Below are 121,896 nucleotides of genomic sequence, written 5' to 3' on the forward strand. Positions count from 1 at the left end.
TTAATTCTAAAGTTTGTCACAAGTCAATGGATCACATTATAAATATTCTCACACCATTAAAACATTCAAAATTTAACTTTTTTTTGCATAGACCTACCTGCTGGTTTGTGTGGACCTGTCTCCACTGAACCCCTCGTTTGGTGCCTCTCAGCAGCACTGCTTATTGCTCCACATCCTTCCTGCTTCACTAGACCCTGAATTCTAAGAATCAGATGAAAAAGGTTACTTCCTTGGTTGCAGAAGAGAGTAGTTTAAACATTGAGTTGCCTTATGTTTGTGATGTCAGGGAGGACAGGTTCCTTTGGGTCGCCTTAAAAAGTGTGTGTGACAGAGGAGGGGACAGCTGTCACATTCAATCAAATTTCCCCTGGGTCTCTCCCGGCACCTGGATGGGAATTATGAATTAGTCACTTTTTAGGTACTGTCCCTAAGCCAATTCTTACAGCTCTTTGACACACTCTTACGCTCAATATTTACATAACGTGTGTGTCGTTATCAGTATAATAACAACATTTTCTTTCAAACATTAGCAGGATTAATATTTCTGTCAAGATAAGAGAACAGTATTTAATTTGTATTTAATCTTCTACAGATTGTGATTTTAGTGCTTTTTCAAAATAATCTTGTGTCTTTTTATTCCATATGAACAGCACACAACAGACAATGGATCATGCTAGCGAAAGTTTTCCTTTTGTTTTCTGACCTCTCTTGCAACTACGGTATCAGAGCCATGTTAAAAATAAAAAGAGGATTTGGTCATATGATGAAGGCTATGTGAATTTCTTTATTACATTTTGACATGTACATTTTAGTCATTTAGCAGATGCTTTTATTCAGAGCAACTTACAGGAGCAATTAGGGTTAAATGCCTTGCTCAAGGGCACATCAACAGATTTTTCACCTAGTCACCTCACATTTCTTTGCAAAAGATTTTAGGGAAAAAAGAAAGGACCACTTTATTTCATGAATTCATTTCATATTAAAATGTCAATAAAATTTGACTTTCAGAAAGATCACAAAACAAAAAAGGTTATTGTCATTAAAACTTATTTCTCAAAGTTTCAGAGAATTATTAACTTTGTTATGACTTATTCTTGAAACTAAGTACATTACAGGTGTTGTGTTCTGTGATGACATTTTTTTGTGTGATTTATTTGACCATTTTAAAACACAAAACAACCACACGTGGATACCGTACAATGACATTAAAATCATTGAGGATGACACAAAACAGTTTTAAAATGTATTTCCATTGTGGTCCTCATGAAAACAAAATATACACAAGATTATAACATGAAAACCAAGTACATCTCAAATACATCTCATCAATAGGGAGGAAACCGTACAAGGAATAAAATAGATTACCATGTAATGTTCATTGAAAACAATTATACTTTCCTTTAAGCCTGTGCAGTTTTATAGCATTTTGCCCATAAACCATTTCTTAAGGTTTATCTTAAAACTCTCTAGCATAGGAATGGATTTTATATTGTTTGGTACACCATTGCATTCCACTACACCAATGTTAAGGAAAGAGCTTTTTCCAGCCATGCTCCTATAGCAGATAGGATATTGGCAACACTGTCTCTGGTTTTATGGCTATGAGTCTCTAATGAAATAAAAATAACCAGATGGGTAACTGGGGGCAAGGTCATGTATAACTTTAAAAACCACCAACAGTTTGATCTGCACCACCCGGAGATCAACTGGAAGCCAGTTTAGTTCCCTGAAATGGTTAGGACCAATGTGCGTCCTAGGGAAGAGCTTGAGTATAATTCTCATTAGTTTGATTTGGGCTATTTGAAGTTTGTACTTCATATTTTTTGTTATACCACTGAACCATGAGATACAAGCATATTCATAGTGGCACTGTACCAGATGTTTCCAGGGTCCTCATAGTCTCTGTATCCAGGAACTTGGCAACCATTGCCAGGAACTTTGTCCTGGAGTGAACCTTCCCAATGTCCTTCAGAGCCATGAGTTCACCAGTCGTGTTGGTCCAGTTCACACCCAAGTATGTAACAGAGCATTTTTCGTTCACCACTACACCATTACACTTGACCTAGAAGTTGGAAAAGTTTCTTACTTTGTGTTTGGAACTAAACAGGATACAGTTTGTTGTCGGATAACCACTTACTGACTTTAGTCAGTTTGCTGCTTAGGGTCTTTTCAACTGTCTCCTTATTCTTATGTGAAACCAAGAGGGCAGAATCGTCCGCATACAGGAACAGAGAGCCATAGAACTGACCCTGACGGTTGATGTAGAGACAGTATTGATGGAAAGGATATCTTAACATTAACTTATTACCAACGTTTATGCCTTTGATATGGCTTGATATTCCCAAGTATGGATTATCTCCATAAAAAAACGTATTAGTTTACATAAAAACTATTAAAACAGAGTGTGGTGGGTGTGGGCGCAGTTCACCTTAGTGCTGGAGTGATCTCATAATCTTTTCAGGAAATCTGAATGTCAATATTTTCGCTGTGCACTCCATTAGAAGTTTTTTATTTGCATAAACATTTTGGTGAATCATACTGACACCAACATCCATAGAGGGGAAACGTTTTAGTGTTTTGAAGCCCAAAGTACAGGAAGTAACTGCTCATCACTACCGCCCACCCCCAGAGGGTGGGTGGGGCTTTTTTCTGTCTGCATGTACATTGTCTTTGATGTTTACGGAGACAGTATTAGATCAGACAAAAAAATCCAAACCATAGTGGTTCTTCTGGCAGTTTAAGTCAAGACAGGGTTGCACATTTACCTTTACGTCTTGATTGCAATCTCTAATCCTAGCAATTTACAGTCCAGTAGCAGTCAGTGCCGTTTAGGATGAGGGAGGACGATTTTCTTTTGTTAATGGGCATGGCCTTATTTCTATTACAGCATATTGGATAACTGTCATTCATATTCCATTCACCCAGCTCAATGTAACAGCGATAGATTTAGGCTACTACATGATACTCAAATTTTCCCTGTACCCATCATGAAGTTGCTACAACCTAGCCTATGAAGGAAAGTTTACAACGTAGGTGCACACAGGTCGAGAGAAAATGTTGAGGTGACAGACAGTGACACATGGACAGACAGTGACACATTCAATACCGCCTTGCACACTCTTACCTGCATCTAGCTTATATAGGGTGTAATCATTAGTCCAACAGTTTCAAACAAGAGTTTTTTTGGACAAATTCAGGTATGTTTATCCCCATTTTGTTCCGTTTGCTTATGTTTAAGATTTTTTTTTCAACAGAATCGTCGGAATGAATACATCCCTGACCACTGTAAACACAGTTCACTTTCATAGCAGCCACTTTGTATTCCTTCTCGCATCTATGCACTCTCCTCCTCTCACCTTTTCCCTTCACTTGTGGACTTCAATGCACAACACATCAGCTGTATGTGACCAGGCAAAAAAAACTTTCCAAGCCAAACTGTTGTTACCATATTAGCTAAAGAAATGTCAGTTTGGGGCGGCAGGGTAGGCTAGTGGTTAGAGCGTTGGACTAGTAACCGAAAGGTTGCAAGTTCAAATCCCTGAGCTGACAAGGTACAATCTGTCATTCTGCCCTTGAACAAGGCAGTAAACCCACTGTTCCTAGGCCATCATTGAAAATAAGAATTTGTTCTTAACTGACTTGCCTAGTTAAATAAATTAAACCTGCTACAATCATGCAGTAAGCAGTTCAGCACTTATACCGGCGGGACCCGGTGGCAATAAATTAGTAAAACCAAAAGCTTACCTTGACTTGGAAGAGTTCCAGTGTTGTGTTGGATAGTCAGCTAGCTAATGTAGCATCCCCCTGTTTCAGTAGGCTAAACTAGCTAGCTAAGTAAGTGAAACTGCTCTTGCTTCTCCATCATTTTGTAAGAAATTAATTTGTTCAAAACTGTTAGACTATTGTCTTTCTCTCTTTTTGAGGTAACTACTCACCACATGTTATGTACTGCAGTGATAGCTAGCTGTAGCTTATGCTTTCAGTACTGGATTTATTCTCTGATCTTTTGATTGGGTGGACAACATGTCAATTCATGCTGCAAGAGATCTGATACGTTGGAGGACGTCCTCCTGAATGTGTCATAATTACTGTGTAAGTTTATGGGCGGGGATGAGAACCATGAGCCTCCTAGGTTTTGTATTGAAGTCAATGTACCCAGAGGAGGACAGAAGCTAGCTGTCCTCTGGCTACACCGTGGTGCTACCCTACAGAGTGCTGTTGAGACTACTTGTAGACCTTCATTGCAAAATTGTGTTATTTATTTATTAATAGTCAATTATTTGGTTATATTTAGTATAGTTTTATCTAAAAATGATAACTTGTTTAATGTCTTAACATTTTCATTTTTTATGAAATTCACTGAGGATGGTCCTCCCCTTCCTCCTCTGAGGAGCCTCCACTGTTACAGTCAGCACATATTATACAGGTTCTGTGCAAAAAATTATATTCTCCTCAGAAAAATACACTGCCATTGCTGCATGAGCCCTACAAATCAATTGTATGAATTAACCATCTCCTGTAGGTTCTCTATACGGGCAGGTGGGAAAGCACATAGCTTCTGGGTGGGGAGTGCAGACATGGGGTATAGAGAGAAATAGTAACGTTATCTTTGTGTAGGAACTAACTTCGCCTCGGTTCGTTGGACAAAGCCTATGGAAGAAATTAATGGAGTTTTTGTAGGGTTTTTGGATAAACGCCCAAAGGAAGGTCTGTCCTAAACACAGGCATACGAGACCGTATGTTTTGTTCAATGAGATTCTTTGTTCAATGAGACTCTTAATCAGCTAACATATCTTTTGTGATTATTTTTAAATTACTTTTTTTTTTAAAGCACATAAAGGCTTCATAATTCATAAAGATCATGTTAACCGACTGCTATAATATCATAGAACAAAACGTATAAGATCTCCTAAGCCTGTGTTAACCTCAGACCTTCTTTTAGAAGTTTATTCCAAAATCCTATTATTTTCTCATAGGGATGGGTGACCGAACTAGAGGTTACTTATTTCCGGGTTTTAGGACTACAAACTGGCGAGCTCAATATGTAACATAGACTGATGTCACATATTTGTTTAACTAACCCAAGACAGACCAGAAGTCTGTCGTTTCCAATGGGAGCAAATAAATCATAGCGGGCAGAACAAGCAAGGAGGTGGGCAGAGCCAAGCACGAGCTAGTGAGATCATATTGGCGCGTTCTAGCCTTTATTTGCATATTTCCGTTTGGAACGCTACTCTGTTAAATGCGCGTGTGCAATAACTCAATTCGCCCTTGCACAATTCGTCCAAAAAGAGTATTATGTTACGTTGGCAAAGGGTAATGTCTACACAATGCAGTCCACTCTGTTTGTTTTTAGATTCTAGTTTTGGAAACAGAAAATTTGATGGAGATCAAATGTTTCATCAGTGATACAATTTGCAGAATGTAGGCCAAAATCCATATCGTTCCATCTTCTCCACTGCCGGTCACTGGGCTTCCTCTCATCACAATTTTGGTAGTGAGTGGAAACGCCAAACGGATGCTTCACATGTATACATTCAGTAAAATATCTGGCTCATTGTTCTGTATGTGCTGATATGTACCCCTATCAAATTTCCTGGGGTCACTTCTTCAGCTGTGATGAAAAACCACTAGAGGGCGAGCCTGCACTTATATTAATGAGATACTGCGAGAGCTACACCCAATGGATACACCCAGCATAGGTCCATTAAAGTGTCACTTATTGTTGACTGAAATAATAATGAGACATTTTATTTGCACAGCTTAATAGATTGGTTTCCATCTCAAACTACATTTTAAAACCTCAATGGTGTTTACCGCTCTTACGTGACAGGGCAAGCTGTTCCATAAATATAGAACACTTGTTATTGTAAATTAATGTTTTTTTTTGTTTTTTTTACACATATCAGATACAGCAGATTGTAAATGTATAGACATCTGTATACAAAGGGGGTCTAGTAGTCAGGGGTTAACTGAAAGAGGCGGGGTTTAAACGCAACTATCCCCTAGGAAGTAATTTTCCTAGTGTGTAGAGACGAAATTTTAAATGGGTTAAAAGGAATTTGATGGATAGAGCTAAAATTGTTTGGTGAAGAAAGCTATGCTATATTCTTTAATACAAAAATATCTGAAAGAAAACGGCGTTGTAGGCAGCAAGAACCGTATGTTACAACGCACGTGGACTCGCATATCAGTTGTAATATAACCAGTTAGTAAGCTACCTTTACAGTCTCGTGCTTGAACGAATGATGTTAAATCTTCGCGATTCTGCTGGCTTGTGATAAATGGTTGGATTAAATAGTGCAACTGGGCACCAACGATGGCCTCTTTTGATGAGATATAGCAACATAATAACTACAACTGGACTGTTGAATTTGCTACTATTTATCCTACTCGTAGTCATATCTTTGGATGCTGCTGCCAGCTAGTTAACTTAATTTCTTGCAACTAATTAATAGCTAAACGCCTAAAATGCCACTGCAAATATGTGACTTGGTCGACATGCCTGTAGCTAATCACGTGGTTACTTGTATGTACACGGGGGTACAACCATAGCTTTAATGTTGCTACGTATTAATAGTCAATGTTTTAGCTAACCAGCTATGATTATTTTCTTATCTGAATGACCAGGTTTCCATATGATTGAGAAGCAGCTATAGTTAACTAGCTACTTCCACACTGCAATTTGGTCTCGCACTGGCGGCCTCCGAGTTACAGTCCACGCAGTCTAGCTAGCTGAATTTCTACTAGTACTACGTCTACCTGTCAAGAATAGGAGGCGGTGGCAGCTGTGGTGTACATTTCTGCGTTCTTTATAGAGATCACTGCCAGGGTGAAATACTGCAGTTCATGTTTCGACAAGAAGTCAGTGTACTATATTTTATTTCCGTCTTGTTCTTACCTTTTCCAAAACGAGAAGAGGAATATGTCTAGATATAACATTTACAGTCTTTTAGACTGGTTGTATGGCGGCGTGGACCCAAAGTTTGAAGGCAACGGTGGCCCAGAATGTGCCGCCTTTCTTGCACCCCAACAACGTATCGGCGAGAGTTTTGTCATGGTTCTGATTTCCATCGTGGAAGTTGTCGTCGCACTGAGAAAAATCAACATTTCTAAAGAACTCAAAGAGATCGCGAAAGATGGTCCAAGGATAAAAGAGGACAGTTTGGGCAAGAACCTGTTGCTGGTTGCTTTGTGTATGACGTTTGGAGTAGAGGTTGGATTCAAATTCGCCAAAAAGACAGTGATATACCTACTGAATCCTTGTCATGTTGTGACCATGCTGCAGGTAAGATTGCTACAAGGCTGGGAATACGAGCAACAACCACTTTTTGCAAACATGCATGGTGTTATTCACACAGGATTTACACGTACTTTTAAATGGGCAATCTACTGTTGCATGCATACATTTTTGCATTTATACATGAATGATATGTACCCATTTGATTCTAGAAGAATGTAACTTCTAAATGACTCATGAGCTAAGTATACCTGTTGTAACCCATCAGAACCAAAACTATACCCTTGTTTTTCTCCAATGTTTGTAAACAAACACTATAGCCTCCAAACATGGTAAAAACTATAGTTTTGATATCATGGATGGTTAGTCCTTCATCCATAGCGCTGTCTTTAAATTTGAGTGGTTACATTTCTCCAGCACCATCCCTCAGTTTTTTATCTAAACGGGGCTTTGCTATTATTTCAACTGCTGATTGCCCGTTAAAGTTACTTTTGTCTTTTGGGGACTCCTATCTCAAATTTTAAGTGTGAACTTGAGATGGGCCTACTAATTGTTTTAGTGTTGAATGTGCATTGAGCATTTCTGTGTAGAGTAGACCTACCCAATGTACACTGAACAAAAATATAAGCACAACATGTAAAGTGTTGGTCGCATGTTTTATGAGCTGAATTAAAAGATCCTAGACATTTTAGATGCATACACAACAAGCTTATTTCGGTCAAATTTCATCCACAAATTTGTTTACATCCCTGTTAGTGAGTATTTCTCCGTTGCCAAGATAATCCATCCACTTGACAGGTGTGGAATATCAAGATTCTGATTAAACAGCATGATCATTACACAGGTGCATCTTGTGCTGGGGAAATAACAGGCAACTCTAAAATGTGCAATATTGTCACACAACACAATGCCACAGATGTCTCAAGTTTTGAGGGAGCGTGCAATTTGCATGCTGACTGCAGGAATTTCCACCAGAGCTGTTGCCAGATAATTGAATGTTCATTGCTCTACCATAAGCCACCTCCAACGTCGTTTTGAGAATTTGGCAGTACGTCCAACTGGCCTCACAACCACAGACCACATGTATGGCGTTGTGTGGGCGAGCGGCTTGCTGATGTGAACGGAGTGCCTCATGTTGGGGTTATGGTATGGGCAGTCATAAGCTACAGACAACGAACACAATTACATTTTATCGATGGCAATTTGAATGCACAGAGATACTGTGACGAGATCCTGAGGCCCATTGTTGTACCATTCATCTGCTGCAATCACCTCATGTTTCAGCATGATGATACACGGCGCCATGTCTCAAGAATCTGTAAACACTTCCTGGAAGCTGAAAATGTCCTAGACGTGTACCACAGCATGTTCCAGTTCCCGCCAATATCTAGCAACTTTGCACAGCCAATGAAGAGGTGTGGAACAACGATACACCGGCCACAATCAACAGCCTGATCAACTCTATGCAAAGGATATGTGTCGAGCTGCATCAGGCAAATGATGGTCACACCAGATACTCACTGGTTTTCTGATCCACACTAGAGGTCGACCGATTATGATTTTTCAACACCGATACCGATTATTGGAGGACCCAAAAAAGCCGATACCGATTAATCAGAATTTTTTATTTATTCTTTATTTATTTGTAATAATGACAATTACAACAATACTGAATGAACACTTATTTTAACTTAATATAATACATCAATAATATAAATTTAGCCTCAAATAAATAATGAAACATGTTCAATTTGGTTTAAATAATGCAAAAACAAATTGTTGGAGAAGAAAGTAAAAGTGCAATATGTGCCATGTAAAAAAGCTAACTTTTAAGTTCCTTGCTCAGAACATGAGAACATATGAAAGCTGGTGGTTCCTTTTAACATGAGTCTTCAATATTCCCAGGTAAGACGTTTTAGGTTGTAGTTATTATAGGACTATTTCTCTCTATACGATTTGTATTTCATATACCTTTGACTATTGGATGTTCTTATAGGCACTTTAGTATTGCCAGTGTAACAGTATAGCTTCCGTCCCTTTCCTCGCTCCTACCTGGGCTCGAACCAGGAACACATCGACAAAAGCCACCCTACCCATGCAGAGCAAGGGGAACAACCACTCCAAGTCTCAGAGCGAGTGATGTTTGAAACGCTATTAGCGCGCACCCCGCTAACTAGCTAGCCATTTCACATCGGTTACACCAGCCTAATCTCGGGAGTTGATGGGCTTGAAGTCATGAACAGCGCAATGCTTGAAGAATTGCGAAGAGCTGCTGGCAAACGCACAAAAGTGCTGTTTGAATGAACGCTTACGAGCCTGCTGCTGCCTACCATCGCTCAGTCAGACTGCTCTATCAAATATCAAATCATAGACTTAATTATAACATAACACACAGAAATACGAGCCTTTGGTCATTAATATGGTTGAATACGGAAACTATCATTTAGAAAACAAAACGTTTATTCTTACAGTGAAATACGGAACCATTCCGTATTTTATCTAACGGGTGTCATCCCTAAGTCTAAGAAATTCATGTTAGCAGGCAATATTAACTAAATATGCAGGTTTAAAAATATATACTTGTGTATTGATTTTAAAGAAAGGCATTGATGTTTATGGTTAGGTACATTGGTGCAACGACAGTGCTTTTTTTCACAAATGCGCTTGTTAAATCATTACCCGTTTGTCGAAGTAGGCTGTGATTCGATGAGAAATTAACAGGCACTGCATCAATTATATGCAACGCAGGACATGCTAGATAAACTAGTAATATCATCAACCATGTGTAGTTAACTAGTGATTATGTTAAGATTGATTGTTTTTTTTAAGATAAGTTTAATGCTAGCTAGCAACTTACCTTGGCTTCTTGCTGCCCTCGCGTAACAGGTAGTCAGCCTGCCATGCAGGCTCCTCGTGGAGTGCAATGTAAGGCAGGTGGTTAGAGCGTTGGACTAGTAACCGGAAGGTTGCAAAAATGAATCCCCGATCTGACTAGGTAAAAATATGTTGTTCTGCCCCTGAACAAGGCAGTTAACCCACCGTTCCTAGGCCGTCATTGAAAATAAGAATGTGTTCTTAACTGACTTACCTAGTTAAATAAAGGTGTAAAAAAATATTTTGCAAATCGGTGTCCAAAAATACTGATTACCGATTGTTATGAAAACTTGAAATCGGCCCTAATTAATCGGCCATTCTGATTAATCGGTCGACCTCTAATCCACACCCTTACCTTGAAAGGTATCTGTGACCAACAGATGCATATCTGTATTCCTAGTCATGTGAAATCCACAGACTAGGGCCTAATTAATTTAAATTGACTGATTTCCTTATATGAACTGTAACTCAGTATAATCTTTTAAATTGTTGCACGTTGCGTTTTGTTTTTGTTCAGTATACAAAGATTGTCTCTCTCTGTTCCAGCACATTATGCACTATTTACACAATGGGTGGTTCTAATCCTGAATGCTGATTGGTTAAAACCGTATTCCAGCCGGTGTCTATTCCACAAATTACCACCGGCTAAATCTATGATGTTAAAATGCCTATTTACTCTGTTCTAAATGACTGCGCAATCCACTGTCTCATCAGCCCAGCCAGGCAATTTATAAACTTGATCTCAACTTTAAAAAGCATCCAGACATTATCTCATATTTCTTTTAGACTAACATTTCGTTTTCAACAGCGGAGATTTGTGTAAGCCTTAGTCAGTCTCTGACATTTGGAACATTGTTTCAATATTCAAATTCCATCTCCAGCTGTCCCATAGTAATGAATGAGTCGGGACGAGACAGACATGCAGGCAATGTTTCTCAGTCAGTCGAAATCATGAATGAATCAGCTGGCATCATTTTATGGATATATACAATGAAAATTTAATTTAAAAAAAGGTCAAATGAAATGAAGTGCAGCTACTGTAGTTTAGTCTTTCCAGCTTCAGTTTGAAGTGATTGTCTTAGCTGTGTTGTTGGCTAGCTCCTCTGAACAAGTGTCCTGACGAATGAGCACATTTTCTATGCCAGGCGAAATCGCGCCTCATTAGCTCATTGTTATGGTTGTATCCAAATAAATGTCACTAGAAAACAGCTTTTGCAAATGCAGCTACTTTGTTGTTTTTTTGCCTGCACTTTTTGATGTGACTAAGTTAGCCGTAGTTGGCTAGCTAGCAAGCAAGGGTTAAGAACGTTGCCAGCCAGTATGGCAATGGAACATTTAGAACGAACGACTGGGTCGCGTCCATAGATACAGAACAAAAAGACTGAACGACTAGGTTGCGTCTCTGGCAACCGAACCAATAGAATGAACGACCAGCCGGCTTGGGTAGAAACCCTAGATTTGTGTCAGGACTATATCTTGTGGAAGGATGAAATAGTATGAATAAATTAACGTTTTTAAGGAAAATATGTCAAACATTATTTTAATATGTTAGGAACCTGTTGTATACAAGTGATAATGCCCCAGAAGCCGGCCCGTGCCAATATATCCTCCAAACACCGGCTTCTCGGGTATTATCACTTAAGTAAGCATGTTATCTGCCTCTCTGTAAAACCGTTCTACGTAGGTTTACCATCGTGTCCAATATGTTAACTTTCTACCATGTGTTTTTACTCTACATCTTATTGTGCACTGATTTCAGGAACATCTTTCATGTGGCTATGGAAATACCTATGTAGTTTACAACGGAACCCGCCTTTACTTGCAGTGGCATCCAGAAAGATCCTATCACTTATGAACGCATTAGTGATGGGGGAAGTTGAAGTCAAAGTAATGTATTTTAATAGGATGAAACATTCCTTAACCAGTGAAAGCTGCATGCACAATCTGACATGGGAAACCAATTCACTAGCCTCTCCCTGTTCCTTGAGTTATGTTGTAGCCTCAACTAAGGGAATCCTGATGGCGAGGAGTGGACTAGAGAGAAACACATGGTGAAGGAAAGGAATAGAGAGAAACGCTGGCAGGTAGGAGGAATGTATCTTGACTAGCTGCCCACCTAGTACACAATGAGGGGTTTGTTGTTCAGTCAGCCTCAGTCTGAACATGAGGTGTGGGCAGTGAGTGTGTCTACTGAGCCAACATTTGGAGAGCACTCAACACAGAGGGTGTTGAGGAGGTAGGGGCTCATCTGTTGTAATGTTGTGCATGAGTATCCCCCTCTTCCCAAAGTGGTGTGCTGTGGTGCACTGTAATTGTCTGATCTTATCCCACTCAATTTAACTGTGAGAGGATCATGTTGAATCATGTAAAGGGCAATGTCATCAGTTTCAGATCATTGATCAGAAAAAGGGCATGTTATGATTACAAGACTGCAGTCATCAAGAAAGTCTGTTTTATTGGGCTCTGAAGCCCAAGGCTATCCAACGTGTAAACGGAAAGAGTGGTTAGAACTTGTTACTTGGGCTGACCCCATTTTGTCCACTGGTTGATTTGTTTGGTCGATAAGCTGTTGATCGACCAATATTTCTTTTGTCGAGCAGCAGCAAAAAAAAAAAAAAAAAAATCATGGTGTACAAGACACCTGAATGATTCGTGCCTGTGAGTGGACTGATCCATTGTGGAGGCTGTTGGGATGACACAGTCCATCAGTCTAAGATGTGCTACTGAAATTGTATATGGTTAATATATTTATATAATAATAATATTTATATTATATATGGTTAGAATTACATTTTATAGCATGCGCTTTCTCCCGCGTTGGATAGTGGTCGATGTCCGCGGTTCTGAAACGCATACGTGCACTGTTGAATTGGTGCCTTTTCCTAGACCATGTTGGTATGTGCATAATAGCAAAGTTAACCAGCATATTGGTGTTGAGAACAATGAGGCGGGGGCAGCAGCAGAGTTAGGGGACGAGAAAACACTCCTTGCCTTAATTGTCTAAGAAAAGTGAGGAGAGAGGAAACCTCAACTAAACTAGGCTGTTGATTACAGACCTAACTGTTGAATGTGCCTGGCTTTAGAAATCATCCATATTCAGTACCAGTCAAGTTTGGACACACTTACTCATTCCAGGGTTTTTCTTTTATTTTTACTATTTTCTACAATGAAGAATAATATTGAAGACATCAAAAGTATGAAATAACATATGGAGGAATCATGTAGTAACCAAAAAAGTGTTAAACAAATCAAAATACATTTTAGATTTTTCAAAGTAGCCACCTTTTGCCTTGACAGCTTTGCACACTCTTGGCATTCCCTCAAACAGCTTCATGAGGTAGTCACCTGGAATGCATTTCAATTAACATCTTACGGCTGAGATCCCGTTAACGGGATCGATATGACAACAGCCAGTGAAAGTGCAGGGCGCCAAATTCAAACAACAGAAATCTCATAATTACAATTCCTCAAACACACAAGTATTTCACACCATTTTAAAGATAAACTTGTTGTTAATCCCACCACAGTGTCCGATTTCAAAAAGGCTTTACGACGAAAGCACACTATCTGATTATGTTAGGTCAGTACCTAGTCACAGAAAAACACAGCCATTTTTCCAGCCAAAGAGAGGAGTCACAAAAAGCAGAAATATAGATAAAATTAATCACTAACCTTTGATGATCATCAGATGACACTCATAGGACTTCATGTTACACAATACATGTATGTTTTGTTTGATAAAGTTCATATTTATATCCAAAAATCTCAGTTTACATTGGCGCCATGTTCAAAAATGCCTCCAAAATATCCTGAGAAATTGCAGAGAGCCACATCAAATAACAGAAATACTCATAAACTTTGATGAAAAATACATGTTTTACATAGAATTAAAGATACACTTGTTCTTAATGCAACCGCTGTGTCAGATTTCAAAAAACTTTACGGAAAAAGCAAACCATGCAATAATCTGAGACGGCGCTCAGATAGAAACAACATTTCTCCGCCATGTTGGAGTCAACAGAAATACAAAATTACATGATAAATATTCCCTTACCTTTGATCTTCAACAGAATGCACTCCCAGGAATCCTAATACCACAATAAATTGTTGTTTTGTTCGATAATGTCCATTTATTTATGTCCAAGTAGCTACTTTTGTTAGCACGTTGAGTACGCATATCCAAAACGCTCGTGCAGGTCCAGGCGAACTTCGGACGAAAACTTAAAAAAGTTATATTACAGGTCGAATAAACTTGTCAAACTAAGTATAGAATCAATCTTTAGGATGTTATCATAAATATTCAATAACGTTCCAACCGGAGAATTCCTTTGTGTCTATAGAAGTAATGGAACGCAAGTCGATATCATGTGGAATGCGCGTGACCAGGACCTGGCACACTGCCAGACCACTGACTCAAACAGCTCCCATCCGGCTCAACATCACAGTAGAAGCTTCATTCAATGTGTTACAGACTGTTGACATCTAGTGGAAGGCGTAGGAAGTGCAAACAGATCCATATCCACTGGGATTTCAATAGGCGATGAGTTGAAAATCGACCAGCCTCAGAATTCTCACTTCCTGTTTGGATTTTTTCTCAGGTTTTTGCCTGCTATATGAGTTCTGTTATACTCACAGACATCATTCAAACAGTTTTAGAAACTTCAGAGTGTTTTATATCCAATAGTAATAATAATATGCATATATTAGCATCTTGGACAGAGTAGGAGGCAGTTCACTCTGGGCACGCTATTCATCCAAAGTGAAAATGCTGCCCCCTATCCCTAAAAAGTTAAACAATTTAAAGGCAATGCTACCAAATCCTAATTGAGTGTATGTAAACTTCTGACCCACTGGGAATGTGATGAAAGAAATAAAAGCTGAAATATTCATTCTCTTTACTATTCTGACATTTCACATTCTTAAAATAAAGTGGTGATCCTAACTGACCTAAGACGGGGAATTTTTACTAGGATTAAATGTCAGGAATTGTGAAACTGAATTTAAATGTATTTGGCTAAGATGTATGTAAACTTCTGACTTCAACTAATATATATATATATATATATATATATATATATATATATATATATATATATATATATATATATATATATATATATACACTGCTCAAAAACATAAAGGGAAACACTAAAATAACACATCCTAGATCTGAATGAATGAAATATTCTTATTAAATACTTTTTTCTTTACATAGTTGAATGTGCTGACAACAAAATCACACAAAAATTATCAATGGAAATCAAATTTATCAACCCATGGAGGTCTGGATTTGGAGTCACACTCAAAATTAAAGTGGAAAACCACACTACAGGCTGATCCAACTTTGATGTAATGTCCTTAAAACAAGTCAAAATGAGGCTCAGTAGTGTGTGTGGCCTCCACGTGCCTGTATGACCTCCCTACAACGCCTGGGCATGCTCCTGATGAGGTGGTGGATGGTCTCCTGAGGGATCTCCTCCCAGACCTGGACTAAAGCATCCGCCAACTCCTGGACAGTCTGTGGTGCAACGTGGCGTTGGTGGATGGAGCGAGACATGATGTGCTCAATTGGATTCAGGTCTGGGGAACGGGCGGGCCAGTCCATAGCATCAATGCCTTCCTCTTGCAGGAACTGCTGACACACTCCAGCCACATGAGGTCTAGCATTGTCTTGCATTAGGAGGAACCCAGGGCCAACTGCACCAGCATATGGTCTCACAAAGGGTCTGAGGATCTCATCTCTGTACCTAATGGCAGTCAGGCTATTCTTTCAATTGTTTTTTAAATAATGGATTTAATGGTGCTCCGTGGGATGTTCAAAGTTTCTGTTTTTTAAAATTTTTATAGCCCAACCCTGATCTGTACTTCTCCACAACTTTGTCCCTGACCTGTTTGGAGAGCTCCTTGGTCTTCATAGTGCCGCTTGCTTGGTGGTGCCCCTTGCTTAGTGGTGTTGCAGACTCTGGGGCCTTTCAGAACAGGTGTGTGTATGTGTGTGTATATATATGTGTATATGTGTGTGTGTGTATATATATATGAGATCATGTGACACTTAGATTGCACACAGGTGGACTTTATTTAACAAATTATGTGACTTCTGAAGGTAATTAGTTGCACCAGATCTTAATTAGGGTCTTCATAGCAAAGGGGTGAATACATATGCACGCACCACTTTTCAGTTTATTTTAATTTTGAGATTTTTTTTTTTTTTTTTCACTTAACCAATTTTTACTATTTTGTGTATGTCTATTACATGAAATCCAAATAAAAATCAATTTAAATTGCAGGTTGTAATGCAACAAAATAGGAAAAACGCCAAGGGGGGGGAATACTTTTGCAAGGCACCTCCAGTGTTACATTTTTTAAATAAGCATTTATATCAAGCAAAGTGAGTGCAGTCTAATCTTTTTTAAATTTGTACAATTCTGCTTGTATCAATGACCAACAGGCATATCTATGCAATCAGTCACTCTGATGACTGTATATGAAGCATCTTTTCACAGGCTGCCAGCTGTTTGACTGTTTATCTGACTTGTTTGCACTAGACCAATATTTGTCTGGTAAATAAGGAGTAGTCATAGTTCTGCCTGCCTCCTAGAGACTACTGGGAGATGCCTTTCACTTCCAATTCCACTTACCGTTTACTATTCTGGGAACTCTTTGAATCCTGGTCAATGTTAACCAGGGGGTTTAGAGTTACAGGTCTGCGCTGTGGCCCCTCATTAGCATATGTCTGGTCAGTCTGTGGACAAAGATGAGCTGCTGTGACTTATTGTGGAGTAAGTTGGAGGTTTTGCGTGGAAAGGAACAGTGGATTCTTTTGCTGTGAAGTTTGCTATAGAACAGTGGGTCTCAACTGGTTTTGCTTTGGGACCCAAATTTAACCAGGTTGTCAGTTTCGAGCAAATATTTACATCCTGATGTATTTTTATGCCAAAATGGAATCTGGAAAACTATTTTTAATTCTGTATTGATAGTAAATGTAGCAATTATTTGACAAGGGAACAACATTCCCACCTTTTTCATTGTCAATAATGAAATATTGTCCATATTCTTGATGAAGAATGTTAATAAGCTCACTGGTTTGAGATCACAAAATCAACCAAATCCGCTAAAAAGCTCTGCTAACAGCTCTATATTTAAAATACTGTGATTGAAGAAAAATTGTTCAGATGAAATTATAACATTTTTAGGTTCTTTATAATTTCTACTCTTCCTGGTTTTAGTTGTTTAAGTTCAGACAGGAGTATCCCCCCCCCTCCCTGCTATTATTATTATTTTTTTCCTCCGACACCCACGACCTATTCAAAATCTCCTGCGGGGTCGAGACCCACCACTTGAGAATCTCTGCTATAGAATAGATGTAACAACGACAACTAGGCTTGGCCGGTATACCGGAGTATTTTGGTAAAAGCCACAATGGTTTCCCAATAACTTCAAAGAAATAGTTTCAACGGTTTTTCATATATTTGAATTAGGGATGCACAGTATATCGGTGAACATATCGGAATCGGCCGACATTAGCTAAAAATGACAACATCGGTATCGGCCCGGTGTCTAGTTTAACACCGATGTGCAAAACCGATGTCAAAGCTGACATGCATACCTTTTATAACGTAGGTACATGACATAATGACACCACGTAAAATGTTGCACTACACATGCAACACAGCATTCCTAACCTAACCCACAATGTCTGTGTCACGAATATTACCGAAGGTGACTCCCCTTCCCGTTCGGGTGGCACTCGGCGGTCGTCGTCGCCGGTCTACTAGCTGCTACCGATCCCTTTTTCCTTTTCGTTTATGTCTGTCTAATTGTTTTCACCTGTTTCTTGTTGGGGTTTTGGGAGGGGTACTATTTAGGTTAGTTTCGCCCGCTAGTGTTTGTGCGGGCTTATTTTGTGTGTTCATGTTTTACGTCGTGAGTGGATTATTTGATTGTGGGATTTTCGCTGTCCAGCTTTATTTAAACAGTGGTCTGTGGGTTGTTTTGCGCCTGTGTTTTGGCGTCACCCTTTTTGTACCTGTTCCTGTTTTATGCTGTGGACATTAAAGCGTTTTGTCCCCGTAATACTTTTGCTCTCTCTGCGCCTGACTCTACACCCATCATTCACCTGACGTTACAGAAGCCCGCACCTACTGATGGAGTCAGCAGGAGCAGCGACCACCCCTCTCCCCACGATGGAGGAGAGAGTCCTGCATCATACGTCCATCCTACATCGCATTGGTTCGGCAATGGATCAGATGATGGAGAGGATGGATCGTTGGGAGAGGAGTGGTCTCCCTACTACCCACCTACCCTCCCACCAGCAACATTACCATCTCCTCCAGCGGGAGCCGGTGCCAGCGTCCTGCGCATCACGCCTCCGAGGGAGTACGATGGAGCAGCGGCCGGTTGCCAGGGATTTCTACTCCAACTTGATCTCTACCTGGCCACCATTCGGCCTGCTCCCTCGGACGAGGAGAGCGTGAGTGTCCTCGTTTCCTGCCTGTCGGGTAGGGCCCTGGAGTGGGCCAACGCCGTATGGAATGGACCCGACTCAGCGAGGGGTCACTACCTGGAGTTCACCCGCCGTTTCCGGGCTGTGTTTGATCATCCCCCGGATGGCAGAGCGGCGGGTGAGAGGTTGTTCCATCTCCGGCAGGGGACGAGGAGCGCGCAGGATTTTGCGCTGGATTTCCGTACTTTGGCTGCTGGAGCAGGGTGGAACGACAGGGCCCTGATAGACCACTACAGGTGTAGCCTAAGGGAGGACGTCCGCAGAGAGCTGGCTTGTCGGGACGCTACGCTCAGCTTGGATGAGCTGATCGACATGTCAATCCGGCTAGACCATCTGCTGGCTGCTCGCGGACGTTCTGAGAGGGTCCTGTCAGTTCCACCTCCTGCCCCCCCCGCTCCCATTCCTATGGAGCTAGGAGGGGCTGCGTCTAGGGAGACCGGAGGAGGAGGCTCCTCCTGCACCCATTGTGGCCGGAGAGGGCACACTTCCGGTCGGTGCTGGAGGAGTCCATCTGGGAGTCGAGAGGGCAGGCAGAACACTCCTCGGTCACCTCAGGTGAGTCAGCACCACACTCTCCCAGAGCTTCCTGTTGGTCACATGTTTTTGTTAATCTATTTTCTAAGGTTTTTCCCATCTCTCCAGCATAAGGCGCTAGTCGATTCAGGCGCAGCGGGGAATTTTATTGATCGCGGACTCGCTAAGAGGTTGAGGATTCCGCTCGTTAAGGTAGACCCCCCTTTCCCCGTGCACTCCTTAGATAGTCGACCATTAGGGTCAGGGCTGGTCAGGGAGGCCACGATACCTCTGGATATGATGACGCAGGGAAATCATAAGGAGCGGATTAGTCTGTTCCTTATTGATTCACCTGCTTTCCCGGTGGTGTTAGGGATTCCCTGGCTGGCTATTCACAATCCTACGATTTCATGGAGACAGGGAGCTCTCCAGGGGTGGTCTGATGAGTGTTCAGGCAGGTGTTTAGGAGTTTCCATCGGTGCGACAACGGTGGAGAGTCCAGACCAGGTTTCCACCGTGCGCATTCCTGCTGAGTATGCCGATTTGGCTATCGCCTTCAGTAAAAGGAAGGCGACCCAATTACCACCCCATCGACAGGGGGATTGCGTGATAAACCTCCAGGTAAACGCTGCACTTCCCAGGAGTCACGTGTATCCGTTGTCCCAGGAGGAGACGTTGGCTATGGAGACATACATCACGGAGGCTCTGGGACAGGGGTACATTCGGCCCTCCATGTCACCCGCCTCCTCGAGTTTCTTTTTTGTGAAGAAAAGGGAGGGTGGTTTACGTCCGTGTATTGATTATCGAGGTCTAAATTCCATCACTGTGGGTTTTAGTTACCCACTACCTCTCATCGCTACGGCGGTGGAATCATTTCACGGGGCGCGATTCTTCACAAAATTGGACCTCAGGAGCGCATATAATCTGGTGCGTATTCGGGAGGGAGATGAGTGGAAAACCGCGTTTAGTACCACATCTGGCCATTATGAGTACCTCGTCATGCCGTATGGGTTGAAGAATGCTCCAGCCATCTTTCAATCCTTCGTTGATGAGATTCTCAGAGACCTGCACGGACAGGGTGTAGTGGTGTATATTGACGACATCTTGATCTACTCCGCTACACGCGCCGAGCATGTGTCTCTGGTGCGCAAGGTTCTTGGGCGACTGCTGGAGCATGACCTGTACGTGAAGGCAGAGAAATGTGAGTTTTCCAAACGAGCCGTTTCCTTCCTGGGTTATCGCATTTCCACCTCGGGGATGGTAATGGAGGATGACCGCGTAAAAGCCGTGCGTAATTGGCCGACTCCGACCACGGTAAAGGAGGTGCAGCGGTTCTTAGGGTTTGCCAATTACTACCGGAGGTTTATCCGGGGTTTTGGTCAGGTGGCGGCCCCTATTACCTCACTGCTGAAGGGGGGCCCGGTGCGCTTGCAGTGGTCCGCAGAGGCGGAGAGAGCTTTCTGTCGTTTGAAGGCGCTGTTCACCGACGCGCCAGTGTTGGCGCATCCTGACCCCTCTGGCGTTCATAGTTGAGGTGGACGCATCCGAGGCTGGGGTCGGGGCTGTGCTCTCCCAGCGCTCGGGTACGCCACCGAAGCTCCGCCCCTGTGCTTTTTTTTCGAAGAAGCTCGGGCCAGCGGAGCGGAATTATGATGTGGGGGATAGGGAGTTGTTGGCCATGGTCAAGGCTCTGAAGGTGTGGAGACACTGGCTTGAGGGGGCTAAGCACCCTTTTCTCATCTGGACCGACCACCAGAATCTGGAGTATATCCGATCAGCTAGGAGACTGAATCCTCGTCAGGCAAGGTGGGCCATGTACTTTACCCGATTTCGTTTTACGATTTCGTATCGACCAGGTTCCCTCAATACTAAGGCTGACGCGCTGTCCCGACTATACGACACTGATGACCGGTCCATCGATCCTACTCCCATCATTCCGGCGGCTAAGCTGGTAGCACCGGTAGTATGGGAGGTGGACGCGGACATCGAGCGGGCACTAAGGGCGGAACCTGCGCCTCCACAGTGCCCGGAGGGTCGTAGGTATGTGCCGCTCGCTGTTCGTGATCAATTGATTCGATGGGCTCATAGTCTACCCTCGTCAGGTCACCCGGGTATTTCAAGGACGGTGCGAAGTCTTAGAGGGAAGTACTGGTGGCCTACCTTGGTGAGAGACGTGCGATTCTATGTCTCCTCCTGTTCGGTGTGCGCCCAGAGTAAGGCTCCTAGACATTTGCCACGAGGGAAATTACAACCCCTCCCCGTTCCACAACGGCCGTGGTCCCATCTATCGGTGGATTTTCTTACTGATCTTCCCTTGTCTCAGGGGAACACCACTATCCTGGTCGTTGTGGATCGGTTCTCTAAGTCCTGCCGTCTTATCCCGTTGCCCGGTCTCCCTACGGCCCTGCAGACTGCGGAGGCACTATTTACCCATGTCTTCCGGCACTACGGGGTGCCCGAGGATATCGTTTCTGATCGGGGTCCCCAGTTCACGTCCAGAGTATGGAAGGCGTTTATGGAACATCTGGGGGTCTCGGTCAGCCTGACCTCGGGGTATCACCCGGAGAGTAATGGGCAGGTGGAGAGAGTGAACCAGGAGGTGGGTAGGTTTCTGCGGTCGTATTGCCAGGACCGGCCAGGGGAGTGGTCAAGATACATCCCCTGGGCAGAGATTGCCCAGAACTCACTAAGCCACTCCTCTACCAACATGTCACCATTTGAGTGTGTGTTGGGGTACCAGCCGGTTCTGGCACCATGGCATCAGAGCCAGACCGAAGCTCCTGCGGTGGAGGAGTGGGTGCAGCGCTCTAAGGAGACCTGGAGAGCCGTCCAGGAGTCTTTGCGTCAGGCGAGTGGACGGCAGAAGAAGAGCGCTGACCGTCACCGCAGTGAGGCCCCCGTGTTTGCACCGGGGGACAGGGTCTGGCTCTCGACCCGAAACCTGCCCCTCCGCCTGCCCTGCCGGAAGCTGGGTCCGCAGTGTGTAGGGCCATTTAAAGTCCTGAGGAGAATAAACGAGGTGTGTTATCGATTGTTACTTCCTTCGTATTATCGTATTAACCCCTCGTTTCATGTGTCTCTCCTCAGGCCGGTGGTAGCTGGTCCCATGCAGGAAGGTGAGGTTCCGGAGGTCCCTCCGCCCCCTCTGGATATAGAGGGGTCCCCGGCGTACACGATAAGGTCCATACTGGACTCCAGACGCCGGGTGAGGGGCCTGCAGTACCTCGTGGACTGGGAGGGGTACGGGCCGGAGGAGAGGTGCTGGGTCCCGGTGGGGGATATATTGGATCCAAATCTACTAAGGGAATTCCATCGCCTCCATCCGGATCGCCCTGCGCCTCGCCCCCGGGGTCGTCCCCGAGGCCGGCGTCGGCGCGCTGCGGGGGCCGCGCGTCAGGAGGGGGGTACTGTCACGAATATTACCGAAGGTGACTCCCCTTCCCGTTCGGGTGGCACTCGGCGGTCGTCGTCGCCGGTCTACTAGCTGCTACCGATCCCTTTTTCCTTTTCGTTTATGTCTGTCTAATTGTTTTCACCTGTTTCTTGTTGGGGTTTTGGGAGGGGTACTATTTAGGTTAGTTTCGCCCGCTAGTGTTTGTGCGGGCTTATTTTGTGTGTTCATGTTTTACGTCGTGAGTGGATTATTTGATTGTGGGATTTTCGCTGTCCAGCTTTATTTAAACAGTGGTCTGTGGGTTGTTTTGCGCCTGTGTTTTGGCGTCACCCTTTTTGTACCTGTTCCTGTTTTATGCTGTGGACATTAAAGCGTTTTGTCCCCGTAATACTTTTGCTCTCTCTGCGCCTGACTCTACACCCATCATTCACCTGACGTTACAGTCTGCTGTGTGGATCGAGCAGTCAACAAGTCGAGCAGTCATTTGAAAGAGTAAGTAAGAAAATTTCAGTGAGACAACTCAAAGGCAAAATTCATTCACGCCAAGATAATGGTATTCATTGACCGTGGCTATCAACTGTTCTCTGTCGTGGGTGACGTTGGCTTTCGCTGACTGGTCGAGCACCGGTACACATGTTGCTCTACCAGAGTTACACAGTAATAGCTATTAGCTTCATGACATACTATGGAACGCCGTTTGGGTCTGCGTGTCAAAGAAGATACACTTCAAATAACACTATTTGATGAGTCCTAACACTTTTTGCCGCGCTAAATAAGCTTTTAATTTCACACGTAAAATAACACAGTTCTATTATAGAATGTTGTGTGTTCTGAATTTGCTAACTATAGCTATTGAAACAGTATGTAATTTTGCTATGTTTTTGGGGAAGAACATTGTTTGCATTTATGAGCTAGCTAGCTTTTTAAAAAAATGACCAGCACTGTAGGTGCGCGAGAACTACCAGCATCACAGCATACGTATCGATGAATCGTTGTGACATATGAAATACGAGTGATAGTGTAATAACCACGTAAAAAATGTTTGAACGTGTAAAATTATGTGACGTGCAGTCATATTCAGGTCATGATTGGTCAACAAGCTTATTTGACACGCAACGACCCAAACGGCATTCCATAGTATGAGAAATCCTGGTTGAGAATGAAATGACTGAACAAATGAACAGCGAAACAGCACAAGTAAGTGAAATAAATGGGTTTGGTTATGTTTTACTGGTAATGGGGACATACGTAAATGCCAACAAAATAACTTTTTGGCATGTGTGCGTAACCTTTCTTATTTAACAAGGCAAGTCAGTTAAAAACAAATTCTTATTTACAATCATGGCAAACCCCGGCCAAACCCGGACGACGCTGGGCCAATTGTGCGCCGCCCTATGGGACTCCCAATCACGGCCGGATGTGATACAGCCTGTATTCGAACCAGGGACTGTAGTGATTCCTCTTCACTGAGATGCAGTGCCTTAGACCGCTGTGTGTGTGTGTTTTCACTATTTAACTGTATAAGAATGCTTAAAAGGCCGCTAAAAGTTTTAATATCGGTTACTGGTATCGTTTTTTGGGGGGGCAAGGAAAATATTGGATATCGGTATCAGCCAAAAATGTAATATCGGTGCATCACTAATTTGAATATTTTTTTAGATACTTTTTAAGTAAATACCTGTAGTCAACTTGTGCAATACGATAGGAGATAAAGATCACGATTTCAGAGTTAATGCCTAAACTTAAACATTTCGATTTGGAACAACTTCGTCTAATTCTGATGTGATACTGTTAAAGCTTGTTGGAACACTAGTTAACTGCCACTCATGAGCTATGCAGAGGTGATTGGGGAGTGCCAGAGAGGCCTATGGAGTTGGGAAATGTGCGGAATTTCTTTCCTTCTTTATTTTTTTACTATTTTCTAATAGTGAAGAGGTCAAAACCATGAAATAAGACTCATGGTATCATGTAGTAACCAAAAAAGTGTTAAACAAATCAAAATATATTTTATATTTGAGATTCTTCAAAGTAGCCACACGCTGCCTTGATGACAGCTTTGCACAGTCTTGGCATTCTCTCAACCAGCTTCATGAGGTAGTCACCTAGAATGCATATCAATTAACAGGTGTGCCTTCTTAAAAGTTAATTTGTGGAATTTCTTTCCTTCTTAATGCGTTTGAGCCAATCAGTTGTGTTGTGACAAGGTAGGGGTGGTATACAGAAGATAGCCCTATTTGATAAAAGCACAAATCCATATTATGGCAAGAACAGCTCAAATTAGCAAAGAGAAATGACAGTCCATTACTTTAAGGCATGAAGATCAGTTAATCCGGAAAATTTCAAGAACATTGAACGTTTCTTCAAGTGCAGTCGCAAAAACCATCAAGCGCTATGATGCAACTGGTTCTCATGAGGACTGCCACAGGAAAGGAAGACCCAGAGTTATCTTTGCTGCAGAGGATAAGTACATTAGAGTTACCAGCCTCAGAAATTGGATCCCAAATAAATGCTTCACAGAGTTCAAGTAACAGACACATCTCAACATCAACTGATCAGAGGAGACTGCGTGAATCAGGTCTTCATGGTCGAATTGCTGCAAAGAAACCACTACTAAAGAACACCAGTAAGAAGAAGAGACTAGCTTGGGCCAAGAAACACAAGCAATGAACACTAGACTTGTGGAAATCTGTCCTTTTGGTCTGATGAGTCCAAATTTGAGATTTTTGGTTCCGACTGCCGTGTCTTTGAGATGCAGAGTAGGTGAACGGATGATCTCTGCATGTGTGGTTCCTACCGTGAAGCATGGAGGAGGAGGTGTGGGGGTGCTTTGCTGTTTACACTCAGTGATTTATTTAGAATCCAAGGCACACTTAACCAGCATGGCTACCACAGTGTTCTGCAGCGATATGCCATGCCATCTGGTTTGCGCTATCATTTGTTTTTCAACAGGACAATGACCCAACACACCTCCAGGCTGTGTAAGGGCTATTTGACCAAGAAGGAGAGTGGATTGCTGCATCCGATGACTTGGCCTCCACAATCCCCCGACCTCAACCCAATTGAGATGGTTTGGGATGATGACTATTATTATTATTTTATTTACCTTTTATGTAACTAGGCAAGTCAGTTAAGAAAAAATTCTTATTTACAATGACGGCCTAGGAACAGTGGGTTAACCTTTCTCAACCACCCATCCCGGATCCGGGATAATTGTCATCAGCAACGCTGAATAGCATAGCGCCACAGTCAAATAATATTACTAAAAATATTTATAATCATGCAATCACAAGTGAAATATACCAAAACACAGTTTAGCTTGTTGTTAATCCACCTATGGTGTCAGATTTTGAAAATATATTTTACAGCGAAAGAAATCCAAGCTTTTGTGAGTGTAGTTTTCAATGCTACATCAGCTAACCCCAAATTAGCATAGTCACGAAAGCGTGAAAAACAATAAAATTCATCGCTTACCTTAGATAATCTTCAGACGTTTCCACTCACGAGACTCCCAGTTACACAACAAATCTTATTTTTGTTCGATAAATATTACTTTTATCACAAAAAAACGCCATTTGGGTTGTGCGTCATGAAGAAAAAAACGACAGCCTCATTCAGGTCCTGAAAGGAAGACGGAAATTTCCAAACGTATCAGATTAAAGAATATTCCTAAAAATATTTATAATCATGCAATCACAAGTGAAATATACCAAAACACAGCTTAGCTTGTTGTTAATCCACCTATCGTGTCAGGTTTTGAAAATATATTTTACAGCGAAAGAAATCCAAGCTTTTGTGAGTGTAGCTTTCTATGCTACATTAGCTTAGCCTTATATTAGCTTGGTCACGAAAGTAAGAAAAGCAATCAAATGAATCGCTTACCTTTGATAATCTTCGGGTGGTTCCACTCACGAGACTCCCAGTTACACAACAAATGTTATTTTTGTTCGATAAATATTACTTTTATATCCAAATACCTCGTATTCGTTTGGTGCGTTATGCTCCGAAATCCACCGGAAAGAGCGGTCACGAAAACACATACGAAAATGCCAAATAATATCCATAATGTCCACAGAAACATGTCAAACGTTTTTTATAATCAATCCTCAGGATGTTTTTCAAATATATATTCGATAATATATCAACCGGGAGTGTTGTTTTTTCAATCGGACCGGGAGAAACAATGGCCGCCTTTCTCTGTTGCGCACAACTCACTCTGAGAGCCCCCACCTATCCACTTACGCAATGTGATCTTTCACGCTCATTTTTCAGAATAAAAGCCTGAAACTTTGTCTAATGGCTGTTGACACCTTAGGGAAGCCATAGAAAAAGGAATCTGGTTGATATCCCTTTAAATGGGTAATAGGGATGCATAAGAACAGAGAGGTTTCAAAAAAAGGCACTTCCTGATTGGATTTTCCTCCGTTTTTCGCCTGCAATATCAGTTCTGTTAAACTCACAGACAATATTAAGACAGTTTTGGAAACTTTAGAGTGTTTTCTATCCTAATCTGACAATTATATGCATATTCTAGTTTCGGGGGCTGAGAAATAGGCAGTTTCAAATGGGTACGTTTTTTAGCCAAAAACGAAAATACTGCCCCCTAGTCTTAAGAAGTTTTAACTGCATTGTTCAGCGGCAGAACGACATATTTTTATTTTGTCAGCTCGGGGATTCAATCTAGCAACCTTTAGGTTACTGGCCCAACGCTCTAACCACTAGGCCACCTGCCGCCCCGAGTTGGACCGCAGAGTGAAGGAAAAGCAGCCAAAAAGTGCCCAGCATATGTGGGAACTCCTTCATGACAGTTAGAAAAGCATTCCAGGTGAAGCTGGTTGAGAGAATGCCAAGAGTGTGCAAAGCTGTCATCAAGGCAAAGGGTGGCTGCTTTGAAGAATCAAAAATATATTTTGATTTGTTTAACACTTTTTTTTGTTTTTTTTGGTTACTACATGATTCCATATGTGTTATTTCATAGTATTGGTGTCTTCACTATTCTACAAATATAGAAATTAGTCAAATAAAGAAAAACCCTTGAATAAGTAGGTGTGTCCAGACTTTTGACTGGTACTGTATGTCTATATTTCTTTTGGCTACTGCTCGACTAATCTCGGTCGACCAACAGCTTATCGATCAGTCTACTAAATGGGGTCAGCCCTACAAGGCTGTGGGTAATATCAAACAGGGATACCTTGGTCAGTTGATCACTTCTCTTTCCATGACATTGACTGAGCAGGTGAACTCTATCCCTTAATTGATGTCACTTGTTAAATCTACCTCAATCAGTGTAGATGAAAGGGAGGAGACTGGTCCACCTATGGTTTCCATTAGGGTCTACTGCACTGAACAACAACTAAGTAGATGACAACATGGCTCAGCATGCCATAGCCCAGTCAAGCTAAGAGTAGAATGCTATAGTGCTCTAGTACAAGGAAACCTGTTCCTGGGGCCCACACTCGGTGGAAATGTAGGTTTTTTCCCTTAGCACTACACAGCGGATTCAAATAACTAACTCATCAAGCTTTGATTATTTGAATCTACTTAATAGTGCTAGGTCAAAAAACTAAGCTCCCTGCCTGCCCACCTTGGTCCTGGGAAACACTGCTCTAGTATCACAGCCCCACCCAGCAGGGTATAGCATGTGGCCTCCGGAATGGTTCCTTCTCTTGGTGCTGCATATTCAATTAGGCTACCTGCGTCGACATGCATATAAGCACGCACCAGTCTTTACATGCATTGGCCAAAAACTCTTTGTTGTCAGATACCATACCAGTGAGTAAACCTGCAAATTTGTATGGCAAAACCCTAATTTACATCCAAGACTTGCTTGTTCCTGTTTTGTGTTAAGACATTTACATAACCCAAGCAGAGTCTCTGGGCAGAGAGGTGGGCAGGCAGGCAGCTGTGTGGCTGGAGAAGGATGAGTGTGTAAAGCGGCCTATTCTTCTTGAGGGGAAGAGCAGTGAGCAGCATGGGAGCACAGGGTTCAGGCAGGGGTCTAGCACTGGCCTTGACAGACCAAGATATTCAGAATGTCACATCTGGCTGAGAAAATGTCCACCAAAACAGAACACTACTAGCAGTCTAGCACAATACTCACTAATACGAAGGCATGCTCACACAAGTGCAATGAACAAATATTTGCAAACGGGTAATTTTACAGTTTAGTCATGTTGCAGACGCTCTTATCCAGAGGGACTTACAGTTAGTGCAGTCATCTGACTCTGGGGAAGTAGATAAAGGGCCTCATTGCCAAAATCCCAAAGAATCCCTTTAAGATAGCTAGGTGGGACAGCAACATCTCAGTCATAGTAAGTACATGTTTCCTCAAAGTAGCTATCCGCAAAGTCAGCGCTAGTAGGGTGGGAAGAGTCAAGTGAGAGTTAGTTTATTGGTTCCACCATTGGGGTGCCAGGACCGAGAAGAGCTTGGACTGGGCTGAGTGGGAGCTGCCCTCCTGTAGGGGTGGGAGGGCCAAGACACTAGAGGTGCCAGAATGGAGTAGTCCGGTTGTAGGATTTGAGCATAGCCTGAAGGTAGGGAGGGGCAGTTCCTCTTGCTGCTCCGTAGGCAAGTACTATGGTCTTGTAGTTGATGTGAGCTTTGACTGGGAGCCAGTGGAGTGTGTGGAGGAGCTGGGTGACATGGGAAAACTTGAAGGTTGAACACCAGGCGGGCTGCGGCATTCTGGATAAGTTGCAGGGGTTTGATGGTAATAAAATATTCATACTAATTTCCTTTCGGCTCCATCATTCAGAGCTTCTGCCATTTTAAAATAATTTAGAGTGCATCTGTTTTAGGTTAGTAGCTTATGCAGTAAATGACAGTTGAGAAGGTTGTAAGTGTTCACTTTATCCATTGTTCGGTACGTTTACATGCACACAATAATACAATTATTGTGAATCCTCAGATTTAATATAATAGTTTAAAACGTGTACCTGCTTTGCAAGAAGAAAGATTTCCCTCATAATCCTGTTTACATGGACACATCTGAAATCAGACTACCTGGTGGGACTTTGATAAATGTAAAAAATCGGCAATCAAAATAAACATTATCACAGCGACCATGTTATTTTTGGAGACGTTTGTATGTGAGAATGCATACTTTCAGTTTTTCTGAACTCACTTCCCTCCCGCAAAAGAGGGAGGCTCGAGCTGCTTGTGCAAGCATGTGTGCAGATCACACTGCTGGAACTGATGTGTAGTAATCTTTTAACAACTTCCCTGACTAATTGACAAATGATTAGATAAGAGTATAGTCCCAAAAATGTTTGCATGTCAACAATCAAGTTTAAGATGTATAACTTCAAAAATACAGAAATACAGCCAGTATGATGCATTTTGCATCATATAATCCTGCTTTTGAAATCATGACATTTTGGGACTATATCAGCAATGGACCTTGAAGGAATTTTCCTTTTAAGGTGTTTACATGTCCTAATAATTTGAGAGATTACGCAGAAAGCCAGGTGTTTTAACCCCCTAAGGTTGATGTCAGCACCCCAGCTGAAATTTCATTAGTAAAAAAAAAACTATCCCCATAAAAATCAGTCAGTTTAAGCTGGAGATGTTTTTTGTTTGAATTGGATACGTCTCAATCCATCACATTAGCCTATGTCGCACTTCTGCAGCTGTGGTGAAAGGCCATGAGACATCCCTTTTCACAAAATCATATGTAGTGTCCGAACGGTTTGGCCTACTATTGTGATTGCTCTACGACTCCCACAAGCGTCTTGGGACTGAAGTCGGTACAGCCGATCTGCCAACTTCTGTCTGTAGCGTCCAAACAGTTTGGGCTGCACACTAACATGACCCCTCTGTGCAAAGGTGAAACTCTCACGAACATGTTTTGCTCTAGGATGACCACAGGCCTCACAAGACTCGTTCTGAAGGTCCCCTGGTACCAGTTGAAAAAGTGAATGGAAGTACATATGGAGACTGTTTAGTGCCAAAAATAAGGAGTTAAATATACTGAACAAAAATATAAATGCAACATGTAAAGTGTTGTTCCCATGTTTCATGAGCTAAAATAAAAATCCCAGAAATGTTCCATATGCACAAAAAGCTTATTTCTCCCAAATGTTGTGCCCAAATTTGTTTACATCCCTGTTAGTGAGAATTTCTAATTTTCCAAGATAATCCATCCACCTGACAAGAAGAAGCTGATTAAACAGCATGATCATTACTCAAATGCACCTTGTGCTGGGGACAATAAAAGGCCACTTTTTAAAAAATTTGCAGTTTTGTCACAACACAATGCCACAGGTGTCTCAAGTTGAGGGAGCATGCAATTGGGAGGGTGCTGAGGAGCAATGTGCCCTCTAAACTGCGTGTGTGTGCGGGCACGCAGGACAGCCGCGCAGAATAAATATCAGCCTGCGTAGAGAAGCACAAGATTAAACTTGACTCAACTTTCTAGTTTTCCACTTTTTAGTTAACACTATCAATGTTTCCCTTTCTACTGTGGGAATTGCCCATATTAGCCACTTTCAATGCAACACACCAAAACAACAAAACTAACTATGCAAGACTTCGTATGCAAAGCTAACTATGCAAGATATTTTCTTGCAGAATGCATCAGAGTAGGAGTCTATTGCATTGACAGGGATGACTCAGCCCGTACTCTACAGACCGGTGCGGCATAACTAATCAGCTGCAGTATCCCTATATACAAATATACCATTACCATGTATGGATCTGACCATTCACTTCACTGTGTTTACAGCATGAGTGGTCACGAGTAGATGTACTTGTAGAGATCAAAGCAATAGCTGCATTTAGCCACATGTGCACATTTGTTCATAGTTTGTGTTAGTGAGTTATTAGCCCAGTTATAACACCTTTCTAGTCAACAATGGGGGAGTGGTTGCTTCCTACAACATCACAAAATGTGTGCATTTCTAGCAGTGTTGTATTTTTAAAGGGGCAGTGTTGTATTTTGAGACGGGCTTAAATAAGTAGCCAATACGTACAGGGTAGCATAATTTGTCTGATTCTCTGTAATAATGGTATGGGAATAATACTTTATTTTGTAAAGTGGTTTCTTGTATCAAACAACACATTTTGTCACCTTATCTGAATGACAAGTGGATAAACAGGTTGTCAAGCTCTGCATATTTTTTCAAAAAGTCTACATTGAACACCACACATTGGTTGCTACTGTAGGCGGAATGACAGCACAGCTATTTCCATGTTAAAATATTATGGGATGCATTTTGTTTTTTATGGTAGGCCACTCTGATAGGCTTACATTATGATCAAATAGCCTCAGTAGCCTTCTTGGCAACTGTTATAACTGTAACCTAAAACAGGTACAGCCTGTGTTTGTAATAAAGCTTTTTTGTACAGAAAAACCAATTCTGATTGGCTGGGCCTGGCTCCCCAGTAGGTGGGCCTGGCTGCCAAGTGGGTGGGCCTATGCCCAAGGCCCACCCATGGCTGCACCCCGGTCCAGTCATGTGAAATCCCTAGATTTAGGGCCTAATGAATTTATTTCAATTGACTGATTTCCTTATAACTCAGTACAATCTTTGAAATTGTTGCATGTTGCATTTATTTTTGTTCAGTGTAATATTGGTGGTCAGTCTGATTTATATAACCTGTTGGTGTTGGGTGTCACTAAAAACCTATGTACATTCTATGACCTTTTCAGGATGCAGCTTTTACAACGACTCTCAAGGAAGCACCACGGCCTACCCAGTATCTCGTGTAGCACCACGGCCTACCCAGTATCTCGTGTAGCACCACGGCCTACCCAGTATCTCGTGTAGCACCACGGCCTACCCAGTATCTCGTGTAGCACCACGGCCTACCCAGTATCTCGTGTAGCACCACGGCCTACCCAGTATCTCGTGTAGCACCACGGCCTACCCAGTATCTCGTGTAGCACCACGGCCTACCCAGTATCTCGTGTAGCACCACGGCCTACCCAGTATCTCGTGTAGCACCACGGCCTACCCAGTATCTTGTGTAGCACCACGGCCTACCCAGTATCTCGTGTAGCAACACGGCCTACCAAGTATCCGTAAAGGACCCGACTTGGAGTTGAATATATCAGTAGCATATTTATTTTTATCAGTGTTCTTTCATCTTTTTCCACAGATCTTCTTGCTGGCCTGTCCCCCATGTAAAACAGCCATGGTCCTCTTTAGGTGAGTACCTCTATTCTACACACTCACCGCCATGAAATCCCAACCCCACCTCAACAAGCCACCACCCTCAAATACGTATCCAACCACCCTCACCCCAAGTACCCACCCATTCTATCCTCCTGACCACACCACGTATTAAGGTGTCATGCTGAGTTAGCTATGTGAGAACGCAGACTAGCCAGTGACTGGAGTTTCCCAGGCATTACTTCACCTGACTGTCAAAGTTCTTCTTAAAATAGACCATCACCCTGTCAACACCTCAGTGCTCATCTTATGACTGAGTCCCAGCACAGTAGGACACTGAACTTAGCCAGGAACTGCATGTACAATATGTGAAGCTGAGGGGAATTCTGAGGGTTTACCACAATCTGTTGAATCGGTTCTCTTCCTTGTGAAGTTGCTCTAGCTGGTTGCATGCATTAGGCTACACTCGAGAGACGAGGAGGGAGATCCAATGAGACTGACTGGACACTGGCTTCATGGTTCCACAAAACTGTTAATGCCCACTTAATTTGTAAACAATAAATATTGATAAATTACTAGCTCAAAAACGTAATATGCTAAAATTACAAGTTAATTAGTGGGGGATGGTAACTTCAGAACCAAGGTGGGGTAGACAAAAAACAGGCAACACTGCCCCCCCCTAATCTGACAGTGGGGTGGTAGATGCCTAGTCTCCCCTATGGCTCAGCTCAGGTGCCTACATAGTACATGGACAAACATTAATTACACACACACAAGTTTTACTATCCTTGTGGGGACCAAAACATTTATTACCCTTCAAAAGCCTATTTTCCCTAGCCCCTAACCCTAAAATAGCCTTTTTCCTTATGGGGACCGGCAAAATGTCCCCACTTGTCTGAATTTTCCTTGTTTTACTAACCTTTTTAGGACTTCTGCAATGCCACGAAAGTGAAAAGAACATTGTTGTTTTAGAATGTCACAAGCAACAGTTGACTATGCTGTTGATATATGACCACTGTGCACATTTCACCACACCAGACCATGACATTTCAAACCAATGCCATGCAAATTTAGTTCCATCATCTGGCGGTCAGGCTGAGGTTCCTTCTCAGGACATTTCATAATCACAGCCGAGGTGTGTAATATTGCCAACATCCCACAAGAGTTTTTGTTAGTCCACTTGTTTTTGAATTACTGTACTATCATTATTGAAGCTCATGTTGGAAAAAAGCTGCTATAGTACAACACATCTTCAGAAACAATGGACACCCATGGCGCAACAAGACTGAAGTCAAACAGTGTAGTCTGTATACTTGGGAGTCCCTCTTTTCCCCCCCAATTCCCCCCCCGCCTTTTTCTTCCCAATTTCTTGGTATCCAATTGGTAGTTACAGTCTTGTCTCATTGCTGCAACTCCCGTACGGACTCAGGAGAGTCGAAGGTCAAGAGCCGTGCGTCCTCTGAAACATAACATAACCCAACCAAGCCGCACTGCTTCTTGACACAGTGCCCACTTAACCAGGAAGCCAGCCGCACCAATGTGTCGGAGGAAACATCGTACATCTGGCGACCGTGTCAGGGTGCAAATGTAGGCATATAAATGTGCCCATTTGGGGATCTGATAGTATTTCTGATTGGCTTAACGCACCACCACTAATGAGCTGTGGAGCTTCTCAAAGTAATGTTTTCTTCACCTCAAACAACAAGCAAACAGTCTGTTTTTACATCCTTTGAGAATGACAATAGTTCCTCAATGTATTTTGAAAAATCTTTCCAGCTTTCTCCCTTTCCATAACCACTCAGCGTGAAAGGGAAAAATATCATGCTCTGATCCAGTGGAAACATCATAAAATATGCCTACCTGATTACTTCTTATCCCTTGCGCAAATAGCCTACAGCTGTGTCTGTCCCGAGCTCACTAGTGCAGGAAACTGAGGGCCCAAAATATTTTATACAATGTTGCAAATTTGCTAGCACACTTCGGGCTGGACCAAAGTTAATAGTTGATACAATGTTCCAATGTGATTCCTAGGATATTTATTTTTATCAGGATATTTTCTACCTGTAGGCTGCAATGTTTTTATTTGTTGGCTTTATAGGCAATTTTTTTACATAGTTGGCAATTGAAGTTACTTTTTAAGTTTGTATAATTTTGATTTTAGATTGACAGAATTTTGATTAACAGACCAATTATTTTGAGATACAAAGACTTTATTATAAATTAAATGAAACTGTTCCACAAAAATGTGCATATGATAACCATAACTGGCACGCAGATCAGTAGAAATGGTCAAATAAATTGGCATTCCACATGAGAAAGGCTACACGAGGAGTCGGCAACCTATTACTGGCAACTTCAGGAGAGTAACGGCAGTCTGCGAACACCAGTAGGAGCGGGAGGACGCTCGTCAAGTTACGTTTTTTTCCCCTTCTGGTTATCTTGATCTCTGGCTTCCTTTTTGAGTCATTATTGTCTTATTTCATCAAACATTGCGCTTAATTAAAGCTTCAGACAAGCTCAATGCATATATATATGATTTATTAAAACACAAGGTGTGTGTGTGTATACATGGTAAAATGCATGTTTAAAAATTTTGACCAATCGATTAGTCGAAAGAACAGATTATTGGTCGGCCAAGATTATAATTTTTTTTGTCAGAGACAAAATTTATTTTGCTCATAGTAATATGAGCAAAACAAATGGGTGAACTGCCGATTCATAACATTTGAATTGATTTTCTGACCAACGCATACTACATTTGGATCGGTTTGCGGTCAGCGAATCGATGCACTTGTATCTTAAACATTTGATTCGTGGACCGATGCGTATTGGTGAATCGTTCCATCCCTAAAGGATCCCCATAGAGAAAAGAGCAGAGCCATTAGTTGTGGAGACTCCAACTAGGATCCGTATCACAGCACCAATCACTCCCAAAGTGCAGACATGCCTGTCAGCCTCTACTTATGTGGGTAGGGTCTTATAGCAGAGGGAGGAACCCTAAGGTGGGGGTCAGTACAGAACACCTGGGCCCTGTTCTCTGTCCTCTACTTAATTAGGAGGGTTGGAGCTGGACCACAGCCATACTGGCCTCCAAACCCTCCCTGTTCCAATCAAGACCCTGCCTTGTCCTTCTGCCATGCAGTCAGAGGAGAATTGAAATGTAGCTGAACTAGTCTGCATAGAAACAAAATGACTGAAAAGGATATGAAGACTAATCTGGGTTCCCTGAGGGAAGGAAATGAGATGTAATGCAAAAGCTACAGGATTATGTCACATCACATGGGCCATGCTGAAGATGATCAACAACCAGATGTAGGGTACACTACAAAATGAGGATATATACTAGTATATGAGATACACAAACAATGAATCTACCTAAATTATCATCTGCGGATGCCCAAGTTCATTGCATTAAACCACCGGTCCAAGTGTAGCACGTTTCCATACTAGCCTAGCACTTTGACAGGTGCTGGTTGGTATCATATGGTATATGATGCATTTGGCTTGCAGAATCTTAAGCAAACTTTTCTTTGGTTTTGTTGATTATGGAGTTAAGTGTGTGACGTGTACTCTCTGTCCGCAGGCTTCAGGTCCATATGCTGAACGGTGCCCTACTGGCCCTCATCTTCCCTGTGGTCAACACTAGGCTGGTAAGAAACCATCACCTATCTGTTAAATTCACTGTATTAGCGAGCACTGCAGTCACTCACAATTAGACTTCCACTCTTTCATAGTTTCAAAGATCATATTTCATTATGCATATCAAATACAAATATTGACCTAGTATGTGAAACACAGAAAAACACATCTTGCATTGCTTATGGTTAAACAGTATTTTTCAAATAAATACAACTTTATCAGGAAGCTGAAATACCATGTTTGTTTGAAAAATACAGTAACAGGACATAGAAAAACCCCAAGGTTGCATCTCCTAGCCTTGTGGGAAAGTAACATAACTGTCCTTTGTGCAGAAGATGAACACAGCGATGACGTCCTACTGTTCTCAGGGACTTGATGAGATGTTTTTCTGTAACCAAATGTAACCGTCTCTAGTTGACAATGGCAGATGTGTAATGCATCTCGGAAAATATCAACTTCTCTCAATCCAATGTAACCATGGTGACGTGGTCATAGAATAGGATCGGGGAGAAGATACTCTTTTTATGAGCCTTCCGGACTCAGTAATTGAATGTGAAACAGTAAAAGCAGAGCCCTACAGTAGCTGAGCTTGGCTGCTGCTGACAGAATAACTGTGAAGCTGCCCTGTCACAACCCCCACTTGCTCTTTTTCTCTCTGTCCTCAGGCAGTTCTTCTTGCTGCATTTCCCTTTTCCTCAAGAGTAGCTCTGCTCCCTGCTCTTGAATAATGTCTCTCTTGCTGCTAATCACATCTCAGCCATGGAAACCAAGCCCAAATTCAATTAGGCCTATTCGGCCCATTCCACATTTCATTACCACCTTCCCAAACATTCATCCATCAATGACTCAAAAGCACTTCAGTTTCTCTTGTTCAAAAAAGCACAGTACTCAATTCAATGCTGAGTCTGGCCCAGCCCCTGAAATGACTCTGACAACATTGTATGTGAGTATTCTTTTGGCTTCCTCTAGACTTCTGCCTTATTGGTTTTGTTCCAATCCCCCTACATACCTCTGGGAAGTAGAGGTGTTGTGATCATATCAAAGTGCACTTTTACTGTATGCTATGGGTCAACAACTCAGCTTTTGAATACCACAGGTCAGATGGTTATAAGAGTTTAGTCTCTTGGTTCCATCTCATGGACTATATGGGGCATGTTCTCTAGGCTATGGACTTTCTCTGTTTTAGTGTCAAGTCATCTGTTTTGTTTTAGTGTCAAGTCATTGTGTCTCATACACATGCAACAGACATCCATTAATGTGTCAATGGCACCTGCTCGTGGGCAGTGTGGAATATCATGTTTCAGGACGTACCTGGGGCTGTTCCGGAGAGTGCAACATTACATAAGTTTCAGATAGAATGTACCTCAACTACTACAGTATAGCACACTGTAAATGTGGTACTTGCACTGATCCTGTATGTACACTGAACAAAAATATAAACACAACATCCAACAATTTCTAAGATTTTACTGAGTTACAGTTCATATAGGGAAATCAGTTCATTGAAATAAATTCATTAGGCCCTAGTCTGTGGATTTCACATGACTGGGATACAGATATGCACCTGTTGGTCACAGATACCTAAAAAGTAGGGGCGTGTGTCAAAAAAAAACAGTCAATCACCATTTTCCTCATGCAGCGTGACACATCTCCTTCGCATAGGCTGTTGATCAGGCTGTTGATTGTGGCCGGTGGAATGTTGTCCAACTCCTCTTCAATGGTTGTGCAAAGTTGCTGGATATTGGCGGGAACTGGAACGCTGTCGTACGCATCAATCCAGAGCATCGCAAACATGCTCAATGGGTGACATGTCTGGTGAGTTTGCAGGCCATGGAAGAACAGACATTTTCAGCTTCCAGGAATTGTGTACAGATCCTTGCGACATGGGGCTGTGCATTATCATGCTGAAACATGAGGTGATTGCAGCAGATGAATGGCACAACAATGGGCCCCAGGATCTCGTCACAGTATCTCTGTGCATTCAAATTGATAAAATGCAATTGTGTTTGTTGTCTGTAGCTTATTCCTGCCCATACCATAACCCCAACATGATGCACTCTGTTCACAAAGTTGACATCCGCAAACCGCTTACCTACACGACGCAATACACGCTGTCTGCCATCTGCCCGGTACAGTTGAAACTGGGATTCATCCGTGAAGAGCACATTTCTCCAGCGTGCCAGTGGCCATCCAAGGTGAGCATTTGCCCACTGAAGTCGGTTATGACGCCGAACTGTAGTCAGGTCAATACCCGGGTGAGGAAGCATGCAGATGAGTTTCCCTGAGATGGTTTTTGACAGTTTGTAAAGAAATTCTTTGATTGTGCAAACCCACAGTTTCATCAGCATTCTGGGTGACTGATCTCAGACGATCCCGCAGGTGAAGAAGCCTGATGTGGCGGTCCTGGGCTGGAGTTGCATACATTTGGTCTGCGGTCATGAGGCCGTTTGGACATACTGCCAAATTCTTTAAAATGACGGAGGTGGCTTATGGTATTGAAATTAACATTCAATTATCTGGTAAATACTCTGATGGACATTACTGCAGTCAAAATGCCAATTGCACGCTCCCTCAACTTGAGACATCTGTGGCGTTGTGTGACAAAACTGCATATTTTAGTGGCCTTTTGTCCCCAGTACAAGGTGCATCTGTGTAATGATCATGCTGTTTAATCAGCTTCTTGATATGTCACACCTGTCAGGTGGATGAATTATCTTGGCAAAGGAGACCTCACTAACAGGGATGTAAACACATTTCTTCACAATTTGAGAGAAATAAGCTTTTTGTGTGTATGGAACGTTTTGGGGGATCTTTATTTACGCTCATGAAACATGGGACCAACACTACATGTTATGTTCATATTTTTGTAGAGTAAAGCTTACACTCCTGTTTTTATTACTTATTTCTAAAAATATATATATATATATATTGTTATACTTTTTGATTCCCAACTGGGTTGTTGGGGAGGGCTTGCTAGTTATTCATTTCACTGTACTTGTGCATGTGACAAATAAAACTTGAAACAATTGTGTAGAATATGATTGTCATGAAGAATAGGAAATTGTCTGCTCTATTCATTACATTTCTATCTGCTACATTTCACCTTACTGAATACATCCCGTGTATGATAGATCCTTGCCAGGATTTAACCAAAGGGAGGTGTCAGTGGAGCATAGAGATTCATTTCACACATCTCAAATTCCCAGTACTTTTATTGTTTGAACAGTCAATATCAATTCCTTTATCATAGAGGGAGAAGAGGAACCATATCTTGGCCTTGATGCTGGCACAAACCTGGGGGGTTACACTCACATTAACATCTGCTAACCATGTGTATGTGACAAATACAATTTGATTTGGTGTGTAGGGACGGGCGTGCTCTGTCCTGGGGAGGAGCCACAAGCTACATCAGCTAATTCCAAACTCAGTCCTGGGGACCCCAAGGGGTGCACGTTTTGGTTTTTGCCCGAGCACTACACAGCTGATTCAAATAATTAAAGCTTGATAATTAGTTGATTATTTGAATCAGCTATGTAGTGCTAGGGCAAAAACCAAAATGTGCACCCCTTGGGGTCCCCAGGACTGAGTTTGGTAAATCTGAGCTACATGGTGAGGGGGATGAGGGTTCACACATACACTGCGTCATCAAAGTTTTCTTTCACACTGATCTGTGCTTTGTAATGCTATTGCTATTTCTCAACGGTCACACGCTCACCAGAGATCATATGGCTGTGTTAGTGTGTTGATCATTTTTAAGATGTTTTAATGTTATACATTTAGATGTGCCTATTGGGTGTGTTTTGAAACTTGTAATTTCCCGAACATGTAAACAGTACTGTATGTAAGGCCTGTTATAGTGACATTGTTGGTAAAACATTTACAAGATCACTGTTATCTTCCTGTGTTTTATATCCAACTATCTGCTGTCTGTCCAGAACACACATCAAGCACTTTTTCATTTCATATCTCAATAGCAAGGAAAGCATGGCCACACATTTATACTTCCTTCCAAACTATTTTCTAAATAGTTGAACAAAGCACACATGGTGCTAAATATCCAGACCGAACAAGACATTCATTTTTATTTTAGTCCAGTTCACAATACCTGAATGGAATTAGTTTATTTCCTGAAGATTGTTCATCTATGCTGTCCGGTTTGGACAGATGGTCATTCTGATGAGCAGTAAGGATTTGGAATTGTTTTTGTTCATACAGAAGATTTGTCTGTCTTTTTAAAAAGTGAATGCATCCTTTGAATGTCTCAAGTCAAGTTTTCCAGCCATGTTGTGTCAACTGTATTGAATGTTGAACAGCAGTAAAGACAAATACTACTTGCATAACTATGGCTTCGTTATGTGGCTTTGCCCTTCGATATGCTTGAGTCCCCTTGACTTGCTCTGGGCCTGTGACCACCAATTCCTACCTCTTTTACTGCTGCCTGGCAGTCGAAAGGCAGACAGGCAGGCAGGCGGGGTTTATTGTGTTGTTGGCTGAGTAACAGCAGCAACATGTGACAGGCGGCTCTCGGGAACCCCTGACAAACAGTGAGGCTCCTCTCACACACAAAAATTTGTCATTTAGCAGATCCTCTTATCCAGAGCTACTTAGTTCGTGAATTCATGTTAAGATAGCTTGGTGGGACAACCACATCTCAATCATAGCTACTTTGAGGAAAATTGTATTTACTATCAGCAAAGTCAGTGGTCACAAAAGGCAAGGGTGTGGTTTTTTTGTGGGGGGGTGTATGCTACAGCAGAGACACGGTCATCCAAAGGTCATATCCGATCATCTAAGGCAGGGATGGGCAACTTTGATGGGGGTGGGGGGCACATATACAATCTGAACTCATCATGGGGGGGCGCAATGGCTCCCGCATCTGCGTACCCTCATCTGCGTACCCTCATCCATACCCACACATGCAGTCAGAGCATTTTGAGGGCCCCAAATCTACATTTTGTTGGGCCTTCGTGCATATTCTCTACAGCGTCATGTCCAAACTGATGCTGACGTGATGGAGGCGCCAGAAAATTTGGCCAAACATAAATGACACTTCTTTTTTTTAAATTACAGAAAATTTAGGCTAAACGCCAGTCATGTTTGGCAAATAATAATTAACATTAACGTCTAAATAATTGAATTTACATTTTACAATTTACATAACTTGAATCTGAGTGGAGGCGGTCAGCATTTTACGACTATTTAACCATAAACTTAATTGTTGAAACCCTGAATGTTTTATTTTATGAAGCATGTCTTACCTTGTTTCAAAGTAGCCTAGCCAAAATACGACCATAGAAATGTTGAGGGAATTATTTTATTAACACTAACATGACATTGAAACCAGCATTTTTCTCATTGGTTTTCAACAGTATTTTTTTTGTCCAGAAAACAAAGGCATAATCCTAGTCATATTAGTAACCCATGCTAGTTGATGCATTTTTAGTGCTCCAGTCTTTCTTAATTTCGAATGGATATTTTCATCAATGTCACATGAAACCGCTCACACATGCGGAGCGCTTTTGAGAACGGTGTTTTCCGCTAATTGCATTTTGGAACATTCGCACGTATTCTACAGCCATCTCTGCATTGTTGAGTTTATAATATGAAGAATTAAAACGTTTATCAATATTTTAGGCTAAACAGACTGATCTGTTGCATCAGCCTCATTTGCTTAAATTGTTTTTGTTTTTTTATTGTATAGTGGTTGTATGATTTTAGGATCTGTAGTCCCAGAACTGTCCCAGAGTCTATTTTCAACCATAGACACTGACGGGGCGTACTTAATTTCAAGCCCTGGAGGGAATAATTTTTTAAAGACATAAGTATTTTTTTGTAATTATAATGTTGCAATATTTTAAAGGCTACAAAGGGTGGCCAACCATCCTCTAGGAGAGCTTTAAAAGGGGAGTGTTTTGAGACAGGCTTGAATATGCATTGAGGTGTAGCCTACATTTTGATCTGATTCTCTATGGTGTGAAGAAAGTTAATGTCAAGCAACCCTGTTACTCATTTTGCCATGGGGTGGAGAGAAAAATGTGCAGTTTTAATATCTTACTGAGTGACTAAAAAAAGAAAGCTGTTTGCTTGACTAAATCTAAAAAACAATAAGCTGATATGGGCTAATAGTGAGTGACTGACATGACGAGAGAGAACCTGCTGATGCACAACCAGATTATGCACCCTGTGGATTCCCAGTGCTTTACCAACTCTCCCTTTCCGTTCCAGCTCACCATCTCACTCACAGATCCTTTTACTGTTATGGCTGGCTGGCAATTTACAGATTGGTTACACTCCTGCCTAGGGAAGGGTTCTCTTTGTTTTCTACAGAAGTTAGCCTAACTGAATCCAAAACACCAGTCATGTTTTGATCCAATTGTGCTCTCACACACACAGTTTCAAACATGTCCATAGCCAGACAATGTGAATTGCAGGAGCAGGGCATTGTTTAACATTCAATATAGTAAGGCAAACACTAATTGTTGACATGTACATATCTGTACTGCTATAATGAAGCTGATGATGATCATGTAGATACTGAACACTGGTCAATTTTGTTTCTTCAGCTTCCATTTGAGAAGGAGGTCTACTACATCCAGCATTCCTTGCTCTACCTGGTGCCTGTATACCTCTTCAGGAAAGGAGGTAGGTGCCGGCTTCTTTTGCACTTATGGAATTCTGTGCTTTGTCTCCATTCCATGGGTGCTTCACTATCATTGAGAATTTAAACCATCTTGAGTTACTTCTCACTACTACCTTAACTCAACCAATCAAAACCCTCCTCCAGTTATGAGATTGTTGCAGCGAGAGAGGCAGAGCCCTGGAGTAAACTAGACTGCCATCTAGTGTTGTGATGCCATTCTTGCAAACACTGTTGACATTACATTTATTTTTCGTGAGAATGTGATAATTTTCCATGTTTAACATTAAAATAAAACATAATATGGCAATAAAAAAAATATGAATTTAACAATTCAGAGGAATAGAGACTACGGTGGCCTATGTTCAAATTAGCTCCAATACATAGTGAAATGGATCCCCAGTCAACAACAGACTAGGCTACAATTTGAACAAAAAGAATGGAATGAACTCTCCATCGTGATCTACCATTTCTCCAAAAGAATGAAAAAGCAAAACTGCTTCAAAATGAAACCGCTCTGACAGCTTTAAGGAAAAATAGATAAGGTCACACACCACCCTGGCTCCTAACAAATTCAAACTAATTTGGAACAACAGTCTGGTGTATTACACACAACATATCTGTGAACATAAGGAATAATTCATATCCCTGTCATAGCAGCATCACTGGCGAGCTAAAAAACTAGACAAAAACCAAGTCCATACCTGTACTGTAGAGTTAACAGTATGACTTAAAGGTGCTACACATAGGATTTTTCTGCATTGTAATTTCGAAAATGTCCGTAATACAGTGCCATTCGAAAGTATTCAGACCCGTTAACTTTTTCCCAATTTTTGTTACATTGCAGCCTTATTCTAAAATGTATTAAATTGTTTATTTTCTTCGTCAATCTACACACAATACCCCATAATGACAAAGCAGAAACAGGTTTTTAGACATTTTTGCTGTCACATTTAAATAAGTATTCAGACCATTTACTCAGTACTTTGTTGAAGCTCCTTTGGCAGCGATTACAGCATCGAGTCTTCTTGGGTATGACGCTACAAGTTTGATGAAATCCTGTGCGGAGCCTTCACTGTGCGCTGCCTCTTTAAGAGCGCTTCAGCAGTAAGGAAGGAGGAAATAAAGACTGCTCTTCTGGCTCTCTGGGAGGTAGCTCTTGGTTGGCGCGGCAGTTTGATTGTGTGCAATGCTGCATGAATCTTGTTTGTTTTCAGCGTGTTTTAGTTTGTAAAGTGTTTAACTCCATCATCGGTGTGACCGCTCTAGGTCATGATTTTTTTCTTTTGGGACGGCACTGGTTATGAATTGCATGAATTAGTAGCAACATTGTTGCGAAGTTTTGACATGCAAACAAATAAAGCATCAGACGGACAGACAGCTGTTGACTTCAGGCTTGCAGTTGCATTAAGATTCCTTTCTCTTCCCTCTATCGTTCCAGTGCTTTACACTGCAGCAGGCTTTCTATTTTTCTTATGCGCTTCCCGTTGATGTTCATTATCGCTGGACTCTTATTGCCCTGCCAGAAGTATTTGGGTTGACATTTTAGTTGAGAGGGAGGTTGCTTGCAAGTTTGTGTATTGTTATTTGAACTGTATTGAGGTGGTGTGATTCTAATGACATGTAGCCGAGAAGATTTTGGACATTTTAAGGCCTTTGTTTTGTCTATGAACACCCCCACATTCATACCCTCTTGTAAATAGTTTATATTAAGTTGCGGTTCAATTGCTCTGCCATTATTATTATTATTATTGTATGAGGTATTCTTGGTGGGGTTACCCCTGTGCTGTGCTGTGGGTTTTATAGGGTGTGTATTCTCTTTTCTCTCCGCTGGCTATCTGGCAAACAGGCTACACTCTAGGCAGTCTCTTCTGCTGATGTGTGTATTCTCTTTTCTCTCCACTGGCTATCTGGCAAACAGGCTACACTCTAGGCAGTCTCTTCTGCTGATGTGTGTATTCTCTTTTCTCTCCACTGGCTATCTGGCAAACAGGCTACACTCTAGGCAGTCTCTTCTGCTGATGTGTGGGTCTGGTAGTGGTACTCTCTCTATTCTACTCTTTTCCTTTCGGCATGGTTAATACCTGCTTGGCGCCCGAACAAAACCTTTATCTTTACCCCTCTCTAATAATATCGCTACAAGCTTGGCACACCTGTATTTGGGGAGTTTCGCCCATTCTTCTCTGCAGATCCTCAAGCTCTGTCAGGTTAGATGGGGAGCATTGCTACACAGCTATTTTCAGGTCTCTCCAGAGATGTTCGATTGAGTTCAAGTTTGGGCTCTGGCTGGGCCGCTCAAGGACATTCAGAGCCACTCCTGCGTTGTTGGCTGTGGTTTTAGGGTCGTTTTCCTGTTGGAAGGTGAACCTTTCGCCCCAGTCTGAAGTCCTGAGCACTCTGGAGCAGGTTTTCATCAAGGATCTCTCTGTACTTTGCTCCGTTCATCTTTGCCTCGATCATGACTTGTCTCCCAGTCCCTGCCTCTGAAAAACATCTCCACACCATGCTTCACCGTAGGGATGTTGCCAGGTTTCCTCCAGACGTGATGCTTGGCATTCAGGCCAAAGAGTTCAATGTTGGTTTCATCAGACCAGAGAACCTAGTTTCTCATGGTCTGAGAGTATTTAGGTGCCTTTTGGCAAAAGCGGGCTGTCATGTGCCTTTTACTGAGGAGTGGCATCCGTCTGGCCACTATCATTAATGCATGATTAGGGGAGTGCTGTAGTGATGGTTGTCCTTCTGGAAGGTTCTCCCATCTCCACAGAGAAACTCAAGAACTCTGTCAGAGTGACCATCGGGTTCTTGGTCAACTCCCTGACCCAAGGCCCTTCTCCCCTGATTGCTCAGTTTGGCCGGGCGGCCAACTCTAGGAAGAGTCTTGGTGGTTCCAAACTTCTTCCATTTAAGAATGATACAGGCCACTGTGTTCTTGGGGACCTTCAATGCTGCAGAAATGTTTTGGTACCCTACCCCAGATCTGTGCCTCGACAGGGTCCTGTCTCGGAGCTCTACGGACAATTCCTTTGACCTCATGGCTTGGTTTTTGCTCTGACATGCACCGTCAACTGTGGGACCTTTTTATATAGACAGGTGTGGCTTTTTCCAAATCATGTCTAATCAATTGAATTTACCACAGGTGGACTCCAAGTTGTAGAAACATCAAGGATGATCAATGGAAACAGGATGCACCTGAGCTCAATTTCGAGTCTCATAGCAAAGGGGCTGAATACTTACAGTATGTAAATAAGGTATTTCTGTTTTTTATTTGTAATAAATTTGCAACCATTTCTCAACCTGATTTTTTGTTTTGGCATTATGGGGTATTGTGTGTAGATTGCTGAGGATTTTTATTTAATCAATTTTAAAATAAGGCTAAAACATAACGAAATGTGGAAAAAGTCAAGGGGTCTGAATACTTTCTGAAGACACTGTATATCTGCAGTAATAGTGGAATGATAGTGTTTCACAGTATTATTTACCCGCCAGTGTTGTGATTGGCTGGCCAGTGTTGTAATATTCGCTTATTGATATCTCCCGCCGGGCTGGCACCTGTTGTCAAAGTGGGAAAGCTTTTTTGGCTGTTATCTAGTGGAAATCGGGTCAAGCGGCCAATGTAGAAATCACTCATTTCCTGGCTGCTAAAATTATACACTGTTTGCTCAGTTTTAGTTTGTGAGAAAACATGCACTGAATAGTGTAGGGACTCATTGTAATATATTAACAAAAAGGGGAGTCTAGGGTGGGAAGGGCCTCATTAAAGCAAAGGCTGCATTTGATTATTATTGTGAAACCGAACAACAACAAAAAAGTAGACGCCGCCATCCATACCTACTCAGTACTGTTTCCTTCTGTTTTCTTCTGTTTAACCAACCGCATTGGACAAACAACAATTGCATTGTCAGTACACATTTTCACATGATATTCAATAAAACTCCATACAAATCATTTTAAAAATACAAATGTTCTTAGTACATGCACACACTATCTACTCAACGCTTTTTTTTAACATAGTGAAAAGTAGGGCTGTGCTGAGTACTCGGACAAAACAAGTATCGAAACGGATATGGAGAATTTTTCAAATACGATTATGACACAAGTATTTTCTAATTATCCGTCATCTGGAAAAATTAATTTTCAGCTGACAGCACTCATTTTTCTTCCACTCAAATAGTGTGAAGCGCTGGGTGCTCTAAACTACTATTAGGTAGTTGTTGTCTGTAGATCAAATGGGCGGGGTATTGGTTGAACCTGCTGCAATGATTAGATTAGAACAAGCCGCTCTCATTTTCCCAGACAGACACGCACGGCTCTGTGTCACACACTCGTCTCAGGGCACAAGTCTCCCTTTCTCCGTGTATAAATCAGAATCCGTAGCTAGTCATTGTTAAATCAATTTATTTCCTGTTGACTTTTGTGGTGGAATTATTGTAATCAAAAGGAGAGACTTTTAGATTTCTTCTAAACAATCAAACTTTATTATTTCATTAGTGCAGTAATGGAGCTGGTCGGTAATCACCCCTGGAGGTGATCACTGAGAACTCAACCAGTGGATTTGAGAGACAGCATTTTATAGCAAAGTCCATCCTCCTGGATGTTCATGACAAACAAAGGCTGTATGGAATGGGTCACAAGGTTGCTAATAATTCACAGCAAACAGTATCTGCTGTAAATACTGTCCTCCATTGTATGGAGACCAGGGTCTGGCCCCCCAACTCCATACTGGAGCCATCTCCCCCTGTTACCCCAGTACAGAAACATTAACTCATGCTATGGAATGCGGTATGACCCAAAGACATAAATTTCCTGTCAGTGTTTAATCTCCCAGAGGCCCACCCTCAGTAGAACACACACATATGAGTGTTCTAACAACCCCTTATTCTGTTGCATAAAACAACAATTTGATGCAATTACAGTATTATAGCATTATCTTGCAATTTTGCTCTCACACTTTGCTGAGGCCATAAGCTGTTTTTGTCTGTCTACTTTGCCTTGTTTAGTAGGCCTAATTTCTGTCCGCATAATTAGTATAAGTCTCCCGTTTTGTCGTGATCCAAGCCCATGCTTGCTTGCTACTTTTTCTCGCCCAGGCATGTTTGCCACGCAACAAATCATTAGAAAATAATATCACAAATGTAGATTGTTTATTTTGATTGTAAAAGTGTTGGGAGAAGTTTTGCTTCTCACGAAAGTGAAACAATATATGGGGCTAAAAATTTGCCTACCTTCATCTGAATCTGTCTGGAATAAATGCAGTCAGTAGTAACTGGCCATGCATTAGGCAATTTATTAGCCTATTCCGTTCATAATTGAATAGGATCAAGTAAGTAAATCATGTGACTTTTTCATTAGTTTTTATTTTATTCTATTTTTTTACAATGAGTGAAGAAACTTAATGATGTACTCTGGGTGATATAGCGCAGAAATGCACACTTAAGGTATAGGCATTACCGGCATTTTAAAGTGCACTTCCGGGTTTTCCGATCACAAGTAATTCCCATTACGAATATGAGTACGACAGATCGGCACACCCATTGTGAAAAGGCATGCAATAGTGGGTCTCGAGAGCAAAAAAATCCACTGCCAGCTGCATTCTTTAATTTTCAAGGGAACTTGAGAATACCCATATTGATTACTCTGCCATAAAATGGAAGAAATCCGTAACTGTATTTTCAGTTCTGTTTTGAATAATGTTCATACATTTACTATTCTTCTCTCCCCCCCCAGGTGTGTACAAGCCGGAGCCCCTGGGGGACATGTGGTGGGCTATCCTCTCCACTGGCATCCTGTTCCTTTATCACTTCCTGTTCCTGCAGGGCCTTGGCCTGGTAAGATTGATGGAGGGAGCCCTCTACTGGACACTCGGTGCAACTCCTCTTCACTTGCTCTTAAAGGAGAGGCCAGTAACAAGACACATGACACAGATATAGGAGTCAGACACTAATGTACAGGTCACACTAGCATGACTAATGAGCTGCATGACACAGCGGACTGCTCTTCTCCCACACTGCTTGACTGATGGCACGAATGAAACAAACACCAAGCAAGGCCACCGTCAGAGTAGGTCTGCTGAAGGGAGAACGGCTCATAGTAATGGCCGGAACGGCGCAAATGGAATGGTATTATACACCTGGAAAGCATGTGTTTAAGGTATTTCATACCATTCTACTAATTCCGCTCCAGTCATTACCACGAGCCAGTCCTCCCCAACCTCCTGTGGCCTCAGTGTTTCTCCTTCTACATAGTCTCTCACTTTTGTCTCTTTCTCTCCCTCTTCCCAGATGACTGAGGTCAACCTGAACAACATGCTGTGTCCAGCAGTGTCAGATCCATTTTATGGGCCTTGGTACCGGGTTTGGGCTGCGGGTCACCAGACCCTGTTGACCCTGATCCATGGAAAGGCCCTGACCCTCCTCTCCCACCACACCGGCCCCACCTGCAGGTACTTGCTGGACACCGCCAGACTGCGCAGCAAGAAGATTGACTGAACATCCACACACAGAGACAAACACGAACGTAGCCTTTTTCAATCCAAACGCCTGTTCTTATGTTGGGATTTTCTATCCACATTTTTAATGCATCTGTGCCACTTTTACCATATTTATTTCTACTGTAAAGAAATAAGCATTTCAGAGTCAATGAAATATCATTCCTTTAGTGTTTGTGCTGGATTGCATTATATGCATGCACAATCATGGGCGCCTGATTTTGTCTGAAAGTGGGGGTGCAAATGCTTGGAAGGGGGGGCTTGACTTTTTTTGGCACCGTTTAAAGCGCTGTCACCATAAACATTAAAACAATTTACTTGTCTCAGCAGCGTACATATTTGATTAAAAAGGGTAGAAATGGCTTATTTGGTCAAAATTACTTAACAAGCCAAGCACACAGACCCGGCGCCAGGACAGGTTTTAAGTGATTAAGGGGTGCAGTTGAAATCAGTGAGGGGGGCACAATTTTTAAGGGTTCTTGCATTGGAATTATATTGAATTCTTATCACGCTATAACGTAATAAACTAAGTTTAAATGCAGATACTCAGACCAGTGAGTGCTTTTTGAAGTGACAGATTAACGTGAAATCTGTAGCCCAGCTCCACTGTGCTGTATCAGCACAATGGACAGCGCCCTACACAAGGCCATTTTGGTAATGAATATAGGCTACAATATAGGCTTTTTATAATAGGTGAATTGCCTAATGTGAATGCAGGCGTGCACACAGCTGTCTTACCAAAATAATGCAAACTAAATGCTGAAAGTAGTAGACTAGTTATTCATGCAAACAAAAATACTGAATAGCAGTTTGGCTTAGAAAAACGACACAGCGAATGTGAACAAATGAATGTGAACAGAACAAAACAAAGTTAGGCCTACTATAGGCCTATAAACAATAGCAGATTAATAAAGGCATGACAGAATCTAGGCTAGTTACATTAACAGTAAACAAAAGGAGAATGCAAATAACCACAGTCTACAGCAGGGCTCTCCAACCCTGTTTCACCCCCTGTAATCAATTAAGCAATGCCGGCCTACCATAAATACGTTTCCATTTCAGTTCCATTTTAAAAACATGAAAACCAATAGGCTGCCAAGAAAGCATACGTTCTATTTCTATGGTGAAATGTATCGATATGTAGCTATCATTTGGGTTCTTCCATTAGAATTAGAATGAATTCTACTTATATCACAATAAATGTAAAAGTTCAAAGGCCGAGACCATTGAGTGCTATATCAGCACCATGTACAGCGCCCTACACACTAAGCAAGCCCTTTTTGGCAATGAAAATATATTTGCCATTCATACTCTAGGTTGTTGCTGAAAAGGATGTCACTGGCTATACTACCAAGATTATGATAAAACCAACCAGCTAGATTGTTTCTTACCTTTTCAGAAGAGTTGCAGCCTCTTTGATGCTCTGTGGAACTTCCTGAGTAATCAATCATTCCATTCTCCCTGAAATCTTCTTGTAAGATCCCCCTCAAATGGAGGGGGATTGGATTAGTTGAGCTTTCCTTGAGTGTAGCATGCTTCATCTCCTGACTAAACACATTTGTCAAAGTGGAAAAGGAGTTTGTGCCAGTTGCCTATCATTAACAAGTGTTGACACCTCAGTTCCCATAGGACTTAAAACTTTGTTTTCTTTCCACAGTGCAGTGCATTTCAAATGCTTCATGCGTTCCTAGCGAATCCTTTTATTCTATCAATAGCATGCTTCCAGTTAGAATACCCGCCTTGGAATAAGGCCCAGAAAACCTGCAGCTAGGGTAGAATTATTTGCCAACCTGGGCTGGCTTCTTTGTTCCAAGATCATCAGGAACAGGTGGAGGGGTCTGTGGAGACATTATGCTAGTGGCGCTTGTGGAAGAGTGAGTAGGCTCTTCACGCTGAGCTAGCTGGAGCTCGGCAGCATCATGGCGGCGGTTTCGTTTCTGATATCCATCGTGGCAGTGGCAGATTAGCTGGTTAGAGCAAAATAGGATAATAACACTAACACCCTTTACAGCTAGCTAAGAAGCTAACTAAACTCTGTAGTGGTGGGGCTTTAACTGAACTCGACCTGCCCTTATAAATCAAAATCAAATGAGCCTATTACAGGCAGAGGCGTATCACATTATTCACGTAGCCTACCACAGATGAGCAGCATTTGCCCCCTGCTTTTTATGGAAACCCAAAGGAGTCATACCTAACCGCCCAGTAGCTTTCCTTAGCCCCCCTACACATATACACACACACACTCTGAGGTGCGCAGATACTGATTTTGCACCAACCTGTCACTCGATAATTTGAACTTTTTGCTGTTTTTATATAGAGACATAAAACTGAAGTGGCTAAGCCCCCTTTTGCCCCCTCGTGGAGCCGGGTCCGCAAGCAGAGCTGTTTTATGGAGATCCAAATACCCTGTGCTTTTTCATTTAGAACATAGTCGCATACAGACACCACTTGGCAACATTATAACCGTGAAGTGGCCATTGTGCGCTCGCATATGGGGCTCAGCCAGAACTGTTACGTTTGTCACTTAATGAAAAAAAATTAACAATGTGATTTAGTTGATTTGAAGTTGGGGGAAATAGATGGCAAAAATGCAGAATGGTGTTATGCCTGTAAACAGCTTGGGGAGGAAAAATATTTCACAGATGTAAGCATGTAATATTAGGCCTACTGATTATTTCTCAAATGGACATATACATTTTAATACAAACATTACTAATCATTTGAAATTATCCAATGGATGATCATTTTCTGGTAAAAAAGTGGGGGCTAAAACTGATGTTTGCACCTCTATTCTGAAAGTGGGGTTGTAAGCTGCTCCATTTTCCCCATTGCTCAGGCGCCTATGCGCACAATGGGAAAGACTTCTGGAGTTTGGTAGTTCTTGATGTGGGGCTGGCCAGATGAAATTTGCCTTTGTTTCTTGTTTTGTTTTGGTCCGATTTTCTGAATACGAGATACTTTTTATTTTTTAAGTTACCTTTTGTAGTTATGTTCAGTAAAACATTTTAGAGCTCTCTTAGATGTCATTGTTATTGTACACTTTAAACTCTTCTTTTGGGTTTGCCATGCCAGTTGGCCTGGATATGGGTCAAGTTGACATTTTGTGTTTGTAACATTTCATCTGTGACAAGTTTAATCCATTGTAAAAACCATCACTTTATGATTGTTTGAAGAGTAACAGTAGTGAAGCAGCTTTCCCTGTCATGATATCTGTGGTCAGACAGCCTCGGTCACAGCCTCTTCAATGACTTACATGGACAAACCTGTTCCTCACGTGCTGAATCAAATGGTATATATGAAAGAGGCTCCTGCTTCTTTATCCCATTTCTCCATCACTGATTTTCAAAACTGCAAAGGTGAAAGAAATATGATGTAGGGGGCCTTTTCAGAGACAAAGACTGTTTTCTGTCCTATCCGATTATAATGGAGGGGAAACGACAGGAAAGTATCTTGATGTAGGTATTTGGGTGCAGCACGGTTGTCGAAAGGGTGAGAGGAACAATGTCCTGTGCCTGTTGAGAGATACAGGGATCTTAGAGGAAGAGATGGCCTTCAGAGATTATTCATTAAATATATATATTTTTTAATCATGGGCCATATTCAGTGGGGCACAACTGTCAAGGTTGCAGATTAAACTATAATGTTGATTATTCTCTATCACATGAGATTGTGAACCAGGCTTGTTCTTTACTTTACACTTCAGTCTACATTCTGAGTGTTGTGCCCCAGGTTATTTATGGACTGAAATTGGGATGGCCCTTATCATGTACCCCAATATATTTGTTCTATATACATGATCACATAGTGCATCTGTTTATTGATAACCTGCATAGCTCTACGTTGGGACAGTAATTGGGAACCCCTGTTATAAGGGAAGTATTACAGCCTATTGAAGAGGTTTTAAGTAGCATTTCCTATTCACTTCGATCATTGGATCGCTCCCATTTTGTAATGAGGGATATTTGTGTTACTTTACAAGTACACAATAAAAAATAAAAGGGATATGGTTTACTTTTGTACGCTTGTTTTTTTTTCCTGGGTGAATATGCACTGTTGTATTTATTGACAATAAAAGTGATTTTTGCCCTTTAATTGTATTTTCTCAGTGAATACCTCAGGTACTAATAATACACTGAACAAAAATATAAATGCAACATGTGAAGTGTTGGTCCCATGTTTCATGAGGTGAAACAAAAGATCCCAGAAATGTTCCATACTCACAAAAAGCTTATTTCATTTGGTGCACAAATGTGTTTACATCAGGGTGGGTGAGCATTTTTCCTTGGACAAGACAATCTATCCACCTGACAGGTGTGGCATATCAAGAAGCTCATTAAACGGCATGATCATTACCCAAGTGCACCTTGTGCTGGGGACAATAAAATTCCATTAACATGTGCAGTTTTGTCACACAACACAATGCCACAGATGTCTCAAGTTTTGAGGGAGTGTCCAAATGGCATACAGGAAAGTCCACTAGAGCATTTGCCAGAGAATTTAATGTTCATTTCTCTACCATAAGCCGCCTCATGTTGTTTTAGAGAATTTGGCAGTACATCCAACCGGACTCATGACCTCAGACCACATGCAACAACGCCAGCCCAGGACCTCCACATCCAGCTTCTTCACCTGCAGGATCGTCTGAGACCAGCCACCCGGACAGCTGATGAAACTGTGGGTTTGCACAACTGAAGAATTTCTCCACAAACTGTCAGAAACAGTCTCTCTGTGTGCTCGTTGTCCTCACCATGGTCGTAACTGACTTCAGTGGGTAAATTCTCACCTTCGATGACCACAAGCACGCTGAAGAAGTGTGCTCTTCACGGATGAATCCCGATTTCAACTGTACCGGGCAGATGGCGTCGTGTGGGTGAGTGGTTTGCTGATGTCAACGTAGTGAACAGAGGAGTGAGTGAGGTTATGGTGAGGTTATGATATGGGCAGGCATAAGCTGCGGACAATGAACACAATTGCATTTTATCGATGGGAATTTGAATGCACGGAGTTACCGTGACAAGATCCTGAGGCCCATTGTCGTGCCATTCATCCACCGCCATCACCTCATATTTCAGCATGATGATGCACGGTACCATTTCACAAGGAAATGTCCCATTTCTTCCATTGCCTGCATACTCACCAGACATGTCACCCATTGAGCATGTTTGGGATGCTCTGGATTGACGTGTACGACCAGCAACTTCACACAGCCACTGTAGAGGGTGGGGACAATATTCCACAGGCCACAATCAACAGCCTGATCAAATTATCAGGATATGTTGTGCTGCATGAGGTCACACCAGACACTGACTGGTTGTCAGATATGCATCAGTGACCAACTGATGCATATCAGTATTCCCAGTCATGTGAAATCCATAGATGAAGGCCTAATTTATTTATTTCAATTGACTGATTTCCTTTATGAACTGTAACTCAGTAAAATCTTGTGTTTATATTTTTGTGAAGTGTAGATTAGTGGCGTGTATTCATGGATGCCAGGCTTCCCCCCCCCAACAAAAATAAATAAATAATAATACATACATTATTTTGTATCTTTTGTTTCTCTGTCTTTCATACATTCAGCCTCTTGGGAATTGAAGGAAGTGTATCTCACTGGAGAAAACATCAGAGCGAATGAACTAGCTGTCTCAGTATGTGTAGCGTATCTACAAGATAGAAGTTTACATACACCTTAGCCAAATACATTTAAACTCAGTTTTTCACAATTCCTGACATTTAATCAGAGTAAAAATTCCCTGTCTTAGGACAGTTAGGATCATCACTTTATTTTAAGAGTGTGAAATGTCAGAATAATAGTAGAGAATTATTTATTTCAGCTTTTATTTCTTTCATCACATTCCCAGTGGGTCAGAAGTTTACATACACTCAATTAGGATTTGGTAGCATTGCCTTTAAATTGTTTAACTTGGGTCAAACATTTCGGGTAGCCTTCCACAAGCTTCCCACAATAAGTTGGGTGGATTTTGGCCTATTCCTCCTGACAGAGCTGGTATAACTGAGTCAGGTTTGTAGGCCTCCTTGCTCGCAAACGTTTTTTCAGTTCTGCCCACAAATCTTCTATAGGGTTGAGGTCAGGGCTTTGTGATGGCCACTCCAATACCTTGACTTTGTTGTCCTTAAGCAATTTTGCCACAACTTTGGAAGTATGATTGGGGTCATTGTCCATTTGGAAGACCCATTCGCGACCAAGCTTTAACTTCCTGACTGATGTCTTGAGATGTTGCTTCAATATATCCACATCAATTTCCTTCCTCATGGTGCCATCTATTTTGTGGAGTGCACCAGACCCTCCTGCAGCAAAGCAGCCCCACAACATGATGTTGCCACCGCCGTGATTCACGGTTGGGATGGTGTTCTTCGGCTTGCAAGCATCCCCCTTTTTCCTCCAAACATAACGATGGTCATTATGTCCAAACAGCTATTTTTGTTTCATCAGATCAGAAGACATTTCTCCAAAAAGTACGATCTTTGTCCCCATGTGCAGTTGCAAACCGTAGTCTGGCTTTCTTATGACGGTTTTGGAGCAGTGGCTTCTTCCTTGCTGAGCGGCCTTTCAAGTTATGTCGATATAGGACTCGTTTTACTGTGGATATAGATACTTTTGTACTTGTTTCCTCCAGCATCTTCACAAGGTCCTTTGCTGTTGCTCTGGGAATTACTTGCACTTTTCACACCAAAGTACATTCATCTCTAGGATACAGAACGCGTCTCCTTCCTGTTCGGTATGACGGCTGCGTGGTCCCATGGTGTTTATACTTGCGTACTATTGTTTGTGCAGATGAGGTGCAGACATCAGGTGTTTGGAAATTGCTCCCAAGGATGAACCAGACTTGTGGAGGTCTACAATTTTTTTCTGAGGTCTTGGCTGATTTCTTTTGATTTTCCCCTGGTGTCAAGCAAAGAGGCACTGAGTTTGAAGGTAGGCCTTGAAATACATCCACAGGTACACCTCCAATTGACTCAAATGATGTCAATTAGGCTATCAGAAGCTTCTAAAGCCATGACATAATTTTATAGGAATTTTCCAAGCTGTTTAAAGGCACAGTCAACTTAGTGTATGTAAACTTCTGACCTACTGGAATTGTGATACAGTGAAATAATCTGTCTGTAAACAATTGTTGGAAAAATTACTTGTGTCATGCACAAAGTAGATGTCCTAACCGACTTGCAAAAACTATAGTGTGTCAACAAGACATTTGTGGAGTGGTTGAAAAATGAGTTGTAATGACTCCAACCTAAGTGTATGTAAACTTCCGACTTCAACTGTATGTGATGCAGTGAGGTCAAAAAAAGTAGGACATTATTGCTGCCCGGGATGGGATGTCAGTGAGCATTTGGCCTCCCTTGATAAAAAATTCAACAATAAAAGCCAATCAGCGTTGAGTTAAACTGAATGAGCTCAGCCACATCACATTTGGCTTAAGTTCATTTGACAAAATCGTTTTTAGTATCTTTTAGTTGTCACTGCATTAGACTAAGTAGAGGTGACTAGATAATGTTGAAGTTGAAATGGTGCTGGAATAGTTGAGGCAGCTCCTGTTTTCTTTGTGACTTGCAGTAACTGGTTCTAAATCAATAGTAGCCCGAAAATGTTGGAAACATTACCTTGCTTGACCATGCTGTAGATCATTAACTGTTTGTTACATGAAATATGTTGTGGACTTCACCGGACAGATGTTGCTCTCCGGTTTTGCAATCAAACAAATGTGTGATTTCATTTATTCTGCCACTGTGGCTTATATGAACTAACAGGTTATAGAGCAAACTAAGTAATTATCACAGCACATTGGTTGTAAAATGGCTTTTGGGGGGGAGGGGGAGAGCTTGGCTTCCTACGATTTCACCCACGCATCACTACAGGTGTAGATTATATAGCTCTTTTCCAGTCCTCACAGGGATTTAAATAGTAAGCGGCAAACACCTCTAACACCACCAATGTGTAGCACCTAAATGACTTCCTTTCCATTACTATGGACTTGTTATCCAAGCTATAAATATAACCTAATGTGTATTGTATGACATGCAATCAGGCTCCAACTCTCCAAGCATACAACCAAATACGTTATCAGTCGTTTAACATGGAAAAACACCCATTACACAACTCACACACACACATTTATCTTTTCACTTGGTTTTATTCATTTTTATTGGCTAAATGAATTTAAAAGGTAATAACAATGTTTAAAACTACATGATCATATCCACAGCCATTGCTCACATACCCACTGATAACCCATCTATATATAAGATTTTCTCCCTCCCCACACATTTTTTAAAAACATTTTTCATTTTCTGTATTTTTTTGGAGCCATACTATCATAAATGCCCATTTCAAGTCTCATCACACTAACAGCAATTCAATGGGAGAGGAAGGAGACTCTAGCTCTAAAGGAGTCTTCCCCCCCCCCCCAGTTCATATTATTCCATCAACATTTAAGTTACTAAAGCAGAGAAAGAGACGGAACCAAAAATGAAAAGTAGAAGAAATAAAAGGTGGGTGTGAGGGGTTACACCAGGCAACCCCGCGGCCCGTCATGCCACCACAGCAGAGACAGTTACTCTGCACAGCGACACGTCGCACAACTCTGTGTCTCACATTTTCAGAACATAGAAAACCACTAAAATAATTTAAACTAGATCCAAAATAGTTTTGGGGAAAATAATAGATTTTGATGTACAAAAACAGTAATTTCTTTTATTTTAGTAAATCTTATAAAAGTTCCAAACACAAGTTTATTGTAGTTCTTATTTCATTTATTATTGATTCATTTATTTTATTTTATTTTGTTTATCTATTAGTGCGATTGTATACCAGTGCAGCTACTGGGTCCAGAGTAAAGAAAAGAGGTCTTTTTTCATCTTTAACGGCATAAAAAACAAGGACAAACTCATCTTTTATATAAAGTATAACTGCTGGTCTTTAGGAAAGAAACACAGAAACCCATACATCTAGGAGGCACGCTATGGGTTTTTTTTTGTTGTTGAAAAAAATTAAAATAATGAAAATACAAGTGACGACAACAAAATAAAAAATTGTGTGCAACCAAGTAATTTCACTATCCTTGATGCCGGGTAAGGCTTCAGACATAATCAATGAAATTCATTGAATAAGAGGTTGCTAAAGAAATCAAAAAGACAAGTTAGAAATTGTACAAAAAAAAACAGATTTTAAAAATCTGAAACAGACGGAAAAAAATAACATTTTGTCTCTTGCAGGGGTGTTTTTTGGAAGGACAGGAAGCCAGGCCTGAAGAGCAGCATTTGGACTTGGCCAAAACAGAGATGTATAGAGATCGCTACGTTGTATCTGTGCCATTATGGCGTCTGTGACAGCACGCGCAGTGCCATTGAGGCGTTCTCCATTTTAAAGTAGTCCATTTTCTTCTTCTTTTGATGTTTGAAAAAAGTGTAAAGCTAACATTGGTGACTTACTACCACCTGCAGTGATGGAGTCTTGAACCAAATTGTGTTCAATTTGTGGCCGCTAGATGGCAGCCATATAGCTTAAAGCCAATTACAAACTAGACAAACTAATTTGAAGAAAACAATGCTCTGCTCATTGGTCGATCACTCCCAACCCATAGGAATCCCCACCCAGTTGACCATTTTAAAAAGGAGGAAGCCCTAAACGTCCATGCAAAAACAGGTTACTTCCATGTTATGATCTCTATACATCTCTATGGGCCAGAGGCATCTTTGGTTCAGTTGAACATACAAAGGTAATAGGAGCTTAAGCATTCCACAAAAATATATGCATACCGGTACACATACAAGGGATGCAGGGGCTAAACCGGGCAATGGAACCAAATTACATTGTCTTTACACATTATCCCAGTTGTGTTAGTATGAACAATGGTCACTCGTCCATGGGCAGAGGTGTGTTTAAACTAACTGCTAATTAGCAGTCAGAATAATCTTTTGAAGGACACCAGGAAAATCACATCACATTTGACTGAGATTTATTGATATTCATGAACCTTTACGTTCAGTCATTTCCATGTTAAAATTACGTAACATGATATACTTACGGTCATACGGAAGAGTGATTCATGAATGGCAACGAATTGTCCAAGTCAAATGTCATACAATAATTATGTGAGCATCCTGATGACATCAGCAATCACTCATCTGGCTCACTAAACCTGCCAACTAAACCCACCCTCATGTCCAGCTTAAAGAAACCACTGTTATAGAGGGCTACATGAATGACAATATTACATGAGAAGCACGACTTCCTTTGAGGGAGTTTGTAAGAGCCAGAGTTGAGTGAGAGCCTTCTGTCAGATGACCTTAAAGCTGATAATCAACTCCATGGATGAGTAAATGATACAGGACAGCTATAAAAACTCACAATTTAACAGAGTAAAACATGAAGTGTTATGGGTGTGCTTCTAAGAGGAACATCCAATCGTGGGCTGGACAGGGAAAGGGGCCTACGATGGGAGGCTGGAGAGGAGGGGCGATAGACCCCTTTTACTCCAACTCTTTACTGTCCCAGTCCAGGAGAGAATGTCCCCTTCTGATGCCACGATCTACTGAACGACAGACTATACCTTTAACCCCCAGGCCATGAGGCAGGGAGTTGGGGGGAGGGGGATTAGTAGTGACTTCTTGTCCTTTCAAACCTGCAGGGTGTTGACTTACACTGGTAGGAAAAAACACCTGTTGAACAGATCTGCATATATCAAGGATAATAAGTCGGATATGATCGATGAGTCCGCATGACCAGTCACGAAACTCGCGACCGCCCCAACATGAGGTCCAATAGCACCATTTTATTTATTTTTGATGATTTATACAAGTCTCTAAGCCTTCGATGTCAGGGATTAAACCATACTGTATGTTTTATACACACATGCAACAGAATGGACTGCATTTGTGTATACATATATCGGCAAGTATGTAAAAGAGAATGGTGGACTTGATTTTGCAGCAGAAAAGTATTCAGGTTGTGCTGTATTGAATGGACCAGAAAATGGGTACCCGATTGTTCAACAACAGGGATAGCTTGTCCCGCAGTTCTCTGAAAACTGTTTTTGTGACAAACTACTAGGCCAATATATCTCTTTACGTAGGCCTCCTTTGTCTTGTCAATGTTGTTGAGCAGCATTTCCCTGACCACAAGAGGATAATATGAAGGAAATGCCATCCAATACCTGAGCAGGGAAGCACAGAGAACAGGATAGATAGACCATTACCACAATAACATCTAAACCAAGCATGTCTGTGGACAAACCCCTTCTACAATAGGCTAGATTAGTGAAGTAAGCTGGGGGTTTCTAATGTCCTGGTATGATTATAAGAAAGGTTCCCATCTGCCTCCCGCTACAATGTGTCTATCTGAAGGTGAATGGATGAATCAGGTTTTAAAGGCCCGTCACTGCTCTGTAGGTTGAGGTCAGTGTTAGACAGTACAGGACAGAGGAACACTCAGGGCACCATTTTACTGGTCCATCATTTATTAAATCAACACAACTGAAATCTGGGTCATTTCGGGTTACTGTGGATGGAATGCCAAAAGCCCTTAACATTTTGCATATAAAAATAAAATAAAAAGGATTAACCCTACTGTCAGTTGGTAAAAGATGTTTAAAAAAATATGTTCGTTCTTTTTTTTTTGTACAAGCACCTCTCAAACCTGTACACGACACAGAGATCATTAGCTAATCCATTAACTACACTTGATAAAACATACCAACTACTGGGCATGGATGTGACTGACAAAAAGGAACACTTGAAGAGGACATTGACTAACTGGTTACTTGAAATCCCTGGCTCTTTATGTAGGGTTTGAATGCAGCTTGACCACTCTTTCTCAGTTTCCTCTGCATCCGTTTCAACCAGCTCACCAATCTGCCAAAACAGCTGACAAGACAGACCAACAACCCATGCATGGTTTCTAGTGGCACAGAGATGGGGAGCAACTGGTCCTGAAAACGGCAAGCACCTCAACAAACAGCAGCATGTCATGAGGAAATAACGGATTTGAACAAATCAACCGACGATGACCAGTTCCAAGGGTTTAAGGTTAGCTAGATGCTATCTCCAGAAGCCTCCACAAGATCTCATAGCGTTTTGACGAGAGCACATGAAAGTGTACAACTATGGCAACCGTCAGTCATCAAGCATGTAATGTCAAATGTGGATGTAAACATTGATTAGGCCTACATCAAGTTTCATTATTTGTCATTGTGGCCACAAGCTTCAGTTAAAATGGTATAAAAGCAGCAGAGGTGATGAGGACTAACAAACAGCACAAAGGAGTTCAAACGCTGGTGTGTATTCATCAGTCGGATTCCGTTGCAAATGTAAAACGTTTATCAATGAAAATGAGTTTCTATTGTACAAATTCAGGTAGTCCTCTCCGTTTCGTTCCATTTTCCCTGTTTACTCTAGGAACCAAACAGTAAACAGGTTTCATTGCAAAACATTTTGCAACAGACTCCGACTAATAAATACACCCCTGATGCTAACCCATGCTAACTGAGTAAGTCCAGATAATGTCTTACCGGCCCAGATTCCTAACCAGGACCAAAACACAAACTTTGAGAGGAAACCCAACTATTGGGACCAAAGCCACCAGAATAAAGTAAACTCGTAGAGGAAGTAAACACAGAGGTTACAGATAAGAGGGGTGGGGGGGAAGCAAACATCTCAAGCCTACAAAACAACCACATGCATTAAAAACAGAATATGGCTTTAAGTAGTTTTAGCATATACCTGTCACTAGACTCAAGTCTCCTTCATTGGTTTTTCCTCTCAAACCAACTAGCATGAAATAACAGGATGACGGTATTTTTCTCAGAGGACAATGAATGAGAGGACAATGTGCTCTGCAGTCAACTCTCCAACCCTATCACAACCTCCAGCCCTGCAGTCAACTCTCCAACCCTATCACAACCTCCAGCCCTGCAGTCAACTCTCCAACCCTATCACAACCTCCAGCCCTGCAGTCAACTCTCCAACCCTATCACAACCTCCAGCCCTGCAGTCAACTCTCCAACCCTATCACAACCTCCAGCCCTGCAGTCAACTCTCCAACCCTATCACAACCTCCAGCCCTGCAGTCAACTCTCCAACCCTATCACAACCTCCAGCCCTGCAGTCAACTCTCCAACCCTATCACAACCTCCAGCCCTGCAGTCAACTCTCCAACCCTATCACAACCTCCAGCCCTGCAGTCAACTCTCCAACCCTATCACAACCTCCAGCCCTGCAGTCAACTCTCCAACCCTATCACAACCTCCAGCCCTGCAGTCAACTCTCCAACCCTATCACAACCTCCAGCCCTGCAGTCAACTCTCCAACCCTATCACAACCTCCAGCCCTGCAGTCAACTCTCCAACCCTATCACAACCTCCAGCCCTGCAGTCAACTCTCCAACCCTATCACAACCTCCAGCCCTGCAGTCAACTCTCCAACCCTATCACAACCTCCAGCCCTGCAGTCAACTCTCCAACCCTATCACAACCTCCAGCCCTGCAGTCAACTCTCCAACCCTATCACAACCTCCAGCCCTGCAGTCAACTCTCCAACCCTATCACAACCTCCAGCCCTGCAGTCAACTCTCCAACCCTATCACAACCTCCAGCCCTGCAGTCAACTCTCCAACCCTATCACAACCTCCAGCCCTGCAGTCAACTCTCCAACCCTATCACACCCTCCAGCCCTGCAGTCAACTCTCCAACCCTATCACACCCTCCAGCCCTATGGATCACTTTCACTAGCGGCCTGCTTCACAGAGACAAGGGACAGATTACCTCCTTTGACGCAGCCATGATCATGCTGAAATGGCTTCCTCCATACATTTCTCAAGTTGGAAAGAAGAGCGGGTGAAAATATCTGAGCTGGAGCCGAACAAATTCAATTCAAGTTTTGCAGGTTTCATTACAAAACACTCAGGGGTGGAAATGAACGTCTCTGTCAAATATTTTGTCATGATCCTATTCCTAATTTAATACAGCGGTTTCAATCTCCTGTCGGATGTGAACTTAACAACAAACTTCTAACCACACACAGAAAAGCAAACACGTGTGGGGTAATGTAATAAAAAAGACCAGCAAGTACTAGTGGCGTGGCATCACAACCCTACAATCTACAGCACTACAACGGGTTACAAAGGCCAAACCAACATTAGTCCATTTCTTGAGAAGAATCGCAAAATTGAGGAAAAGATTGAGTCTTCCAGAACGGCTGTTGGCTTGCCACATGACACACATAATGCCAAGCTGGCTACTAAGAAAGGATTCAACAGAAAAAGATAAACATGTCCCTAATAGATGGGACACTGTAGCTAAGCCTACACAAAACATGAGCCTATACCTTTATGCATTATGAATTCACCATATATATGACTTGCTTCCATCCACAGAATCAAAAGCCTGATTAGGATTGTTTGAAAATAATACATTTAGGAAAATCGAGTATTTGTGAACAAAAATAAAAACTAAAGGGGTTATAGATATTGATATATATGCTGCAAAAACTAAATCAATAGGAGGATAAAAATAAAAGATTAGTTTTTTCTCGTCATCATCAATTGATGCTCATTTTGCCACCCGTTGCCACGTCAACGTCTGGGAGAGCGTCAGCATGGCAACGGAAACTATCATCATAAAATGGTACAGTAGTAGAGATAGCTAGACCAGGAGGGGGCGGGCTCTCCTGGGAAAAGGTCGGCAGAGAGGTCCAGTGATTGGTCATGCGGCTCGCTGTCAGGAATAATGGTTGTATGGGGGTAGAGGGTGCCCGGTGCCGTTCTGGTAGTGATGGTGCTGGCGGTGGGCAATGTACTCAGCATAGCTCATTGTCATCTTCTCGCTACGGTACCTAAACAAGAGGAGAGAGAAGTTAGAGAAGGAACAGTTACCCCAACTTACCTGGCAGTGGCACTAGAATCTCTACACCCTAATGCTGCTATGGATACAGCAGTACTCCTTCACTGATTTCTGTCTGTACTGTGGCAAACAGGACCACGGTGGGCTTTGGGAGGGTCCCCTACAGTAATGATGCACCAGTCACATATTCCCAGCAGTAAGCAACACTTTCATCATCTACACTGAAGGCAGAGCCAAGGCCAGCAGCAGTGGAAGTCAGCAACCAGTGTGAAAGGAGAGCAGCCTCTCTTACCTGGTCAACTTAATGGTCTTCCTGAAGTCATTTGCGATGGGAGCTTTGTAGCCTCCCTTTCGTAGTAAGGAATCTATGGTCTGAATGTGGTCCCATCCTGCACAGAGAAGGTTATATCCCCTTGAATATCCTCCTTTATGTCCCCTTGAATCCCACTTCTCTCTAGAACCAAGACCTTCAGTCATACAGACATTATACAACGGTGATGGGACACACGATTCCACTTACCTTGCTCTTTTGCGACCTCTGGTAGGTAGGTGGCGGTGCGCTTTGATCCTTTTTCATTGAAAAACTCTATCCTAATGCCATGAACACCCACCTACAGGCCAGAGAAAGGAGAGACAGAGACAGAGAGGGAAGAACAGACATCACATGAATGGACAGGAACAACAGACACATGCCTATATACACTACATGTCTTCGGCCACACACTCCAGAAAAACTGCAGCATTACCTAACAGTGTTACTAACCTATAGAAGTATGAGATACCATACCCGGTCACAGGGAGGGCTAACTCTTGAAATTCCGTCTGTCACTACAGATTTAGGAAAAACAGCTTTTAGTTTCGTCGTACCTCACTTATGGAACAATCTACAGAACACCCTACAGTTGGATGAGTTGGTGCCTTTTGGGCAAATAAGATTGTTGGTTGAGGGTCAAAATCCGGTCAAGATAGCTCGGGGGATTGTTCGAGTTAGAATTCAAAATCTGCGGGTGACACACAATCACCCACCCACCCACGCCACGGGCCCCCCCCCCCCCCTCTGGGTCAGCAAGGTCACTGCTTACGTCCTCACAACAAAGACAGACTGCCTGTGTATGGTACTTGTCTGCCTAAATCATGCTTGCTGTGTGGATCTCCAGGCTGCAATGGGGTCCAGTTCATTCAGAACCAGAAACTGCAGCAGAGGCCTATTCCTATTTCATTCTCATCTCTACTTCACACTGGAGATTGTCTCTCCCAGCGTACTGCTCTGTGTGGAGAGCGTACTGGTCTGCTCTGTGTGGAGAGCGTACTGCTCTGCTCTGTGTGGAGAGCGTACTGCTCTGCTCTGTGTGGAGAGCGTACTGCTCTGTGTGGAGAGCGTACTGCTCTGTGTGGAGAGTGTACTGCTCTCCGGTGCACTGTAAACCTCAACTGCTGGATTCCCATATGTGAAGGCTATTTAATTTCAATAAAAATAAAATGACTGAAGAGTATTGCATAAGATGAATTAATAGCTACCTGTCTTGTTTCAGTCTCTTACCTCCCAGTCAAGGTAATCACCGACGTCCTCGAAGTTGGTGAGCAGAGACACTGAGCAGAAGAGGCGTGGCAGCTCGTCCCTCGTCACGGGGGGAAAGCGGCTGTCTTTAAGGGCACTGTGGAGACAACAGGGGACGTTTAGGGACAACATCAGCTGCACTACTTTGAACCAGTTTCAACTGGAAGACCAACAGATTATCAATGACAATGTCCACCCAAAGTACATATTTGCGTTTCATCTCATCTTACTATGAGCCACAGGGCATTATGTTTATAAAGAAAAGAAAGACCAAATCTCTCTGATAAGAGAACATGTAAATGAAGAAACCCTGCAAGCATTTTCCTTTATCCTTTCAGAAGACATTAGCCATGAAGTGATATCTTCCGTGCTACATTTCAGAAAGTGCCCATCTGAGGGGATGTAAAAATAGAATGACCTGATGGCAGGTGAGTCTCCGTATTGGCTGGACCCACAGACTCTTCATATCAGATTCTAATTTTCCCTCTCTCCCCCACTCCACTCCATCCTAACAAAAGACTGCTGCCACCACCCTTTCTGCACACGACGGCACACCATCTTCCTGCTCATGTCATGACAGCACAGATTAATGGAGTCAGTTACAGTCTCCATGAGCCATAACCTACCACCACACGCTGTCCTAATTCACTCATAGGAGTGAAATGCCATGTGGTGATGGCATGCTGTCATAGTGCTGCCTCTTCTACATATTTGTACTGTTAGAACACTCATATGGTAACAACACACGGGATGAACTGTGAACGCTGAACAGCATCCCTTTTAAGTCCATGATGTGTTAAATAGGACTCTGCTTCTTTCAGTCCAGGATTGGGAGTGACAAGCTGAGTTCAGTAGAAAGAGGCCCATTAATTTATCTTACCAGAGGGAGATGTGGGAGAGGAGCATGGAGAAGCAACATAACGAAGACATAAAACAGGCCGGCTCACTGTTTGTGGACGACACCTCACAGCAAATGATCTCTCAGAGTAATTGACTTCTTAGGACCTGAGGGCACGCTGAGGGCACGCTGAGGGAACGCTGAGGGAACGCTGAGGGAACGCTGAGGGAACGCTGAGGGCACGCTGAGGGAACGCTGAGGGCACGCTGAGGGCACGCTGAGGGCACGCTGAGGGAACGCTGAGGGCACGCTGAGGGCACGCTGAGGGAACGCTGAGGGCACGCTGAGGGCACACAGAGAACGCTGAGGGCACGCTGAGGGAACGCTGAGGGCACGCTGAGGGAACGCTGAGGGCACGCTGAGGGCACGCTGAGGGCACGCTGAGGGCACGCTGAGGGCACGCTGAGGGCACGCTGAGGGAATGATAAGCAGAGGACCTGACAAGGCAGCAGATTACTGGGCAGCTAAGGCGGAGTGAAGGGAATCCATTTTTGTGTATATGTGAGTATTGTGGAGGACAACACAGCACTCTTGTACAGAACAAATAGACAAGCCTAAACTAAAACACTTTCAAAGGCTTCAATCTAGACTCAAGAGCTTTCAGAAGGTTATCTTGCATTTTACAGAGGCCCTTAGCAAGCAACAATGACATTCCCCACGAGTAAGGCCCCTCCAATATCTGGAATTTCTCCTGTTTCACTGGCCCCTCCCTTTTCCTGTGCTAACAACATAGTTAGCCTAGTGGTGAGTTGGATTTTAGACAGTCCACCCATATTCTAGAATGTCCTGACCTGCTATAACATTGGCTCTCAGAGCCTCAGTGGCTAGACAACAGCCATGGAGACGTTCTAACGTCTGTGTTGCTGCAGCCATTCTCTGCAGCGCCAGTGTAAGATTCCATGGGAGAGAGGGGAATTCTACATGCTGCTGGCTGCAGATCCGACTGATTGACTAGAGGGCAGGGTTGGCAAATCTTAACCAGACAGGAGACGGATACACAAACAACAGCACCCACATACCTCTGGCACTCACAGGAGAGTAGCGAAGCTTATCCTCTCAGAAGAGTCATTAAACAAATAAATCTGTCTTTTTACTGAGCTGACCCTTTTATCCAAATAAGTCTGGCTTGGATTAATACTGCATTTCACACATGTTCACATTTATAGACCTATAGCTGAATACAAACAAGACTGCACCTGAGAGTGAGTACAACAGGAATGTAACTAGCCTGGCTGGCAGTGTCAGAGCACCAGGTCATTGAGTTTGACATCGCTAGCAGCCCTCTAAAAGGGCTGTCTACTAAAACAAACAGATGATCGCAACCTCTACAAAATGGCTGCTCTGGACTTCAAGCGCAACACAGAGACAAAACATGCTTTGTAAGATCCTCTGACGTTAACCTGTTCCTCCTCTACAGACCAAGACTCCTGATGTACGCTTATCTAAGGGACAGAATTAAATGATTAAATACCAGATGTGGATGCTAAACGGTGATCGGATTGGTATCTATAATCTGAAATGGAAAAGCTATTTTAATACCAGTTGTAGACAGGGTCTACCAATGAAGGGGAACGTAAATGTTTGCAGAGATAAATTAGAAAAGAGATGAGAACATTGTCAGTTACTTCATAGTATATTGAAACAGGACAACCAACACACACTCATGTATGACATTGATACAGTGCATGTCAGATCACTGGGAGGGTGAGGCCATGCAGCAAGGCTGAAAGGCCCTGTTGACAGTAGTGCAGATCACATGACTGACACATGCAGATAAACAGACAGAGAGAAAAGGAGACAGACAGACGGACAGAAAGACAGACAGGCAGAAGGAGACAGACAGACAGAGGCAGAGAGAGACAGACAGAGGCAGACACATTCAAACCAGTTCTGCCCAGACTCTGAAGGTAATGCATTCTTTATTGGATTGTCGGATACTCTGTCTCATCCCCTGCACCACACACACACACACACACGCACACAGACAGACAGACACACACACAGCTCAACCAGATCCTCTCTCCCCCACTGTGGGCCAGAGAGGCTATTAGGTTGATTAAAGTCACACACCAAGAAAGACTTCTAGAAACGAATAAAAAAAAGAAGCACATTTAATACAAAATCAGCCTAGTAGGCCTACTTTGCATAAAATACTGTATTGTACTGTATTATATCCTTTACTGGTCGATACTGATATGAAGGTTGATATTAACTCCAGGAGACCTGGCCCCTCTAGGGAGACAGACCACTCATCAAATGAATGCACTGGTAAATAATTGCCTTTAAAACAGGCAATGGTGCATCTGAACTGGGCATGACAGAAATGTATGGAACTCATTTACACTGAGGCAAGCTGAGCACAGAGCAGCATCTCTCAGTGAGGTAAACCCCTCCCGGAGGTCCCTGGGGCCATGCCGTTCCTCCGCTCCATGTACATGCTTTGCATGATTTATTCAGCACCAAAGGTCCTTTGACCTAGACAAAACTGAAAACACACACACAAGCTCAAAAGGTACAAGCTCCTAGTTATGTTTTTGTATATGGTAAGATGGAGGGGTGTTCTGTAGAATTGCTGAGTTAAAAAGCCTAAAGTCCCTAAACATTAACTGGATAATTAAAGGACAACGGTTACTTGGTACAATAGCAGCCATCTGCATTTTAATCATCCTGTACTTTTGCCATGAACATTCTGCTCTGTGAAAAACATGAGCATTTAAACCATTGGTTTTAAAAGGTCTCAACGGCAGAGGTGTGCCGTGCTTGGACAATGGTTCTTTTCTTGTTTGTGCCCGTTTTGTCCTCCCTACAGTCAGAAGATAGCCTAACTGTGTGTTTAACACATAAACATCTTCCTAAGCATGCATTCTGTTCTGCCTGGTGAGAGAGATTGTGGCATTAGGAAATCTATAAATATGAATAACAAAAACCAGGGAGATTGTAATGCAGTGGGAGGGAAAAGTGTCTGAAAACCAAAACAACCACGAGATGTTTAGCACAAGCACCGAAACAGAAACTAAAGCTGGCCTGTCTGTTCGGCTCAGTATAAATACATGATCAATAGTGATGGGGGAAAACAATTTATATAGTTGCATATTGGGATATTACTTTTTGACGATATATTGTATCGTTTTGACAATATTGTAATATACTTTTTGCGCTAGTTAGCTGTACCTCCACAAAAACTTGAGTATTTTTCCTCATTGCTTGTTCTCCATCTTCTTTTTAAATACGGAGCCAATTTGTTTTCAGCACTTTTATTTCCATTACTGAACAAAACTAGTTTTCTTCATGGCTCTCTCTTGTTCCTCTGCAGCAGACATATGGGTAGCAGTATGTTTGGAGCATCGGTATCGCAATACATATAGAATCGCAATACATATCGTATAGGCACTTAAGTACCGTGATAATATGGTATCGTGAGGTCCCTAGCAACTACCAGCCCTTATGATCAGACACGGCTAACAAGCTAGAAAATCATAGCATTACTTTTTTTATGCAAGACATGAAGGATAATCTTTCATTTGATCAAAGAAGCCAGTTATATTGATAACATTACTGTTGGAGTTAAACACCAAAAGGCCCCCTTTTTCCCAGAAGTACCCCAGGCCTCACTAATGACATTAGTGCCCACAGAGGCAGGCGGGCTGAGTGAACAAAACCATCAGCTTTATTGGCATCCTCATCTGGACGCTTCGGCCTGCTTTTTTTGGTTCCCCCTCACAACACACTGCTCTCCCCCTCCCCCAACCTCCCTCCCAACTCTTGAAAAACAAATTAACCGAGAGGCCTGCCATTTGTGGTACCTAGATACAGTTCAATCCACTGAGGAAACTTTTAAAAAAACATTCTCCTCGAACCTTGACTGTACCTACGGTGAACTCAACCAAAACAAACGCTTGTGTAAACACAGTTATCACACCAATACTCTGCTTGACGCTGTTCAAAAATATGCATGTCAACTAAATAAATACAAAACATGTTGCTTAAATATTAATGTATGGGCTCCTATGTTGTTATCAGATCAAATTAATTAAGTGATTTAGTCCAGTAAACTTGACATTTTCTGTGACAGCAGAAAGCTTGAACTCTGTTGCAGTGCATGACCTCCTCTACAGGCCTCAGTGTGGAATCATCCTAGCAACAGCGCTGGCCAATAGGAGGCTGGCAGGAGTCTTAACTTGTAGCCAATAGGAGACCAGTTCCAGATGTCAGTGAGTATGTGTGCCTGTGAGTGAGTGTGTTTGCCACTGTATGTGTGTGAGAAAGAGATAGAGAGCTACAGCTCAGCCTCACGTGCACCCCCTGCCCATTCAAATAGTGTTATTTGTTCCTGTCCACCTGGCATGCTGCTTCTCCCCAATGAATTAGCCATTTCCTTACAAAACCCAACAAGACAGAATTGTTTCGATGATGGTGGGTGTTCCTTTCAGTGACAGAATAATAAGAACGCAAAAAGACAGCTAGATTCACACCCAGAGAACTCAAAACATGTCTGCCATCTTTTTTACTTTAATATAACGAAAGGGAACTGTTGGGTGAATGTTTTCTCCCAAAAGATTTGCTGTCACCCCTTCTTCCCTCCTCTCTTTTTGTTCATGCCTATGAGGCAAAAATGTGGAGATATCCCAGCAGGAGACAGAACAGACACGGTGCTCCTGCTAGTGCCTACAATCGTCTCCCCGGTCACTGGTCACCACCCTCCGCCTCATAGTACTTGACGGGTCAGAACCAGCTGCTCTGCTTTTATCTTCCACTGAGGGTGCAGGGTCCAATGTTAACTTTTTTTTCTCACTGGCCCAAAAACAATTTCTACTGGCCCGGACATGGTGTAGTTTTTCAAATGCATTGGGGTCATGCAGGGCCTATAGGTTGCCATGATTCTCTCTGCATTCAGCTATTAATAGGCTACATTTGGTTATTATGATATGTAATAAAAAGCTGTGCAATGCACACTGAACCAAAATATAAAACGCAACAACTTCAAAAGAGTTTACTGAGATTCTACAGTCAACTCAAATAAAATTCATTCGGCCTTCATCTATGGCTTTCACATGACTGGGAATACAGATAAGCATCTGTTGGTCACAGATATATATTTTTTTAAAGTAGGGGCGTGGGATCAGAAAACCAGTCAGTATCTGGCGTGACCAGCATTTGCCTCATGCAGTGCGACATCTCCTTCACATAGAGTTGATCAGGCTGTTGATTATGGCCTGTGGAATGTTGTCCCACTCCTCTTCAACGCCTGTGTGAAATTGCTGGATATTGGCAAACTGGAACACGCTGTCATACATGTTGATCCAGAGCATCCCAAACATGCTCAATGGGTGACATGTCTGGTGAGTACGCAGGCCATGGAAGAACTGGAATATTTTCAGCTTCCTGGAATTGTGTACAGATCCTTGTGACATGGGGCCGTGCATTACCTTGCTGAAACATGAGGTGATGGCGGAGGCTGAATGGCACGACATTGGGCCTCAGGATTTCGTCACGGTATCTCTGTGCATTAAAATTGCCATTGAGTCACTTTACGCCTACCTACATGTACATATTATTCCAATTACCTCGACTAACATGTAACCCGCACATTGACTCGGTACCCCCTGTATATAGCCTCGTTATTGTTATTTTATTGTTGCTCATTTATTTTATTTAGTAAATCTTTTTCTAAACTCTTATTCTTCTTAAAACTGCATGGTTGGTTAAGGGCTTGTAAGTAAGCATTTTACAGTAAGGTTGTATTCCTTTATTCGGCACGTGACATAACATTTTATTCAATTTTTTATTTGAAAATGCAATTGTGTTCATGGGGCACTCTGTTTACAACGTTGAGCAAAGCGAGCAAACCGCTCGCTTAACACAACGCCATACACGCCATCTGCCATCTGCCCTGTACAGTTGAAAATGGGATTCATCCTTGAAGAGCACACTCCAGCGTGCCAGTGGCCATCAAAGGTGAGCATTTGCCCACTGAAGTCGGTTACGACGCCAAACAGCAGTCAGGTCAAGACCCTGGTGAGGACGATGAGCACGCAGATGAGCTTCCCTCAGACGGTTGCAGACAGTTTGTGTAGAACTTCTTCGGTTGTGCAAACCCACAGTTTCATCAGCTGTCCGGGTAGCTGGTCTCAGACGATCCCGTAGGTGAAAAAGCCTGATGTGGAGGTCCTGGGCTGGAGTGGTTACATGTGGTCTGTGGTTGTGAGGCCAGTTGGACGTACTGCCTTATTCTCTAAAACGACATTGGAGGCAGCTTATGTTAGAGAAATTAACATAAAATTCTCTGGCAAGAGCTCTGGTGGACATTCCTGCAGTCAGCATGCCAATTGCATACCCCCTCAAAACTTGAGACATCTGTGGCATTGTGTTGTGTGATAACACTGCACATTTTAGAGTGGCCTTTTGTTGTCCCCAGGACAAGGTGCACCTGTGTAATGAACATATTTTTTTAATAAGCTTCTTGATATGCCACACCTGTTAGGTGGATGGATTATCTTGGCAAAGAAGAAATTCTCACTAACAGGGATGTAAACAAATTCATGCACAAAATTTGAGAGAAATAAGCTTTTTGTGCGTATGGAAAATGTTGGCGATCTTTAATTTCAGCTCATGAAACATGGGCCCAAAACTTTACATGTTGCGTTTATATTTTTGTTCAGTATAATTTACCAATGCAAGTCATTACTCTATTCCTTAGAGTTGCATTGTATTGATTGCATTCATTTTTGTTTCTAAAGTATGTCATTTTGAAAAAATAAATGTTACAGCTAAAAATTGGATGCTTGCCCTTTAAAGGGTAACTGTCAATCCCAATTTCAACCTTTGCCCAACCCCTTCAAATTAAAAAAAAAAATGCATTCAGGTGAAAAGTTGGTGGTGGGGGGAACTGCTCATAAATATACATTTTTGGGCTGGGTAAACATAGTTGTACCCGATCTCACAAAAAAATAATTACCAGAAGTCCACTGACATGCTCTGATAATAACATGATGTGCTTCACGAGCAAATACAGCTCTGAACAGTTAGCTCAATGGTCAGGCACCGAGTTCCTGACATGTATTGCCACTTACGGTCAAAGTTCAAATTCCCCATGGTGTGCAAAACAAATCTTTGAAATGTGGTATTGCGGTATTGTGTTGGGGAAAAAAAGTGCAATCTTCACCTTGAAAATTAAGATTAAAGGCTCAATTCAATCCAATCTGCATTACAGTATTTACGCAGTTGCTCTTTTTCCAATGGTGAAATGAATTCACAGATTTATACGGTACCCAAGCCCCTACAACTACTACCAGGGCGACCCCTCTCCCAGGTATGCTTTTACTTTTCAGAATTAGAAGTGAGTGGGCACGGGATGCATAACATAAAGGATTTGAAGAAAATATATATATCTGCCCCATGTGGGATTAGAATTCACAACCACTGAACTGCAACTGTCGAGCAGACTGTGCCACCGATCGGTCATAGCAGTTGGGGAAAAATACAACGACTTGACATGACCACCAATGTCATCTATTTCTTCTTAAAATGAATGTAGCTACGAATATAAACGTATAATCCTCAAAGCCTACATGTTTTTTTTCCTTTGTAAAAAGCGCATAGATGTTTATGAAACGCTAAGCAAAAAGTTATTATTTGGTCATACACGGAAATATGCCTTACTTTTAAATTGTGTAACGTCAGTAGTCTAGTCAAGGGAAGCATCATGCAAAATATAGTGGCACACTCCACTTACCAAGTCCATTGCCAAATAAGGCACACGGTCACATGCTTTTATAGTAAGACCTGAGGTGGTACCACCCAGCACAGCTAGAAGGGAGTGTATTTCATACCGAACCCCTCCCTTGAGATTACATAAGTGTTCCTACAGTTCCTATTATCAATGTAAGAGTTGAAGCGCTATGGGCAAAAAGAGCTAGATTTACTACAAAAAGTCAAAAATATATATATTTTGCAACGAACAGTCAAAATAAAGACCAGAATTGACGTATTTCTATACAACTATGCCTAAATCATCTGGTTTTCGATCAAACATTATTTTTTTTAAATGAAAGTTACTCTTTAAGACAACGCGATATATTGAATGGCTACAGTAGGCCAGCCAAGATGAATGCTAGGTGTCTTTGTGCAGACTATCAACAGTAGCCAGCATATTGTTAGTATGTTCACTATTGAAGGTTTACTTTTGTAAATCACCTTCCCTAAAATCAATAAGCTCTGCAAATGGATGAATGAGTGCATATTTTTGCTCTGGACAGCTTGTGTGTGCTGTGTTAAGGTATCAACTGATGTCACTTGCGGGAGTGTGGTGGTGCTTGAATGAGCGGCCAATCATATTGCTCAAATACAAATATCATGACTTTTCGGTGTTTAGTCTTCAATGGTTTTAAATAAATGGTAGATTGCAACAGAGCAGGTAAATGTTCAACTGGAACGCAAAAAGAAAGTGAAAAGTTACTGGGCCAGTCGGGACAGTGATTGACGAGATCCACTGACATGTTTTTACTGGCCCCGGGCCAGCGTTAATGTCGGTTCCTGGGGAGACTTTTGTTTAGGGGAAAAGCCAGACAATGTAAAGACTGATATCAGTGGTTTAGCCTAAAGAAGAGTACAGTACATGCTTGGAAACTCTGGGCATGATCAAGTTAAGAGAGTGGCTTACCTGGTAAGGGTGTACTCCCTGAGTCCTGGGTGGAGGTTCATGGCAGAAAATGTACCTATACATCCCCTCAACCGCTTGTCTCTGCCTATTTTCCATGTGACAAACAGCGGGCTGTAAGAGAAAGAAGGGAAGACAATGTTAGGACCTTTAGAGTTGAACACATTAGAACATCAGTTAAAATCTTGGCCCAATACATAGTTTGAAGGTCCAGGATTCACTTACAGTGCATTTGGAAAGTATTAAGACCCCTTGACTTTTTCCACATTATAGCCTTATTCTAAAATTTATTAAATTATTTATTTTTCTCATCAATCTACACACAATATATAGGGAGGTGACCAAGAACCCGATGGTCACTCTGACAGAGTTCTAGACTTCCTCTGTGGAGATGGGAGAACCTTCCAGAAGGACAACCATCTCTGCAGCACTCCACCAATCAGGACATTATGGTAGAGTGGCCAGACGGAAGCCACTCCTCAGTAAAAGGCACATGACAGCCCGCTTGGAGTCTGCCAAAAGGCACCTAAACGACTCTCAGACCATGAAAAACAAGATTATCTGGTCTGATGAAACCAAGATTGAACTCCTTGGCCTGAATGCCAAGCATCACGTCTGGAGGAAATCAGGCACCACTCATCACCTGGCCAATACCATCCCTACGTTAAAGCATGGTGGTGGCAGCATCATGCTGTGGGAATGTTTTTCAGCGGCAAGGACTGGGAGACTAGTCAGGATCGGGTAAAAGATGAATGGAGCAAAGTACAGAGAGATCCTTGATGAAAACCTGCTCCAGAGCGCTCAGGACCTCAGACTGGGGCAAAGGTTCACCTTCCAACAGGATAACGACCCTAAGCACGCAGCCAAGACAACGCAGGAGTGGCTTCGGGACAAGACTCTGAATGTCCTTGAGTGGCCCAGCCAGAGCCCGGACTTGAACCCAATCGAACATCTCTGGAGAGACCTGAAAATAGCCGTGCAGCGTCACTCCCCATCCAACGAGACAGAGCTTGAGAGAATCTGCAGAGAAGAATGGGAGAAACTCCCCAAATACAAGTGGGCCAAGTTTGTAGCGTCATACCCAAAAATACTCAAGGCTTTAATCGCTGCCAAAGGTGCTTCAACAAAGTACTGAGTAAAGGGTCTGAAAACATATGTAAATGTGATATGTTTTTTTAATTAATTCGAATAAATTAGCAACATTTTCTAACCCTGTTTTTGCTTTGTCATTATGGGGTATTGTGTGTAGATTGATGGGGGGGGGGGGGGGGGGGGGGGGACTATTTATTTGATTTCAGAATAAGGCTATAACGTAACAAAATGTGGAAAAAGTCAAGGGGTCTGAATACTTTTTGAATGCGCTGTAGGGTTGAGAAAAACAATTGTGGACACAATATTTGAATTGATTTCTCACATTCCTAGTGGTGACACTGACAACAAAGGTCTTTCTCAACTAACATTGCACTGACAGATATTGATTGACAATGTGTAGCAAGTACTAAAAATAAGATTGCTACATGAGGTTTCTGTTACAGTTTGCTATTAGACAGAGCATAGCTCTCTGGTTTTACATTCAGGTGTTCTCTGGATCAAAGTAAAGCTAACCTTTTCTGTCAAAGCAGCAACCTGTCCAGTTTACTCTGCCTGTTTGTCATGGCCATATATAGACTCAGTCAGCACCATAGTTTGAGTTTGACTGCGCATTGGGAGCTAAAATCTATTTGAGCTAAAATCTATTTTAAAATCAAGCGAGGCAGCAGTCAGTGACATTTTGTCTTGCGTTATGTGTGCCCAGAGAATTTCGTGCACCAGCAGCTATACTGCTTTGCTTTCTCTGTAAACTGACAAAGTACCCTTAGTAGCCTACATGTTATGTTCAGTCTCTACCAACAAAAAACAACACACACAGTTGAAGCCAGAAGTTTACATACACTTATGTTGGAGTCATTAAAACTAATTTTTCAACCACTCCACAAATGTCTTGTTAACAAACTATAGTTTTGACAAGTCGGTTAGGACATCTACTTTGTGCATGACACAAGTAACTTTTTCCAACAATTGTTTACAGATTGAATTAGAAATTAAATAATATATGTATCACAATTTCAGTGGGTCAGAAGTTTACATACACTAAGTTGACTGTGCCTTTAAACAGCTTGGAAAATTCCAGAAAATGTCATGGCTTTAGAAACTTCTGATAGGCTAATTGACATCATTTGAGTCAACTGGAGGTGTACCTGTGGATGTATTTCAAGGCCTTCCTTCAAACCCAGTGCCTCTTTGCTTGACATCATGGGAAAATCAAAAGAAATCAGCCAAGACCTCAGAAAAAACATTGTAGACCTCCACAAGTCTGGTTCATCCTTGGGAGCAATTTCCAAACGCCTGAAGGTACCACATTCATCTGTTCAAACAATAGTATGCAAGTATAAACACCATGGGACCACGCAGCCGTCATACCGCTCAGGAAGGAGACGCCTTCTGTCTCCTAGAGATGAATGTACTTTGGTGCGAAAAGTGCAAATCATTCCCAGAGCAACAGCAAAGGACCTTGTGAAGATGCTGGAGGAAACAGGTACAAAATAATCTATATCCACAGTAAAATGAGTCCTATAACGTCATAACCAGAAAGTCAGCTCAGCAAGGAAGAAGCCACTGCTCCAAAACCGCCATAAAAAAAGCCAGACTACGGTTTGCAACTGCACATGGGGACAAAGATCGTACTTTTTGGAGAAATGTCCTCTGGTCTGATGAAACAAAAATAGAACTGTTTGGACATAATGACCATCGTTATGTTTGGAGGAAAAAGGGGGATGCTTGCAAGCTGAAGAACACCATCCCAATCATGAAGCACGGAGGTGGCAGCATCATGTTGTGGGTGTGCTTTGCTGCAGGAGGGACTGGTGCACTCCACAAAATAGATGGCATCGTGAGGAAGGAAAATGATGTGGATATATTAAGCAACATCTCAAGACATCAGTCAATAAGTTCATGCTTGGTCACAAATGGGTCTTCCAAATGGATAATGACCCCAAGCATACTTCCAAGTTGTGGCAAAATGGCTTAAGGACAACAAAATCAAGGTATTGGAGTGGCCATCACAAAGCCCTGACCTCAACCCCAACACCAGCTCTGTCAGGAGGAATGGGCCAAAATTCACCCAACTTATTGTGGGAAGCTTGTGGAAGGCTCCCCGAAACGTTTGACCCAAGTTAAACAATTTAAAGGCAATGCTACCAAATACTAATTGAGTGTATGTAAACTTCTGACCCACTGGGAATGCGATGAAAGAAATAAAAGCTGAAAGAAATCATTCTCTCTACTATTATTCTGACATTTCACATTCTTAAAATAAAGTGGTGATCCTAACTGACCTAAGACAGGGAATTTTTACTCTGATTAAATCTCAGGAATTGTGAAAAACTGAGTTTGAATGTATTTGGCAAAGGTGTATGTAAACTTCCGACTTCAACTGTACATGTTTAACACACCCACACAATATGCTTATATGCAGGGAATATTGCAGATTAGCGTGTCCAATTAATTACCTAAAAGCATGGCAGCAGCTCCACCTCTTAGCCCTCAAATCACCTAAGAGATTTTGCACCTTTTCTCAATTACCCCCAGGATTACTGTCGCTAACTAAGTATGTTCCCACACAAAAGGATAATACTTGCATGGGTTAATACACTTTGTTAATATAGACCACTTTCAAATAGCTTAACTAGTCCTGATCTGGGCAGAGAAGGATGATGTATGAGGGTTCCAGCCTCATTCATACTTAAGGAGACATCTCTGAGCTGAGTATTAATACACTCTCTATTGTATAAACTCACTTCCCCAGAAGAAGAATTACATCAGTCCAGCAGGGCACATTGTGGAGGTAGATACATCTACCATGATGACCACCTCAAAAAGAAAGGGCCAGGAAAAGAAAATGCATCTATTCTTAGTATCAATGCCTTTCTTGAAGCTCATGACTTCATGTATATTTAAAAGCCGGGGCAATACAGAGGGGAGGGAGGAAAGACGGTCTTGGGAAAGAATATGATAGAGTAAGGAAAGGAGGTGGAGAGAGAAATCAGTTGCTTACTAATCAACAATGTCAATATTCTTAATCCTCAACATGTGTTCAGAGTGAGGAATAGCTGAGGAGCAATCTACATTAAAATCAAGACCTCTCTGGACTGCACAGACAGCACTCGATAAGCGCCTGGGAATAACACAACAGTGGACAAACACTTCACAGTCTGAAAGAAGACTGTAGAGAGAAGAGGAAGACTGCACAGGAGAAAAAAAAGTATGTCTGAGTGAGTGTGTGTGTAAGACAGAGGCATCGCAAACTTGCTTGATTGATGTCAGTTGATCCTAATAAGAAGTGATCTCTCAAGGGACAGACAGACAACTCCATACTTTCGAAGCGAGTGGGCAGCTCTGCTGTAATAGGTTGACTTCAGACAGACAAGCTCCTCCAGACAGCCAGTGAGTGAGTCAGTCCATCCGTCAGGCCGGCCACTTCATGGCTATGCAGTAGAGACCTACCCAACTTAAGAGCCTGACGGTCGCAGCCTGCAGCTCCCTACTTAAGATGAATCGCTTTTAATCTGGCTGATGAACCCCTTGGCAAATAAGGTGAGCAGCAGCCTGAGAGAGGCTGTGTGAGCCAAGACATGAATCTATGGGAAAGCAAGTGCAGAGGTAGGGACACTTAACAAGAGCTGCAGTTGTCACCCCAGTCACCATTGTGGGGTGAAAGAACACCTTTAACGACTGTTTTCCATTGGTCTGACAAAAGCTGAGGTTCCATTTCCAAACCGTGAAATTCTACTTCAAAGAGATTTAGGTTAGAACATTTGTCTATCATACAGTTTCCTGACAAGAATCCATGATGAATCTCTTGCGAGTGAGCGGCCAGTTGTGCCTGCTAACTAAACATTCTATGGTGAGTGTTACGAGTTCTGGGGGGAGGGGCGACAGGGAACATTTTTGACATGCAGCCAGGGTTGATGGGTTCAGTGCGTTACAAAAGCCAGACTCCTGCGAGTCAACATGGATTTATCTTAATGAACTGCTGATGAATCAATCACACCATGAGGTCTGAGCAAACAAGAGAATCTTTCTAAAACCCCCATGGCTGAGTCATGAAAATAGCACACTGGACCATTGGGCACTTCAGATATGAAAGGGAGACGGTGGGGGTGTCCTGGGTTTAAACAGCTAGAAAAAAAGAAAATCATCTTTGCCGTTCAGGCAGGTAACAACACAGCAGCATGATCGTCTTTGTGTCCACTGACCACTGAGAATCAAAATTAAATTATTGTATTCCCCAGGCCCCTATTAGATGCTCACTATGCTATGTGTAATTCAGGCAATTTTTCCTCTGTCCCTCTACTCTAGCTTTTTTGGCAGAGCTCCCACTCGGTTCTGTGTGCCCATTCTGAAGAGTAATCCCAGCCTTCTGGCCACATACTAAAGGGATGTCCTATTGCATCACGTGCCATACTGTGTCCTTGACGATTCCACTCATCATCCATTCCCCCACCCACCCACAGCCAACACCATCTTCACATACCATACCAGCCCCCATCCAGACTGCTGTGTATGCCTGAAGAGTGAAGAGCAGACACATTCTCAATGGTTTCAATTAAACGTGTTAAAGGTTGATTAAACCACACTGAAAAAAATATATTAACGCAACATGTAAAGTGTTGGCCCCATGTTTCATGAGCTGAAATGAAAGATCACAGAAATTGTCCATATGCACAAAATCTTATTTTTCTCAAATTGTCTGCACACATTTGTTTAAATCCCTGTTAATGAGCATTTCTCCTTTGCCAATATAATCCATGCACCTGACAGGTGTAGCATATCAAGAAGCTAATTAAACAGCATGATCATTACACAGGTGCACCTTGTGCTGGGGACCATAAAAGGCCACTAAAATGTGCAGTTGTGTCACACAACACAATGTCACATGTTTCAAGTTTTGGGAGTGTGCAATTTGCATGGGGATTGCAGGAATGTCCATCAGATCGGTTGGCTGAGAATTTAATGTTAATAACTCTACCATAAGCCGCTTCCAAAGTAATTTTAAAGAATTTGGCAGTATGTCCAACCGGCCTCACAACCGAAGACCACATGTAACCAAACCAGTCCAGGACCTCCACATCAGACTTCTTCACCCGCGGGATCGTATGAGACCAACCTCCCGGACAGCTGATGAAACTGTGTTTGCACAACCGAAGAATGTCTGCATAAACTGTCAGAAACCGTCTCAGGGAAACTCATCTTCATGTTCGTCGTCCTCACCGGGGTCTTGACCTGACTGCAGTTCGGTGTTGTAACCGACTTCAGCATTTGCTGATCGATGGGGAGCAACTGCTCACATTCGATGGCCACTGTCATGCTGGAAAAGTACTCGCTTCACAGATGAATTCCGGTTTCAACTGTACCGGGCAGATGGCGTCATATGGGCGAGCGGTTTGCTGATGTCAACATTGTGAACAGTGTGACCCATCGTGGTGGTGGGTTTATTGTATGGGCAGGCATAAGCTATGGACAACGAACACAATTGCATTTTATCAATGGAAATTTCAATGCACAGAGATACCGTGACGAGATCCTGAGGCACATTGTTGTGCCATTCATCTGCCACCATCACCTCATGTTTCAGCATGATAATTGCACACCCCATGTCGCAAGGATCTGTACACAATTCCTGGAAGCTGAAAATGACCCAGTTCTTCCATGGTCTGCAGACTCGCCAGACATGTCACCTGTTGAGCATGTTTGGGATGCTCTGGATTGACGTGTATGACAGTGTGTTCCAGTTCCCACCAATATCCAGCAACTTCACACAGCCATTGAAGAGGAGTGGGACAACATTCCACAGGCCACAATCAACAGCCTGATCAACTCTATGCAAAGGAGATGTGTCACATGGCATGAGGCAAATGGTGGTCACACCAGATACACACTGTTTTTTTATCCCTGCCCCTACCTGCATATCTGTATTCCCAGTCACGTGACATCTATAGATTAGGTCCTAATGAATTTATTTCAATTGACTGATTACCTTATATGAACTGTAACTTAGTAAAATCTTTGAAATTGTTGCATGTTACGTTTATATTTTTGTTCAGTGTACATGAGTAAAAGGGTGATCCAACACTACCCATTAGGTATCCATCCATTGCTGATGGATGAATGGATCATTGGTGATGGATGGATGGATCATTGGTAGCAACGTGTGATAGGCCTAACCGATTTCATCTCAACTCACAAAAACACATTGGGATGGAATCCAGTCGGAGAACCAGCGTTCTGCACTGCAGAGGTCCAACCCTGAGGACACAGACAGTGTGTCTCTGCAAAGCACATCAAACAAGGGCTGCTTTTAAAAAGCTTTGTCAAGCATATTTAACTGAGCCCAGTTAGTCACTCAGTCCTAATTTAAAGCAGTGAGTAAGTCAAATAAATTTCAGCAAGCCATTACACCCACCATCTCAGATTGTCCGAAATAATATATATAGTTAGAAACAGATAAGATTAGCATTCCTGCGACATTGTTTAAAAAAAAATATTATTTGATCTGTGAGAAATTAAGCTAATTGATTGCACGTAAATTGGCCCTTTTAATTTATTGGACTTATATAATATCTAATAAATATAGTACTCAACATTTGATTGGGACCAAACTTTTTTTCTATCAATGACTGAGACATGAGGAATCCAAATAAATGGTCAAAAACCACCCATGGACCCCCCACACACCAACAAGTATACAGTATCAGTTCTCTATAACAAGTAGTATGGTGCTACGGCAAAATAATGTTCAAATAATGTTAATCTTATCTGTTTCTAACAACAGAAACTATTTCAGAACAATCTAAGATGGTGGGTGTCAATCCTCTTTCTGGTGCTCTTTGACGTGGAACGAACCAAATGGAAGAACTTGACAGGTACATATTAGTTCAGATGAAGAGGTATGTCATCACATGAAATGTTTTAGGAGGTGCTTCAAATCCTCTCCTCTGTACCAATCAGTCCATTCAAATAATAAGTGCCATCCCAAACAGTGGAAACACTAGAAAAAAGCTACAGGGGCGTTTTAATGCGCATTGCTACATCTGGAGCCCAGTTCACACACAGACACCTTCCCACTGCAGACTGACTACTAATCAGTCCTGATGACATCACTGCCCACCATAGTCACATTGCACTATATTACCCAGTCCCAGCTTAGTGCCAGCTTTCACACTGAGGGGGCAATTATTCAGGAGATTTAAAATTGTCTTAAGTCACATGCATATAGGCACATATTACACTCCTTTGGCTTCTGATTTATGGGTCACAGGTGGGTGTTGTGGGCAGGAGTGTGTGCAGAGATCAGATGGGGTGTGGGAGGGGCTGGTGTCATGTTCCTCACATCATCAGTTCCTCAAGTAGAAACCACCATGTTGTGTGTGGCACTCGGTTTCAACCTGGCAGGCCCAGTTCATCTACCACATTCTAGTAGTCTAGAATAAATCACGAGGCTTGAGGTAGGTTTAATGTTCATTTGAGCCCTGGTAGAGCAGCTATATTATACAGCCATGGTTATGGCAACAACCCTCCTCTTGGAGCTGATCCACACCACCTGATCAGGTGAATCCTCCTGGTGGTAAACACACTGGCCTAGATGGATCAGACTACTCCCATCTCCATTTTAGACGTATAGGCTAATGCAAGTGGGGGTAGACTTGGAGAGGAACTGAGTGAAGTCTCTCAACACAGGGAAAGCCCTTGCCATTCAAATCTAAAATGAGCATAAAGATGACACCGGTGTTAAAATATAGAAAAGCAGAGCGGTGTTCAGTTCCTTGTCTTCATAGCTGGAAAGAGATTGCAGACAGCACTCTGTATTAGTACCATACTAATGTCAGAACAGCAGGGAGGGGCTTGAACATGTGTGTATGCTATTGCCTCTAGTATACCCGTCATGGCATTACTCATCTCTTCCCTCTGCATTACCGCCCAACATTACAAGCATGTTGCAAACAACTACCTCTGGGTGATCAATTCCCTATTTAAGAATGTGTAACTTCAAACAATCATATGAATGTGAATGTATGAGATGCCTTCTATTGAAGAAAAACAGCCCAACACATTTTTTTCAGGTTTTGTTTCAATCTTTCCAAAAGAGCAGAACTGGATATCAAATAAATTATTTCACATGGAAATTCCCATTGAAGGAAAATTAAACTGGGCTTTCAACCTCCTCCATCCCTTTCCATCTGCCACACTGCTTGGATTTTCAGTCCCATTTTCTGACATCAGGCAGAACTTTCACTTGACCCCTAAATCCTAGGACAGTGGGCATCAAACGGATCAACAGATTACAGTGCATCATCACCATGGCCCTGAGCACTATCAGGTTACTGCTTCATGTAACACTCACAAAACACACTGATTCAGACTGGATGAATACGGAGTATCCCCAACATACACAAGATGTTCCACTTGTGACAGAACTGTCTAGTGAGGCTGAATTAGTTTCACTGTTAAACAGATACTGAGCTGGTACTTAGGAATCAAGGGGAAATCACCTCCAATAAACTAACAGCTACCAGGATTCTCACACTAGTAAGTCAATACATAGACCTCTAAGTCAAGAAATCCCTGCGCGTGTAAACGGAGACATGGAATCAAGTGTCCAACTCTCAATCAATGGTTCTACCGCTACTCTTCCTCTATCCAACATTAACAAAATGGGAAGCATATACTTTGTGTGATCCGGCTTATGCATTTGTGTGAGGTAGCTTAGCAAGGCGGAAGGTAGCCTAGTGGTTAAGAGCGTTGGGCCAGTAACTGAGAGGTTGCTGGTTTGAATCCTTGGGCCGACTGGGTGAAAAACCTGTCGACATTTCCCTTGAGCAAGGCACTTTAACCATAATTGCTCCTGTAATTCGCTCTGGATAAGAGCGTCTGCTAAATAACTAAAAGGGAGAGGCAAAGAAATAAATATGTTAAATATAAATTTGCACCCTTTCCCTTACATATCTACATAAACAAATGTCTGGCCATTTCCAAAAGGCATGATGATAAAGGCGGGTGGCAAAACTCTGTATCTATAAGATAGCCATACGTTATTGTCCCTAAAAAAAATAAAAAATATCAAAATGCCTTGACGCATAAGTATGTTTTAAGGAGGCAATTATTATACATTCGGGAAAAATGGTGTGTTAAATATAGTAAGGAAGAAATGACTGCATGTTGTCAGGATTTGCTATAAAGAAGAAAACAATGTTGAAATGAATGGTATCAATAGAGTTTGTCTCCAGGCCTCCCACTAATGTTTCAAACATCTACATTGATATAGAATAATGGACAGGGTGTTGATTTTACTTTGAAATGAAGGCACAGCACTAATATACTAGTTAACACTTGTGTGTACCCCCCATTAGTTTTTTCTTCTAATAAACACTTGTGTGTATAGACAGAGTCCGTGTGAAATGTATATGGTAGTAACAATGCTACAAAAAGGTGGCTGAGAGCCATATTTGGTTTGTAAATGGATGCCTATCTGTTAAAATGTGGTCTTGCACACTAGTATGCAGAGAATGCCTCCCAGTTACCTAGCTGTGCAATGGCCAATTACCATTTTAACAGCCTTAGAGGAGAAAAGTACATTGGCATCTCATTAAAAATAGCATCCCAATGTTTACTGTGAGCAAGGAAAGGCCACCATGACAACAACTCCCTAAAGCTACTCTGGCTGTTAGGTTGGCTGTAATAACTGATGATGTAATGATGTATGCCTAACTAAGTGTGTAGACTGTCATTACCAACAGAAAATACACATATTGGGATTTTAACACAATGCCATTGGTAAATGTAGGCCTAATATTGCATAAAATATTGTCTCTACTCATGAACGTGTTGTGGACAAACCTCTCCCTTTAAATTAACAATATGTAGAAGCTGTCCAACTTTTTAATGGTTATTACATTCAATGCTGTATGGATTCTTGAAGAATGTCAATTATGCCTTCAGATTGAAGACAACTGTAAATTACACTATCATAAACCAAAACGAAGGTTGTAGGCTACTAATAAGAATACTAGAATGGTCGTGAAACTTCATATGATGGTCCAAAGGTCAGCCATGTTGGTCAGGTAGTTGATCAACAATAGCTTACCAGTGCTGTGATAAACAGTGTTTTAAAAAAAATGCATTTGGAGAATTTATCTGCACTGTATGTTTGTTAGCTAGCCAGACAGTTTTAGAGAAATGATTCCATACATTTTTCGAATTAACTGCCCATATAACATTCCATTCAAACAATATAGTCAATCCACAGCCATACACTGTCAAATCAGTTGACGATAGGATTTAGACAAGTTGTAAATGCAATAAGTACTGATATTGTATCATATATTATCATTCGCAGCTTTCCAATAAATATATATATATATATATATATATATTTTACAGTTATGGTCTGTTTACATATTTTTAGAGGCTATTTATACAGAAAATGCATATAAAACCCACAACGTGTATAAACCCAATCATATGACAATAATTATATTACACAATGTACATATCACATGACTTACATTTACTTTCCTGCAAAAGTAAAATCAGGACTATGCCTCTACTGCTGTTCATTCCAAATAGACTGGTTTGGATTTCTCCCTGACCAATATGGCTGCCATTTTGAATCAATTCTGTAACTTTGAGGGTTTATGACATATCCTATTAAATTACTAGAGGGGGTCTCTATAATTAATCCTTACGGTTTTTGTAAACAAGCAATGTAGTTAGGTATAGTCAATCTCACAGCCTGATAGTCCTTGCATCAAATAGTTATGTCTATAGTTGTCTGAAACACAGGCTAGATCGTATTTTAATCGTAGCCCCTGTGTCATCACTGATCAGTGTCGTCGATTATACCTGTCAGGGATAACTCCGTCGATGTGGTTCACATATTTTTTGCGTATCGAATAGCATCTTTGGTGTTGCCACATCTAGCAAGTCAATGTGTAATGAGGCTTAATGAGACACGCTGCTAACTGTATGCCTAACCATAACCTTGAACTAAGACCAAAAAGGCAAATTATGGTTTTATACGATACAGCCAATATACGATATAGCCAATTTTGACTTTGCCCCTGGCCTATCTAGTGGGAACCCGTCCTCTGTCATGGTCGATTGACACAGACAAGGCAGCTAGTTAAATTCTAGATCTCGACTTTGGATGAAGGAATATAATCAAGCCGTGTCATTTTCAGAACACAGGAAAAAAAATGACAAACACACCACGCGCCGTAACACAACAATTGTGTGGTGTTTTCTAAACTTTCTAAACTGTAAAGTTGAAACTCGCCTTTGCTGGCTACCAAGCTAACGTAGCTTTTAATGCTAACTAGCTACTGTTTTTCTTTGTTGAGCTAGCTAGCGGACGTAAGCACCACACCACCCAGTGAAAGTAAACTTTATCCAAGTAGCAGCAGCAATATATTAATTTACGAAAGTTGCACAGCTCAACCAATTGACTTTTATTTTCACTACTACATTACAATTGTTTCGTTATCTGCTTGCTGGCTAACGTTAGGTAAGAACGTTTACTACACAGTCGATAATATTGCTTATTCAGTCATTAACGTTAGCAATAGTAGCTACTACTTAACAACATAATATTAGGACGAAACTTACTAGGAATCGTTTGTAAACCTAGGTGTTCGGGGAGGTTGGTATCCATACAGATGGCAATAAAGCACGTCGAAACAGAAGCAGCACATCTCCGCCGAAACAACCATCTTCCTGCCTCCACTTCCCGAACCAGATCCCGGGCTTAGGTTCGGGGAGAGGCCAGTTGAGTTGTAGCCTCCCGGGGTTGGGGACAACGCGTTGGTGCTACTACTACTACCCCCAGGACACCCCAGGCCGTTCACTCGATTCATGTTCCCTGCCGCCACAGTCGAGGAGGAACCAATCCCCAAGTCCGATCCACAATGTCCGGTCCCTGCCACTCCGTTTCCCGCCCCCACCCCGCCAGGACCCCCCGACCCGGGGGATCCCGACAGCTTCTGCTTCTTCACCCCGCAGCACCCGGCCGCCATCTTGGAACAATCTGCACCGACACACCGCTTCCGACCCATCACCGTCACCAAGGGAAGGGTGGGGGAAAACGCCGACCAGACGTACAAATCCCACTGCGTTAATACGTGTGACGGACAATGCCCCACTTTCACTTTTTTTTGTCGGGCGACGTTAAATCCAATATGATGAGACTGCAATGTCACCCTATCTTTGCCTTTAAAAATACGTGACTTACGCAAAGTCCTTATGTGTTTTCGCTAAGAAGACAGCTGTGAACCACTTCAAACTGTTCGATTGATCTCAGATATTGTCCAAAATACAGGTCCCTTCTTCGGAACACGATAACCACCGAGGTGATTTCACAAAGCAATCTTTCTCTCGAATGATGCAGAAACTCATTCAACCTCACTAGCTTCCCAAGAGGAAAAACAGTTAGCTAGCTAGCTAGTTAACTATCCAGTCAGTAGCCAGATGTGGAGCTGTGACAGCTACTGCACTGCACCCCCCGCAACAGAGACAATCCTTTTTGTGTGGGAGTCGGGAGCTTGAGTACGCAGGACCCATACGCTTCAGCACGAATAGTACATTACGCTCCGGACCATGTAGTTTGACATTGCACCAGTTGTTTACTTTCATCCGAACTTCTAGCTAGACAACTGATCCAATATTGGAGGTCCAAACGTCAAGTCGACGCAAAATAAAATGCCATTTGGCTATTATGCAGTTTGAGCCATCAGACAGCGTCAGCGCCGACCAAGTCATTTCAACAATCCAGTTGATCAGTTTGCACATGCATTTTGTCAGTTCTCGGACAGTTTAAAACATCTTATTTAAACCCCAGCGTCATGTCAGCGCTGAAAGTTTGCTGTATATTTGTTTGGCGTCAGCTTGTTATCCGTCTACTGTGATGCATTTTGAGAGAGCAGCATTCTTTCTACTCCATCTGTCCGAAATCCTCCGGGTTTGGTCTCTCGCTCTTCGCCCGACTCATAGCGGCTACCATTAGCCTGACAGCCTCTGTACTGTTGGGGAGGGGGGACCTGTGATCATCTGTAGTCACTGACAGTATTTACCTTCTCAACGCCGAAATAGGATCCAGGAAATGTTTTGCGATCGATTCCTACGCATAATGCGTAGTCACACCGTATGGTGTCCGTGTCAAATCTGAATTCTTGCTGCGAATTACGCAGAAAAAATGCTGCTTGTGCTATCCTCAATTCCTAATCAATTTGGCCTCAACCGCGTGAGGATGCCGATGTTCGATTGCAATTTCTCATTTACTAATTGTGCTCCTTTAGACAATTTGTATCCGACTTCACTTAGAGAAAGCAAACATGCATCCCTTGAAATCCTTTTCGTTGCAGTCGTAAAATGTGCCGTCCGCCCTCTTGCTGCAGGTGATCAGCTGCTCTCCAGAATCGACTGGCCGCGCGAGGGATTTAGGAATAGCAGACCTGAAAATTGGATTCGATTCCTCACGATATTAGGCTATCAAAATACCAATGTAGGCTACTGAAAATATTGATTTGTCCATGCTGTTCAAGTTACCAACCGAAATGTAAAATCTTTATTATATTGCTGTTACACAGGCAGGTACAGTGTAATAATTTGTGTAACCTAGGTGGTACATCAACATACAGTACCTGTCTGGTTTTAGTCTATAACGGACCAACTGAGAACCATCGTTCGTGGTGTCATAACTCAGATCACACGGTGGGCTCTGCCAGTTGTTGGGGTATAGATGTAAACTAGTTATCTAATGAGCTCTAGCCATGATCATGCAATGACATCACCACCCCTGAAACCGTAAGTAGTGTTGTCGTTGTTATGAACGAGGGTTCACATCCCAAGTGAGGTCGGCCGTACAAGGACGACTCAGCTTTATATTGGGAAAGTTTCCTATCCTAATCATTTAACCAAAAGATGGCAACACCACCAAAGACCCTTCTCTTATGATCTTCCATAGTTGTACTGTAAGTGAAGGAGTGATACCAAGGTCAGAAAATGAAGATGCTTGCACTAAAAGTGTAGGTTTACACTTGCCTGAGGACTCACTCTGAATTTAATTACGCTGTTATATGGATCGGTACATACAGTACATTCAGTCTGAAACTTCCATCCTAGAAGTCATTTGTGTGACTTCAAAATGAGGGATGTTGTACAAAAATGAATCAGCGATTGGATCGCCTCTAACCAATCTGAGTATCAAAGTTGATAACGTCATCATGTACGCCGGCTCTGGCCCAACCCATCGGTTTCTGGGACCAATCTGAAAGGTCAGAATGTGTTGACGTTCCAGAAATCATCGGGAGGGGGGGAAATCCAGACTCATCGTGGAGAAGAAACATTAGTTGGCCGTAGCGATGTGGATGGGTAGCCAGGCAATGTTCACACCTCTGCAGATGACTGGCTGCTCCCAAAGTGAGGGCTTAAAATGGATGACAGTGAGGTTTCTCAGCGCTGAGCTGGGCAGATCAGATCAGGCAGGTTTGGAGAGAAAACACATACAGAGCCCTCTAAGCTGCTAGGCTGAATGAATGAGCATCAGCTTGAAGCGCTCAAACCTTTTGCAGCCCATCTTCATTTGAACTACTGTATATTGCAGATGGTTCTTTGCAAGAGCAGCAAACTACTTGCTACATGACCTTTAATAAAGGTAGACTCAGCAATATGACAACCGTTCACTCTAATCCCTGGTCCCAGAACAAAGAATTGATTGAGACATCAAATCAAATTTTATTTGTCATATGCGTTGAATACAACAGGTGATCTTTTTGGCCTTCCTGTGACAGCACCCGATGTCACAGGAAGGCCAAAAAGATCCTCAAGGACAACAACCACCCGAGCCACTGCCTGTTCACCCCGCTATCATCCAGAAGGCGAGATCTGTACAGGTGCATCAAAGCTGGGACCGAGAGACTGAAAAGCAGCTTCTATCTCAAGGCCATCAGACGGTTAAATAGCCATCACTAGCACATTAGAGGCTGCTGCCTATATACATAGACTTGAAATCACTGGCCACTTTAATAAATGGAACACTAGTCACTTTAATCATGTTTACATATTTTGCATTATTCATCTCAAATGTATATACTGTATTCTATTCTACTGTATCTTAGTCTATGCCGCTTTGACATTGCTCGTCCATATATTTATATATTCTTAATTCCATTCCTTTACTTAGATTTATGTGTATTGGGTTTATGTTGTGAAATTGTTAGATATCACTTGTTAGATATTACTGCACTGTCGAAGCTAGAAACACAAGCATTTCGCTACACCCACAATAACATCTGCTAAACACGTGTATGTGACCAATAAAATGTGATTTTGTGTAGACTTTACCATGAAATGCTTACTTACGAGCCCTTTCCCAACAATGCAGAGTTAAAAAGTAAGACAAACAAATGAGCAAATAAGGAAAGAGTAAAACAATAAAATAACAATCACAAGGCTATATACAAGGAGTACCAGTACCTAGTCAATGTGCAGGGGTATGAGGTAATATGTATATGTAGGTATGGGTAAAAGTGACTAGGCAATCAAGATACATAAACAAAGTAGCAGCAGTGTATGTGAAAGTGTGTCTGGCATCAACATGCGTGTGTGTGTGCGTATGTAGTGTGTGAGTTGGAGTGTCAGTGTAGTAGGATGTGTGAGTGTGTGGGCAGAGTCCAGGGCATCGGAGTGCACAGCAGGATTTATTATAAGCGTCTGGCAGTGGTGGAAAAAGGACCCAATTGTTATACTTGAGGAAAAGTATAGATACGTTAATAGAAAGTTACTAAAATAAAAGTGAGTCAAGCCAGTAAAATACTACTTGAGTAAAAGTCTAAAAGTATTTGGTTTAAAATATACTTAAGTATCAAAAGTAAAAGTATAAATCATTTAAAATTCCTTATATTAATCCAATCAAAATGTATTTGTCACATGCACCAAAAAAAACAGGTGCAGACCTTACCGTGAAATGCTTACTTACAAACACTTTATTCTCTATTTTTCTTAACTGTGTTTTTGGTTAAGAAAATATTTACTAAATAAACTAAAGTAACACAATAAAATAACAATAACGAGGCTACAGTATATACACGGTGTACTCAAAATGTAACGAGTACTTTTGGTTGTCAGGGAAAATGTATGGAGTAAAAATTACAATATTTTCTTTAGCAATGCAGTGGAGTAAAAGTAAAAGTTGTCAAAAATATAAATAGTAAAGAACAGATACCCCAAAAAACAACTTAAGTAAAAATACTTTAAAGTACTACTTCAGTACTTTACACCACTGGCGTCTGGATTAGAGTCTTGCTCCTTGAAAGCAGCAGCTCTAGTCTTTAGCTCAGTGCAGATGTTGCCTGTAATCCATGGCTTCTGGTTGGGATATGTACGTACGGTCACTGTGGGGACGACATCGTCGATGCACTTATTAATAAAGCCGGTGACTGTGGTGGTAAATTCCTCAATACCAACGGATGAATCCAGGAACATATTCCAGGCTGTGTTAGCGAAACAGTCCTCTAGTTTAGCATCTGCTTCATTGAGCGCATCACTTGTACTTCCTGCTTGAGTTTTTGCTTGTAAGCATGAATCAGGAGGATTGAGTTATGGTCAGATTTGCCAAATGGAAGGTGAAGGAGAGCTTTGTATGCATCTCTGTGTGTAGGGTAAAGGTGATCTGAAGTTTATTTTTCTCGCAATATTGAACCATACCTTGAAGTTATTGCTATGTTTGGAAGGTTGTCACAGCTTCAGTCAGGTTAGAAACCTGATGTGGCAGTGTGATACATTTGTTGGGCTTTCTACCTGCAGCAGTGATACATCAGCAAGATGACTGGCGTTGTACTCAGTCAGAGGCAGCCAATTACAGTGCCTATATAAAGTCTACACCCCCCTTGGATTTCTTAACATTTTGTTACAAAGTGGGATTAAAATATTGGCTGCAAGTCTTCTTTGGTAAATCACATAAGAGCATTGCACGCCTGTGTTGTGCAATATTTGCCCATTATTCTTTTAAAATTCTTCAAGCTCTGTCAAGGTGTTGGGGATCATGGCTAGACAGCAATTTTCAAGTTGCCATAGATTTAAGCAGATTTAAGTCAAAACTGTAACTAGGTCACTCAGGAACATTCACTGTCGTCTTGGTAAGATTTGTCTTTGTGTTGTAGGTTATTGTCCTGCTGAAACAGAAACTCCTCTCCCCGTGTCTGGTGTAAAGCAGACTGAAGCAGGTTTTCCTCTAGGATTTTGCCTGCGCTTAGCTCCATCCCAAATCTTTTCATCCTGAAAAACTCCCCAGTCTTTGCTGATCTCAATCATACCCATACCACGATGCAGCCACCACCATGCTTGAAAATAGGGAGGCAGTTACTCAGTGATGTGTTGGATTTGTCCCAAACATAAGGCTTTGCATTTAGGCCAAAAAGTGTATTCCTTTGCCATGTTTTGCAGTATTACGCCAAACAAAAATATAAACGCAACATGTAAAGTGTTGGTCCCATGTTTTATGAGCTGAAATAAAATATCAGTTGATGAAACTGGGTTTGCATAACTGAAGAACTTCTGCACAAACTGTCAGAAATTGTTTCAGGAAAGCTCATCTGCATGCTCGTTGTCCTCACCAGGGTCTTGATCTGACTGCAGTTTGCAGTCATAACTGACTTCAGTGGGCAAATGCTCAACTTCGATGGCCACTGGCAAACTAGAGAAGTGTGCTCTTCACAGATAAATCCTGGTTTCAACTACCGGGCAGATGGCCACTGAACTCTGGAGCTATTTTAAAATCACCAATGGCCTCATGGTGACATCCCTAAGTAGTCCCCTTCCTGTCCTGCAGCTCAGTTCAGAAGGACGACTGCATCTTTGATGTGTCTGGGTGGTTTTATACATGTCAGTGCTAAACCCTAATCCCCTACCCTTACCAATTTCAACTTCAATGGGGTAGGGACGTTCCAAGGATTCTGGATAGCACGGGCCATTTAATACATCAACAGCCTAATTATTAACTTGACCATGCTTAAAGATATATTCAATGTTTGATTTGAAAAAAGTTCAAGAGGGTTCTTTCTATATGCACTGTACGTAATTTAAAAAAAGTATACTTGTCTTTGAAAAATGATACAATTAATAGCATAGTCCTACTTGCTATTCACATTAGGCTGAGCATCACACCATGAACATGCACACCCACACAATACGACAAGAGCAGTTTGAAAATGTGTGCCATCAGCATTCCTTCCACTTGACAGCTACATTCTTCTGTGCACAGGCTGCTGCCGCATTTCTCAATATTTCGAGCAGGGCTGTGGCAACTAGACTCAGCCACGGGCCGATTTGTTTCAGAGCGGACGGTTTGGGGCCAGAACATAATTATAATAATTTGTACCCAGCAAATTGACCACAACTAAGCCCAACGAGAAAGAGCATTTGAAAATAACAATCATTTCATACCTTGATTACATGGAGACACCATCACGTCTCTTTTATTCCTGGGAATACTTGAACAGATTTCCTAAATTGAAACAAATTTGTAGCCAAATTCCTGCCGATTGTTTTCCTGGAACGCTTTTTTTTTAGGCTAAAAACTTGATTTTAAGTGGCCAAAACTGTCCATCTCCCAGAAAAGTATTTACGTCGTATGTCATCACTGTAACTCAAAACTGTGACAGTCACAGGAGACATAGGTTCAGCATTTTTAGGTATTGAAACATTTAAAAAGATTCTCCTGTCAGCATTGTCATTCTCATGTGCAGTTGGAAGTCAGCATTCTCCACATTCCAGGAAGGTAGTTGATCCTCTGTTGTCTGCCAGAGGCATCTTTTAACAGTTGGACAGCTGCAGAGTGATAAACACCAGATATAATTCAGATTTCATGTGTTGTACTCAAATTGGAAATATTTTTCATACATGACATTCAAGAAATAATGTGCTGCATTACTTTATCCACACTTCTACAAGTTTAATGCCAGCTGTTGAATAAAGAAAGTGCATCCAAGAACCTTATAAAAGTGCACTTGTGATCTATGTAATGGGCTCAATAATGGTTGTAATGGTGAACAATTCCAACATCATTAAAGGGCAAGAAGAGGCAGTAAGAAACATTAGCTGGGGAGATTAGCTGGGGAGACCTGTTGACCTGTTCACCGGACGTGCTACCTGTCCCAGACCTGCTGTTTTCAACTCTCTAGAGACCGCAGGAGCGGTAGAGATACTCTTAATGATTGGCTATGAAAAGCCAACTGACATTTACTCCTGAGGTGCTGACCTGATGCACCCTCGATAACTACTGTGATTATTATTATTTGACCATGCTGGTCATTTATGAACATTTGAACATCTTGGCCATGTTCTGTTATAATCTCCACCTGGCACAGCCAGAAGAGGACTGGCCACCCCTCATAGCCTGGTTCCTCTCTAGGTTTCTTCCTAGGTTTTGGCCTTTCTAGGGAGTTTTTCCTAGCCACCGTGCTTCTACACCTGCATTGCTTGCTGTTTGGGGTTTTAGGCTGGGTTTCTGTACAGCACTTTGAGATATCAGCTGATGTACGAAGGGCTATATAAATAAATTTGATTTGTCTATGTTTTGGCTAGATGTGAGCGACAGGCCTCCAGGTGCTCTTAATAAGAAACCCATTTCTTCCAGACAGAGACGGATATGAGTCATACATCTTATTCCTTCCAAGGCAGAGGAGCATGGTCCTCACTGACAAATACACCAGACATTCAGGTCAGTAGAGATCTCTCTTGCAGAATTTTTCCCCCCTTGTTTAAATCAAACTGTTTGTACTCAGAAACATGTAGGCTACAAAATGATTGCCATATCCGGCAACCTGTCAACCAATTCATACTTATCATGGTGACATCTACCTCCATATCTCAAGTGAGCTCCATTTTATGGATGTGTATAAAAAAAAACAGCAGGTTTGAAAACATTATACAAATTGCAAGTTTGAATAAGCTATGATAAGAAAATATTTGGATTACAATTCAAGCATGCTTGGCCCAATCAGACACCGACATAACAAGCCCTAATCTACGGATTTCACATGACTGTGAATACAAATATGCATCTGTTGGCCAGATACCTGGATCAGAAAAAAAGTCAGTATCTGGTGTGACCATTTGCCTCATGCAGTGCGACATGTCCTTCACATAGAGTGGATCAGGCTGTTGATTGTAGCCTGTGGAATGTTGTCCCACTCCTCTTCAATGGCTGTGCGATGTTGCTGGATATTGGCGGGAACTGGAACACGCTGTCATACACGTCGATCCAGGGCATCCCAAACATGCTCAATTACATTTTCAGCTTCCAGGAATGCTGTACAGATCCTTGCGACATGGAGCCGTGCATTATCATGCCGAAACATGAGTTGATGGCGGCAGATGAATGGCACGACAATGGGCCTCAGGATCTCATCACGGTATCTTTGTGCATTCAACTTGCCATCAATAAAATGTAATTGTGTTCATTGTCCATAGCTTATGCCTGCCCATACCATAAACCCACCGCCCACATGGGGCACTCTTAACAACGTTGACATCAGCAAACCGCTTGCCCGCACGGCGCCATACACGCGGTCTGCCCGGTACAGTTGAAACCGGCATTCATTGGCCATCGAAGGTGAGCATTTGCCCACTGAAGTCTGTTACGATGCCAAACTGCAGTCAGGTCAAAACCATGGTGAAGACGACGAGCAAACAGATGCACTTCTGACAGTTCGTGCAGAAATTCTTCAGTTGGGGAAAACCCCAGTGTCATCAGCTGTCCGGGTGGCTGGTCGCAGACGATCCCGCAGGTGAAGAAGCCGAATGTGGAGGTCCTGGGCTGGCGTGGTTACATGTGGTCTTCGGTTGCGAGGTGGGTTGGATGTACTGCCAAATTCTCTAAAACGACATTGGAGATGACTTATGGTAGAGAAATTAACATTAAATTCTTTGGCAACTGCTCTGGTGGACATTCCGCAGTCAGCTTGCGAATTGCACGCTCCCTCAAAACTTGTGTTATTGTGTTTTGACAGAACTGCACATTTTTAATTTGCCTATTATTGTCCCCAGCACAAGGTGCACCTGTGTAATGATCATGTTTAATTCAGCTTCTTGATATGCCACACATCAGGTGGATGGATTATCTTGGCAAAGAAGAAATGCTCACTAACAGGGATGTAAACAAATTTGTGCAAACAAGGAGCAAAATAAGCTTTTTGTGCGTATGAAAAATTTCTGGGATCTTTTATTTTAGCTCGTGAAACATGGGACAAACACTTCACATATTGCGTTTTGTTCAGTGTAATTTCTACTGGACATAGGACTCGTTTGAATTTTCTGCAGACACTGACTGCATTATAAAATCACCTCTGCTCAATTAGCTCAAAAAGAGCCATGTACAGATCCAACACAAACCTCACTCTAAAATGGCCTTATCAGTCACATATCATATAGAACATGATATCCCTTCAAGTGGGCATTAATCATCAGATAACGCAATCCAATATTGGATGAACAATAAGGAAACTCAATTAAAAACAGCCTGGTCAAATGTAGGAGTATTTGGGCAGGACATAGGCAGGGCCTCAAGCTAGGATATTAGTCATTTTTTGTCTCAACTTAACATCTTCCAGACTTCATACCATCCAAACCACCCTGGGCCGTTGTCAATTTCAGCAAAAGGTATTTGGTTTCAAAGTGCTCTCTCAGACTCACTACCATTTTTAATTTGGGCCTATGCTGCCTTTATATGGGACAATCTTTTCACACTACTTCAATACAAAAGTGATTCTCGTAGAGGTTAGGAGGGCATTTCCCTTAACCTGCTGCGTAAGTTCTACTAACCTGCTACAAAAAAGGTCACGTCGGTATCAAAGTTTTTCCCCTCTATATAGTCACATTGCTTTGATTGAGACTTAAAATGGCATCAGTTCAGACTCAGAGTGGATGTCATGTTAACTCTGGACTGAAGCATTAAAAAGGTTGGGAGCAGAGTGTAAACACTGCAGTAGTCTTCAATGGGAATGCTAACAACAACATTGCAAAGCTGGGGTTTTTGTTAGAGAACTCCAAGTTAAGAATGTTTGATTTATTAACTATGGAACAAATAAACAATCTTCCACAGAAAATAAAATCATGAATTATTAATTTATGATAACAAAAAAAATATATATTAAAAAATGATCAATTTCTATTGATAGAAAATCAGTTACATACAACTATTAAACGTTTATATTTCAAGTGACAAATAATTCCCTAGTATGATTGTCTAATTAAAAATAGTCTCGTTAAATGTATTATATTTTAGCTAAATATAATTAGGCCATTTACAGCATTTCATAGTAAGTGAATTTCTGTGCACTCTAAGATTTAGAACGATAAAAGAGTGATGTCTCATTTAGAATCAATTGCTACACTTTATTACAAGGAACGTAAGAGGACATTTAAAAGACATTGAAAAATGACCAACAAAACACTGAAAAAACAAACAGATAAAAGGACTATCCTATAGCAGAGGCTAAGATCTTGCATGTCTTGTCTATACTAGCATGCCTTTCCCACCTTAAGACTCTTCCCTGATGGGCGTACATCCAGAGAAAAAGCTGTTCTGGAAGCTAGTAAGGACTCGTTTTTTCTTCTTCAAGAAGCTGGCCGTGTTCCTCTCTTCATCCTCCTCATCTTCATCTTCCTCCTCCTCGACAGAGACACTCTTCCTCAGAAGCTATAAGAACACAGCAAGGAATATCGTCTTTTCAGCACAATAAGGACATGATCTGAAAACCCCAATACCCACCTAAGATGCAGCTTTGTGCAAAAGAAAGTGATGTGTGATGAGTCTGTTAGGGGTATGTCACCGCCCTGTTGCGTTATTGGTATAGAGGAGCCTACCTTGGTGGGAGTGACACAGGGTGGTTTAAAGAACGTGGCGTCACCAGGGCTAATGGCCGTGGGGTCTTGAGGAATAGAAACTAAATCTTTGGACCCATCATCGGTGACCTCGCTAGAGTCCTGATTTTAGGAAGAGAGGAAAATGATTAAGAAAAATAAAATGCACAAACAATGAAATATTCTCCCACTAGTGATGGTATACAGATATCTGACAACAGATGGACAATTTTAACTTACTATACTAGACGTCTGGTGGTCCATGTTGCGACACTTCTCATGGTCACACTGGCAGTTCTCCCCACAGCTCATCTTTCCCTTACGGCACCGGCACAGCTTGTTGCCACAGCGACCCTTACAGGCACACTGAAGGAAGAGGAATACAGATGTGAAAACTCATTTAACACTACAAATACATAAGAATATTGATCTGATCATCTCTAAACAACTAACAACGTCGCCCCGGTCTCACTAAATGATTTCCTATACATCACGTCTATGTTCTCACCCCTGTAGCCTTGGGTTTTTTGACATTGGAGCTCTTTCTGTTACGGCCGCTCTCATTCTTCTCAGGGCACCACTCAACCTCCTCTGACTCTGAGGGAGACTCTAGCTCCTCCATGTCAATGGCCATCTTCAGGGGAGCCCTGGCTGTAGTGAAACGCCGGCCTTTAGGCTGCAGGAGGTAAAGAACACCAGCCGTGAGATGGTGCAATCTCTTAGCACTGGTCTAAGTCAGGGTCATCTTCCCCTAGACTCGAACGGGGGAAATTTCCACTCTAACAGTTGGATATCAAACAGACTGGTGAGGAAGCGTGCCAGTGGCTTACCTTACGCGGGATGTACTCAAAGGAGTCATCTGGGGACTGAGTGGATGTTGGCAGTAGGTTGTTGATCTTTTTCCCACTGGCCAACTGGAGTCGTGTTAGTTTCTGAAAACACAGAGCAAAAGTTGCTTGATATGGACAGTTTCAACAAATAGTAGACATGTTTAGAATTGTAATACCCTGTGCTTTTAGCACCTAGGGTGTGAGGAAAGCACTTTACAAATTACATTAATTAATATTAGGTTACATGTAAGATTAGGTTTTGGCGATATTCCGTTTATACCGAGGTATTTTGAAATACCGACGATATCATTTTAAATACCTTACATTATTTAAAGAAAATAAACATTTGGGGTTGGGGGCACCCATGCATTGCGGGGGCTGCGTGCTACCTGAATTCTTCGGGCCATGTGTTCTACAGGTTGGAAACGTTCCACATGGATGTTGGTCCATGCTGACGCAACGGCATCACGCAGTTACTGCAGATTGGGCTCCCTAGTGGCGCAGCAGTCTAAGGCACTGCATCTCAGTGCTAGAGGCGTCACTACAGACCCTGGTTCGATTCCAGGCTGTATCACAACCGGCCGTGATTGGGAGTCCCATAGGGTGGCGCACAATTGGCCCAGGGTCATCCGGGTTAGGGTTTGGCTGGGGTAGGCCATCATTGTAAATAAGAATTTGTTCTTAACTGAATTACCTAGTCAAATAATAAAATAAAAAGATTGGACGCCGGTACGCCACTGACACCAGCCTGTACTGTTTACACCAGGCAGGATAGGTACATGGACTCATGCTGCTTACGCCAAATCCTGACTACGCCATTCGCATGACGCAACACGAACTGGGGTTTTTCTGACCAGGCAAAGCTTTTCCACTCCTAAATTGTCCAGTGTTGGTGATCTTGTGCCCACTGGAGCCGCTTCTTCTTGTTTTTAGCTGATAGGAGTGGAACCCGGTGTGGTCGTCTGCTGCAATAGCCCTTCTGTGACAAGGACCGACGAGTTGTGCGTTCTGAGATGCCGTTCTGCACACCAATGTTATTTGTCTGTTTATGGCCCGCCTGTTAGCGTGCAAGATTTTTTGCCATTCTCCTTCGACCGCTCTCGTCAAAGAGCTGTTCCCCCAGGACTGCCGCTGACTGGATGGTTTTTGTTCATCGCTCCATTCTGGGGAAACCCTAGACACTGTCGTGCTTGAAAAGCCCAGGAAGCCGCTCGTTTCTGAGATACTGGATCCGGCGCATGGCACCGACGATCATACCGCGCTCAAAGTCGCTTAGGTCACCCGTTTTGCACATTCTAACGTTCGATCGAACAGTAACTGAATGCCTCGATGACTGCGTTATATAGCAAACCACGGCCACGTGACTCATCCATTTTCATGAACGGGGTTGTGTACCTAATAAACAAACGTGTTCGACTCCACCTTATATTAACTTTTTTCTTTTTTTTTCTTCTTTTTTTTTTTTTTTAAATCGGGTGTGGATCCTTGTATATAATGAAAAGAACAGTAATAGGACAGCACGCTGGTAAACAAAAGTAAATTTACATTTTTATTGCCGCACGAACGTGTCAGGTATGAGCCCTTCCTCAGCGTGCAATGGCAATCAATGTCACAACAACAAGACTTCACAGGTGGGCATAATTATAAATTCAGTCAGTATAGGCCCAATTAAGAGATCCCAGCAGAGGGAGCTGTGGGGGAAACATGAAAAGCAAATAAAGATAGACACACAATAGAAATATCCAATATCTGGCCTGTGAGTGTTTAAGTTAAGTATAACTATAACTAAGTTATACTTAACTAAGATGTGAAATAAATGATATCCAGCTCAGGGCTACAGCAATGCATTTGGTTTGCTAACTGGATCAAGATCCCTATTGCCTAAATTGTTTTATGTGCACTTCCGGTAATACCGTATACCCTAGTATGGTACAGAAAAATTATGACTGTATGAAAATCTGGATTCCACCCAACTCTACTGCAGACCTTTGTTCTTGTACATACTTTAAAGTGTTCTATTGTCCTTGTACAGGCTCATCTGGGCATTTACCTGTTTGTATTGTTCATTTTCATCCATCAGCCTCTGGTTTTGCTCATTCAATTCCCGCATCTTTTCAATCTCATCCTCCTGTAGAGACAGGCATTGAATTAGGAGGGGGGTTAGAATACCCATATTCACCCTGATCAGTCTTTGACAGAGTTTTGTCTAAAACACAACACTTTGAGTTGAACTTGAAGTCAAATCAACCTGCTTGGATGAGGATTAAAAGCAGAAACAAGTCCATAAGCACATAAATAGACCTGACTGTATGACCCTGATGAACATTCCTCCAGAATGTTAGTGTGCACAGTAGCTGAGAGGACAGTGTGACAGACCTGGAACTTGAGGCGCTGCAGAAGCTCCCTCTCTCTTTTTGAAGTCTCCTCCTCCTGTTTTTTCTCCACTGACTTGCTCTCCTTGCTCTGCAGCTGACCCAGGAGGTACAGGACCTTCTCCTGGTGCATCTGCTCCAGCTCCACCAGGTGGTGCTGGTGCTCCATGTCCATGGTAGACATCAGTTTCCTCTCGTCACACAGCGTCTTCTGCAGGTCCAGCACGTTGCTTTTCTCTTGCTTTAGCTCGCTCTCCAGCTTAGAACTGGTCGTTTTGGCAGACACCAACTGTGGAGGTGGTGATATTAATTGTAAGTTGCTCTGGATAAGAGCATCTGCTAAAAGACTAAAGAGTCAAATGAAATTTTGGGTTGCCATGTATTTTGTCAATAAACATTAGTTTACAAGGTAGGCTAATAGGCAAAGAATGACATTCTTTTCAAGACATTGAAAACTTTTGAGACTAATAAGCTTGCAGTTCAACAATATGCAAATAAGCTCATGTCTTACCTCTGACATGAGGACCTTGAGGGCACACTTGGCCTCCACCATAGTAGTGATGTTGTCCCAGCGTTGCTTCAAGCGCCCCTCATTGTCTGCATCCAGAACCTTTTGTTGTAGGTCAGCTATCTGGGCACTCCTAGGAGGAAAACCATGGGACATTACATGTGAATGTTTGTCTATAAAAATAGACAAATACACATGAATGAGCTGGCAGGATTTTCCATGCACCGACAGAACAGAGAAGCTGCGTCTGGTAAGACGAGGGGTGGGGGTGTGTGTCTATTTGTCAATAACAGCTGGTGCGCAATGTCTAATATTAAATAAGTCTCAAGGTATTGCTCGCCTGAGGTAGAGTATCTTATAATAAGCTGTAGACCACACTATCTATATTATTCGTAGCCGTCTATTTACCACCACAGACCGATGTAGGCACTAAGACCGCACTCAACCAACTTTATAAGGCCATAAACAAAGAAGAAAATGCTCATCCAGAGGTGGCGCTCCTAGTGGCAAGGGACTTTAATGCAGGCAAACTTAAATCCATTTTACCTAATTTCTACCAGCATGTGCAACCACAAAATACATAAAAAATAAATAAACAAAATAAAAACTCCTCTAGACCACCTTTACTCCACACAGAGATGCATACAAAGCTCTCCCCTGCCCTCCATTTTGCAAATCTTACCATAATTCTATCATCCCGATTCCTGCTTACAAGCAAAAACTAAAGCAGGAAGTACCAGTGACTGGCTCAATACGGACGTGATCAGATGACGCGGATGCTACAGGACTGTTATGCTAGCACAGACTGGAATATGTTCCAGGATTCATCCAATGGCATTGAGGAGTATACCACCTCAGTCATCGGCTTCATCAATAACTGCATCGACAACATCGTCCCCACAGTGACCGTACGTACATATCCCAACCAGAAGCCATGGATTACAGGCAACATCTGCATCGAGCTAAGGGCTAGAACTGCCGATTTCAAGGAGTGGGACACTATTCCGGACGCTTACAAGAAATCCTGCAATGCCCTCAGACAAACCATAAAAACAGGCAAAGCGTCAATACAGGATTAAGATTGAATCCAACTACACCGGCTCTGACGCTCGTCGGATGTGGCAGGGCTTGAAAACTATTACAGATTACAAAAGGGAAACCCAAACGCGAGCTGACCAGTGACGCAAGCCTACCAGATGAGCTAAATGCCTTTTATGCTCACTGCGAGGCAAGCAACACTGAAGCATGCATGAGAGCACCAGCTGTTTTGGATGACTGTGTGATAACACTATTGGCAGCAGATGTGAGTCACACGGAACTCAAACCGGCTGCGCACGTGCGCCATCGTGCATACATTTATTTTGTCCCCCCACACCAAACGCGATCACGACACGCAGGTTAAAATATCAAAACAAACTCTGAACCAATTATATTAATTTGGGGACAGGTCGAAAAGCAGTAAACATTTATGGCAATTCAGCTAGTTAGCTTGCACTTGCTAGCTAATTTGTCCTATTTAGCTAGCTTGCTATTGCAAGCTAATTTGTCCTGGGATATAAACATTGAGTTATTTTACCTGAAATGCACAAGGTCCTCTACTCCGCCAATTAATCCACACATAAAACAGTCAACCGAATCGTTTCTAGTCATCTCTCTCTTCCTTCAGGCCTTTTCTTCTCTTGACTTTATATTGCGATTGGCAACTTTCATAAATTAGGTGCATTACCGCCACTGACCCCGTTCGTCTTTCACTCACCCACGTGGGTATAACCAACGAGGAGATGGCACGTAGGTACCTGCTTCTATAAACCAATGAGGAGATGGGAGAGGCAGGATTTGCAGCGCAATCTGCGTCACAAATAGAACTGATTTCTATTTTAGGCCGTGGCAACGCAGACGCTCGTTGGCACGTGCGAGCAGTGTGGGTGCAATAATTGAATAACATAGATTTGAAAGGCTGGTCATGGCTCACATCATCAGCATCCTCCTGGATACCCTACAACCACTCCAATTCGAAATACCGTCCCAAAAGATCCACAGATGACGTAATCTCAATCACACTCCACACTGCCCTTTCCCACCTGGACAAAAAGAACACCTATGTGAGAATGCTGTTCATTGACTACAGCTCAGCGTTCAACACCATAGTGCCCACAAAGCTCATCACTAAGCTAAGAACCCTGGGACTAAATACCTCCCTCTGCAACTGGATCCTGGACTTCCTGACGGGCCACCCCCAGGTGGTAAGGGTAGGCAACAACACGTCTGCCACACTGATCCTCAACACTGGGGCCCCTCAGGGGTGTGTATTCAGCCCCTTCCTGTACTCCCTGTTCACACACGACTGCGTGGCCAGACACGACTTCAACACCATCGTTAAATTTGCTGACGACACAACAGTGGTAGGCCTGATCACCGACAACGATGAGACAACCTATAGAGAGGTGGTCAGAGACCTGGCAGTGTGGTTCCAGGACAACAACCTCTCCCTCAATGTGAGCAAGACAGAGGAGCTGATTGGGGACTACAGGAAAAGGCGGGCCGAACAGGCCCCCATGAACATCAACAGGGCTGAAGTGGAGCAGGTGGAGATCTTCAAGTTCCTTGGTGTCCACATCACCAACGAACTATCATGGTCCAAACATACCAAGACAGTCGCGAAGAGGGCACAACAACACCTTTTCCCCCTCAGGAGATTGAAAAGATTTGGCATGGGTTCCCAGATCTTCTAAATATTCTACAGATGCATCATTGAGAGCATCCTGACTGGTTGCATCACTGCCTGGTATGGCAACTGCTCGGCCTCCGACCACAAGTCACTACAGAGGGTAGTGCGTACGGCCCAGAATCATAAAACACGGGACGAGATGTTAAAACTGTCCATTGTGCCAATAGATGGTATGCACTCACATGAGATTTGCCGTGATGTTGACAGAGTGGCATGGGAGGTTTATTTCTTAGACTGGGTTAAGATGTCAATTTTGGGACACATCCTCAGTAGTGTGTCTTCGAATCAGTGGGTGTTTCGCCTTTAATCACCAGTATATCACTGGGGACAAGCTTCCTGCCATCCAGGACCTATATACTAGGCAGTGTCAGAGGGATGCCCAAAAAATGGTCATAGACTAGTCTAGGTCCAAGAGGCTTCTAAACAGCTTCTACCCGTAAGTCATAAGACTGCTTAAACAACTATTAAAATGGCCACAGACTATTTACATAGACCCCCCCACCCCCTTTGTTGTTACACTGCTGCTACTCGCTGTTTATTATCTATGCATAGTCACTTCACCCTTGCCTACATGTACAAATTACCTCAACTAACCTGTACCCCCGCACATCGACTCAGTACCGGTACCCCCTGTATATAGCCTCGTAATTGTTATTTTATTGGGTAACTTATTTTTTACTTTAGTTTATTTGGTAAATATTTTCTTAACTCTTCTTGAACTGCACTGTTGGATAAGGGCTTATAAGTAACTTCACAGTAGGGTCTACACAAATCAAGTTTGATTTACCTGCCCAAATGTAAATACTTTCTCACATATCATTACTCTGTTCTAAGGACTTGCGCCTGGCAGCCGTCACAATATCCTATCAACAGGAATTAACAAAAGAGCAGATGGGGAAGGCGTATGCTTTGGAAGGTGTGAAAAGCTTTGGAGCAAAGCCTCACTATGACATCAACATTTCTCCAGGCAAGCCAAGGGAAGGTAGGCCAGGAATTCACAATGACAGTGCAAAAATGCATAGCAATGCAATGCAACTGAAAGACAAATTATGTGGATGCCTTTCACGTCAGTAGAGTCATGTAATAAAATCAAATGCATTAGAAGTAAGGTGAGGTCAATGTTTAGTGTTTGGATAGAAGGAATCCCTCAGCTGCGGGATGTAATATAGGTCAATGTTTAGGTTAGAAGGAATCCCTCACCTGCAGGAGGTAATAAGTTAGTTTTGTACTAGTCAGACTCACCTGAGGTTTATCTCTGTCCCCAGATTGTCCACCTGTTTGCTGAGAGACGCCTCCAGCTCTCCCTGACTCTCCAGCTCTGAGATGACGAGGGTCCGACGCTGTGGGAGTAGAGAGAGAGAACACAGTAAAAACTGTTCAAAGGGGAATGGAAACACTTTAGGAAGTAAAGCTAAGCAAAGAGATGTATTCTGCCCACTAATACTAAACAATATGCATTTAACATCTCTATTTTTAGGGTTTTGATATTGAACAATTATTAGGAGGTATGGGCAGCGGCATCTTGAATTGCCATAGAAACAACTGCGTCATTGGCAGGATTGAGCAAATTGTGAGTTTTGGCAGGGGACTGAAAGTGAATGCTGCCACGAGGAGGCACCTCGCCTCCACTTGACCTGAAAGGGTTCTCATAACTTTGACAGCTTTGTCATTGAGATAAGGACAACATCATTAAGGTAAGAAACTGTATTCAATTTGTTTTTATGTTGGTAATTATAGTATTTTTTCAGATTGTCTTTTAATCAGTCAGCCAAAACGAGGCACGGTAGCGAGCTAGCCATCTACTTGATTTAGCACTTCTCTTGTCTTTTTTACATTAAATGTTGTCTTTGAGGTGACGCAGAGTTCATGGTCTTTGAGACCGTTTTTGGAAATCCTGCCAGTGATGCAACAATGCCAATCTGGCGATTTAGTTAGCTGGTGTTCTAAAGCCTAGTGTTTCCATTCCCCTTGAACTAACTCCTGTAGAAAAACAGAGAAGCATAATTTCCTCATGTAGTGGAAATTTCCACTGACACCTCATTTAGTAAAAGCTCATATTGTCATTGATCTTTTTAAGACAAGGACTCCACTTACCCTGACTTTGGCAGCAGGCCGCTCCCCTGCCTCCATCTGTTGTTTAAGCTGGGAGATCTCCTCTGCCAGGATCTTCCTGTCCTCCAGCAGGTCCTGCAGGTGGCGCCGCGCCTCCCCTGTGCTCACCAGCACCTCCACCTCGTTCAGGAGCCAGGTCTGCCCACAGATTCAGGTAACAGCATACATTACTCAGTCATTCATACACAGTGACAGTACTAGGGTTGCAAAATTACAGGACCTTTCAATAAATTCCCTGGTTTCCCTACTTATTCCGCAAATCATACAACCAGGATTTTTAAAAACATGGAATTTATTGAAATTTCACAACCCTAGGCAGCACATTTAAATCACACACACAATCACTTAGACCACAGAATACACATTCGCATAACACCTTATGGCAATCAGTTCCTTTCTTGCAAACCAGGACCCCTCACAAATCGCTGATCAAATCATTCACAGTACACAAACAGAACCAAACAAATATAGTTGACCAGACCTTCACTCTCCCGGCTGCTCCCTCCATCCCTCTGTAATGGATATCCTTTCGTTTCTCTGCCACCTCACTCCTCTTCTGCAGGGCATCCTTCAGACGCTTATTGGCTGCTGCGGCCTGAAGGAGAACACCTGTAGAGTTAGAACTACCGCTCACCACAGTTCCAGCTAACAACAATTAAAGAATTGACACAAAATGTTTTTCTGGTCGATTAGGCCCAGTGGTGGAAAAAGTATCCAATTGTCATACTTGAGTAAAAGATACCTTAATAGAAAGTCACCCAGGAAAATCCTACTTGAGTAAAAGTATTTGGTTTTAAATATACTTAAGTGTCAAAAGTAAATGTAATTGCTAAAACATACTTAAGTATCAAAAGTAAAAGTATAAATAATTTCAAATTCCTTATATTAAGCAAACCAGACAGCACCATTTTTTTTTATTTTTTTTTAGATAACCAGGGGCATGCTCCAACACTCAGACATCATTTACAAACAAAGCATTTGTGTTTATTGAGTCTGCCAGATCAGAGGCAGTAGATGACCAGGCATGTTCTCTTGATAAGTGTGTGAATTAGACCATTTTTCTGTCCTGCTAAGCATTCAAAATGTAGTGAGTACTTTTGGGTGTCAGGGAAAATGCATGGAGTAAAAAGTAAAATTTTCTTTAGGAATGTAGTGAAGTAAACATTAAAAAGTTGTCAAAAATAGAAATAGTAAAGTACAGATACCCCAAAAAACGACTTAATAAGTAGTACTTTCAAGAATTTTTACACCACTGAATAGACCTAGGCCTCACCTCCTCAGTTTTACGACGCAGGACATTAGCTTGCTTCTGGAAGTCACTCTCAAGCTTCACCATCTGAAACTGACGTTTACGGTCCTGAGAGAGGTGAGAAATGTATTGTTATTGAAAAAAACTAAATCAATCATCTAAACCACATGGAAATGAAAGTGGTGAACAGTGTGCCTTATCTATGGACTGGTGAGTCCACCACAGAGTCGCTACCACACGTCGCACACACCTTCTCCTTGAGCTGAAGCACCTCCTTGTCCTTCTTGTTCTTCCACACTCTGAACTTCTCAGAGTCCTCCTTCATCTGCCTCATCAGCTGTACACGCTGACTCTTCATAGCCTACAGGGAAAGAGAGCAGACAATCAGAGAAGCCATCAACAACCTCGTCTTAGAGTACCATCACTAGGTCACATTCAACCATTTCATTTCAAAAGCCCATTGACTGATCAGATCCACACTGAAAACCTCTCATTGTCCTGAAAAACAGTGCCCATTAGTTCAGAGTAACTGGTATATCCACAGCTCACAGTATACCCGCAGTGTCATGACAGTGACACACCAGAGGAAAGCACACTGTCATACCTGGATCTCATGGTTGAGCTTGGCCACGCTGCGAACAGAGGACTCTTTGACCTTGAGGAGTTTGGACTGCTCCTGGAGCTTCTTCTTCATGTCTGTGATCTGAGCCTCCAGCTCTTGCAGACGCTTTCTCCGTTGCTCACTCAGCCTGGACAAAGATGGAGAGAGAGAAAGAGAGGGAGGGAGAAAGACAGAAGGAAATGAGATTGATGATTCCATTCTACTGCAGAGAAATGCTTATACTAAACGTAAAGTTCTGTTACACACCAAGCTCGTGGCTATCATAGAGGGAAACTCTTGTGACAGATAACTATCATATCAATTGACTACACAGCCTGAACATAAAGACGCTATTAAAATACTTAGTCTTACTTAGCCTGATTGACATCCTTCTTGGCAGACTGGAGAGCCTGGATGAGGTCCTCCTTTTCCTTCTGCAGAGAGCCCACTGATGTCTGCAGGCTCTTGATGTTATTCTAGAGGGGAACCGTTAATGAGGAGTTCCGATTAAAAAGCTGCTTCAACAGTTCAGTTTGAAACCTTCCCAGTGGATAAGAATCAAAGTGCTGTGCTGCCCTCCCTGTTTCAGCCCTCTGAACCTCCATTACAGCCAACCCATATTTTCTCTTCCCTCTCCAGTCTGTCATCTCCAGCCCTACCTGGTGTTCAGTCTGCATAGGCTCCAGGTGGCTGTCGTTCTGGCACATCTTCCTGACAAACTCCTCCTTCAGAGCCAGAACGTTGTTGAGCTCAATCAACTCCTTGGACATCTGAGCCTGACGCAGGGCATGCTGGGTAGTAAAGGCCTCTGGAGAGTCCTTGTCAGCAGCAGCCTGTGAAGAGATGTATGTTTGTTTGTATGGTAACAAAAACAGACCTGTTGTACAAAACCTAAAAACACACAACAATTCTATAGAATCAGTGAAAATGCAATAATCCCAAAACACCTGCACAGAATCAGATACATGTCAGGAAGAGTAAATCTGCAGCAGACAGCCTTCTGCATTAGAGGAGTGGATGTAGATGACCAGACTTACTGAAGGAGAGCCATCAGTTGGAGTCCTGCTGCCACTCCCTGGCCCATCAGGGCTGTCCTCTCCTTCAGCCCCACAGTCTGCAGCCAACGCCTCAATGGTGGCAGCAAGGCCAGCACTCTCATCCTGGAGGAAAAAGAGCAGACATTATTACCCAGACTGGATGCAAAGCAGCTTCTTATTAGACTGAAAATAGGGAAGGGAACTAAAATATCGAGCCATTCAAACGTTGACACGTGCAATGTGTACAATGAAACAGAATAAATCAAGTGTCCTTTACCCTTATGACTAGCATGATCAATAAGGTTATGACATTGCACAGAAACAGCTTAGCTACTATGAAATTCAGGGGGGAAATGCTTTGCTTGCTAAACACAGAGGACTGAATGGAGTCTGTAATGCATCAGTAGATCCAGCCTTGTGAGCGCTCCCTCGTCTAGCCGTACCTGGAGCTGCAGGATGACATGCTGCAGATTCTGGATCACTTCCACATTCTCCTTCAACTCCTGGTCGTCCAGAGTCTCCATCACCCTCTGCAGGTTCACCTTACACCTAAACGATAAGCCTTGTGTTTAACACAAATAATTATGGTGCCAATTACCTAATCAGACCATGGGCACAGCACATGACATTTAAATGTTTACAGCGTAGTCCTTAGTCTCTTATCCACAGCGACTTACAGTTTGTACATTCATCTTAAGATAGCTAGGTGGTACAACCACATATCACAGTCATAGTAAGTCAACTTTTCCTCAATAAAGTAGCTATCAGAAAAGTCAGAGGTCGTAAGGGGGGAAAAAAGTAAAGTGCGAGTGTTAGTTCACAAAAAGACGTTCAGACTTACGCTGCATGCTGCCTCAACTCTTCCAATTTGCTTTGCAGCTTCTCATTTGCTTGATCCGTCTGTGGGTGGGGTGACAAATAAGGATGGCACACGTGACGATCATGATAATACCGCCAAATATCTTTCCAAAAATGAATAACTAAAAAGGACAATTATATGTTTATGGATGGTCAGTCAGCGTTGCTGTGTGATGTTGGCATGGCCTGCTGTATGGCAGTACGACAGGCCCTCATCCTCACTATGATGATCCTCTCAAGCATCAGGGCAGTCTGGCCAGCTGCCTCGCTCAGCGCACGGCTCAGCTTGTTGTTCTCATCCTGTAGGGTACGGGTCCGCTCCAGGATCTTAGACACGTTTTCCGCTGGCTCAGACCTTTTCAGAGAAGAAATGTTACCAGTATGGATGTTCAGTCATCATAGGTTGACAGACTCTTTGGCTCAATAGATGGAGAGGACGACATATAGTCTGGTCCAGGATTATTGGCACCATTGATAAGGATGTGCAAAAAGACTATAAAATAATCAAAATACTGAGCTATATTATACGGCAAAAAAACCTAAAAAACAAGAGGGAAATTATATTATTTGATAGTAACACAATTACTCTGAAACATTTTGTAAAAGAAAAAAAAATATATATATATATATATATATATATATATATATATATATATATATATATATAAAAAAAGGGGAAGAAAACACCCGTTTTCCTTGTTATCCTTTGTCTGTGCTTATGGACTGCCCTCTTCAATTCAAACCAGTTTTTAATGGGGTTCAAGTCCGGAGACTGAGATGGCCATTGCAAAATGTTTATTTTGTGGTCAATTAACCATTTATTTGTGGAACAATGTGGTCTCTAATCTCATTAAACATTTTAGAAAAAGGCTCAGTGTCATTATCCTTCCAAAGGGTGTACTGAAAACAGGGGTGCCAATAATTTTGACCGCCATCTTTTTTTGTTTGTATTACTTGTTAAAAAAAAAATCTCTGTGCATGCAATATAGCTCAGTATTGTATTATTTAATTTGCTGATCTTTATCAAGGGTTCAAATAACTTTAGACCTGACTGTATCTTAGTTGGGGAAATTATTCCAAAATAAATTGCATAGTAATTACCCAGAAAGCACTGGTGCCACACCTCCACGTGCATGCAGAAGCATCACCTGTAACTCCTGAACCTGTGTTCAAAAGAGGAGGAAACATTCCCATCAAAACAATGAACACTTAAAATCATTTCAACTTCGCCAACACACAAATTGTACGGTCACTCAGTAGGGTGGTCACTACCTGCTGCTTCAGGCGTTTCATTTCAGCAGCTCGAGGGTCCACATTGACGACTGGTTTGTTTTTTATCTTGCGGGCTCTGTCAGCGTAACGCAACGTGTTTATCGTCTCCTCAATGTTGGAGTCTGCAGGGCTGATGCAGGCGATCATCAAGGTGTGGCTGTTACCTCCCAATGAATCTGAAGGAGAGCAGTATTTATTATTTAACCCCCACAAAACATGAAGTCTTAGTATAATATATATACAACCGATTCAGTCTCTAAATCTAAGAAAAACATGCTAGATTTTAATGAATGCTTGTTGTGTTGAATCCTTAGAGCAGGGATGGACAACGGATGGGGGTGGGGGCCACAAAATCTGAAATCATCATGAGCAGCTGCAGGGGCTCGCAGGTCTGCGTAACCACATCCACATATGCAGTCAAAGCCGGCGCTGCTTTGACGTTTGCAGAGAACGACAGGGTGTTGTCGATGGTCACGCCAAGGTTCTTTGCACTCTGGGAGTTGTCAACCGTGATGTAGGCCAGTTGCCCTTCCCTGCCTTAGGGTATATAACTTGACTGCTCTCTCAGTCATCTCTTGACTGCTCTCTCAGTCATCTCTTGACTGCTCTCTTGACTGTTCTTTCAGTCATCTGACTACCACAAGGTCTTGTACCACATGACACCATCTTTGTTATGTTAGGCTGCATTGTACTTATAAGCAAATCCTAAATTGATACTGGACCCAGAAAGATCCTATGGGCGGTAGGATATGGACTGCCCAAACACAGTTAGTGTCAATAACACCTGCATAAGCTGACCATCCATTTGAGCACTCACCCTGCAGCAGTCTGGTTAGTTTAGAGTCCCTGTAGGGCACAAAGCCGGTGCCTTTCTTGCTCTCGTCACCGAGGGCGCTGATCACATTGCCCAGGGAGAGCAGGCCTCGGTTGATGCTGATGCCTGGGGCAGACAGGATGAAAGCAGAAAATCAATAAGGTTTTGATACTGAACTAAATCAAACATTGAATTTGAACTGGGACTGTCATTTAAAACATGTAGATTGTGCTAATAATTGACCATAACAATACTAAAGTACACAGATTAATACAGTCAATGAAAGCTTGTTATATAAAGGATTAGCTTCGGGTAATCAACTCACCTTCCTTCAGACGATCTCCCTCAGCTTTGGTCTTTTTCTGTCTCTCAGAGCCAGCCAGATCCACCAGGTGTAGTTTTGACACCACGTTGTCAGATCTAAACACAAATTTGGAAACAAAAAGGAAGAACTGAGGACAAATCAACTTGCAGACAAACTTAAATAAAATGTATTGAATTATCTATATCAAGAGATATTTGTATATAAACAATATTTATGCTCTGCGTATCCGATAAATTTAAGAACTGCAACGTTTCCTTGGGAAGAACATTAGAAGGTGAGATTTATGGGAGGAAGAAAGAAAAGACTGACTTGTCTGCCCCCCTGCGCTGCTCCAGGGTGATGGTGAATATTGCGTGGGAGCGAGACGAGGCAGCATTCATCGCAGTAGAGCCCACAGTGCGGGCTGAGTTCCCCAGCTCCAAGCAGCCTACCATCTCATGGGCAGACATCACCTGTCTCTCAGTCAGGCCCACAATCTAAGATAGGGAGGCAGATGGAGAATGGATTAAAAACAAAACGGTCCATTTAAACAAATTAAGGCAACATGTTCAACGGTTACAGACAGTTCACTCACCTTTATGCCCTCTTTGGGGTCCTCCCGAATGTTGATGGTTGATGGTTTATCTTTGGATGCCGATGGACAGAGCAAGTCCAGGATCTCTTCGTTGTATATCTATGGCAAATAAAATGTAGACATAATGTTCCAGAAAAACATGCACAGGATACTTCCAGAACCAATGAGATGTATTTCTTCATTAATCAGAAAACTCGCTTTTTTGGCATTTACAACTCCCTGTTTTGATTTTCTGAGAAGAGGAACGGAATTGTTTTGTTGTCTGCTATTACAATCAAACTATGGCTTTGTGTTATGACAATCAAATAATAAAAATAAGAGGTTCCCACACACCTCCAGATAAGACACTGTAAGAGAGATTTCACAATCGGTATACTTCTCCCTTTCCTGGAAGATCATTCTGACCACCCTGGGGATGACTCCAACGGTGGGCTCATTCTCCTGGGCCGAGGTGTATGTTCCTCCCATAGAAAAGGTCTTCCCTGAACCAGTCTGTCCATATGCAAGCACAGTAGCATGATAGCCTTAAAAGATAAGTAGAAACATACAGCTTATTGATCCCATCCCATTTTGTCAGCTTACTGGTTTTATGGATAATACTGTGTGAAAGTAAAAGGTTTGTCTTCCATACCTTTAAAAAGACCACACAATAATGGTGAAACAGCACTGTTGAAGACTTCCTCTTGTTCAGTTGTAGGATCAAATACATAATCGTACGTGAACGCCTTTTCAGTGCCAACAACCACCTGCAAGATAAATTAATTATATTAGAAAATAATTGTAGTTATGTAGCTAGGTATGAAATCGGATACATAAAACATCAGGACAAGTGCTTTGTCTTGTGGCATAGATTGCTGACCTGTGGCTCCCCTGGCACGAAAGTGAGACAGGTCTGGCAACCCTCGTTGATTTCTTTAGCAACCAAAGGTCGACACCGCAGGGCAACCCGCACAGGGATCGACTTATCATCCTCCTTTGTCATGCTTCGAAATCAGGTGATTGACAGATTCAAAACAGGATTGTGTAAAGGTGGCCAATTCTTTAAAGCAATGTTGTCATTGGAAGATTTGCAAATCGGAAATGTATTTTCTGAAAGCTATTTTAGCCTCATTGTGATTTTATTCACAACCGACCAAACCCCTCTGGTAATAGTACGGACCGCGGCTGTTAGTGTTGTTAGCCAGCACACTTAGCTAGCTACAGTACCTGTCTAGTTAACGTTAACTTGTCTATATCATCGGGCTAGCTAACCCCCATTATGACTCATGCTCTACCCATCCAAATAAGTTTAGTAGATAGCTAAGGAGGACGGTCACTTACCTTAGGGTCTGACAAGACGTTGGTCTTCACCCCTGCAATGAGCTGTACAGTGGCTAGCTAACGTTAGCTAAAATGTGTGTGCCTCTAGCTTGCTAAACGTTTCTAAAAAATATTTTTTCAGACGATAGAATAAGAATTGTCAGTTCATAAATCGCATATAACCACACACCAGTTGTCGTAAGAAATCTAGACTGAACGTTTGATTTTTGTTATCTCAAAAGAGAACTTCGGTCGGTGCCTGCCATGGATCTCGTCTTGCCCGCCACTTTCAAATATTCTGCCCCGCCTCCACCACGCGTTTTGCGTCGCAGAGTTGCTGTCATTCGCCTGTTTCTCCAGATTGTAGTCTAATCGGGTGGTTTCTCAAATGTCAAAATACAATTGACAAATACTGTACATATAAAATAAAATTGACAAATACTGTACAATACTGTACACAAATACTGTACACTAACATTGCAAATATGAATTCAATTTTAATGAAACAATATAAAATGCCGCAATATCAAGATCTGAAAATAAGATAATCGTATTTCTTAACTAATTTGAATCGCGCAAATCCTCTTCGAGCTGACTGCTCATCTCTGGAAACAGAGGGCCGGTTGCTGAAGTCCACAAAACAAAATTGGAATTACTGAAACATGGGATAAATCACAAGAGAGATCAATCACTGAATCCAACTCATGTTTAAACTTACGCATGTATTACGCAAACACAACAAAAAACACATTCCCACCCCACCGCCCTCTCCCATGTCCCCATTAGTTATTTTTCTTCTTCACAACATGGGCACAGTCATATTTTCCCCTGACCACAGTCAGCTTGACTCCTGGCAGGTCCTGTGTCCTGCCCCCCTGCACCAGCACTACGTTGTGCTCCTGGAGGTTGTGTCCCTCCCCAGGAATGAACACCACTGCCTCCTTGCCGTTACTGAGGCGGACTCTGGCACATTTACGGTTGGCCGAGTTTGGCTTCTTGGGTTTCCGGATCATTGTCTTCAGGATTACTGCCTTCAGCTGGGGGCGGCCGAACATGGCACTGACGCTCGGGGGAGGGGGCGATGGCTTTCCACGGCGATGCATCTGATTCAGCGTAGCCATAGTTCTGGAGAGGACAGGTCCGGACCATTGGGAGACAGACTGAGACACTGTATTAGGGTACAAAGAGTGCATAAGATATCTACTCCAATTTCTAATGTCGAGAGTAAAAACTGTAAACATAACTGGTGTTGGCTACAGATTTTCTATAATCAACTTTTGTTGATTAAAAAAATTGTCCCAGGGATGAGGGATCCCCACGGTCTGATAAATGGGCCTAAATAAGATGCTGAGGGTATTCTGAAGTAGAGATGGTGTGTATGTAATACGAAGGCACGATGACATTACCTTGCAGAAATGATGTCAACGCTGGTCTCAGACTCCCCAATAAAGCCATCCCTGCAAAAGAGTCAAAGACAGGATTTAGGGGGAACCTGTCTGTGTCACACTGGTAACCTTGCAACTAACCCTACCATTTACTCTAGTCTAGTCTAAAACCGTGTTCTATAGTATTTTCAAATCGTACCTGCTGCTTTTCAGTTCCTGTCCAAGGACAAACCACCCACGTGTGTTTTCAAAGTATATAACAACTTGTAATATGGAAAATAAGAAATGTCACACAAAAATCATAACCACTCTCACCCGTTTGACCTCCGGAAGTATTTGATATATTCTTCCGCATTGAGTGCGACAGCTTCTGTTGCAGATTTTTGTAAGAACATTACTGCCACCTACTGGTCGGATACACTAAAATAACCACAAAACACCATGCACATTTTGCTGGCCACGAATGAGAAGTGCTTGTGGATCTGATGTTAATCATTTTCTAAATAAGCCCAAAGGTATCCTTATGTTATAACCCTTGAAATAGACAGGGGTGGACTGGAGCAGGAGGGGTAAGCCAAAGCAGTGTCAAATTAGAGTTGAGGTCAATTCTGTTTCAAATCCATCCCAAATTGATTATAGTCCAATTGTCCTTGAAATATTGTTAAACTCATGACAGTAGGCTACATTATTTCATTTTCTCTAGGGACTTAAAATCAAGTGGCTTTCCCAATCAGGTGGTATTTTACCGGCAGGTTATGAGTCTAGAAAATATGTTAAATTAAAGATGACAGATCGTGCGTCTCACACCGAGGTAAAGGCAGTTTCAGGTTGGATATTCGACGGATATTCATTCGCCTGTAGTTTTCCTTACGTCCACCAACAGCAGTTAGGGACCGTCAACATAGTGACAAATCAAAATGTTCAAATTCCAACAGCTATTTAACCTAAACTTTCAAAACTGGTTCTAGCTAACCCGATGGCATAGACACACATTGCACACATTTATTTTTTGTTGATTTACATCTCGCACTATTTGAAATTATTTATTTACATTTTTGAATTTCAATAGCTCATTGGTCATATGACCTACTGACTTCAAACAAGGTTCAGAATGTCCACTGACTACCCTTCTATATTGCACACCCTTTAGTTTGTCCATTTTCATCTCACAAGATTTTACATTAATTTTTCAACATTTAGAATTTCAATAGCTCATTGGTCATGTGACCTAGTGACTTCAAACAAGGTTCAGAATGTCCACTCAATGGGCCTACACATTGAACACCCTTTAGTTTGTCTATTTTCATCTCACATCATTTGACATGAACTTTTCCAAATGTAACATTTCAATAGCTCCTTGGTCATGTGATCTAATGACATCCAACAAGGTTCAGAATGTCCACTGACGACCCTTCTATATTGCACATCCGTTAGTTTGTCCATTTTCATCTCACAAGATTTTACATTAATTTTTCAACATTTAGAATTTCAATAGCTCCTTGGTCATGTGACCTACTGACTTCAAACATGGTGCAGAATGTACCCTTCTATATTGCACACTCTTGTTTGTGTGCTGTAAAATCACGCGGTTTAACGTACATTTTTCATAGTTTTACATTTCAATAGCTCTTTGGTGTTGTCAATTACACACCTAAGAAGCGTGCAGTGGATATACACCCATATTGCATAACCTCTAGTTATGTCTCTTCTATATTGTTGTACATTAATATTAGTTTGACAATTAGGGGGTTCAGTCCAGTGTTGTGTTTACCCTTTTCTTTAATATTTATCTATAATAATTGGTAGCTCTAAGTTCTTATTTTCCCTGTTTTTTATTTTTCCACAGTATTTAACAGCGGTACACAATAGGAGAGAGACAGATAATATCTCCTTTCGTCGTTAATATCAACCATAAAGGAAAAGGGCAAAGTACGAGAGTCATGCTATTAATTGTCCAAAGCAGGGATGGAGAGTAAGCTAGTGAGGTAGGCTGCAGTGGGTTTGCTGGTCAATACAAACACTGAACATGTAACCACCACAGAAATTGTAGACCTTTAATATTTTCCAACATGTCAACAGACACTTAACTTGAAATAAGTATGAACCATTTCACAGTGTTAACTTTCTCTTTATCCCTGGTTGATGTACATTTCAGAGCCTCTTCAGTGTGGATGGGGTATAGCATACATTTTCAACAACAAAGACTGCACTTCCAGTTTGTGTTCTTTACTCTGTTGTACTATTTTGTCTTCATTCCTAGTTACAACACATGGAACCACCGTTGGCATGCAAAACATTCAATCTAAAACAAAACAAAGCGTAACACGTTAAAAAATAATATCAATGTTGTATGACGAATGACAAATTAGCCATCCATTGTGTTATATCATAAATTGTCTTGCATGCCGTCACTGTTGTCAAAAGATTATAAACATGTTAAATAAAGTTACTAACCCAGTCAGTCTTTGGGCCACATCCAGGTTCTTTATCAGTGGCACACATGAAGCAGTTCTTGGCTTTGTTGAACTCTGAAATCATAGGCATGAACTGAACATATGGCTGTCCGACACAACTACATAAAAATAAAGAATTTACATTTACTTTGAATTAAATGTCATTACATACCAGACATTTTTTGTGTATCCTCAGCCATTTCCATTGAAATTTTACATTTTGAAAAATTCATGTCAAATCATGTGAGATGAAAATGGACAAACTAAAGGGTGTGCAATGTGTAGGTGTAACGGATGTGAAATGGCTAGCTAGTTAGCGGGTACGCGCTACTAGCGTTTCAATCAGTTACGTCACTTGCTCTGAAACCTAGAAGTAGTGTTGCACCTTGCTCTGTAAGGGCCGCGGCCTTTGTGGCGCGATGGGTAACGATGCTTCGTGGGCGACCGTTGTTGATGTGTGCAGAAGGTCCCTGGTTCGCGCCCGTGTCGGGGCGAGGGGATGGTTTAAAGTTATACTGTTACATTGGTGCCGTGACCCGGATCACTGGTTGCTGTGGAAAAGGAGGAGGTTGAAAGAGGGGTGAGTGTAACGGATGTGAAATGGCTAGCTAGTTAGCGGGTACGCGCTACTAGCGTTTCAATCAGTTACGTCACTTGCTCTGAAACCTAGAAGTAGTGTTGCACCTTGCTCTGCAAGGGCCGTGGCCTTTGTGGCGCGATGGGTAACAATGCTTCGTGGGCGACCGTTGTTGATGTGTGCAGAAGGTCCCTGGTTCGCGCCCGTGTCGGGGCGAGGGGACGGTTTAAAGTTATACTGTTACATAGGCCCACTGAATGGACATTCTGAACCTTGTTTGAAGTCACTAGGTCACATGGCCAAGGAGTTATTGAAATTCTAAATGTTGAAAAATTAATGTAAAATCTTGTGAGATGAAAATGGACAAACTAAAGGGTGTGCAATATAGAAGGGTAGTCAGTGGACGTTCTGGACCTTGCTTGAGTTAAGTAGGTCACATGACCAATGAGCTATTGAAATTTGAATGTAAAAAAAGTTTTTACTTTGTTTACGCTCCCTAACTAATTGAACTAGGAATACAAAATGCTGCTCACATTTCCACATGTTTATTAGCTTTGGAAAGCGAATTAATGTCCAAATCATGAAAATAAGACCTGTGCAATGTTGTGCGCAATTTTTCCAACATAATGACACTTATTTGGAGTCTGTGGCTCAAGTGGTTTGAAAGCGCGAATATCCGTCGAATATCCAACTTGAAACTGTCTTTACCTCGGTGCTTCTCACTAGTTTGTTCTTCATATTTGACAGAACTGTTTGTCTATGTTTATAATTTTTAGGAAAATAATATCAGTTGAGATCCACGAAACACTCAAGATGTTGTGTGTCCAGGATAGTGTTTCCAGTTTCTTTTTCAATCACTAACCACGTTTCCATGCGAGTAAAGTCGTATAGTATAAAATAAAAATCATGGGACTGCATCCACCTCCTGTTGGCAGTGGCCGAGAACACAAAAACATGAGGGAATCAAAGTCACATGATCAGGTGAATTGTCCAATGGGAATGCTTGCTGAATTAACTGGGACAATTAGTCACACCTGTGGGCTGTGAAAATACAATTAACCATCACTTAATTAACTACTAAAAACTGATAACTACTGGACACAAATGATGTAGTTCCTAGTTAACATATATAGTTTGATAACTGCTGAACAGTGTACATTTCTATATTTTTACTACATAAATGTATCCATTTGACCTCAATTTATGTTGGAAGGTGAAACCAACTCATACATGGATGTTGCCGTGAATACTACATCATCATTCTTCATCAGCCAGTGTGCTTTAATAGGACAAAGTGGAAAGTCACCCTATGTTCTACCATTTGGAATTATAGTGTACTGCTGAAATACCTGGGTTATATATAACAATATACTGTATTTCACTCATTATCTGAATTTACAGGGGTTTTTAGTATCACTTTGGTATTATTTTCACAAGCATGTGGTTTCCGCCTGGTACGGCAACGGCAACTCCACCGCACGCAACCGCAGAGCTCTCCAGAGGGTGGTGTGGTCTGCCCAAATCATCACTGGGGGCACACTGCCTGCCCTCCAGGACACCTACAGCCCCCGATGTCACAGGAAGGCCAAA

General features: G+C 42.3%; 4 protein-coding genes and 1 long non-coding RNA gene across 6 annotated transcripts; 2 read left to right on the forward strand and 3 right to left on the reverse strand.

Annotated features, from left to right (window-relative positions):
- Window positions 1–6,041: 6,041 nt before the first annotated feature.
- Window positions 6,042–53,453, forward strand: LOC120021410 (transmembrane protein 164-like). 2 transcript variants are annotated; one of them, XM_038965168.1, is made up of 6 exons: window positions 6,042–7,288; window positions 32,623–32,672; window positions 36,220–36,286; window positions 42,839–42,917; window positions 48,637–48,737; window positions 49,191–53,453. In XM_038965168.1, exons 1-6 carry the CDS (start codon window positions 6,926–6,928, stop codon window positions 49,395–49,397), a joined length of 867 nt encoding a protein of 288 aa, XP_038821096.1. In that variant the 5' UTR covers window positions 6,042–6,925; the 3' UTR covers window positions 49,398–53,453. The 2 variants fall into 2 exon arrangements, with proteins under 2 accessions (XP_038821096.1, XP_038821097.1); XM_038965169.1 differs by lacking the exon at window positions 6,042–7,288 and adding an exon at window positions 29,123–29,233.
- On the forward strand, window positions 19,138–22,258 carry LOC120021411. Its single transcript, XR_005472507.1, has 3 exons — window positions 19,138–19,172; window positions 19,260–19,343; window positions 22,218–22,258. It is a non-coding gene; the product is annotated as an uncharacterized LOC120021411 (long non-coding RNA).
- Window positions 53,454–58,356: 4,903 nt separating the features above from the next.
- Window positions 58,357–89,491, reverse strand: LOC120021341 (AMME syndrome candidate gene 1 protein-like). Its single transcript, XM_038965051.1, has 6 exons — window positions 88,063–89,491; window positions 75,367–75,477; window positions 65,792–65,906; window positions 64,772–64,862; window positions 64,544–64,640; window positions 58,357–64,243 (listed from the first exon to the last, which is right to left on the reverse strand). Exons 1-6 carry the CDS (start codon window positions 88,506–88,508, stop codon window positions 64,129–64,131), a joined length of 975 nt encoding a protein of 324 aa, XP_038820979.1. The 5' UTR covers window positions 88,509–89,491; the 3' UTR covers window positions 58,357–64,128.
- Window positions 89,492–98,823: 9,332 nt separating this feature from the next.
- kif4 (kinesin family member 4) lies at window positions 98,824–116,177 on the reverse strand. Its single transcript, XM_038965446.1, has 30 exons — window positions 115,913–116,177; window positions 115,452–115,575; window positions 115,224–115,338; window positions 114,926–115,116; window positions 114,593–114,691; window positions 114,328–114,494; window positions 114,019–114,113; window positions 113,697–113,819; window positions 112,880–113,055; window positions 112,709–112,770; window positions 111,830–111,962; window positions 111,591–111,649; window positions 111,193–111,298; window positions 110,750–110,872; window positions 110,372–110,545; window positions 110,085–110,188; window positions 109,716–109,860; window positions 109,362–109,472; window positions 109,136–109,219; window positions 108,344–108,457; window positions 107,845–108,000; window positions 106,993–107,090; window positions 103,026–103,155; window positions 102,519–102,803; window positions 102,193–102,270; window positions 100,143–100,244; window positions 99,821–99,988; window positions 99,553–99,678; window positions 99,316–99,435; window positions 98,824–99,148 (listed from the first exon to the last, which is right to left on the reverse strand). The coding sequence occupies exons 2-30, from the start codon at window positions 115,572–115,574 to the stop codon at window positions 98,990–98,992; spliced, it is 3,726 nt and encodes a 1,241-aa protein (XP_038821374.1). The 5' UTR covers window position 115,575; window positions 115,913–116,177; the 3' UTR covers window positions 98,824–98,989.
- A 191-nt stretch (window positions 116,178–116,368) lies between these two features.
- LOC120021471 (28S ribosomal protein S12, mitochondrial-like) lies at window positions 116,369–117,600 on the reverse strand. The gene is made up of 3 exons (XM_038965246.1): window positions 117,476–117,600; window positions 117,298–117,348; window positions 116,369–117,059 (listed from the first exon to the last, which is right to left on the reverse strand). The coding sequence occupies exons 2-3, from the start codon at window positions 117,344–117,346 to the stop codon at window positions 116,674–116,676; spliced, it is 435 nt and encodes a 144-aa protein (XP_038821174.1). The 5' UTR covers window positions 117,347–117,348; window positions 117,476–117,600; the 3' UTR covers window positions 116,369–116,673.
- Window positions 117,601–121,896: the final 4,296 nt, after the last annotated feature.

The sequence above is a fragment of the Salvelinus namaycush genome, chromosome 26 (assembly GCF_016432855.1).
Source record: "Salvelinus namaycush isolate Seneca chromosome 26, SaNama_1.0, whole genome shotgun sequence".
NCBI lineage: Eukaryota > Metazoa > Chordata > Actinopteri > Salmoniformes > Salmonidae > Salvelinus > Salvelinus namaycush.

Excerpts from the sequence above, each read along its gene's own strand:
- LOC120021410 (XM_038965168.1), top strand. The coding sequence starts at position 6,926 with ATGTCTAGATATAACATTTACAGTCTTTTAGACTGGTTGTATGGCGGC. Across the intron at positions 7,289-32,622 it reads ATGTTGTGACCATGCTGCAG|ATCTTCTTGCTGGCCTGTCC; the intron begins GTAAGATTGCTA and ends CTTTTTCCACAG. Across the intron at positions 36,287-42,838 it reads CTGTGGTCAACACTAGGCTG|CTTCCATTTGAGAAGGAGGT; the intron begins GTAAGAAACCAT and ends TTGTTTCTTCAG.
- LOC120021341 (XM_038965051.1), bottom strand. The coding sequence starts at position 88,508 with ATGGGTCGGAAGCGGTGTGTCGGTGCAGATTGTTCCAAGATGGCGGCC. Across the intron at positions 75,478-88,062 it reads AGGTTTACAAACGATTCCTA|CCCGCTGTTTGTCACATGGA; the intron begins GTAAGTTTCGTC and ends TTTCTCTTACAG. Across the intron at positions 64,641-64,771 it reads AGAGGTCGCAAAAGAGCAAG|GATGGGACCACATTCAGACC; the intron begins GTAAGTGGAATC and ends TTCTCTGTGCAG.
- kif4 (XM_038965446.1), bottom strand. The coding sequence starts at position 115,574 with ATGACAAAGGAGGATGATAAGTCGATCCCTGTGCGGGTTGCCCTGCGG. Across the intron at positions 108,001-108,343 it reads GAGCAGCCGGGAGAGTGAAG|ACCTGGCTCCTGAACGAGGT; the intron begins GTCTGGTCAACT and ends ATCTGTGGGCAG. Across the intron at positions 102,271-102,518 it reads TGCAGCGCCTCAAGTTCCAG|GAGGATGAGATTGAAAAGAT; the intron begins GTCTGTCACACT and ends CTGTCTCTACAG.
- LOC120021471 (XM_038965246.1), bottom strand. The coding sequence starts at position 117,346 with ATGGCTTTATTGGGGAGTCTGAGACCAGCGTTGACATCATTTCTGCAA. Across the intron at positions 117,060-117,297 it reads GTTGACATCATTTCTGCAAG|TGTCTCAGTCTGTCTCCCAA; the intron begins GTAATGTCATCG and ends ACCCTAATACAG.